Here is a 141,803-nt window from a genome sequence, read left to right on the forward strand (position 1 = left end):
ACTGGGTGTAGTATCACTTGAACACCATGTTGCGGGCGAACTGTCAGAAACTGAATGGGGGAGTGCACGTAACCCGGGGAAAGAGTGAAACTGTAGCGTTGCAGAATCATTGAAAGAGCAATCTTTGCTTCGATGATTGCAAAGTTCATGCCCACACAGGTTCGAGGTCCCATTCCAAAGGGCATGAATGCGACCGCATTGTTGTTAGTAGCTTTAGCAACCCCTTCTGAGAATCTCTCTGGTTTGAAAAGTTGCACGTCTTTTCCCCAATATTTAGGGTCATGGTGAAGTGCCAGATTTGCGACGTGCAATTCAACATTAGCGGGAACAACGATCTGTCCCAGTCTAACTTCCTTTAGAGATTCCCGAGTAAGGGAAACAACAGGAGGATATAACCTTAGAGCCTCATTGATGATCATACCCATCTGCATGCATCAAAACAAAAATGGAGGCTAGATAACACATCCAGAAGCACGCCTTCATTACTTTTACGTGCTTTTTCAAGCAACGCTTACTCAAGCCATTAGGATTGATTTTCTTACCGTTTTTAATTTGTTGAGGCCATCAGTATTTGGATTTTCTTTACCAAACAATTCTAGGACCTCCTTTCTAGCTTCCTCTTGCCAATCTGTATGAAGAGCCAGAAGAAAGACGGTCCAAGCAAGCAAAGAGTTAGTGGTTTCTTGTCCAGCAAAGTAAAACGTCTTGCACTCATCAACTAAATCGTCCACCGAAATCCGCTGCTTCTCATTCGCATCATGATGAGCCTTTAAAAGTATTCCAAGATAATCTCTTCCAAAACCGCCTGCCTCTCCAGTCCTTGCTGTCTTTTCTCTTTTCCTAACAATCTCTGTGATGATGTCGCGAATGCCTTTCTCGAGCTTCTCTGATTTTATCTCATCACTGGTTTTATAAAACATACTGCAAATTTGAATCATGGAATATTAGACATGTGAAGACAATGACACTCCTAATTACGTACATAAGAGTCAATTATAAATGTAAGACGTACAACATGAATGTTACATAATTATTTCTGAGTTTGAAAGTACCTGATGCCAGGAAACCTGAGTTTGAAAGTATTTCTGAATATTAAGGAGGTTAACTCCCTCAACATTTCAAAAATGTTCTTTCCTTCTAAGAAGCTGCTGCCAAATGCTGTCCTAGAAATCACTTCTGAGGTGAAAAACCTAAACTCTTCATTCACCTCAATCTCCTTGCCTTCATAAGTTTTCCATCTTTGTACCATCGTCTCAGAACTCTTTATCATTTCAGGAATCATATTCTACAGTAACACACAATACCAGCATGCAATTAACAAATTTCCGTTAAATATTTCTCATAAACAGTTGAAATCCATTGCAAGAATTATGTATAAGGAATTGCCAGGCGTCAAGTACTTTTAAGTTCTCTCCATGGAAGGCATGGTGCGCCAGCTTTCTTAGTTTCACCCACTTTTCACCTTCTGCCATTGAAATGCTGTCTCCTAATAGCTTCTTGATGTAGCCTTGGGACCTTTGTTTCCGATAGTTTCTATCTTTGTTGTTTAGTACCTCTTTGCACAGCTCAGGTTCCGCAATGATCATCTGTGGTTGAACACCATACCACTGAAGAAAATTCTTCCCTGTTCCAACAGAATGACCAAACTTAATTATATATTTGAACTAAGATACACACACACACACACACATTACATATGCGCATGCATAGTTAATGAAAAGTTTGTCACCAAATATCTTGCTCCATGCGTGAATATGAGGCTGAACTGCAGAAAATATGTCATGGGTTAAACTTCTAGGCCTTCCCATTGTTTCCCTTTTCATGCTCAATATTTCTTTGGTGCTTCCATGGATAAATTTGTATGAAGGGCCATGGACTCCTTGCGCAGCCATCTGATTCTGTATGTGGTTTGGAGTCCACCATAGTTTCTGAAAGTTCTTGATCAGGAGAGCTAAAAGAATCACTAGCAACAGACACAGAAAGCTTGAAGTAGTAAGTACTGGCATTTCGAACAAGAACCAACTCATTTTTCTGGTTCTCTTTTTTCCTTTTGGTATTCAGTTTACCCCTCTCAACCACTCTCTCGAAGAATAGTGAAGAAGTGAAGTAAGGAATGAAGTAAAACTAGGATGCCTTTATATAGGGATGGTACTCACAAGTCACAACAGAACAGTGTTCATAGTATATTTGTTTTCATGCATGTTACGTAGGAAGAAAATCAAACAAGGCTGCTAGATAAATCAAGTATACCAGCCGCTGCCATTTGAACATTATAATTTGAATAGTCCAAGTTGAAATGTCAGGTCTGATTGTATGTATTTGTTTTAGACCGTTACAGTGTTGCGAGTTGTTCTCGTCTAAATTCAAGGTATTTTGAAGTTAGTCCTTTGTATATGTAATCTGTACATATATTGAAAGAGCGAAGTTATGTATACCCAAAACACGAGCTGGTATACCTTGTGTCAATAATATAAGTGGAGAGAAATTGAAAATTTTATTTTCTATCCATTTAGTTTATGATGCGTGGTATACCAATATTTTTTTTATTTAGGAAAACCTCGGTGATTCTAGGTGAATTTTATTGAACAGAAAAAAGAAAGTTACACCTAGTCGTGAGAGACATAAACGTATCCCTCTTAATAGTTAATATAGAGAAGATGAAAAGACAAAGAATATAAGTAAAAGGAGAAACGTAAACTTGATCCCTCTTAAACACAAAATTAAGGAAAGATTACAAGAAAATTAGGGGACAAAGAACCTAACCCCTCTAAAACAAAGCCTACAATACAAAAACCTGCTGAACAAGCTTTGAACCACCAAAACATATAGGGGTGTGATATCCACACACCCCATTTTACTTCTCACACACATTTTTAATTTTCGGCCTTTGGATCAGATGAATTGAATAAGATCAATGGACAGAAATTATCAAGGGGTGTGTGAGAAGTAAAATAGGGTGTGTGGATAGCACACCCCAACATATAATGTTAAAGAAAAAGTAAAATCACACATTATGAATAAATCTCTTCTTCAATCTATTGAAGAACATATTAGAGATCCCGAATACTTTGTTAGCACACAGTTCATGATCAGTTTCATTGTTAAATGAAGCTGCGGGAAAAAATTGTTAAACCCATTCACATTGTTATAATTTCGGACACTACATGATGATTGAACATTTGTCCAGGTTTTTTTTTTTTGGTACTAAAAAAATCTGTTGTTATATATCATGGTTTAAAAAAAAAAAAAATCAAGACTTGACAAAAAAAAATGCATACACAAAACACGACAATGTCAAACACGTTGAATTGTTTTGGAGGAGTTCTATGGAAACGTGCTATATAGTTTGTTTTGAGTTAAAAAGTGTCTTTGGCTTAATCAAATTGTGGCGTAATGTTGCAGCAAAAGAGAAAAAAATGATGAGAGCAGTGGCCGGATGCCTAAGTGTTTTGAAAAATAATCATGTTTAAATGACATATATTACTGAATTTAATATGTCAAGGAAATGTATCGTTAGTGGATGTGATCTATACTGAAAGACAATGCATATACACTGATTTGAAAGTCCAACTTCAATTGAATAAGGAGCAATATGGCTTATTTGCTACCGGAAGTATTGGTAAGAGTTTGCATCCTTTGCGACTTTGCCCCCATATTTAGATATGTTAATTTAATTGGTAGAATCCAAACTCAGATAATTATTTTGCTGATAATTTTATGTTATTACATGTAACAAGTGAGAGGTCTTACGTTTAATTCTCGTAAAATGTGAAGTTGAACTACATTATTATGAAAATCCATTGTAAGGTTTAGTACACTCCCCCACTCTGTAACATCTCATATTGCCCAAGTGAGTAGATCCTCTAAGCCTTATATGTATATTCTCATCTCTACCTAGCACGAGGCCTTTTGGGAGCTCACTGGCTCATCGGAACTCCAAAGTTAAAGCGAGTTCATGCGAAAACAATCTCATGATGGATGACCCACTGGGAAGTTCTCGCGTGAGTTCCCAAAAACAAAACCTTGAGGGCGTGGTTGGGGCCCAAAGCTGACAATATCGTGTTACAGCAAAGTGCCAAGATGTGACAATTAAATTGTAACATCCCACATCGCCCAAGGGAGTGGATCTTCTAAGCCTTATATGTGCGAGAGCATTCCCATGATGAGTGACCTACTGGGAAGTTCTCGTGTGAATTCTCAGAAACAAAACCGTGAGGGCATGGTTGGAGCCCAAAACGGACAATATCGTGTTACGGCGAAGTCGAGCCCGGGATGTGGTGAGGGCCCGGGCTGGGATGTGACACACTCACTTAGTATAAATACCATCGTTTGTTCATAAAAAATAAAAATAAAAAGTCATACCATCTGATATGACATTCTAATTATATATTACTCATATACAAATTGATATATTTATCTCCGATCATATAATTTTCTAATTAAATTCCCTAGAGTTTTGGTACGTATATCTTATTCATGGCGGATTTGAACCTACCAGATTTCTTAGGAACCAAGCACGAGTTAGAGGGGTTTTCCAAAAAAAAGAAAAAAAGAAAAAGAAAAAAAAGAACACGAGTTAGAGGGAGATCATGAAGGCCGAAAAGGGGAAGGGTGGATTAAAGTATCTGGATCCCCATTAAAAGATGTACATTAGAATTTTCAAGAACCGGTGTATAAACAATAATAATGATTCTATACAAGTTGTTTACTTGAATCAGAACGAAAATTAATATAATTACTAAAATGTTCTTGTTCTAATACAACACTTATTATATAGATACATATATATGTATATATAGATATATGCCAGTAACTTGAAATTTTAGAAATATCACCTCTCCAAAGTATCCAATTCCTTCAAAATGAAGAGTCGAATTCTTTATTTTTGTGAGCCCTCTTTTACTTTAATTCCTCCATAATTAGTAAAAAGAAAAATATTCTGTGATTGAAATTCAATTATCTTAATTTCTATCACAGATGCAGAAGTCGAAACTGATGATTGGTCAATTGTGCCAAATCTTTGACCGCCCCTTTTTTTCACTAGTAGCATTAAGAGTCTGGCGTTCTCTGATATTGAGAAAGTCTTCGTAGAGGAGTTTGGCTCTGCTGCCACTAATTAACCATTGACTGTCATATTTAAAACTCAGAAAAGTCGTCAAATAATTCCTCTTTAGCAGTGGCGTCATCTCACTCATCTTTGCTCATCGTAGTCGGCCCGGAATTACCATGATTTGATTTTGTTTAAACTAATGCATGGTCAGTTTCTAAAAAACATAAAATTAAAAAATTAAAAAAAAATAAATAAAAAAAAAAAGCTAATGCATGGTCATTCCTTCCGGCTTGCTTTGTTCACTTTGGTTTGGCTATATATATGCAGAATATCTGTTTCTGTTGGCTTTTTGATGACGAAAGAGTTTATTATTGTTATTAATTTAGAAAAAGCAAAATGGAAAATGATAGTAGACTAGACTTGATAGTATTATGAGGAATTAGAGTCGAAGCTCGTTATATAAACACTTCAAAATGAGTTGTTACCACTAGGAAGAACTCACGTAACAGTAATAATTGAAAGGAAAACAAAAATTGACTTGGCACCATTAGACTACCTGTGGAAAAGAGAGTTGCATATATTTCACATTGGGGTGTGCAGAAAACTGCATTGGCACACCAAAAATTTTAAAAAGATTTCAAAGGGGTTTGAAATGTTGACTTCGTAAGGTGTCTTATGAGTCAATATTATATTATATATTTTACCATCATTTTAGTATTAATTTATTGGTTATTTTGTGTGAACTTTGATACTTTGTTATGTATTTTTAGTGTAGGACATTCGACTTCCTTTGGAGCAAAACGTGATCAAACAGAAAAATTTTGGAGTGATTCAAATTGGAGGACGTTCATGAGTCTTTCAACTTATTTGTAACAAAGTTCCATAATTTTCTACCAAGCGGTTTATTTATGACGATGAAATAAAGAAGCAGTGCACGGTGCTGTCAAAGTGACGTTTTGAGTTTATTTGAGCTTTTTGGCATCTAAGATGATATCTTTTGGGTTCAAGGCCTTCTGCAATTATGTTCGGGACATCTCAAGCTTTAAATCAAGACGTTTTGGGTTTGTTTTGGAGCCTGGAAGTCCAAAAATGTGGCTGATTTGTGGCTGGGCAGATTTTCCAAAGTTAGAATAGGAATGTATTTCCTAGTTATCTTATTCTATTATGTTTTCTAATTTTTAAAAGACATTTTCTAGTAAGGATTTTAGTTATGTAGTAGTATAAATAAGGCTTTTTAGCCATTAGGGTTTTTCAAGACAAAAAGAAAGGAGAAGAACACATAATATTTTGGAGAACTTTGCTAGGCTTTGACAATTTATAGTTTAAGGTGTTTTCTATCCTTATTTTTAATAATATTTTGTTTTATGATTGTTAGTAACTAATTTCCGTTTGCTAGGATGATGCTACGAGCCTTAGCAAGAATATGTAGTTTTTTTTTTCAATTTACTTATGATATTATGCATGCAAGTTTGAATTATTAATCACCGGTTTAAACTATCTAATTGTCTTAATGCTTAGCTACTATTAGACCATCTCCAATGGGGACCTAAAACCTAAAAATATTTAGCCCAGAAACAGTTTTTCTGCTCTAACCTTTTTGGCCTAAAATTTTAGCCCGAGATTATCAAAGAATGGATTAAGGCTATTTTTTTAAATTAAATTTTAAGAAAAAAATTAAGTAGACTATCCTAAATTAATTATATGAATATTTTAACCTAAAAATATTTAAATTCTGATAAATTTTGAAAAATCACTAAATCAATACATGAAAATCATGATAAACCACATAAACTTAATACAAACAATATTTAATAAACCATAAAAACTTAATACAAATGAAAATTAATAAACCACATAAACTTCATAAAAAAATAAATTAATAAAAAAAAGACAATTAATAAACCACATAAACTTAAAACAATCGAAAACTCATAAATTTAATAATGATATCCACCATCTTGACTTGTTGATGGACTTGGGTGATAGTCTTGAGATGAATCGTCATCTTGAAATATACTCCTTATGGCACTCCTTCGTAAAATGTCCTTTTGCTTACCACGTAAGTATTTCTTCCTCTCTGGAGTGTATTTGTCGAGGTCCTCCATCATCAAATTAATTTCAAACCTTTATTGCTCCCTATCCCCTTGTTCTTTCATGGCCAAATGCATTTGGGCTGATTCTTCTTGCCAAGAGATATGGTTTTCATTCATTCTTACCATTTTGCTAGCAAATTGTGCACGTATCGGATCTTGGGACTTCCCTTTTCTCTTTACTTCCTTTTGCTTATCTCTACCCGGGGGGCCTTGCAAAAGAAGTTGGGGTCATTTGTTCAACACCTTCATTGTCGGCAAAATTTACACTTCATTGACATCATCTGGGGGTGGGGCTTCACTATGAAATAATCTTCCCCATTATTGGTCCGCATCAGTTCCCCACCTCGGACAATCCTTGAGGATGTTTCAAGCATGATGCAACTTAAAATCTTGATTTTTTGGTGTAGTTCTTGTCTTGTAAATTGCTATTGCCTTGTCATCCTATGCAACAAATACATAAAAATAATTAGTTACAAAATAATATTATGTACATGACAAATAAAATATCAACAAAGAAACTCACAATTTCTGAGGCGCCCCTTCCACTAGGCATGTCAACCATGGCTCTCTCCAAGCTTCCCTTCTACAAAGTGCACACTTTATTGATAATCTTCCACCGATCATAAACATTACCAACTTCCCTTTGACTGGCGTTGGAGTTTTCATGGAACTTATCAACGATTTTACCCCAGAAAACCTTTCTATTTTGATTTGTGCCGACGGCACCATCTTCGCTAATAGAAATCCATGCCAAACATAAAGCAATATCTTCATCAAGAGTCCAATTACGACCTCTAACATGCTCTTTTGCCATCTTGAAAATTTTGGAAATGAGAAGAAATGGTAGAAAGAAAAATTGGAAGAATTGTAGGAGAAAAGTGAGTTTTGTGTGGATGTTTGAAAAAATACATAGGTATTTATAGAGCTTTTGGTTGAATTTTAAGTTAAATAATTTTTTAAAATTATTGTAGCCGTTGGATTTAAATTTGAACCGTTAGATTTTTTTTTTACCGTTAGATTTGATTATATTTGATCTAAGCCGTTAGATTCAATAAATATATAAATATAAAAAAAAAATTTTGAACGTGGACCGTTGGATTAACCAACGGTCCAATTATACTGGTTGTTGGATGAACAAAAGTAGCCGTTGGGCTACAGTAACGCTGACAGCAGAGGGGACCAACCCATGTGGGTGGGCCTTCGGCTGGAAAAAAAAAAGCGCACGAGGCGTGTTGGGTTTTGGGGTGTGGGCTTCACAGCCCACTTTTCACTCTTACCCGTGAGTCCCATTTTATTTTGTGGGCTAAATTGTGGCTGGTATTTGCCTTCCTTTTAGGTTTTAAGTTTTAGGCTTGGTTTAGATTTTGGGGGGGGGGGGAGGGGGAATTTTAGGTTATAAGCCACCATTGGAGATGGTCTTAGGATCTTTAGAAAAGTAATTTGATGCAATTTTGGTCGGAGACCAGTCCCTAAAATTGACGAAGGCTTCTTGTGGTTAATATGTACAAGTTCACTTAGGATGAATACCACGTCTTCAGGGTTGTATAGTTTTTCAAAAGGTTTCACAAAGCTTAATGAGTAATGCATGTTTAGATTTGATCTGAATACCACAGACGGGTTGCATGTTTGATATACGCTCTATGTTGGGGGTCCAAGTAGGCATACTTTAGGAAAACCTAACCTTCAAAATATGTATGTGTAATTCATAAGTAATTGGAAGAACTACATGAGATTGTTAAGGTGATAGAGGAACCCTAGGGTTTTACATTTTAATTTTCAAAAACTATTTTCTTTTAGTTTATTTTATTTTGTCACTTTATTTAATTATTTTCTATTAAATTCGTTTTTATTATTTGAAATCAAAATTTTACTTTTTTCCAAAACTTTGTTTTAAGTAATTAATTAAGATTTGGTTTGATACAAATTATTCATTCAATGGAAACAACTTTACTAGAATCATCTATACTACAATTACCTTGTACTCTTGCAAATATTTAAAGTATTTGTATCCCTACTTTTGTAGGTGATAAAATCCCTATCAGCATCTGACCACGTTATTTTCGCACACTTTATTTATTCATTTATTTTTATAAAATGATAATAAATATGTTGATTTAATAATATTATATTATTCTTATAAAAATATAAAGCCTCGTTGTATTTTTGTCCCACATGCCCCACACAGTTCGTTTTATGTGAGAACCCAGTCCAACTAATTATCTTCTCTACCGCTTTGGTGCCCTAAAATTGTACTTTCAAAAGGCAGTCCAAGTCACCAATGATTATCCACTGATGTTTTAGATTCTTAGAGCGACTCTATATAGGGAAACTAGAGAGAGGAGGAGATAGAGGAAGATAAAGGAAAAGCGAATTTGATTTTCATTAGGTGAATGTGCCAAATTTTGCAAAGGCATAAAAGTTTGACCAAAATCATTGGTTAAAATATTTGTATGCTATCAAGGCATGAATGGAGCTTTCGTGATAATTCTCGGTGGATACACCACCAGGTGTTTGGGGGGAGGGGGGGCGGGTGAATTCATGAATGGAGATTCTTAGAGCGACTCTATATAGAGAAACTAGAGAGAGGAGGAGATAAAGGAAAAGTGAATTTAATTTTTATTAGGTGAATGTGCCAAATTTTGCAGAGGAATAAAAGTTTGACCAAAATCATTGGTTGAAATATTTGTATGCTATCAGTGCATGAATGGAGCTTTGGTGATGATTCTCGGTGGATACACCATCGGGTGTTTGTTTGGGGGGGGGGGGGCAGGTGAATTCGGAACAACATTCTGCCGAGTAAATTTTTATTCGGCGATGGATGTTCATTTTTCCTCAACCATATATTTCTCTTTGTCACTTGGAGGTGCTCAGCGGTCAGGGAACGAGAGTCCTCTGCTTCACCGAGTCACTTCATTTTCGATGGTACTGAGGGTTCTTGGACTGTGCTAATTTCCTTAACCATTCGGCTTACGAGCCGAAGCTCAAGGTAACTGGGGGTAATGTTTGGACCCAAATTTACATCATCGGCCCGTGCAATCAGTGCCGTTGAGTGAGCATAGTTTCACACCGTCAGATGAAAAGTTGAGATAATTCATTTAGTTATTATTAAAGGATAATGTTATGGTGTTTTATCATAATTATCTTTTAATAATAATTTATTATGAAAGATGAGGTATGTATTTCCAACTGGAAACATGGCAGCACAATTCAAGCTGATTTGGATATTTTGGCGTGTGAATGTGTGGGTGGGATCAGTTTGGTTGACTGACAAGTGGTGTGTTGCAAACTAATTATTGTCCATTCAAAGTATGGTGGGGATCAGGATGCATGCATTGGTAAAGATTATGATGGTGAAGATTATGAAAAAGCCTAGATAGGTTTGGTTTTTGATGTGATGTTATAAGCCTAACTTTTATTAGGTTTGAAAAGTCAAGGAACAAATCCCACGGATCAATATGAAGGATATGCCTTAGCTTCTGACACAGATCAAGTTCAATTCCGCAAATTAGAGTTGCAGCTGGACTCTACAAAATTATCTGGCCGTGCCACACAACATTTGCTTCTAAATACAGAGCCACATACAACATTCAAGCTCTCTCCAATTCAACAAACAAACTGTCCTGCGCAAATTCTCGCTCTACGAGAAACTCTCAACAATCTTGAGATTTTTATTTTCTTTTTCCTGCCGACACATCTTCAGTTTAAATAAACATCACTGTGAAGGCAACCGGCAACATCTTCAGTTTGGATAAACAACACTGGAGTCGTAGAATCAGCCGGTCAAGGAGCACTTTCAGTTTGGATAAATAGCATAGCTTCTTGGCCTACTGATTACCTATCTAAGTCTCGGTTAACAAGGATTTTCAAGTCCTTGTAGGTAAAGGTCATCTCATCAGCCTTCTCGGCAAAGTGAAGTGTTACCAGGTTACTACATTCGGCACATTGAAATCTAAATCTGATATTGAACTTTGCAAAACTAGTAGCCTTGTCTTCATGCTCTAGAACCCGAAGGCCGAGACGTGTTCCTTCCTCGGCCGCAGTCGTAAGATCAAGAAGTCAGCAGTGTGCTCAACGCAACATCAACACATTTTACTCCTTGGCCGAGCTCGGCCGACAAGTTGGCACGCCCCGCACACAACCAAATGACGTAGTTAGCTTATTAATTACTAAGCATACGCGCCACGTAGGCTTGCTAGTTTTTAGGGTCAACACAAATATATAAACATATATATATATATATATATATATATATATATATATATATCGTAAGGAAAATATAAATATAGGAGGGTTCATGCATCATGAGGAATGTTTTCATGCTTCAAGGTCGTTTCAAATATCTTACTTTATTTTAAGCGTACTTGATTGGCAGAAAACGACAAAAGCCCTTGAATTTGTAGAAAGATCATTCTCAGAAAGCTGGAATTGCATCTTCAATGTGTTGTATCACGTTCAACACAAAAAAAAAAAAATTAAATCAATAGTATGTAGATTAATTCAATAAAAATAAATAAAACAATCATAAAAAGAATGATTAAAACGTAATACTTCCATGATTGAAGAATAAACTCTCTTTAGCGCAGCGTCAAGAGCTTGCTGATAACGTGTTATAGGAATAATTTACTGAACCATTATGAAAATGAACTTACTCACAGTAATATGAACTGTCATTCATTGGATAGACATTATACCATCTGTATGTGTTTGTTCTGACTCAATGATTTATTCATACAGTAATATGAACTGTCATTCATTGGATAGACAGTATACCATATGCGTGTGTTTGTTCTGACTTAATGATATCTGGTATTTTGTGTGATATCTAATGCACTATCTGCTTCCTCTTTTTGGTATTTTATTTCATTACAGCGTTTAAAATGTACTTATTGCAGGCTGGATCTATACATGGTCAAGCGGTGGAAATGGGACTTCTACTACTTGTTTACTGAATGCCGAGAAGTTCCCTGTCATGGTTCGTAATTCTCTCTTTTCTAGTCAGGTTGGTGCTTTTCTATTTTTGGTATAACCCTTAGAGACGGGCACCTATTATGCTGTAAACCATCAATCATGTAAGGTTGAAATGGCCTAAGTTCATCATACAAGTATCAGCCTGGGAATGGTTTAACATTAAGATAGCGGCTTGATCTATCCAGTTAGACTTTTTTTCTTTCTACGTTATCTTAGATAATTTCGTGTAAACTTGGTAGGTAATTGTAAACAAATCACATGCGCAATGGCTTGCCATCATCACCAAAATTCCCCTGCAAAATTAACGATTTGGATAAGATTCCCCAGATATCAACTGACATAAATCTATTTATTTTCCAGAAATTACAATATAGATATAAAATTCTCTAATTTGTTTGTTAACGTATAATAAATTTTGTTGGTCACTCGAATGGCTGTTATATTTTATTAAACGTGCACCGCATATAGCAAGAAAAGAACTAAAACTAAACGAATTCAAATAAAGTAATTAGGCAAGAAAAAAAACAAAAACAAAAAAAAGAAACCAAAAAAAAAAAGTTAAAAACTAAAGTAGGTGAGGTTCGGTATAGAGAAATTTTTAGTTGTGACGAAAATACAAGTGGTACATCACGTGTTTTAATAAAAGTTGTGAGAAATTTTATTTTTTAAGTTATTAATTTTTTAGCACACATATCTCATCATTAGTATAATGACACGTGATGTACTACCCGTGTACCGGTCACATTGAAAAATCTTTCATCGGTATGAATACTAATCCCCAAATAGATTCCTTGTGAACATGTGATGTAATCATGTAAGTTTTGACGACCGTTTTATCCGGTGGAGTCGGCAACCGTTGTTTTGTGTTATTTATTTATTTATTTTCTTTTTTTTAAGAGAAATGTAAAACGTAAAGCAATTAAACAAAACCATGAACAAGCCAAATGTCTAAATTCATAAACCAAAACTATGAAGCAAGCCAGGTAAATGTATCAAATAGTGAAATCCTACAACCCAATAAAACAAAAAATTGCGGGAAAATGAAGAAATTAACTCTAGGTTTCCAATTTACAAACATGATATTTCTTTTTTAAAGGGGATTAGCTGGTTGTTTTGTCGTGACAATTCACTCATAGTGTGATTCACACGTCAGAAATCGAACTCAAAACGTGCTATGTGAAAAACAAAGTCACTTAAGGTCACAGAAAGGAGCTTCGTTGTCTACTAGCACTTCTATCCGGTGAGTCGGCCCCCGTTGTTTTATAATTTTTCTTTAGTTGCAATTGACAGTATATCCGGTGAGTGAGTTGCTCTTCCCCTGTTGGGTTTTTTTTCATGTCATATTTGGGCATATCTTGGTTGTAGTCCGTGACCTCGACGATTACTATTCCTTCGTATTTTGGTCTTACAATGCATATTTGACAAAGTAAACGTCATGAACTATCATGTTCTTAACAATATATTATGAGTAATGCTAGGTAGTTCAATTTTTTAAACTAAATTTACAAATTAAATGATATGGTTATAGATTATTAGATTATTAATTAAGTGTCGATTAACGTACTTGTTTCTTATTTATAACACATCATTTGGTTTGCATTTTAGTTTAAAAATTTTGGTTTCTCTAACGTTAACTCTTATATTATAAGCTCACATTGGACACTGGGGCAGCGGGGCTCCAACTTCAGAAATCGCAAAACCTATTTTTCTTGAACTGATGTATAATCTGATCCGCAAACTATTTATACCAATGCGAACTTTCGTCACACAAAACAAAGTGGTAAGTGTTCTCCATGACATCCAAAACGTTTTAATATGTACTCTTGGTAACCATGGACTACCATACAGCAAGTGCAATATTAAGGGCAAGCGATTTTAATCTTTGCGGTTAAGTCGGTGCAGAATTACTTTAACTCCATGTTGTGGCCTAACTGTAAGAAAATGAAAGGGCGAGTGGACGTAGGTAGGGGAAAGTGTGATGGAGTAGCGCTGTAGAATCATCGTGAGAGCAATCTTTACCTCAATAGTTGCAAAGTTGAATCCGACACAAGTCCGAGGTCCCATTCCGAAGGGTAAGAATGCGACAATGTTGTCCTTGGTAGCCTTAGCAACCCCTTCTGAGAATCTCTCCGGTTTGAAAAGGTCCACATCTTGTCCCCAATACTGAGCATCATGATGAAACGCTAGATTTGGGATTTGCAGTTCGACATTAGCAGGAACAATGAGCTTTCCCAGTCTAACTTCCCTTTCGGCTCTCCTTTCGAAAGAAAGAACCGGAGGATATAGCCTCAGAGATTCATTGATGATCATACTCATCTGCATGCAACGAATTCAATACTTAAAACGTGTTTGATATCTGTTCACGTCAGTAAAAAGTACTTTGAAAAACATTTCCCTCACTTCGCAACTGTTAATGTCGTGCAATAATAATAAGGTGCGACAACGGTTGGGTCCAAAGATTTTTTTCTTCTTTAAAATTGTGCTTTAAGTGGTTTCTCTGAAAGGAAGTTTTAAAGGGATTATATTCACAGGATTTCAGAATTAAAACAAAGAAATTAATTTATTGACTTTCTTACTGTTTTAAGTTTGGCGATGCCATCGGGATTTGGAGTTTGTTTTCCGAATAATTGCAGGACCTCCTGTCTTGCTTCATCTTGCCAATCTGTATGAAGAGCCAGAAGAAAAACAGTCCAAGCAAGCAAACTATTTGTGGTTTCTTGTCCAGCAAAGTAAAACGTCTTGCACTCGTCGACCAAATCGTCCACTGAAATCCTCTGTTTCTCATTGGTATCATGATGTGCCTTCAAAAGTAGTCCAAGAAAATCACTCCCGAACCCGTCTTCTTCTCCATTCACTGCTTTCTGTTCTCGTTTCTTAATAACTTTCATTATGTTGTCGCGAATTCCTTTCTCGAGCTTTGCTGATTCAACCTCATCTCTTGTTTTAATGAACTTACTGAAGTGTTTAATGAAAGAATAAACATGAGAAGGGACAACAAAAGCGCAACCCTCCAAGAATATTGTGGATAGTTATGATCATCACAAAGTTACCTGATACCAGGAAACCTGGGTTTGAGAGCATTTTTGAATGTTAAAAATGATAACTTCATCAACATCTCGAAAATGTTCTTCCCTTCCAAGTAGCTGCTGCCAAACGCGGTTCTGGAAATCACTTCTGAGGTGAAAAACCGAAATTCGTCATACACTTCAATCTCTTTGCCTTCATGATTTTTCAACCGTTGCATCATCGTCTCACCGCTTGCTATCATTGCTGGAATCATGCCCTGATCAAACAATACTAATCATACAACTGAAAGATTTTACTTTTACTGCTTGGAAGAAATTATCAAAAAATAGTAGGAACTAGTACTTACTTTTAAGCTCTCTCCATGGAAGGCATGGTTGGCCAGCTTTCGCAATTTTGCCCATTTTTCACCAGAGGATCTCGTGAGCCCGTTTCCTAAAAGCCTTTTAACATAACCTCGAGTCTCCGTTTTTTGAAAAGCTCCGTCTTTGTTAGTCAGTATCTCTTTGCACAACTCAGCTTCTGTAATAACCAACTGCGCTTTTGAACCATGCCATTGAAGATAATTCTTACCTGTTTCCATATGTTACCAAAATTTATTCTCCAACTTAAAAACCATATATAATGAAGAAGAGTTTCGTAAATACCATATATCTTTGTCCACGATTGAATATGGGGTTGAACATGAGAAAATATATCATGTGACAAACTCTTCGGCCTGCTCATAGCTTCCATTTTCATTTCGGAGATTTGTTTCGTGTTTCCGTGGACAAGTCTGTAGGACGGGCCTTTGATCCCCTGCGTAGCCATCGACTTCTGTATGCGTGTCGGCGTCCACCATAGTTTGTGGAAAACTTTGATCACAGCTAGGAAAGCGAACAAAATCAGCTGCAGACACAGATATCTTGGTAAAGCGATTACCGAGTCTCCGAACCAACTCGTCATTTTTTTCGTGCTGTTCTTGATCTCTCTCTCCTTGGCTCTAGCTCTTACCCGACTCTATGTTTCCAAGTTTTCTGCTCGTTGATGTTGATAAATACGAATTTGGATACACGTTGCCACCGATGACTTTAAACTTCTCTTTGCTTCTAGTTGTTCACGTACAATGTTCCTGCTACAATGAAAGGGGACTATTATATATATAACCTATATATTTCTGCATCTGCCGTCACCGCCCACGGTGAATTTATTAAAAACTTAAGCAGGCATTGTCTGCTTATAACTAATAAAGGCCTAATCGGGTAAATGGTCCACGTGGTCATATGGTATTCGGAAGATAGCCCATGTAGTAAAAAAATTCGGATTTAAACCCCTATGATCTAAGTCTGTTAGGATTTATGCTCCAAATTATAATTTCTGTTATTCCTCCGTTAGTTTAGGTGTTTTGGTTAAGGAGAACATTTGACTTTGGTCACATTTATTCCTCCCCTTCTTCTGGGTTTGCAGCTTCTCTGCTTCGCTCTGGAGGTGACACCTTCTTCCCACTTTTCTACTTTTTACCTTTTACAGTGTTGTTTCACTTGTTCTTCTGGTAATCTTTCATGGGTTTTCTTCATTCGGTTCCATGGTTTTTATGTTCTAACCACATGTGCAAGTAATTTTCTGTATGTGATTTGGGGTGTGTGTATACGCGTGTGTGTCTCTCTCTCTCGCTCTGGAATTTTTGAATGATGGTGGAGCCATCATACAGCCAAAGATGCATGGAGTTTTTAATTTTCGTGATTTAATACGACGAATAATACTCCTCACAGAGAAGAGTTAGCAGGCGACCCAGGCGAGGAACGGGGAAGCGGCGGTGGAGCTGGGGAATGGGGAGGAATAAATGCGACCAAAGTCAAATGTTCTTCTTAACCAAAACACCTAAACTAACGGAGGAATAACAGAAATTATAATTTGGGGCATAAATCCTAGCAGACTTAGACCACAGGGGTTTAAATCCGAATTTTTTTACCACAGGACTATCTTCCGAATATCATATAACCACGGGACCATTTATTCGATTAGGCCACTAATAAACTATAAACTAATAAAACCCAGAAAAGACCTATAAACCAATAAAAATCCCAGAAAAGAGAAAATCCTGAAGTACCTATAAACTAATAAAAATTTTGAACAAAAAGTCATAGGGAACTGAGAAGATGACAGTCTTCGTGTACCCGTCACGTCACATAGAAAAATATCTCCAGTATCAGAAAATTTTCAGATTGATTTTTTTCTCTGTGTGACGGTCCCTTTTCAGTTATCGAGGCCCATTGTTTCGAAGTCACAGAGTTTTTTAATAAAAAATGAAGCAGACCACATCTCAGTCTATTATTAGCTCGGTATTCCAGTTCAGCTTGGGTACCCGGTCTTTGTCTTGTGTATGTAATGTATTCACAAAAAGTATAGCTGATCATAAAGTTTGGGACGGGAGGGCGGCCGTGACAGCTAAGTTGTGTGTTGGCTAGGTTAATTAAATAAAGAATAATCCCCTTTTTCTTTATGATTCACGCGTTTTTATCATACGAATATTATAATTGAAATTATTTATTTTATTTAACGAACTTTAATGAAAAATTCTCGGTACTGTTTACTTTAACGAAAAATCACATTTTTACATTAAAAAATCAATCATTGTACTATTCAGTTTACGCTTTATTTTGTCCTTATCGTTAAAACTTAAAGTTTTCAAATCATTTTCATTAGTTTTCCTTTTTATTTATCATTAATTTAAGATTATATTTGCATAAAAGATGATAATAGGGAGACTAAAGTTTGAAATCAAATTTGCAAGCAAATGATATATCACTAACAGAAAATAAGCACATTAATTAACACTTAAGTAATAATTCAATCATCAACATCCACATCATTTTGTTTACAAAATTTAGTCTCCCTAGCATAACCATGCAGAAAATCATTCGCTTTGGAAATCGTTTAGTCATTCATGCGTGTCAAATCAAACAATGATTTTGATAACAAGTAAAATCATCATGATGAACTGTCCATTTGTTTGATGCATATGAATAGCTAAACGATCTCTAAATTAAATTATTTTTTGCACATATATAATCTTTAAATATTGATAAAGAAAATGAATAGTTTCAATTATAATGTTCACATTGTAAAGATATGTTAATTATAAGATGAGAAACAAATAGGTTTCCTCATATAAGGACCACAAAATTATTTTAGGTAAACTTTCCTTTAATTATTGCATATTTTAGGTAACCCAGTGACCACAGAATTAATGGAAGTCAATTTTAATTTAAATGTACACATGCTACACATGCTAAGTCTCTATCATATCAATAATATTCGTTGAGATTGACAAAAGCTTTTCCTAAACAATATGCAATTTTCTGTTTTCGGGAGATTTACCTTTTCTTTTACAAATGTATTACCGGAATTGGATTTGCTCCAGACCTTAGTGTCTAGAGCCTAGAGATCAAATCATATGGGTCACTGATTGATGTGTAAAAGAAATCAAAGTCGTTGGTTTTGTGTGATGAGCTAGGAAAATGACTTAATGGGAACCGTTGGATTGAATTTGTGCAGTCCAGATGAATTGATTCCTTGGCTCCAAAACACTAAAGTCCGGAACGGATCCAATTCCTGTATTACCCACCATTCTGTATATTTTTTATCTATGATTTGACCGTCAATTTATGCGCACTTGATAAGATATGTTGTATTTAAAGAAATTTATTTAAGGTCCAGCAAAGTAAAACGTCTTGCACTCGTCGACAAAATCGTCCACGAAATCCTCTGTTTCTCATTGTTATCATGACATGCCTTTAAAAGTGGAATAAGGATCGTTTCGGATCTTCTTTATAAAAATTTCGGAGGCCAAGAATTTTTTAATTGTATCTATTTATCGTATATTGTACGGTCAGTTTTCATCAAGTACTGTTTATATTCAATTGTAAATAAAAAAAATTAAAATTATTTATGATCACATGATGTAAGATGAACGGACACGATTAAAGAATCTCTAGGATCCTTATAAAGAGGATCCGGAGAGGATCCTATTGGTCAAAAGTGGTCCAAGAAAATCACTCTCGAACTCGTCTTCTTCTCCATTCACTGCTTTCTGTTATGTTTCTTAATAACTTTCATTATGTAAGAACCTGCAACATAAGCTACAAAATAAAAATAAAAATCCAAAAGGAATAGGTAAAAAAAAAATCACACATCAAGAAGGGGTAATAAACATGTAGGTCGCCTTTCTCAAGAAATCTAAATACAGAAAAGGAATAATCTTTCTAGGAGGAACAACATGCCAAATTGTTAACTACATTGCGAAAGATGAAAGATTGATACATTCTATAGAAGAAGAAGATGATAGAGAGAGAAACAAGAGAGATTGTACAGGAAAATGAAAGCTCTTGAATTGATTAACTTTCCGATACAATAGTTATAGCTATATATACGCACACTTAACAACCTAGCAAACCTTTAACAAAGCTAACAACTCAATACATCAAATGATCTCATATGTCCATTGCATCCAACATATCAGATCAGACAAATGTCACTTAATATAAATAAGTGAAGACGAGAGAAGCCCTAAATTCGCTAATTTGACAATAATTGCATTCCCTTTTCGAAATGTATTGGAGCAACGGAAAACCAAGAGCTGCAACCAGGAAATATAGTTTTTCCAACGAATCTGGAGTGACCAAGTAGGAGAAAAAGAACCAGAAACAAAATAAGATATCATACTAGAAGTGTCACTTTCAAGCCATAAATTTTGTCAACTCAGCCAACTCGACAGTAAAGATGATTGTTCTTAAACTTTCTCTTTGCTTCTAATTGTTCACGTACAATGTGTCTGCTACAATGAAAGGGACTATTATATTATAATCTATATAATTATGCATATGCCGTCACAAGAGAGGATCCTCGCTGAATCCTCTTTGTTAGGATCCCAAGAATCCTCCAATTATATCCGTTTATTGTACATTGTGCGGCCAATTTTTGTCAGGTACTGTTTATATTCAATTTTAAATAAAAAAAAATTTACAATGATTTCTAACTGCACGATGTACAATGAACGAATGTGATTTGAGAATCTCCAAGATCCTCACTCTGCCGTCACTGCCTATGAGGACTTACTAAAACCTTTTGTCTGCTTATAACAGTATGCCGTTTATATACCCATATCTATATGTATAGATATAAGGATGTGCTATCCACACACCAATTTTTACTTCTCACACACACCTTGTTAATTTATGTCCGTTGATCTTCTTCAATTCATCCGATCCGACGGTCGAAAACTAAAAAGGTGTGAGAGAAGTAAAAATGAGTGTGTGGATATCACATCCCTATATATATATGTACGTACATATCCATAGACCCGGCAGTTTCTGACACAACACGAAAATAAAGAGTTTCGGGTCAACACAATAACTTATCGGGTCATTATCGGGTGACCCGTTAATAACGGGTTCTTAACGGGTATACACGCGAGCAACACGTGAATAACCCGTTTCGACCCGTTAAGGAAAAATTTATTTTGATAATTTTAAAGTTTAATTACTAAAAGATTTATTATAAAATACAATATCCATAGTAATATATACAATATATTCTATATTAAATATATAGTTTTGTATTATTATTTTATATAAGTTTTAAAAAAAAGTTTTAGTCATTATTTATTTTTATTATGAGAGTTCCTTATTATCATTACTAGGATAAATTTTACTTAACATATTGTTGTCCAAAATTAAATTTAACTAATATAGTATTTGTATAGGCAAGAACTAAGAAGACATACATACAAGTATGAAAAATGTGAAAGAATATATAAACACTCGTGATTCATCATTATTCCTCCACGAGTAGATAATGGTTACATTTACATTATCGTTTAGATTTTTAAAATCCTCCAAACATTCATGAATAATGTTTTTTTATTTGAGGGAAAAATTAATAATAATTATTGTAGAAGTGTAAAAAATGTAAAAAAAAATATACAATCACTCATAGTGACAAACTTTACAACTTTCATGAAGGGGTCAGCTTCGAAATCCAACACTATAATTCATAAACCTTAAATTTGTATTTAACCGTAGATTGTTATTTACGCTTTATTCTTCTTACTGAATTTCATTTTTAAAATTTTATTTTTTGAAAACATGATCATCTAGCGGATGTAAGAAGATAAACGGTTCAAATCTTTGATATCACATTTCAATAGTTACGGTTAACCGAAATATAAGTCGATGTCATATAGTTTGTAGAAACTTTATAAACATCAAACAATATTTTCACTAATCGTAAAACTCTGAATATAATATCAACGATCCAAATCGTTCATCTTCTTGCATCCTCTAATAGATCAAGTTTTCAAAAAAGAAAATCTGAAGAAAAAAAAAACAAAATTTAATGAGAACAATGAAGCGTAAATGTAAACAACAATCAACGGTTAAATTTTGATCTATGATTTATATGATTATAGTGGCGAATTTCGAAGCTAAGCTCTTCATGAAAGTTGTAAAGCTTGTCATTACAAGCGTTTATATATTTTTTCTATATTTTTTTTACACTTCTACATCAATTAAAAAACTATTAAAGACTTTAGGTAAGTGAAAATATACTTAAAAGAAAATTGCATTTTTATGTTTTGGATGTGACAATATGGTATGTATATACTTATTTAGTATTATGTTTTTCATTTGATTATTTATTGGTTTAAAATATATTTTCCTTAACGGGTAACAGGTAGGGTCATATTACCTATTAATATTATTGGGTCGATTTGGGGTTTGGTCATTTTACCCGTTCATTTTAACAGGTGTTACACGACACGACCCGTTAAGATATCGAGTATGACACGAAAACGACACAAACACGGAAAACACGACATGAATGCCAGATCTAATATCCATTGGTAAAGGGGTTCAATTCCAATTTATAACTAAACCGAATCATAAAGTTTGGGACGAGACGGCGGCCCTGAAAAGAGAAACAAGAAGCATATATGCACCACTAAATAGAACCGAATCATAAGGAGAATGAATGAATCTAATTATAATGTTGGTATGATGAAGACATATTTATCATAAGTGAAGAAATATTTTAGGTAGACTTTCATTTAATTATTCCATAGTTTATAATAGATAACCAAGTGACTACACAAAACAAGAAATGGAAGATGTATGATTGAGAGCAACAATCAATAAAGTCAATTTTAATTTCAATGTATTCAATGTATACATGCTAAGTCTCTATCATATCAGTAGTGTTCGTTGAGATTGACAGATACATTTCTTCAAACATGTGCATCCTTTTTTTTTTTTTTTTTTGGGATTGACTTTTTCTAATACAAATTTTATTACCTACCATTCTCTTACATTTTTATCCACGATTTGACGGCCAAAGATTTATGTGCGCCCGTTTACCAAAAACAAAAAGAATTATGTGCGCCCTCAATAAGATATGCCACATTTGAAGAAATTTATTTCTGGGGAAATCTTTTCTGCGCACCAAGTGCGAACATTGTCGATAATCCTGGTGTTTACAGTTCACAATGAGTGAAGAATTACTTGAACTCCGTGTTGTGGTCGAACTGTAATATACTGCACGGGTGAGTGGACATAACCCGGGGAAAGGGTGAAGGAGTAGCGCTGTAGAATCATCGACAAAGCAATCTTTGCTTCCGTGGTTGCATAGTCCATTCCCACACAATTTCGCGGTCCCAATCCGAAGGGTAAGAATGCAGCTATGTTGTTCTCAGTGGCTTTGGCAATCCCTTCAGAGAACCGCTCCGGTTTGAAAAGGTGCGCGTCTTGTCCCCAGAGTTGAGGCTCATGGTGAATTGCGAGACTTGGGATGAACAGTTAAACATTGGCCGGAACAATGAGATTTCCGAGTCTAACTTCCCTTCCAACTTTCCTTGCAATCGAAACAAGAGGAGGATATAACCTTAGAGACTCATTGATGATCATACTCATCTGCATGCATCAAAATGAAAACGAAAGTTAGTCAACAAATTAAATCAGGACTCCAAGCTGAAGAAAGTTGAAATTTCACCATAAAACCAATTGGTAATATGAAAAGTAGTCTAATTACATTCTCACTCTCAACACGCATTCTCACGTGTGACGAATTTTTAAACCTAACATAGGCAATACAAATCGGATGACGTGGAACATGTGTGGCTGCTGGGCTTTACACATGGGACAACTTGCTCTGGTACTATGAATAAAGTTGAGGTTTCACCATAAAACCAATTGGCATTATGAGGAGTAGCTTAATTACTTATAAATGCATGAAAAGTCACTTTTTTCTCGATGTAAGATTCTGTTTGGACCTGATTTTATACCATCGGCCCAAGTAATCGAGGTCGTTGGGTACGCATGGTTCTAGATCGTCGAATGGAATAGTAAAGATAATTTTAAAGGATAATATTATGATTTTTACCGTAAAAATTATCTTTTGTGAGTTATCTTGACATATTCTTGAATGTGATAAGATAAGATGCAAATTATACCTCCAAGCAAGCGGAACAGTCCGGATTAATTTGGAGTTGTTAGCAGTGCAGCGGATTAGAACGGCTTGAGTGTATCTTCAGAAGATTGACATCACATTCGTTGCATGCACCTAGTCTAAAAGTACGGGGGAATGCCAAGATAAAAGTTTGGATAATGGTGACATTTAAGAAGCCTAGGGTGGCTAGGTCTTTTTAGGGTGATGATGATGTTGTCAGACATTATCAAATCAAAGACTAATTGCTCAGAAGAGATTGCACGCAAGAGATAGAATTGAAAAGCAATCCGTGGGATATTAAAAATAATATTCTGAGGAATATTATTTTAGCCTGGATGTCGCAGCAGATATACAGTTATTATAAATACAAGAGGTCGTGCACCATTCAAAATGACCTCCAATTCAACACACAACTGCCATGCGCAAACTCTCTCAACAACTTTGAGATTTTTTATTTTCTCTTTTCGCTGACACATCTTCCGTTGGCATCAACAGCACTGTGAAAGCAACCGATGATATCTTCAGTCGGCATAGATAGCTATGTCGTCGTAGAATCAACCGATCTCGTAGCATCTTTCGTTGGCATCAACAGCACTGCGGCAATGACGGTTGGTTATCTATCCAAGTCTCGGTCGAGAAAGATTTTTGAATCCTTATTGGTCGGGGTCATCTCATTAGCCTTCTCGGCGAAGTGAGGTGGTACAAGTTATTACATTCGGCACATTGAAAGCCGAATTTGATATTGAACTTCACAGAACTAGCAGCCTTGTCTTCAGGCTCTAGAACCCGAAGGCCGAGAGTGTTCCTTCCTCGACCGCAATCCCGAGATTCAGAAGTCAGCAGCGCACCCAACGTAACATCAACAAATTTTACTCCTCGGCCGAGCTTGGCCGACGAGTTGGCACGCCCCGCATTCACCGAATGATGTAGTTAGCTCGTAGATTACTCGGCCTGCACGCCACGTAGGCTTGGTAGTTTTTAGGGTCAACATTTTGGCATGCCCAGTGGGATACAGTGCTAAAACTACGAAGTTCACATGATCTATCTCGGCCAGGCTTCATGGGATGAGTGTCATCGCCTATTAAAGAAGCAAAAACAACTTCTCGAGAGATTGAGAAGAATTTCTAAAAGGCAAGAGACCGGGGGGGGGAAATTTCCACTCCGGTCACAACCAATATTCGGCCTAAGAAAATTGTTAATTTGGCCGAAGAACAAAGGCCACCTATTTTTTCAGTCGAGACTGAAAGTGTGGTAGGCCTAGAAGCAAAAGTTCAAGTTTCTGAGCCACAAATCGACTTAGAAAATGATTCCTCAGAGGAGTGCTCCAATGACGAACAAGGCCGAGACATAGGCCTAGCCGGAAAAACCACGCCAATTGATATGATTATTGGCGATAAAGCCGATATGGATAAATCTCATTCGGTTAAATTGTTTGAGTTAAAAGCTGAAATTGGTGAAATTATTATGCCCAGGGGGCGTAGTAATTGTTCAATACATTCGGCAGCCGATGATAAAAAATATTTCGCCAAGTCAAAAGTATTTGGAGGTGATTCTTTATTCGGCCTAGAGCAAAATCAATTTCAAAATTTTGTTATTACAAGATCTTGGTTTGGAATAAAGCATCGTTGGCCTCCTCCTGACTATGGTTCGGCTACTTTTATTTCCATTTAGAAAAAAAAGTAAAAAAAAAGAATAAATTATTTTGTTAATCATCTGGCTAATTAAGCCGATGCATAAGAAAATAAGGGGGCAACAACACTGCGGCGGCCTAAGAAAATTGTTAATTTGGCCGAAGAACAAAGACCACCTATTTTTTCGGTCGAGACTGAAAGTGTGGTAGGCCTAGAAGCAAAAGTTCAAGTTTCTGAGCCACAAATCGACTTAGAAAATGATTCGTTAAAGGAGTGCTCCAATGACGAACAAGGCCGAGACATAGGCCTAGCTGGAAAAACCACGCCAATTGATATGATTATTGGTTATAAAGCCGATATGGAGAAATCTCATTCGGTTAAATTGTTTAAGTTAAAAGCTGAAATTGGTGAAATTATTATGCCCAGGGGGCGTAGTAATTGTTCAATACATTCGGCAGCCGATGATTAAAAATATTTCGCCAAGTCAAAAGTATTTGGAGGTGATTCTTTATTCGGCCTAGAGCAAAATCAATTTCAAAATTTTGTTATTACAAGATCTCGGTTTGGAATAAAGCATCGTTGGCCTCCTCTTGACTATGGTTCGGCTACTTTTATTTCCATTTAGAAAAAAAAATTAAAATAAATAAAATAAATTATTTTCTTAATCATCTGGCTAATTAAGCCGATGCATAAGAAAATAAGGGGGCAACAACATTGCGGCAATCCAAATATATATATATATATATATATATATATATATATATTAGTTGGCCGAGGAAGTAATACAAATTTGCTAAGAAGATGTGATATTGCAACATGTATTTCATTGTGTGTTTTCTGTCGAGAGTAAAAAAAAAAAAAATTTATTTTCTTCACCATTCGGCTATTCAGCCGATGCTTAAGAAGATGGTATAATTGGCATTGCTGACTTTGATTGGTCGAGCTACCAGTTTTCTCAATAGGCCGAGGTGTCACGAATAAGAATTTATTTTCTCAACCACTCGGCTTAAAAAGAAAAACAGTCATGGGGGCCGAGACAAAACATTTTGGCCGAAGTCTAGGTTAGGCCAAAGTCAAGAAAAGTAGGAAAGAATTCGGCCGTAATTGCGGTTGAGATTATGTGCATTGCTGACATGGGATTAATATATATACATCGGCATCACATCGAGCAGTCAGGCTACATGCTATCAGGTTTAATATGCATATATATATATATATATATATATATATATATATATATATATATGGCTTAAAATAAGGTGGCAACTTGAAACAATATATTAAGTCGAGGTCGCTGAGGTTGAGAAAAGTAAAAGGTCGCTGAAGTCGAGTAAATAATATAAAAAAAAAAGATTGGCCGAATAGAACTTATTTTACACCTCGCCCTTGGTGTTTCTCGGCCTGCATTTGTTGATGTTCAAGACAAGCCCTTCTTGAGAAGGTTCAGTCACTTTTATTAGTTATTAGTATATAACACACATGCCGAGCTCGGTGAGGCATTATTGCCGAGTGCTAGTGCTATCGTCCATGGGGTCATTCGGCTTGCCATGCATATATATTTGAGCAGGGCTTCAAGACTTCGACCCCGTTTTGGTTTTTCTCGGCCAGCTCGTCGAGGTTTCTTTCTAGACGTGTTAAGCTATGGAGTGGATTCCTCAACCATATATTTCTTCGACTGCGCTAATTTCCTTAACCATTCGGCTTTTGGGCCGAAGCTCAAGGAAACTAGGGGGCAATGTTTGGACCCGATTTTACACCATCGGCCCAAGTAATCGAGGCCGTTGGGTAAGCATGGTTCTAGATCGTCGAATGGAATAGTAAAGATAATTTTAAAAGATAATATTATGATTTTTACCGTAAAAATTATCTTTTGTGAGTTATCTTGACATATTCTTGAATGTGATAAGATAAGATGCAAATTATACCTCCAAGCAAGCGGAACAGTCCGGATTAATTTGGTGTTGTTAGCAGTGCAGCGGATTAGAACGGCTTGGGTGTATCTTCAGAAGATTGACATCACATTCGTTGCATGCACCTAGTCTAAAAGTATGGGGGAATGCCAAGATAAAAGTATTGGATAATGGTGACATTTAAGAAGCCTAGGGTGGCTAGGTCTTTTTAGGGTGATGATGATGTTGTCAGACATTATCAAATCAAAGACTAATTGCTCAAAAGAGATTGCATGCAAGAGATAGAATTGAAAAGCAATCCGTGGGATATTAAAGATAATATTCTGAGGAATATTATTTTAGCCTGGATGTCGCAGCAGATATACAGCTACTATAAATACAAGAGGTCGTGAACCATTCAAAAGAACCTCCAATTCAACACACAACTGTCCTACACAAACTCTCTCAACAACTTTGAGATTTTTTATTTTCTCTTTTCGCTGACACATCTTCCGTTGGCATCAACAGTACTGTGAAAGCAACCGGTGATATCTTCAGTCAGCATAGATAGCTCTGTCGCTGTAGAATCATCCAATCTCGTAGCATCTTCCGTTGGCATCAACAGCACTGCGGCAAGGACGGTTGGTTATCTATCCAAGTCTCGGCGAAGTGAGGTGTTACAAGTTATTACATTCGGCACATTGAAAGCCGAATTTGATATTGAACTTCGCAGAACTAGCAGCTTTGTCTTCAGGCTCTAGAACCTGAAGGCCGAAAGTGTTCCTTCCTCGGCCGCAGTCGCAAGATTCAAAAGTCAGCAGCGCACCCAACGTAACATCAACAAATTTTACTCATCGGCCGACGAGTTGGCACGCCCCACATTCATAGAAGGACGTAGTTAGCTCGTAAATTACTCGGCCTGTGCGCCACGTAGGCTTGGTAGTTTTTAGGGTCAACAGATTCATACTCCCAAAACAAACAACTGAACATTTTTGTCACTTAGACAAGCAATAAAATTGTGTGACTTCTTACTGTTTTCAGTTTGGCAAGTCCATCGGCATTTGGAGTTTGTTTGCCAAATAATTGCAGAACCTCCTTTTGTGTGCTTCAAAGTTCAAACTGCCAATCCGTATGGAAAGCCAGAAGAAAGACAGTCCAAGCCAGCAAAGTATTAGTGGTTTCTTGTCCAGCAAAATAAAATGTCTTGCATTCATCAACCAAATAGTCAACCGAAATCCTTTGCTTGTCATTGGCATCATGGCGAGCCTTTACAAGTAATCCAAGAAAATCACTCCCAAAGCCGTCTTCTCCTCCACTCGTTGCCTTCTCTTCTCTTTTCTTAACAATTTCTAATATGCTATCTCGTATTCCTTTCTCGATCTTCTTTGATTCGACCTCATTGCTGGTTTTAAAAAACTTGCTGCAATATAAAATGAAACATTAAACTCGAGAAGGATACATAATCTTCCTAAATGCTGAATTTAGTTAGAAGGAAAATACCTGATGCCAGGAAACCTGAGTTTGAAATTATTTAAATATAAAGAAAAATAACTTCATCAACATCTCGAAAACATTCTTCCCTTCTAAGTAGCTGCTACCAAATGCTGTCCTCGAAACGACTTCTGAAGTCAACAACCTAAATTCCTCAAACACTTTGATTTCTTTTCCTTCATGATCTTTCCACCTTTATAGCATTGTAGTTGTCATCGTCGGAATCATACTCTAGTAAAAACAACACCATATTGCAAAATTATATAATTCGCTTTGAATTTATGCTTTTTCTTAGTACTGTTTGCAAGAATTACCAATAACTGTAAGTCTGCATAACTTACTCTTAAGATATCTCCATGGAAGGCATGGTTGGCGAGCTTTCGCAGTTTCCCCCATTTTTCACCTTCAGTTGATGCAAGGCCATCTCCCAATAGTTTCTTTACATAAGGTGGAGGCTCCCTTTTCGGATAAGCTCGCTCTTTGTTATTTAGTATCTCTTTCCACAACTCAGGTCCCCCAATAACTAGTTGAGCTTGGGTACCATACCACTGCAGAAAGCTCCTCCCTGTCGTAGAAAAAAGAAATTGCCAAATTATTTCTTTCAAACTACGGTTAATTATAAACTAAACTAGGCAAGAGTTTATCACCATATATCTTGGTCCAGGAGTGAATATGAGGTTGAACTGTGGACTGTATGTCATGTGATAAATTCAAGGGCCTTCCCATTGCTTCGCTTTTCATGCTCACGATTTCTTTGGTGCTTCCGTGGACAAGCCTGTAAGAAGGACGCCTTTGATTCCCTGCAAAGCGAGCGAATTTGGAATGCGATTTGGAGTCTACCATAGTTTGAAAGATCTTGATGAGAGCTAAGAGAATGAATAAACACAGAAAGCTCAAAAGAGTGATCACCGGATCTCCAAACCAAATCATTTCGTTACTGTTTTTCTCTTTTGCTATGCCTCTGAACCTACTGATCATTCCCTCCCCAAGTGAAATTTCCCTGCTCCTTATTTATAATTTGATTCATTGGATACTTTTGGTAAATGATTGTGACACATTCAAGATGCCACTTTTGTTTCTAGCTATCTTCTGACCCTAAAAATTATTATTTGGTGGGGAACAAAGGAGATCGGCTAATTTGTTAAATATAATTACTCCATGATTGTTCACGTCTGCAATTTTGGTTGGTCAGAAGAATAAAATTGATACCAGACAAAAGGCAAATGATAGTGTACAAACAAGGCGCCAAAGTAACAGGCAATCAAGATCAGAGAGAGCTTCACCAAGCCAGCATGGCTACCAAAACAAATGCCTTATCATTTATGTGCTCATTTGAAAAGTGCTTTTAAAATGACTAATTCGTCCATCCACTAGGTTGAGAGAGGCGTTAATGTCGAAGACATGATATGGTCTCTTTGGTCTTTTCAGCAATTGAATATACATGAAAGTCCCCAATGAAAGTTCCAGTTCACCAACAAACACAATAAGAGTTCCAAGAAAACAGAACACACAACATCATCCTTGTATTCTCAAGAAATCAAGAAAAACAATCAAAATTCAATCCCAGTAACATTATTCTTACAATCTCAAGGTCCCTAGTTGGAACTTCTCTTTATATCTATTTCACTCAAGACGAATGGAAAAAGGCATTTAACACTCAACCAATCTACATGTCACTTTCTCATATCAAATTTCTGTATAGTCAGGAATTTAACAAGAGATTCTCTCCTGCAACCAAGACATAGAATTAGTGACATCACTCGTCCAATAAATGCTTGTCATATAGTGTCTTTTGTTACACAAGAGTTTTTCTCCAACTTACACAACTCTTTGGAGGTTCAATATGACAAAATATTATGATGCTAATATACAAACCAACCCCAACACTCACTCATATTCTTGATTCTTTACTATCAACTTGACCTATAATTTCTCTATATACTTAGAGAGTAGTATTATCTTGGTCCAGACAGCTCCATTGCTTGTGCAAGCAATGAAGAGTCATCGGTAAGATCAGAGTACCGTTCCGAGGAGGAAAACTCATTGGCTCTGCACCTATTAGATTCAGCTCTCTGAGAAGCCTCCCATTTCTCCGCAAGTCCATCTCCTTCAAGCATTCGAACCACTTCAGACATCTTTGGTCTCTGGCTAGGAAGATTTTGAGTGCACAAGAGAGCTACTTGAATCATTTCTTCGACCTCTATTGGATCATAGTCATTTTTCAGTTCCTTGCCAACCAGCACATCAAACTTCTTTTCCTGTTGGATTTTCTTCACCTGGAGGAAAAATTTTGAGATAGGTAACATATGGAATCATTTATTTTGGTGAAAAAATGCAGGGAAAACATCTTTGCTTGGCTCACCCAGTCAAGTATTGCCCCTTTCTGGTTTGCTGCTTTCCCAAACTCAAGAGCTCTTTGTCCAGATATTAGTTCGAGTATGAGGATACCAAACCCGAAAACATCAGTCTTCTCAGAGGACTGGCCTGTTGAGAGGTACTCCGGGGCAATGTGCCCCACGGTGCCCCTAACAGCGGTTGTAATGTGTGAATCATGGTGATCCAACAGCTTTGCCAACCCAAAATCTCCAACAACAGCCTCGCAGTAATCATCTAGCAGAATATTCGCAGCCTTCACATCACGGTGAATGATCTTGGGGTCACACTGCTCATGCAAGTACAATAGTCCCCTTCCAGCTCCCAATGCAATCCTTTTCCTTGTACTCCAATCCAGGGGTGGCTTGGCTGTGATATTGGAAGTAAATTATGAATGTTAATCTTAATTTAAACTCAATCAGGTATGACAGCGTAATAATTTCAGAATGGAGGAAAGGTTTGTTACCTTTGAGACGTGAAGCAACACTTCCGTTAGACATGTAAGGATAAACCAAAAGCCTCTCTTTGGCTGTCATGCAAAAACCATAAAGCCGGAGGAGGTTCCTGTGCACAGCGAGGCTGATCATCTCAAGTTCGGTCTGAAATTGGATTTCCCCACCTATGGCATTCGTGTCCTTGAGCCTTTTGACTGCTATTACTGTACCATCTCGGAGATATCCTTTGTAGACATTCCCGAAACCACCCTTACCAACCAAGTTTTTGCTGCTGAAGTTGTGTGTTGCTGCTTGAAGTTCTCTGAAGTGAAACGACCTCAGGTTTCCAAGGCAAACTTCTTCGTGGTGTTGTTCTGAAATTTATAATTCGTGTCAGTAAAGACAGCTTGTTTCACTTTATCTGATTAAATCAGTTGCCTTTATATACTAACCGGTAACATCTAAGAATATTTGCTTGTTGTGTTTCTGCCTCCACCAAAGAAGGAAACCAAAACCAAGAATTAGAAGGCAGATGCAGCCAAGGCTCGAGGCAAACGCTAAGGCGATTTTGTGGCTCCTAGGTCTCTCGGCGGCTTGAGAATCTAGACACGTTAAGAAAAACAAATTATGGTTTCTACAGAAAGCTTTTGAATCACGAAGATAAGAGAACAACATGAAAAAAGTAGATTTTGAAATTCAAAAATTTTATTTTATTTGGTCAAAAAAGTCATTTGCACGAAGTTGTTGAATCATGAAGATAATAATTTGCAGGAGAACAACATGAACAAAGCAGATTTTGAAATTCAAAAACATTAATTTTGGCACCTCACAAATTGTTGAATGCACCCCATATAAAAAATTAGGATTAAATAACAGCTAAGAACTTCTGAGGAAATGTTCATGATAAACCATTTCACATCCAAAAACTAAAACGCCAATTAACGGAAGCCTAGAAGTACCCTAAACTGACAGAAACAAGCAGTAAGTATATATGATTACTTGTTGAATTATTCGAGGGCAAAGATAGCGGCGGTCGTGTCGTGCCGGAGCAGTCTTGCTCCTTTCCGGTGGCACATATCAGAGGGTTTCCCACAACGCTGTCAATCCAGAAACTAATTACATGAGTTTTAGCTTTATATCTTCTGTTTTCAACTTTTCAAAAACCAAAAACTTGGAAGGAGGAAAAAAAAGCAACATTGAAATAACTCACTTGAATGTTTTAGCAGGAAACCTTGGGACCGGACCACTCAAATTATTATAAGACATGTCCCTAAACGATTACAGAAAATCCAAAGAAACCTTATTCAGATCATATTTCAACAGGATTAGTAGAAAATATCAAAAGTATAAACTTGGGAGAGAATTACAGAAATGCCAGCTGGGTCATATTAGCAAATGATGAAGGAATTGCCCCAGAGAGAGTGTTATTGTTTAGCCGCCTGCTTGCAACACAAATTCCAAACTATGTGACTCATGTTTCGTTTTTGAGACACGTTTGATAACCATTTCGTGACAATAATTTGAATTTTGGAAAAATAATCAATTCTGAGGTCAACTCACAGGTATTGTAGGCTTTTCAGGTGTGATAGAGTGCTGGGAATTTCTCCATTGAACAAGTTGCTGGAGAGATCAAGTGTTTGAAGCTTTTGGAGCCTCCCGAGCTCGGCGGGGATCGATCCTGTTATATGATTATCCTGAAATGTACTGCAAAACACCTCATTTAATTAGTAAAACATGATTAACATTTTGTATTACTTCAATAATTATTGGTCACTTAATACTCACACAAGCTGGAGATTTGTCAAGTTTCCAATGCTTGGTGACAAAGTGCCTGATAAATTCTGGCTTGGAGTTCCCCTGCACAAAAAACAATTTCTACAGCTTAAATTTTTATTCTTTTTTTATTAAAAAAATATTGCATGGTGCATTTTTCAAATTTCCCTATTCACTTAGTATTTTTGGTGCTTTTTGAGCAATACTACTTACAGGCCAATGACTAAGCCATCAAGAGAACAAGTAACCATGTTCCAGATGCAGGGATCAACAGAAGTTCCATCCCAATTTCGAAGAACGCCGCGAGGATCCTTGAGAGCTTCTCTAATGCTCACCAATGCTTGCACTGCAAAAAATTGTTTGAAAATAATAAGAGACTACTCTGTGTCATGGTTTCTCAATATGGCTAAGCAAACATAATTAAGACTACGACCCCGTAGACTAAAGTAGTTTAAAATATCGTTATGTCTTTGGTTACCTTCATAGTTAACACCCTTTGGAGAAAGCAAACCAGTTGCAGAAGTCCAAAAGCAGAAAAATGCCACAAAGCACAAAGCTTTACCTTCCGTCCTAATTTCCATTGATTTGAATCTCCAAAAACAACCAAAACCCAATAGGAAGAAGCAAAAATGGAGCTGGAAAAAGCAGTGTGAAAACTTGCACAAAACCAAAATCTCGAAGTTGGGTTTTTAGCTTTCTATCCAAAAAACTTGAAAGTTTCAAGCTTTTGTTTTGTTTGCAAGGTGTATGATGATTTTGTCTCAGAGGAAAAACCAGAGAATTGCACTCACTCACTTACTCAGAGCCTACTGACAGGCCCAAGAGCCAAGAAAGAAGCAGGGTTTTGTTTGGCTTGAAAAAGCACTTAAAGGAGAAGAAGCATGCCTGGCCTGCTGCCACTGGCTCAGTAAAGAAAAAAAGTAAAGGGGAGAGAGAGAGGAGTGAGAGAAGGAGTATATAAAATGTAAAAGCAACTCGCTCACTAGATAATTGCAAAAGATGATTGCAAAAGAAAATTCCTTCAACCATGTATTGGGTTAAAGAAAAGCTACATGCATTTTTATATATTTATTAGATATTTATATATTTATTAGATATTCCTTGATTATAATATGTAAAGCAAGTGAATTATTACCTGTTAAGCACTGTAAAAGTTATAGTTAAGACACCTTAATCAAAAAATAACACTCACTATGGTCAGCTTTGAGAGAGAGAGAGGGAGAGAGAGCGAGAGAGAGGGAAAATCTGTATAGCACTTGGCTCTGATGATCTGCTGAGCTTCCAAAGTGGCTTCCTGGGAATCAAACATTCCATTAAGTTGGCCATTTATTGATTCTCAAATTCGATCTCATATTTTTCCAATGAATTATACTAGAAGAAATTCGAGCGTACAGTGAAGAAATTCCAAACTTCTAAATTTAGTGGATATCATTCTTCAACTGATTATTTTTAGTTTTTAAGTTTTCAATTCTATCAAAATGAAACCAAATTGTTTATTGTGAAAAAGACTAACATCAAATCAAATGTTGGCTTTTTAGTTTTTATCAATAAACGATCAAATTTGTAAGTTATATGTGACAATACTTGAATCCAAACCAATAAAAATTCAATAAAAACATATTTAATAGATTTTTATGATGCCAAACTTCATCATGAAAATGTGAATCCGTTAATCAAACAGTTACCAAATTATTCACAATATTAAAACCGGTTGCTCACACATGTCGACTGATATTAACGGATGCATATAAAACTTCCGTCAATAAATTAGAAATGTGAAATTCTTCTAACAAGAAAATCTCACTCCTCACAAAGTTTGATTGTGCAAAGATCATATAGATGAGATCGGTTGATACTTACCATGCTGGTTTCTGTCTCCTCATTCAACAGACATCCCTCCAGATAAACAATCAAAAGCACCAACTTTTAAAAGCAAAAGCTGCTTTTTCTTTTTCTATATTTATGGGTCCGCATATCTGCTGAGATAATGCCAGCTGATGAAGAATCAACGGTCCTGGTCGGGTTACCAAACACTGGTTTACCTGTGCCTGCACTGCACCAGAATGGCCACTGCTACAGCATATTTTACACGACGTTCATGGCTGCACGTGTAATGTGGACCCCCGGATTGCACGTTGACTTGATGTTCAAATGTTTCTTTGGACTAAATGCCTGTTGCTTTCATGATTATCAATCTTGAGATTCTCTAAGGCTGATCCAACGGTTATCATTTGCGTTCAAACATAAAAGATTATTAAGAATGGAGTAGCACCTAATAAAGGTGTTTACAACTTGACAAAGCAATTAACTAAACATCAAGAGATTTCTTTTTTAATGTGCTGAGAACACGGTCTAATATATCAGGTATTATAATATAAGTGGTTGAAAAAAATTTTTAAGTATCTAACCACTTGTATTATAACACTTTGATAGATAGACTAAAAAATTTATCCTCAACATTGTTAGACTAGTACATTAATCTCTTCGAGTTATAGGTTATTTTTTCATAATAGTATGTTACAAAAGAAAGCTTAACTATGGTACATTATCACTTCAAGCATAGCACTACGGTACTACCATTGTTTACATTTTATCCCTATGAGTACTCTAAGGCACTGATGAATTCTCAGTTTTTACTTAAATCATATCTTAATAATAATTAAGATAGTAAGCATTACGATCACTTAATAATGGTGAGCAAAAATACATTATATTTATAGCTAATAAAGAAGTAGATCTCAAACAATTATAACTCTGCAGTCGAAGTTTTGTGCTTGAATTCATCGTTCTAACCGTTAATATGCAATGCATGGCTCTTGAATTTCTCTAATGAAAAAATAAAGGAAATATATTGCATGGCAATGATGAAAGATAAATGGAAGTGTTTCTATCAAGTAGGGATCCTAATACGACCTGTCGTCCGTGGCCCCTTCATGTCCACTGACAGGCGCGCACTTATCTCCCTCGTGATTGAAACATGCAGACCAGTACGCTACAATAAGCTTCACTGATGAATTAAGATCACACAACTACTTGCTTGCACCTAAGACACAGAGGTATGGTATCTATGTTCCATATAGTTAGGTCATCTCCTATATTATATATCTTTCTTTGGCTCCATACCCAGTTCATGTTTGTCGTTGATCTGAAATTGTCGAACTCACTTTTATCAATGGACAATTATACATGGACGTAGGATTGTAAACTTAATACAATTTGAACTTTTAATCACTTCGTTTCTACTATTTTTCACCTACAATCCAGTCATTTTCATCAATGGTTGACAAACACACATAAACGACTATCCCTAACACAACTATAAGTTTTTAATCACCTCTCTCCAAACCCTTTCCCACCATTTACTCCACCTTCCCTGATTAGCAGAATCATGTCGAATTAACAAATGAAGGAGAGCTTCCCATCAACGTCATGGTCCTCTTTGGAGCCAAAAAGGGAGTCAAACAAATGAGTTGCTTTCCAAAAAAAAAAAAAAAAAACAAATGAGTTTAAAAAGATCGTTGACCACAAACCCTAATCAAGACATGCAGCACTAGTAAAAAAGCTCTCTCCCCCCAAATCAGTAAGAAATTATTGTTCTTTTTTACCACTTGACTAAGTTGGCTTGGTTTGTTCAAGTGCATGGCCACTGTTTTTTGAACAATTTATACCAAAAGCCACATGCATTTGATTATGTTCTCGGTTCTATATCTCAAAAAAAGGACAATTATGAACTGGTAGAGAAGACTCCGTAACCCTACATTGTGTCATCTACCCCACTCCCTCTCTTCCATCTCTTTATAAAACACTAGTTTAAGAAAAGAGCACTTGCCTGTTTCTGAATGTATTCCCCACCCACTAGGGTACTGTACCTAATTTAAAGAAATCTGTATATGATATTACTGTCCATCTTGTTCCACCACCATGTATATGATTCTCTCACGAGGGGCCAATCTTCCTTTTCATCTATGGAGGTACCTTCATCTATTATCTAAAAGTCATTTCTGGGGAAGATTCGAATTCGGTACAAGAAAAAAGCACACTATCTTAGCTAACTGGTTTAATTAACCAATCTGCAATGTAAAATAAGTTTTACCTGAACTGATTAATAGTATTTACCTTTATACTTGATGTATTGTGTTCGAATCTTCTTCTTAATATTGCTTGTATAAGGAAAAAAAAGAATGAAAATTATAATTTTGTGGATTTTAAGCGCTTCAAAATGGATGCCACTGATTGATTGTCAATTTCAATCTTTTGTTGAATCCCACTTTTTTTTTGGGAAACTGGAATAACACTTCTAGGGCAAAGATGCCACAACAGTAAAGGAAGCCTACACCAAGCCAAGCAATAGCAGACCAACAAAAAAATCAAGCAGCAAAGGGAGTTAAAGAGTGAAGATGCTAGAACCGAGTTTGAGCATCACCCCCTCCCCTGCCATAAAAGATTAAGGGGTACAAGGCAATCCATCCTTATTTAAAACAAAAATCAACGAAGATGGAGGTCGATTGACCCAAGTGACATTACACATCTCCGTAGTACTACACGATACTAACCTGTCCGCCGCCAAATTGGTTGATCTTGGGACCCAAGACCAGCAATAGCCCTGGAAAGAGTTCCCTAGCCTCAAAACTTTTGCCAAGGTAGGAATGCTTCCCATTGGTGATGGCAAACATGGAATAAGTTCCTTAATTAACAAATGGTGCCATCTAAAGCTTAGGATACCCCATACACGCCATAAACCATCTCTTCTTTCCTTTAGTAGTACAGAGAAGATCAAATAAATCTCTCTACATTCTTTATACCACCCAAAAAAAGGGGTGGGAAAAATTGAAAGTATCTTTGTATATTTTTTAAGGAATATGGTACTGCTATTTATATAGTCCACTTTTTTATTTCTTTTTAATTAATTTCACACATAGTTTGTTCGAACTAATTAATTAGACTTCGACCCACATATTTTTTAGACAATCGCTACTGGCATATGGGCTACTGTCGCTAACAAAACCTAACACCTTACTTAACGTAGTCCAAACAATTAACAATACTAGGGAAAATTAGTATCCAGTCCCTAATTCTTACTGTTCATTGACTAAGACCTTATTAGTTCTCAAATTTTGATTCAAGTTCATATCATTAATGTGATAATGAATTTACATGTTTATTATATAATTTTTAATATAAAAATTAGTAATTAATTTAGGGTTTAATACTCACACCTCTATTAAACTTCTAATTAATTTTCAATTCAAACATTTCTAAAATAATAAAAAAGTTAAATTAAAAAAAGTTTGTACCTATTAGTTTTTTATATATATATAAAAAGATTCTCAATTTTTTAATCTTAAATGTACCCATTCATATAATTTTTCAATTTTTTAAATCTTAAATGTACCCATTCTCAAATATATCAATTTGTTATATGTAAAATGTACCCTTTTTTTAATATAAAATCCATTCAAATTTTTTAATCCATGTTTAAAATTATATGGGTACATTCTTTTTCGTTGATTTGAGAATGTATCCATGTTTTGGTACAATACCTTTTTTTGTTAATTTTGGTTAATGTACCCATACATATATGCACACACACACAATATAATAGAGAGTATAATTTATATTTTATTATTTTTAATCCCATAAATTATGGGTTTTATTTAAAATCTCATTAATATAAACAATTACAAATTTCAATTTTTAATTTTTAATTTAAAAATATAGTAACTTACATTATTATATTAATGTCAGGGACCTCAATCAAAAACTAAAAACTAACAAGGTTTCAATCAAAGAATATTGATAGCTAGGGACCGCATCCAAAATGTCCCAAGATATTACTATTTGATTCAATCAGTGACTAGCTGAAGAAACTAACGCAGTATGTGATTTGCACAAGTAGATCGAATCTTGGCCTCTCAAAATAAGATGACAAAGTAGAGGCTCCCTCTTTGCTAGCCATCCAATCTGTCTGGTTCACAAAGTCGGGGATCTCAAAATAAAGATAATGCTATGCGTATGATCCACTTATTCTCAATAATTTGGTTTTGATGTAACAAGTTTTAGGACTAATTAAATTAAAATAAAAAATTAGACAATACTGTAGCTACTAAAAACAAACCCAACAAAGATTTACCCTTAAGAAAACGTTAAAATTAACTAAAAAGTTAAATCACTTTTTTTGCAAAGGGATAAAATGCATCAACCTTGCTTAGCTGGCCTCCATAACTCACAAACAAGCCAAAAGCCAACAATATATCTATATATTTGACAAAAACAAACAATTATCCATTTATGCAAAAACAAAACAACGTCGTCGTCTTTGGATGTGTTGTTTGGGAAATGGCTGACTACCACTACATAATAACCAATCAGATATATATAGTAGAGTAGGAGAGATCTTTCAGTTTGTCTGGTGCACGGTAAGTTATGTGTAATAATACAATTGATAGAAAACGTAAAAAGAAAAATTATAACTAATTGTATTAGAACAGTTAGTGTGTTCGACGGTGTTCCTGACATACTAAAAAATTTCTCGCAAAGTAGGAGTATATATGGTATTAATACTACCAGTAGCAGCTTTGATTTGTAAAATTGGGTTGGAAGCAACCCAAATTATGTTGTCTCTAAGAATAGCTGCGACCGAGGAAGTGAGTTCATTGTCACAAGGGATTTTTCAATGTGACCGTCACACGAGATGGTACATCACATGTTCCTATATAAATGGTGGGATATGTATGTTAAAATGTTAATAACTTAAAAATTAAAAGTTTCCACCACTTACAAAAAAACACGTGGTGTACCATCTGTATTCCTGTCACAACTAAAAATTTATCCATTGTCACACACATCAGTCCCACGAACATTTACATCTCTCAAAACTAAAAATAGTATGTAAATGCGATTTTTTGTAAATTAAAAAAATAATATAAAGATTGGGATTTATTCCAGACTAGCTAGTTGGTTCTAGAATTAGTCATTAAACAGGTTCCCAACTAGGTTCTACAACAGCTAAACAAACTTTAGATTGAGAAAGTTCTTTAGTGTGACAGTCACACAATTAAGTGATGTTATTAATTTATATGTTATAATATTAGTGGATAACAAAGTTAACATACCATGAATATAAAGTATAGTATTAGTATAAATAAATTCAAATATTACAATATAAAATAATTGTCACATCTCGGCCCGGGCCACCACCACATCACGAGCTTGACTCCGCCGTAACACGATATTGTCTGCTTTGGGCCCCGAGCACGCCTTCACGGTTTTGTTTCTGAGAACTCACACGAAAACTTCTCAGCGGGTCACCTATCATGGGATTGCTCTCACGCGAACTCGCTTAACTTCGAAGTTCCGATGGAACCCGAAGCTAGTGAGCACCCAAAAGGCTTCATGCTAGGTAAAGATGAGAATATACATATAAGGTTTAGAGGATCCACTCCCTTGGGCGATGTGGGATCTTACAATCTACCCCCTTTAGGGGCCCAACGTCCTAGTCAACATACTTCCGCCCAAAGATTGGCTCTGATACCAAATTGTCACATCCTGGCCTGGGCCCCAACCACATCCCTGGCTCGACTCCGTCAAAGCATGATATTGTCAGCTTTGGGCCCCAACAATGCCCTCACGGTTTTGTTTTTGAAAACTCACACGAGAACTTTCCAGTGAGTCACCCATCATGGGATTGCCCTCTCACGAACTCGCTTAACTTCGGAGTTCCGACGGAACCCGAATTCAATGAGCTCCCAAAAGACCTCGTGCTAGGTAAAGATGAGAATATATATATATATATATATATATATATGGCTTACAGGATCCACTCCCATAGGCGATGAATTATCACATCCCCGCCCAGGCCCTCACCATATCCCGGGCTCGACTCTGTCGTAGCACGATATTGTCCGCTTTGGGCCCTGACCATGCTCTCATGGTTTTGTTTCGGGGAACTCACATGAGAACTTCCCAACAGGTGACCCATCATGGGATTGCTCTCGCGTAAACTCACTTAACTTCGAAGTTCCAATGAAACCTGAGCTCCCAAAAGGCATTGTGCTAGGTAGAGATGAGAATATACATAAAATGCTTAGAGGATCCACTCCCTTGGGCTATGTAAGATCTTACAATCTACCCTCTTAGGGGCCCGACGTCCTCGTCGGCATACTTCCGACTAGGGATTGCCTCTGATACCAAATTATCACATCCCGCCCTGAGCCCCCACCATATCCCGGGCTCGACTCCGCTGTAACACGTTATTGTCTGCTTTGGGCCCCGACCACGCCCTCACAGTTTTGTTTCTGAGAACTCACACGAGAACTTCTCAGTGGGTCACCCATTATGGAATTGCTCTTATGCAAACTCGCTTAACTTCGAAGTTCCAATGGAACCCGAAGCCAGTGAGCTCCCAAAAAGCCTCGTGCTAAGTAGACATGAAAATATACATATAAGGCTTAAATGATCTACTCCCCTGGACGATGTGGGATCTTACAATAATTGATCAAACTATGTGGCGGTGTGGTGTAATAGTAACTAAAAAAAACCTTCGCCCTTAAGAGCAACTCCACTCCTAAAAAATGAGTTGGCCTAAAGTCCATTGAATCCACTCAAATGACTAGTAATTGGCTAAATACATCTTCACCCCTAAAACTAAATAGTCTAGTCTATTTTATTAAAATATTATTATTTATTATTATAAAGGGTAAAAGACTGTTTACTACCCTCATGTTTCGTGATTTTCAACATTTAGTACATCAAGTTTTTTTCGTCCCAGAGTCATACCTAAAGTGTAAATTTTGGGACAGTCTCATACATCTGTTAGTCAAACTGTTAAATCTACCGTTAATTGTGACGTGGCACCCATGTGGACAATGACTGGGCGCCATGTGTCATCCATGTTTTGTTTTTTTGTTTTTTTTCCTTTCATCTTCTTCCTCCTTCTTCTTTTTCTTCTGGGGTTTGGTTTTTTTTTTTTTCTTCTTCTTCTTCTTCTTTTGGGTTGCAGGGGGAAAAGGGGGACGAATTGGGTTCCTTTTTTTTTTTCTTCTTCTTCTTCTTCCTCCGAATCTGGGTTGCAGATTCGGTTTTTTTTTTTTTTTCTTCCTCCTTCTTCCTTCTCCTTCCTCATTCTTCCTTTTTTTTTTCTTCTTCTGGGTTGCAGATTCGGTTTTTTTTTTCCTTCTTCCTCCTTCTTCTTCTTCTTCCTCCTTCCTTCCCCTTCTTCTCCTTCTTCTTCTTCCTCTGAATCTGGGTTGCAGATTCGGTTTTTTTTCTTTTCTTCTTCTTCTTCTTCTTCTTCTTCTTCTTCTTCTTCTTCTTCTTCTTCTTCTTCTTCTTCTTCTTCTTCTTCTTCTTCTTTCGAATATGGGTTGCAGATTCGGTTTTTTTTTCTTTCTTTTTCTTCCTTCCCCTTATTCTCCTTCTTCTTCTTCTTCTCCTTCTTCCTTCCCCTTCTTCTCCTTCTTCCTTATTCTTCCTTCCTCTGAATCTGGGGAAGATGAAGGTTTTTTTTTTCTTCTTCTTCCGAATATGGGTTGCAGATTCGGTTTTTTTTTCTTTCTTTTTCCTCCTTCCCCTTATTCTCCTTCTTCTTCTTCTTCTTCTCCTTCTTCCTTCCCCTTCTTCTCCTTCTTCCTTCTTCTTCCTTCTCATTTTTCTTCTTCTTCTTCTTCTTCCTCTGAATCTGGGGAAGATGAAGGTTTTTTTTTTAATATATATATAATTTTTTATTTTATTTATTTATTTATTTTATAAATAATTTATTTTTAATTTCCATGTGGGTGACACGTGCGCCCAGTCACTGTCCACATGGACGCCACGTCACAGTTAACGGGAGACTTAACAATTTGACTAACAGATATATGAGACTATCCTAAAATTTACACTTTAAGTATGACTCTGAGACGAAAAAAACTTGATGTACTAAATGTTGAAAACTATGAAACATGAGGATAGTAAACAGTTTTTTACCCTATTATAAAATATAAAAAAATTATTATTTTATTTTTAATTTCTGACATTTTATTTATTTATAAAAAAATCATTAATTTATGACATTTTATCTATTTTTTTTATATTTTTTCGGCCGAAAAATTTGGATCGTTGATATAAAAATCGAACAGTCCAAATTGTGCTCCGTCACTAGCCGTTGGTTTGAATTTCAAATATTTTTTACCGTTGGAAATCCAACGGCCGAAGATGCGTCACGTGGCCATATCCCGCACCCCTTTAGTGCGCCTGCAACGAGAGGCCCACCGTCTGTATCATTGTCCGGAACGTGCGCTTGACACACACAAAAAATTGTGGCCTTTGCTGCCAATAGGCCGATTCCTCCCTCAGTTCATTTACAATGAATGTTGAACGGATGAAATAATTAAGAATAGGTGACTTATGATATTATGTCACATGTCCATGTCTATCAAAAATCTTATTTAGATTTTTGAGTAGATTTTGGTTGCTCTCTTCATGTCAATGGGTAACGGCAACCCAATGCTCACACAAGAAAACTTCTTCGGCGGTCGATCACGCGGTTCCAGCTTTGACTCTACCTTCAACAGGAGATGTCATTTTTTTAAGGGAACTTTAACGAAAAGCACCTGGTACTGTTCACTTTAACGAAAAGCACCTGGTACTGTTCACTTTAACGAAAAACCACATTTTTATACTAAAAAGTCAATCCTGGTACTATTCACTTTACCCTTTATTTTGTCCTTATCATTAAAACTCAAAGTTTTCAAGCCCTTTTCATTAGTTTTCCTTTTTTTTAAAGCACAAACAAAATAGGAATGTAAAAAAGGAAATAAGAATGTAGAAAATGAAAGAATATATAGAGTTTTGGTGTGGGAAAAGGAAGATGAATTAGTATTTATAGAAAAAGTTTACAAACCGTGGAAAATTTCTTTTATTTGATTTTTTTTTTCTTATTTTTCTGATTTTTTTCTTAAATTTTTAGATTTTCAAAAGTTATTGTTACGAAAAATAATAAAAACCATTGGATTAAAGAAGAATCGAAAATTGATGTATGAGGTTTGGCCATCTGCTAAGTAACCGTTGTGGCGGGCCCCAAGCAACATAATTGATCACGCCACTCTTTTAGTTGGTCGTGTGGAGAGCATGCGCCTGACGCAAAAAATAATTAAAAAGACTTGCTGATGCCAGTCTAATGTCAGTGCCAAGGATTTGGGTTTTGGTCTCAAAATCGGCATGGCACTAGCTATAGCTAATGAGTAGACCTAGCATTTTGGACCCGACCCATTAAAACCTTAACAACAAAAAATAAACTCTTAGCTGTCGGTTGCACCATGGTCACCAAACCTGCTGAGCAAACACCTCTATCTGCATTATACTGTGTTCATTTGGCTAAGTTGGTAAGCTAAGTCATTCTTTGCATGCGTTTGTTCGTGTTTATTGCCAATGTGGCTCGCCATTGTTGACTCTCTCATGTAAATTGTTATGAAGATTGGTGTTCCTGACGCAGTGTTCAATGTCATAATCCGATTTTGGGAAGACTGCTGGTGCTGCCATCAGCCATCATATGGACATTGACAAAGTAAATTCTCTTTCTTTCGTTCAAATTTGAATCCTTTATGTGAAAAATTGTTACGAAATTCAATGACAATACTTGAACGCCATGTGATTTGTAATGTTGACGCTTGTTCTTGAAATAATGCAGGCTACAACAAAGAGCAATTTGAAACAAGTTTCACTTGAACTAGGAGGCAAATCACCCCTGGTGATTTTTGATGATGCTGATATAAATATGGCTGCTGATCTTGCTCTCTTGGGAATCCTTTTCAACCAGGTGAAGTTCATAATTTCCGCAGTTAATATGTATAAGTGTATTGGAATGCCAAAAAAAAAAAAATAATAATAATAATTGTTAACGGATGAAACAGGTGACCTATTAGATTAACGGGACCCGTTAGCTTAACGGATCGGATTGAACCCGACCCGTTTACAGGTCTAATAAGCCTTGGCGACCCAAAATGAAAGAAGGTGTGTTTTTGGTTGAATTTGAGATCTAATCATGTCAATTTTTAACATGGATAGAACTCATAGACGTGCTCTTAAAGATCCTTAATAGATCCAATGGGAAGCTTTCACAGAAATCTTGGAATGGTTCAAATGTCCCTTTGGGTCTAGTGCTTCCGGTCTTCTATTCACAAAATTAAAAAAATAAAGTCAGGCATTCAATAGGGCAACTAGAACCCTAAACCATTGGTTGAGTGTGGAGTCTACTAAACCTTAAAACCCTAAGCTCTAAATTATGATTAATTACAAGCTACGGCTATCCCCATACAGCTCATACTAACTGAACTAATAAAACCGGAAAAGACTTACATACGCCCCATGAAGGATGCTAGAAACATTCTTTAGCGATGCGACCTTAACCTCTAGTTATGATTTTTTTGTGTGTGATAGTAAAATATCTTCTACAATTTCATTGCATTTTTTTCTTCTCAGATTTCATGAAGTCAATTTGAAGGCATTTTTTCATAATGATCACTTATTGCTATATGTATTATTTGAAAATTTCAACTGATCAATAGAAGGAGCATGAATAATATGGCAAATATGTTCTTGGGCCCTTCGGTAAGCATCGTGATTTTTACTTTGCACAAAACTTAAGTACTAATTTGGTACTGGGGTACTTTTATAAAAAGTACGTATAAAAAAAAGCTGAACTTAAAAAGATGTTTGGCAAATACTTAAAAACAACTTATTTTCACAGTTTTGGGTAAAATAAAAAGTTGAAAACATGAGGCAGCCAAAATAAGCTTATTCTCACACCACAACATAAGCAATTTTTTTTCAAGGCACAGCAATACCAAACGTGGAGGCAGCTACTCTCGGTGAGCCTTAGCTAAATCAGTCCTTGTAAGGGATTCTACGGTAACATCCCGGACCAATTATACAAACTCTGGAAAACTGCCAAAACCCTAGACTCCAACATTCATGCAGGCTTCAATGTTGAGGAAGATATCAAAAAACTAACGTCTGTAAATAAATTGTAATAAACATCAGGTCTGATCCACAGAATCAATCTAAGAATGCAAAGACAACAACAAATTAAGCATCCTGAATAAAATAGCTATAGCGAACCTAGGCTTTTGTGTGCTGCATCACGAGAAACGACACTCGAACATGAATGGAAACACTAATCGAAGACAAATTTCAGACATTCTACGGTTACCATTATCAGGCCGTTGCTGACAGGTAATTTATTCATAAATCAGAAAAATGACGACCGTCATAAGCTTCACGATTGCATTCAATAATCTTCTTCCTCTTCTTCCTCTCTCCAGCAGCCCTTGAGAGTTGATCGAGGAGAACTGCAGCGCTCGGTCTTCAGGAACCTCTGGTAGACAATGGCTCCACCCAGTCCAAGCTCTTCGTGGCTGCTCTCTTCGCGACAGTATCCCTTCAAATCCACGGAACAATGCTGCTGGTGTGACTTGCTAGCAACATTGGAGTGCACAGCTATGGAGAACTCTTTCGGTTGGAAACAAACCAATACCCTCTCAACCAACTGGTTCAGGTTCACATCTTTCAGATCATATCCAGCGGTTTCAAAACTTGCATAACTGAAGCCATCTTCTGGTGTGACGTGAATGGTCGAAATTGCAGCTCCTTCGATGGAGTTCATGGAATAACCACAGGGGTCAAACTCGAAATCGCAAATGTCGGAATCGGGAAGGATCTGTCGAATACCAGATTCGGTTGTCATCGCTGTGGCTGAGCTCGATTGGGTTTTGTAGAATACAGAAGCCTTTCCCCTGTCCAAACCAGTCATGCACATTTCGAGTGTGTACACAGGTTCGATCAAGCTTGCTGATTCGGCAGTCGCAGAATACACATGCCATTTCTGAGGTCCGTCTGACCTGCCCATTACGTACGCCCTGCTTCCTGACCCAAGCTTCCCGAAGTAGCTGTCAAGGACCGAAACTTCTTCTGAGAAGCTACGATGAGGGTATGTCTGTGCTCCTGGAAAAATGAAACTCCCACGAGTGTACTTCACAGATCTCACAGCAAGGGAAATGGTTTCAGCCAACTGAAGGACAGTCGGGATCACACGGAGCAACTTGGTTGTGCCACAAGTTTTGATGATCATCTTGTATGGATGAATAAAGAGGCTTGACTCAGAAAGAACATACGAGTCAACATCGTCATTCGACAATGACGAGACGATAGTGCACTCAGCTTGGTCAAGAAATTCATCGATCTGAGCTTTGGACAGAGACCGAAGACCCCTTCCTTCAGGGTCGAGAAAGATACTCGGCTCGAAAAATGTTATTTCTAGCCTCTTTTCATAACCTTCAAATCCAATAGCAGATCCCTCCATGGCCATACTGACTAACACAAGCGCTTACAGTTGCAAGAAGATCACAGAATCCAAAGCAGATTGCAGTTGCAAAGAGATGACAGTCGCAAAAGAGAGAAGAGAGGAAGATGTCGATTGAAGAAAACGGAAATAAACACCTAGGAAAGCAATAAGACTGATGAACCACGCCTCGTGGTTAAAAATCCAATTTAGGAATATCAGGATGGTTTGCGAGCGCACTGCACAAACATATAAGCAGAAAGTTAGCATTTTTCATGTACAATTTGACCAGCTAGAAGGAATTCATACCCCAACTCTACAGCACAATAGCATACATAACAATACTAGTGAACCAACACTTACGTTGGAGTAAGCAGCCGATCTGAACTTCTTGATTCCACCGTTGGGTCGGATGTCTTCGATGCTGTAGCCGAGAGGTGCTTCGTAGAATAAGGATGATTTACTAATACTACTACTACTAGACTTTTTACCACCTTTGGACTCCATTAAATCATTCAGTTCTTCCTGTTCATATCAAACCAATAAAGATATCAATAACCAGATACAAAAGCACAGAAATTTCTTAACATCAAAGCACGTAGAGCCTGAAATCTATATCTTAAAGCTCAGAATCGAAATTATTCTTGCAATAAACATACCACATTTGCCAAAAAGTACATAATTTATACTTTTAGCAATTAGAAACTATAAATTAGACAAAAAAAAAATGGCAAAATCTGGTAAAACTACTGTTTTCTTTACAAAATCATCATCATCATGAACAAATTTAACCCTACAATTACAGGCTTAATTCCACATATAATTATATACATATACAGATTATCAAAGCTTCGTCATTTTCCATTCAAACATCGTATTCTAATCATCAAAACATAATTTAATGTAAAAAGCAACAAATTCAGAGAAAAAACAATGATTTCACTTACAAATATGCGAAATTGTTAGGCACTCTTCAGAGGACCGGACGATGGCTATCGACCTTCACGGAAACCCTAAGATTCGGGAATCGACACCGAAATTGAACGAGCCGGCGGACGGCGAGGTAATTGAGATCTCAAATCGATTTGGTACTGGATTGGAACGAAAACCCTAGGGATTTTGATTGCTGCTTTGCTTAATTGGCCGTTATGTTTTTCTGAAAACTGGATCGGTGCGGGGCTTATTTATAGGTGACGTGAGAGGCCTTCGACGATATGCCCACTGCGTGATAGTCGAAAGACGATATTAGCCCTACCCTGTATAGGCTGCTAGGATAGGCTGGCGAGGAGGTTTCGTGGAAACCGCTGGGCCTTTGAATGAGAAAAACCGATTCACGGTCGTGCGTGTTATACACTCTTATTTATGGCATTTTAGTTTTTAAAACGTCATGAAAGTTCTCACTTTATTACTTTTAAGTTTCGTCAAAATTGTAATTTGATTTTTATTTGTCATTTTGATATCTTCGTTAGTTTAATCGTTAATTATTTTGTTAACGTGCAAGGATCTTTGCTCACTAATTCTCACTTCACTATCTCTCAAGCATGAAATTCGCACTATGATTTTTTTAATTTTTTCGTCTCATTTTTGCACCTAAAGTTATATTTTACTCTAAAATTCATACTTCCGTTAACTTATACATCATAGGCTCTATTAAAAATTAACATGACACTTAGCTAAACAATGACTGTACAAAAACGTGACACTGTAAGAATAGAAAAGTGGTTTGCAAAATTAATTTCTCTTACAAAATTATAACATTGTAAGTTATATCTAGGGAAGGCTTGTGCAAAGAGTCCAATACAAAAAAATTATAGTAAAATTACTTTTCGGTGGCTCAAATCTGTCGTTATGTTGTTGTTTTTTTTAAGGTTGTATTAATTGTTAAATTCATCGAGGTGCATAGAATTCTACATCAAATTTGACCGTCAATACTTTTTAGTCTTTTATTATCTTGAACCGGTTTTGACCCAAAAATAATAATTATCTTTGAACCGGCAAAAATTGGGGATTTGGGGATTCGAGTTTGAATAGACAAAAAAGGACAAAAGACAGAGAGAATCAGATTCGCGTGGGAAGGCTCAACGGCCAGTAGCCAGATTTAGATTTGTAGGGGTACTTTTGTCACGACTGGATTTGTCTGTAGTGTGGACTGATTTGAACGGAGCCTCAAACCTTCTGACACGTGTTCGATTTCTGTGGCCTGTATCTTTTGCTCTTTTTTCCTTTTTTTTTATATTTATTTTCCTTTTCTTCCGATAGCTACTTTCATTTCTGTCCACTAGTATTTGTCGTTCATGCCAACTTGTCTATTATTTGTAATATTTTTTATGCTTATTTTTCTCCAATAATTACTATTTCTTTCAAAAAAATAATCACTATTTCTTTAATCTCTACTAATTAATAAAACACTCATTGTCAACCAAAATTTTATGAAATGATCAGTTTAACATTCTAATTAAAACATAATATGAATAAGAAATATGGGGCAGACATGTAATTTCACACAACCAAATTTTACTTTTTTTTTAAACCTCACATACATGTAATCCTAACATATATTTAATTAAAAAATATATATATCCCACTCTCATAATCTCTCGCTCTTTTCCTCTCTCTTTCTATTTCAAAAACAAAAATAAAAAAATTTCTTACATACTTTGTGTGTACCCATATACTAGTAACTTTTTGAAATAATAGCCACCATATAGAGGGGGTTTTTTCGCTGCGATTTCAACAACTTTCCGAAACTATTTTTTGACAAAATTAAGATGTTGTCACACCAAAAGTTCCTTATTAATACTTTTATAAGTGGTAAGTAGTGAATTGTCCTATAAAATATGACGTTATTTTCAACTCGTTACTGTGTGGAAGTAAACTTTTCTCTTTATTTGTAAAAATTAATGAGGGAGAAAATAACAAGAAAGTAAGATCGAATCGTTGAGGAATTCCTGCACGTGCTTAAACAAATTTGTGTGAGATGTGGATTTGTTTATTGCATCCGACATAGAGTGAGCTCATGTGTTTTGTCTGCATATATATATAGATCACGCAAATTAGTGACACTAATTGATTTCTCCATTATATTTTAATCTAATTAGGTGTTGTTATGCATGCTTCATCCAAATCATGAAAAATGATGTCCTTGTTTTTAGGACTCCGGCAGCTCTAGGCTAATCAGTTAATTATATATAATTAGTTTGAATTATTAGGCTTAATTAAAGTTAGGAGAGGTTTGAAGCATTGAAAAAATCGCCATAACTTATTGTCTTGGTTTTAGCATGCACGACATGCGCCGGCAATAAACACGATTCAGTACATCAAGTATTAAAATACAAGTAGTTAGACAATAAAATATTAAGTATCTAAGATATTTATTATACATAAATATATTTCTGTCATACTGAAAAATTTCTCACACGACACTGCTAGGAACGCATGATTTGAAGGCATATAAGATGGGGCCATGGAGGAATGCGTTATTTTGATGGTTGGTTGTGGGCCTTGGCCTCTTAGTGTTCTTGCATTTGGGCCTTTCTGTTTCTGCATCTTCTTTTAGCAGTGATGCTCAAGTCTGTTGGTTCATTGGGCATTGAGCTTGAAACCTAAAGTTTGAAGTTGGACCAGTGCATTCTAATCGAGTTTAAATATCTCTCACTCAAAGCTTTCGGCGATCTCTATATGCGTTATTTACTTAAATGACACATGTTCTCTTGACGTAATTTATCTATAGTTTTATAATTTTTATTGAGGAGATACGTTGAAGAGTTAGCATTGTTAAGTGAGATTTAAATAAATGATCAGATGTCAACAAATGAAATAAGTCACAGAGAATTTTAAGAGTAAAAAATTTGAACTCATTTTAATCTGTTAAATAACTAAAAGAGAATCATATTCTATAACTTTCTATGCAAGTGGAGGAGAAAATTCCCAGCAAAAGTGCACAGCATACTTCGCACGCACTTCACATACTTTTTTCCATCTTCCTAGTTGCCATGCCGTGTTGAAGAAAAAAATTGTTTACTTTGTAGTGCATACATGATACGGGTTCATTGCTTTACTACACATTTTATTGGTAAATGAATAAAGTTAAATTTCGTAACGTGTGCTATAAGAACAAACGAAATTACACCAGCCTCGGTTTTTCTCACAACTTGTAAGATTATCTGCCAATGACATAGCGAGATGGAGACTTGAGTCATTTAATTAGAATTGCGAGATGTAGAAGTGAATAACAAGTTTCAAAATAAAGTAGGTTAACCAAATGGGCCCAAAAGGAGGGGCAACGTACGTAAGAAGGTTCGGATCTTGGGGAATATGTTGACGTACTCCTATCATCAACAAAAAGTTATTTGTCGGGTTTTAATTTTGTAGATGACGAATTTAATGTCAATTTATTTTTACTTTTTAATGTGAATATATTGTTATATATAAAAATAGTGTGTATTTGATCATTGACCACATAAAAAACATCCTCATTTTTTCTTTGGTTTTCTCTCTTCAATGGCTTAAAAGGAAAGGGATCATCTTCGCATCATTTCCTCCTAATCCACCAAATCAGGTAATCTGTGTCATTTAAAAGTTATAATAACTTCAGCCGTTTGATCAAATTTCAATAGCATGGATTACCTGATTTGGTGAATTAGGAGGAAGGGATCCTCCAGCTTAAAACGCAATACTCACGAGTCAAAGTGCACAAGAATAAGGGAGAAGCGTACCACTCTATTCCAAATGTATACGTTAATGATAAAATGAACTCATGAACTAGGTGTGGTACGCAATTTTTTTTATGGAAAACTAATAAAAAAGGTTTGGAAAATTTGAGTTTTAACGATAATGACAAAATAAAGGGTAAAGTGAATAATATCAGTATTGACTTTTTAGTGTAAAAATATGATTTTTCGTTAAAATGAATAGTACTGGAAGTTTTTCGTTAAAATTCTATTTTTTTAATAGTGCATTGGAGTACTAAATTATCCAATTTTTGTTCAAAAGTATAAAAATCAAGATTTAACAAATAAAATGTTTCAAGGTGTTATATATTTTGAAACATCATAGAATTTTTAAAAACGGTTTTACATGTGATGTTAGTGATGTGATATCTTAATTTGGATTACAAAAGAGATTCGTCAGTGTGTCGAAAACATGATCTATTACATCAAATATCATAACACAAGTTGTTGTAGACTTGAAAAACAAAAAATTCAATTATTTATGCCGACACTTAGGATACGAAACATATTTCTCGTATGCTGAAAAATCTATCCCATTGCGGAGAGCTTTTTTAAAGTGATTTTTGAGCTATGAGAATCTTGACTAGAACCCCACGTGTTAGGTTCCCACGTCTCCCAAAAGTATTGAAGAAATAAACGGGGCAAGGAGAAACAACTCATCACTGAACCGACACCACCACGCCTCCACGCTCAGACCACGGTTGGCGTTGGAGCCACTCGATCACTGCCGACGATCACAGATTCGCACCGCCTTATGATCCGTCCAATAAAAATTTGATTAAAAAAAGTCACTTTCCGCAGAAAAAAAAAAATTATCTGCTTTTACTCTTTTTCTCTTTTGTTTTCGGCCAGCCGCTCATTTGCTGAAGAACCCCCTTTCTCTGTTGAACCAACGATCTCAAGTCTCAAACAGGTAGACATATTTTTTTTAAATTTAAATTTAGATTTTGTTTGTTCTTCTCGCGTTTCTCTGATCTGCTTCATCTGTCTGATTTGCAATTTATTTTGTGAATTTAGATCCATGCATTATATATATCTACCATCCCATCCTCCCATTTTTTTGGGTACTTAATTTTATTCACAAAGTTTAGAGCTTTGAATGTTTTCTTTCTGTTTTGGAGAAAATATCTACTGGGTTGTATTGTTTCATTGTTTCTGCATTCTCGGCATAACCTAGATGAGATGATTAATGTGTTGAATCACGAAAGTTTGAACTTGGATTTTCGTGTTGATCCAATTATCTTGGGGGCCAAGTTTACAAGCATGTATGATTGTATTCAGTGGTGGGTTTGTTCAGATGCGTGCATTGAGTTATTTCAGTTCGTTTTGGTAGCAGGTTGGTTGTACTGAGGCTTATTTGGATCTTGTTTCGAAGCGAAAAATCGAAGCTTTATTTGGAAGAGATGGGGTATATTGGGGCACATGGTGTGGCTGCTTTGCATAAATACAAGTACAGTGGCGTGGATCACTCTTACACTGCCAAATATGTCTTGCAACCCTTTTGGAGTAGCTTCGTTAAAATCTTTCCCCTTTGGATGCCGTAAGTTTCTTAATCTTCTTCTCTGATTTTATTGATTACTGAGTGTTATGATTGACTGAAGTTAAGTTTATATACTCTTCTCTTTGGCTTTAATTGGTGGGTAAAGTCATGAGTTTTCTGGTGTTATAAGCGCTCATGTTTTTTTCTCGAATTTAGGTGCATAAGTTTTCTGTTTTAGTAGTTTCTGCTGGGTTTATCTTGGATTTATGTTATTCACTAGTCTACGTTTGATACATTTATTTTAAGAAAACTTCCAAATAGACAAGTAAACATTTGTAGTATGCATGTCGAGTTCGAGATCTTTAGCTGACTTACTTCATGTAAATTTACAAACCCAGCAATATGCAGCTATGATTTTCTTAGAGGTCGCACTTGGTGCGATGGCAAGTGCCTTCGCCCATGAGCGGTAGGTCTCGGGTTCGAGACTTGGGAGCAGCCTCTCCATAAATGGGGGTAAGGCTAGCCGACATTCACCTCTCCCAGACCCTGCGTAAAGCGGGAGCCTTGTGCACTGGGTACGACCTTTATGGAATACTTCTTTTAGTTGATATTGCGGACTTACAAGAATGAAAATTCATAGCATTTTTTTTCTGAGACTAAATGATCTCTCCTTAACTGATTATGATTTTTAACATCACCTGTTTGTGATTTTTGCTGATGTTTGCTAACGTTTTCCTTTTTTCCTTGGTTCTTCCCACGCTTCCGTTTCTGACTTTTTCTTCAGGCCCAACATGGTAGAGTGACCTTTACTCCCAACCATGCTTAATCATTTTTTGAAACTGTTGCCTTTTCATTGATGATTATGCTTTATTTTTTGTCAGATAACTCTAATAGGATTCATGTTCTTGCTCACATCCGCTCTGCTTGGCTATGTGAGTGGTTTTTTCTTATCATCTTTTAATTTTCTGCTGTTAGGTTTTCCTGTTTATAATGCTAATCTTTTAACTCAAGCTTCACATTTAGTTTTAAAAATGTTCACATTTATCTTTTACTCTGGTTATGGTGTGCATGATGTTTAAAATGGGAATGTTATTACTTAGTAAGCTTCCCATGAATTTGTGTTATGTGTTTTTCCCAGATATATTCACCACGACTGGATTCAGCTCCTCCTAGATGGGTTAATTTTGCTCATGGATTGCTACTTTTCTTATACCAGGTTTGCTTAAATACATCCAAGCAGAGTTGCCTTTGATTTTTCTGCGGTGTCCTCTTTATTGTTACACATTGCTATTTTATTTCTATCTTCATTGTCTCATTTTCTATCACTTTCCTGTTTGACCTTTTTCACAAAAATCTTAGACCTTTGATGCCGTTGATGGGAAACAAGCAAGACGGACAAATTCCTCAAGTCCACTGGGGGAACTTTTTGACCATGGTAATGCACTGCTATCATGTTTTTTTTTTCTTCTATTGCCTTTGTACATTCACAATTGAATATTGATGATTTATATTCTGGCGGATCTCAATGAATTGCAGGTTGTGATGCCCTTGCCTGTGCGGTATGTGTCTTCATCTTTTCTGGTCATTTGGTACCCTGGAATTCAAGTTTCTTTTTCATGTATTATATGTGTTTGTTTAGTTCGAAGCATTGGCCTTTGGAAGTACTGCGATGTGTGGAAGATCTACTTTCTGGTTCTGGGTGATTTCAGCTGTTCCATTTTACTTTGCTACTTGGGAGTCGTAAGTTGTCCAACTGAGTTTGATTTTGTTATTAGTCATTCGGGAATGTACCACCTTCTTTTTTTTTTTCTCTTGGGGAAAGGAGTGGGGGAGTGGGTTGATTCGATATGCTAGCATATAAGTTTGTTCACTCCATGACCCAGCATAGAATATTTCATATGCAAAAATAGTATGTTCTGATTTATGACTTTGTTGATCCAGTTACTTTACCAATACCCTAATCCTTCCTGCTGTTAATGGGCCCACGGAGGGTCTAATGCTGATATATTTGGCCCATTTTTTCACAGCTATCGTTGGTAAACTCCTAATTTGATTCTGCTACTCTACTTGTATGTACAGCTTGAAGTTAACTTCTAAACCAATATTTTAAAAACTCTTCTTTTCTCCATGTACATTTTTTTCTTTACATTTTCAGGTTCTGAGTGGTGGGCTCTACAACTTGGAAAGTCTTTGCCTTTTCTGAGTTGGGTTCCCGTTCTTAGTGGTAAGGCTGAGCCTAATTTCGTTGATACCATACAAGTGATATTTGGCATCAAACACTACATTTTGCGAGACTTGACCGCATGCTATATTTCCGTATTTAATTTGCAGTACCTATCTATATAGAGCTCAATGTCTCTTTGACATGTATGCGGTTTGATTTCCTTTTTTATATTTGTTGTGGATGACTATTTCTTTGGCTGCTTCACAACATATACTATTTCCATTGCAGTTGGTCTGAAATTTACTTCTCTTTTTTTTCTTTTTTTCTTTTTACTTCAGAAATCCCAACAAACAAAGCTGTGCTGTACCTAATGGTAGCTTTTGCTGTCATCCCAACGCTCACATTCAAGTACGTAATTTTCTGTTCCCTAATTTTTTGAAATTTGATTCTAACTTTCTCACGTATAATAATTCTTTCTGTTTTTTCTATTATAACTTATTCCTGAGCTCTTAATACATGTATCATGACTTTTTCAACTCAATTGTTCTATATGGAATTCTAGGATTCATATAGCCGACCCCACTTAGTGGGAAAAAGGCTTTGTTGTTGTTGTTGTTGTTATATATGGAACCTGTAAATTGTTAGCCAGACTACTCTTGGCATATCTGTGAAGACTCAAGCTACGGAAGCAGGGTTGCATTGCTAACCACACATTGTGGGCATGAACTCAGAACTATTATGTTGCTATCTTCATGATCTTACTAACCTAGAATTCCTTGGGGTATGGGATTGAATTAATATTACTATTTTCTATAGATATAACAGCAATCTGGTGTTAACATTCACACGATATATTTTTTATTTTTTATTTTTTTTGTGAGTGCCTTGGTATAGTTTACCACTTCCCCAAACTATTCATGTGTCAGAGGCTCAGAGCTCGTGTATAAACTTAAGAATAGTCCTTTGAAGGCCATTAGACAGTTGGACCTTATGTTGGATTATGCTTGTGTGCAGTGTGTCCAATGTTCATAAGGTTGTTCAAGCAAGGAAAGCAAGTATGCTATTGGCACTGGCAATGGTATTGCTTTTATCTTTCGGATTTTATGCTAGTTCTAGACACTTGATTGGCCTAATGGGTGTTTCATGTTGTTTCTTCTCAGATTTACCCTTTCGTAGTCCTTTTGGTAGGAGTTTTGGCATGGTATGTCTTTATACTTAGCGTCCACCCCTGTTTTTTTTTCCTTAAAATTATTGCTATTTTTTATTTCTTTTAAAAAATGGTTTCAAAGTAGTAATAATTTATTTGCAGGGGTTACTTGTCACCAGCTGACATTATGGGGAACTATCCACATTTAGTCGTTCTGGGAAGTGGGCTTGCTTTTGGGTACCTTGTGGTAAGATATCCGTGTTTCTTTATAACCATATCTTTTGAAAGTGTGGTTTGTCCATCTCGAATGTAATTGCTTACTATCGATGCTGTGAGTGTGCTAGATTTCCAATGTCGTTCTAAGGGGTCTTGTAGACAACCAAATTGTTTATTCTACCATTGTTGCTGAAAGGAAAGCTCTGTTTTGGCAGGGAAGATTGATTCTTGCGCACTTATGTGATGAGCCAAAGGGTTTGAAAACTGGAATGTGCATGGTATGTAACAATCCCAAAACTGCTGGAAATTTACAGTCTGTTGAGTGTGTATTTCTGGAAACGCTGTAATAGCAGCATCATATTTCTCAGAATTGGTTAATATCAACAACTTCTGCATGGTTTTTTTATAATTCAAGACCAGATTATATTACTAACTTCAATATTTATTATTCTGTGCAGTCATTGTTGTATCTCCCATTTGCCATTGCAAATGCACTCACAGCTAAACTGAACGATGGGTATGTTGTATTTGATATCATGTCGTGAGCTCTCTAATTAAAAACGTGATTCTTCTGTTCTTGATAGTCTAGATGTTTCTGATTTCTTGAACTTCCTGTGTACCTTTTTGCTGCAGAGTTCCTTTGGTTGATGAGAGCTTGGTTCTTCTTGGTTACTGTGCATTTACAGGTATGGTAATTTGTTATGAAGGTCCGCGTATTGGAAATACATGACACACTACCATTTTTATGGATGTAGTATGTACTTACGAATTTCATTACACAGTACCATACCTTGTGGCTGAATTTCACTTTTTTTCTGAATGCAGCGACACTCTATCTTCACTTTGCAACGTCAGTCATTCACGAGATCACAACAGCCTTGGGAATCTATTGCTTTAGGTGAGAATGTGTGTTACATTCAAAATCGAAGCATATTACTCACCAAGTCCAAATAGTTTTTAGACTCATACAGCCTGAAATTTGATTGAGCACAGAATCAGTGTTCTGTGCTCATTCTTTCACCTAGACGACAGTTTGCTTCCGTTCACCAAATTTTGTTCCTTTTCTTTGGAGTGCCATTTGATACCGTACTTTTGATCCTAACTTGCGGTTTCTTGTTGAATCACAGGATAACTAGGAAGGAAGCTTGAGTGATGCTGGTGTCAACTTTAGGGTACCTTTTATTCTCAATCCATGTATTGTTAGGATAAATAGAACATTAGAAATATTTGACATCGCATCCATTTTCTCCTCTCTCGACATCTTTTTCAATTTTTGTTTCAGCCCCTGCGGGCTCAGTCGAGAATGATGCAGCTCGAGCGAGGTTTCTCGTCAGTATAATTTTGTATAAGATGAGGGAAGAGGGTGATTAAAATCTATTTCAATTCGTTCTTGCTGTTGTATAAGATTATGTCTTGTTTCTTTCCGAATAGAGTTACCGATTTAGGCATATTTTCTCGTCGCTTTGATGCATCATTTGAAATTTATGTAAGTACCAAGTTTGAGCAACCGATGGTGAACACACCTCCATCTATTCGACGATATCAAGGGGAAAAAAAGTAGCAAAATGTGAGCCGTGGATATCGACATTTGCCTGTTTTCGATCCAAAATGTAGTTTTATGTATACATGACAGGAATGTAATCAAACAATGACGACAAATGTGACGATACATAACGTATGGGAAGTCAAATTATATAGCCTTCTCCAGCCATCTTGGCAATCGTAATGATGCTTTCATCCCGAGCCTCGTAAGGAACACCGAATACAATAGGTGGAGCAAGAACATGAAGGATCCGCTATTAATCAATACCTGTTACAAATATAAAGCCTTAATACTTCAGTATCTTAAGAGAGTGCGTGTGTGAGAGGCAGAGCGAGAGAGAGATACCAGAGTGCCAAACAAGGCATAAATCGCTTCCATTGACGGGACTGAATAGATGCCCGATGCAGTAAATATGAATGTTAGAGAAGCATGAATGTTTATAGTGATCTGCAAGCAAACCAAATCACAAACAAAAAACATATCAAATCTCGGTACTACATAAAACGAATTTCAAACAAAGGATAGTTAATTACCAAAGCAAGTATGTTTTCACTTATCAAGAATGACGATATCAAGACATACCCTACAGCACCCAGTGATCGAACCTGCACATATAATAAAACTGTTACCATCAACTAAAGCGTTTTAACTGGTTAAGAGACAACCACTGCTTCGAACAGATTCAATGAACTTTGGGGGATAAGGGAGAAAACATTACAATTGTGCACAAGAAAATTGAAAGACTCCAGTTTGCTCCTGACCTGAGAAGTTGAAACATAACAGTTAAAACTGAAGTGGACTCACCATAAAACTGTGATGTCAAAAAAGTAATCCGTAGCCACTGCGTAAATTAATTTGAATCACTTCATACCTCCATAAACTTCCCATTGTAAAACCAACTAAACCGTGCTTAAGCTGCACAAGATAATTAATCAGCATGTTAAGTGCAAATCATACGGTTCTTACCAAAATTTTTAAGAAAAAAAGTTCAAAGTAAAAAAGCGACAGTGGCTGGAACAACAATGAACTAGCCAGTCCATCTTGGTCAATTGGTATGGATCACTAGTCTGGAAAGGTTCGAGAACTATGAAATTATCTCAGCTATTCTATGAGAGGAGAGATTCCCAAGTATTAAGAAGCAACTTTTTGAACACGAAGAATCAGAAAATTGTTATGCATACTAATTCACAATAATGAGAACAACAACAGGACAGATAACCCGCTCACCAAATAGGTTAAGGCTTTCACCGGACCAGACAAGACTAGCAATAGCATAGTTGTTGCAACCTAGCAAGGTCAGAAAACAATTGCAATTACGTAATGCAAACGCCACATCAATCTCTTAAGTTCAAACATGGCGGGTCATGGATGGTCACAAACCATAGTTTTTCTTCCAGTAGCGATGCCCCACCTCATTGAGGTGATCACTACCGGCAGCGAGAAGAAGCAGCCAAAGTAATCCTGCACGAAAACCAAACCTTTTTAAGATAACCTATACTAGAATGCATAACCTCTCGTTACCCCTATGCCTCTTAGGCTCTTATCATTACGTCTTCCACCACTAGAAGGCGTTTTCCGAAAACATCACAGATAATCACAGCGAAGTTCTTGCATAACCCGACACGAGTACACTAGTTATACACATCAAATTCATACCAAAAACAAAAGATATTGAAAAATTAACTTATGAGGATTTAGACGTTAGAACCAAATAGCTATCATACTGTTCAAAACTTGATTTTGTATATCTCTGCAACCAATCAAAGATTGAAACAATGTAGCCTAATACCAACTGAAGAACTACAAATACGAAAAGGCTGCTACTTTATAACGCAAGAACAGTAACAAAAACACCATCGATTACAAAATCGACAAAATTAAAACTGTTAATTTGGGGTTTTCTCTAAATTATCAGAAACCCAAATTTCAATCCAACCCAACGAACCTCAATTGCGAGAGAATTGCTGAGGAAGTACACCAGGCCAGTGAGAGCAGCAAACATGGAGCACTCCACCAACGCTAACGTCTTCTTATAAACAACGCCGTCCGGCGACAAGTCTTCGAGCTCGGTCGAAATTTCAGTGCTTTCTTCCTCATTTCTACAAAGAGACGACGTTTGGATTCCTGCTGCCCTGAGAAATTTGCAGGGGGGGTTGGACAGCAAAATTGGGGAAGACGAAAAGGGGTTCGGCTTGGGGGAAAATTTGACAGTTTGAGAGGTGGGAGAGAGAGAGTGGAGAGGGGTAGTTTGGGAAATGAGGAAAGGTGGGGGGAGGTGGTGGACTTGCAGAGGAATCATGGAGATGGAGGTCACAGAGTGAGGGAAATTTGAGAGCGGGAGAGAAGCTTTAGATTGGGCTTAATGGGCCTTCAAAAGTTTGGGCTGGTTTAGTCCTGTTTGGTTGTGAATTGTTATATTTATTTTAAGGGTCCTATGTGCGTGGTGCACCCCATAATTTGATCAATGCACTCATTACCTTATTGCACTGACTTAATAATTTAGAAAATCTTGTATCTAAAAAATAATTTAAAGAAATCAAACAGATTAAATAATAGAAGGAGCAATATAATTTTTTGGACATTATATCTCAATCATGGATTCTTGATGAATTAGATAGTGTAGTTTTACACTAACACTTCTATTCACACTAGATGAAAATTGTTTTCAAACAAAACATTAAAAACAAAAATTGTTCAAATTGAATGTTAAAAAATTATTAAATCTTTGCTTTGTTGGATGTTGGGGGTCACAGGAAAGGATATAATTAATAACGAGGATTTTCGAGGTAAGTTGGAGCGGTTGTGAATGAAGATAAAATGAGAGAGAATTGGTTAAGGTATTTGGATATGTGAACTGAAGACCTACAAATGAACCGATTAGAAGATACGACTATGAAACGAAGCTTATGGACAGAAAAGGTAAACGAAGATATAGGAAGACTTGAAAATAGACTTTAAGAAAAGGTAGGAGTACTTGGAACTAACGGAAGATTTGACGTAAAATTGAGCGTAGTGACCTTCTAGAATTTATACAACCGACACCAATTATTAAGATAAGACTTGATTATTGTTGTTATTGTAAACTCTTTTTCCTTTTGAAAAATGAAAAATTTACAAAAAGAAAATTCGGGTACAACGTTCAAGCTAAGCATTGAATGATTAGGAAAAGCTTAGGCAAAAGCACATGGGAAAGAAAGTGCATGTCAGACAAGAAGCATGTTTATATAAAATCTGCAGGTAAAATTTGTACCTAATCATAGGCGTATTCAAAACAAAAGCAATCTTATGATCCCAAAACATTTAAAAACATCATTAATTTGCAGCACAACAAAATAATTATTCGAGGCAGCAGAGCAATGGAAAACATCATGATTACCACAATTCCAACATTCTCTTGTTTTTTGTTAAATTAAATTAAACAAAACATTCTTTTGGTATATAATTGTTTGTGTCCCAATCCTTACAAGGGGATCTGCATGCCTTGGGCGTGCGACCTTTGCTATTATTTCCACCTCCAATTTTCTTTCTGCTATTGGAGGAGAAATAACATTGGAACGGAACGTGACAGTATTTTAAATCACTTATGTGATATATATGGTTGAAATTTATTATGTGTCGTCATATGTTTTATTTTACTAATATAACATCGTGTGATTGTTTTAAAATATCGCTCATTTCTTGTAACAGAAAGTTTAGGTGGAGGAGAGGCTACCCCATCCCGAGGCTGGGACATAACACAAGCCTTTTTTGGGACTTAGATAGGGAGTCTCAGCCCTTTTTTTTGTTTTTACAGATCGCCATCTAAAAGAGATTGTCAATAAAGAGATTCGAACCTAGACTTTGGTCTACCGAAGAGAATGATTCTTACTAACTCAATCATCCTTCGTTTGTTAACATTGCTCTATTTTTTAATATTCTAGTTGCATGTAAAATTTTCTCCGACTCAAGTGTAGGATTAAGTTCAACAAAAGTAAGACACGCAATTTGACTTAATGAAGTTGTTTGCTCCGTCTTCCATTTGTTGTTTTCCTTCTGTTTTCTTGTGTGCTTCAAATTTAGGTAGGACTAAAAGGGATTTGTACCTAACTCATATTCCAATTCCATGTCAAATCATTTTCTAACAGTTAATCAGATGGAGATTGAAGCTTAACCAACTTTATTGGACTTCTCCATAATTAGATTCAAATTCCAGGTTTGAAATGCAACATAAATTACAAAAAATTTCGTGCTTGTGATAATACGTCATGCAAGAGGCACTAATTAAGTGAAAATAAGCTCCTCTATTTATGTTTTTTTTAAGAAACTTAAGCGTCGCTAGACTAAATTATCATAATTATTATTTGTAAGATAAAATTTTGAGTAAAGTTCTAGGCCATGTTATCCGTAGATCAAATCTTACAAAAGTATAATACTTATATTTACTAGGTTTAGAGCTTATACTAAAAGTTTATCACCACATAAACACAAACAGACGATGAAGATTGATCCAAGGAGGAACACGACAAATTGTGATCACATACGTTGATGCCACATGTAAAAGGTTGTGATGATGAAATAGTATGAATGTGAGTTTACACACAAAAAAGGGTCCCGCGATTATGTTTATGAGTTGTGAAGAGACGTGAATGTGAATCTCAACTACTCTAACCCTCCACGGCACGTCAAACCCCATTTAATTTGCTTTTGTTTTTCATTGTTTGTTTGATGCATACCCAAACCGGAATCACGAAAAACAACTTGTATAAAAACAAATTTACTGTCGTATAATATTTCGGTTTAGTAAACAAGATGTCAAAATGACGATAAATTGGTTTCACAGAGTTCATCTTATAACACTCGGGTGCGAATCCATCTTGAGGTAAAGTTGGTCAGCTGACCCACACAAGCTGAAAAATCTTACATGAAAAGGTGGGTGTTGCCCTTTGAACCTTGAAAGTTATCTTCCAACTGCTTTACGAATTGCCTCTATGAGCTTGGAGAGAGCATTGCTAGTCTCATTCTTTTGTGTGTGTTGCTATGTGCATTTGTCGATATACTCACTCGGCATATATTGATATTTGTTGGCTTGTTTGCTTAAAAACTATTGACATTAATCGACGTACCCATTCTAAAGCTGTTGGCATCTATCGACAAGCGTGCAATATAACTTGACAAATAACTTCAGCTTTTCAAAGCTCGATGAAAAATTTGGTGCCACTTTCTTACTAACGCCCAATAATATTTCCTGATTCCGCCGCCCATTACACTCAAACGTGACAGATGCAACCATTGTAGTCGGCATTCAACGTATAGCTTTGCGACTTTGAAGCCTAACCAGGTTTTAGAGCGTAGCATGCTTCGCATCAGCATGGATGCTAATGCAGCCTAACGTATCATTGTTGTTTATTTTTGTAGTAAAGGGTGTCAACGACGTAGGTAGAGTTGTCGGTGGTACACGTGGGCAACATCCACAAGAAAAAGACATGGGAGGAGATTGTGTCTCGATGAATGATTGTAGAATGTCAAAAGCATGCGGACAAATGAGTATGCGTGCTTCACTCATGTTCCACTCTCACTTCTCTTATGGCATTACCATCAATTTAATTAGTATGGTACTATGATTTATAAAATTGAGTAATATTACGACCGGTCGTTAATTAGTGTTATGTCAACATTCAACAGATAAGATTGATTCACTCGCAAGAATATTATTTTAATATAATTTATAATAGAGTTTCTAGTTGCACTCGCATATGAATAATTTTTTACTGTTGAATGCATGTGAAATCCACAATACATCAAACACAAATAAACGACCTAAACGTGAGGTAGGTACGTGACACAATCCTCTAGTATAATTTACCAGTTAGTTGAAAAACAAGTAAATCTTGCACCAATAAAGGAGAGGGGGGTATGAAAACCTTGAGGTAAAAAAAGAAGTTGACGAAACAGATTGAAAGCTTGATGGATCTATAGACCTTATGATCTATAGACTTTACTTGCAATAAGAAGCATGGCTATATATCTATAATTCTATATCTATATGTCGAGTGGGGAACTGTGGCTTTGGTGGGTCTGGTAAAGCACTGAACTGATGGTATAAACAGAATTGAGATCCTTTTCGGATTTTGCACTCTGGAACTCACGAATCGAATAATTCAGATCTTTCAATTCAAATCTTGTGCTTCCTCTTATAGCCGGTTCCATTGGCTCATGATCTCTCTCTCCAATGCTCAAATATTTCTCTTTTGAACAGTTTGTATTGCTCAAATCGTAAGTCTATAGAGGGTGAGATCCGGAGAGAATCTTATTCCGTATTGGCAAATGCACGCAGTAACAGTAGAAATTTATGAAAAAGTAACTTCACTGATTTTACTCGAGTTTGCTGTAACATTCACTTCCCTACACAATAATGCCTGCAGGGGGGCTTTAGTGCTTTTCTTGCATCACTCCTTTTTCTTCCCTCCCACTGTTTTTCTGGAAAGCAAAACGTAAAGTTGACGCCTCCTACTCCCTCCCATCTATCAATTCAATCCAATTCAATTTCCCATTCAATCACTCCAAAAATCTCACAGCCATTCTTGGTTTACTTGAATTTCCCAAAAAACCCTCCTCACCATTCTTTCAAATTCAAGTCCCGCATAACTTTTTGGAGCTGGCATTCGATCTTTCTTCAAAATCCCATCAAAATTTTATATTTTTCTCACATACCCTTTTTCTTTTGAAGCTTTATCTTCTCAGAGATCGAAGCTTTATTATTGTTCTTTGAAGTGGTGGAGAAGCCATGAAAGAGAGAGGCAAAGCTGTGGAAACAGCTCACGACAATATCGACATGGAGTACTACTCTTCGTCCGAAATGCCGTGTCGAAGACACCCAAATTCGTCTTCCGTCGGGATATGCGCATTCTGTCTAAAAGATCGTCTACTCCAGCTGGTCTGCTCCGACTGCGGCGAGCAGCGCCTCTCTTCCTGCTCCTGCTCCGCCGTCTCGTCAAACCGCAACTCCACCGTGGAGGTCGGCAGCGTCGGCAGAGTCTCGTTTCTGATCGAGAACGAAAAGCACGAGTCTTTACAAAAACCCAACAAAACCCAAGAGAAAGAAGACGTCGTGGTGCTCCGGAGAAGCAGCAGCAGCTGCGTAGAGATCAAGAAAAGTAATTTTTGGAGATTTGGGAGGTTTTTTCGGAAGAAGAGATCGGAAAAAGATGGTGGGAATACGAGTGTTGGTGGGTTTGATGAGAAAAGTGAGATGTGGCTGGTGGATCATATGGGGGTGTCGAGATCAAGGTCTCTCTGCAGTTTCAGAGGTGGGGCACTCTTAGGATCGGAGGACGGCGGAGAACATTTGATGGTTTCCGCCGCCAGGAGCTCCATTTCTGCTGCCAGAAGCTCCAGCGTTACTACTGCCGGAATGGTTCTGGATTCTGGAAGAAAGAGTGGATTTAGTGAGGGGAGAAAGAGTGGATTCAGTGAGGGGAGAAAGAGTGGATTCAGTGAGGGAAGAAAGAGTGGATTCAGTGAAGGGAGAAGGAGCGGATTTAGTGAAGCGGAGCCGAGAAAAAGCGGTTTCGATGGTGAAAAGAAAGATGAAGTTGTAGGGTTTACCGGGGCAACGAAACGCGTTTTTTCGCTGAAGGAGAGTGATTTCGGCATGGATGAATCGGGGTTTATCGATTTGAAGCTCGATTACGCGGCGGATTCGAAGCCAGAGTTTTCTGGCATGAGGATGAGGAGCATTGCAGATGGAGAGACTGTTTTTGGGAGCATGAGAAGGAGTGAGTTTGTGGGAGGTGAATGTGATGTGGGATCATTTGGTATTTTCAGACATGGTGGTTCTTGTAGATTGACAGTGGATGAGAGGGGGATAAAGAGGGGGAGGAAAAGTTTGAAGGGATGGAGGTGGATTTTCAGGCATCATCCAAGCTGGGGAAGTAGTAGGAAGAAAGATGAAGATTTAATGTTCAAAACTTAACCGTGTTTTTTCTGTGCTTTACAAAAATAATGTTTGTTATTTTGTTTTTCTTGAAGCCCTCCATTTGTAGTTAGTCACTAGTTACACATTTACTGCCAAGATTTTCCTCTTTGTATTTATGTTGATGTTGGTGAATGTTAAAACTTAAAAGGATGTAGCTCATACTAAATGAGACATTGCAGAAGCTGGTTAGGTCAGTCGTCAAGACAGGTAGTCCGTCTCATTCTCATTCGGTGCATACCGTCTTGTCAAAAGATAAACTAGGTTTGTAGAACATAAAAACGAAGGAAGAAAGCAATGGTCTTGTAAATTATCAGCATACATTGCTGCTTTACTGATTAAATGGTATTAATTACATCGGATCAGAGTGTTTTGAAATATTTATGTGTAGACCAAGTAGGTTTCAGAAATGCATATATTTGCCCGGATCTTATAAAGTTATAACCTTTGGAATTTCAGGGACACCAAAAAGAGCATGTCCCCTTTTCTTTTTCTCCATTTATCAATAAAGGATGGTTGGCCCAAGATAAAATGTATAGCCAGAGAAAGAAGAGACTGTCTTTTTTTCAACTTTTTGTTGGAAGCAGCCAGGACTTGCCATAATCAGAGAGGGACTAGTCACTAGTCCTCATACCAAGTTGAATGTTGGGTCACACTAGCATAAGATCCATTGTTTTGCTTTGAGCAACAACGGAGTCTTGTAGTTGAAGAATTTGGGTTGGGCTGTTTGACCACCTAGCTAGTCGACACTCTTACAAAACAATGGCTCTCAAGGGTTTTAGCACTTAAGCGTCTAGAAAAAGCGTAGGCGGGCTTAGATTTTTTTAATTATTAAATTTTTTATATAACATATAAATAAATATCTACTCATGTTTAAAAAAAAAAAATACATAATCATATTAGGATACATAAATTGCAAAATATAATACAAAATAAAAGTCATAAATTTTTTATCTAAGTGAGAGTTGTGAGTTAGGCGGAAGCCTAGGTAGGTCTATGCGTTATTTTTTAGTTTTCAAATGCTTAGGAATCAATTGGGGCCGTGGTGAGCCGCCTAGCGCCTAAGGCCTAGGTAGGAATTTTTAGACATTCATGCAATTTTTAATGAATACAGATTAGCTGGATGGTCGAATTGCCTATTGAGAACTAGTCCAACACACCCCACAAAAGAATGACCTTAGGATGCGTTTGTTTGGCTTCATTAGCCTTCATTGGACTACTCATTAGTGCAGTCTTGTGTTTGTTATATAGTGGGACTATTTAATGGGATTAAAGGGGACTTGCGTTCACTAACTCTCTCACTAAAGGGTCTTAGCGAGACCCCCCAAATACCATGGGACTGCTAAGACCCTCGCTGTGTTCTTCTTCTTTGCGTCGCGTCCTTCTCTGCTTTCTTCTTCGTGTCGCGTCCTACACTCACCAAACTATGGCAAGATCACACCGCAGGTCCAAACCACCACCAATCCCTATCTCTCTCTCTCTCCTCACCCTAAGCCCAGAATCACGAATGAAACCTTAGATTCGACCTTTAATCAGAGAACCCACGAGCTCCATTTCCAATTCGAGAGAACTCCATCGATTTAAGGTTTTCAGATCAAATTTATGGTCCTGCATATACAAGCCAGCTTGAATGATTTAATTTTGATGGGATTTAGTTTTCCTTACGAAGGATTATAACTATGGAGGGTTTGCAGAAGATGATTGGGTTATGGGTTCGGTGCTTTGCGTTCTTCCTCTCTCTTTTTTTTTTTTTACTTTATTTGTTCTGTTCTTTAAAGTTTCGGAACATTTGATGGATTTTGTGAATTCGTTGCTTTTGGTTTGTGAAGGGAGGCTGGATTTGTGAGTTTTTTTGGATACCATTCGTTGTGATCAAATTGAACGATTTCTGGATTCTACGAATGGACTGGTTAATCAAAATTTGAATGATTTTAGTTAGTTCTGATTTTTATAGGATACCAAATTGAACAATTTCTGATTTATCTCGAATTTGGGTTAAGCATTTGTTATTGGAAGTTTTGCAATTTCCAAGGTGCAGAGGAGCACCAACAATTTGCGAAGAAGATGCCATTTTTTACATATTGATATTTTTAATAGAAAAGAAATTAAAATATAATAAGAATAATTTATTGTTAATTCAACTTCTTTGTCTAGTCTAAGTCAGTCCAACTTAGTCCCTAAAGCTAGTCTAGTTCAAGATTGTCCGGTGCAACAAATGCACCACTGTATTAGGGTACTGTTCAACCCTATGCAAATACAGTTTTTAATGCACACGAATCAACTGGATGATCCAATTATCCTACTAAAGAATTTATCGTCCTGTAAACGTTGAACTTTTATTGTTTAATCTCTTCTAAGAAAATTCTTGAGTCCAACTTCCGGACCACATAACTCGTCGAATACTCGACCTCACACGCCTACTACCATATGAGGGATGCCGCAAGCAAAAAGCCTTCCTCACAAAAGAACATGCTCAATTTCCTCACCGGATCATTTTTCTAGGATTTAATGATCGTGATTGTGATCGTCCATCGTACATCATGTGGTCAATTTTCGTTATGTACTATTTATATTTCATTTTAAAATTTAAATTTTAAAATAATTTCTAATCACACGATATACAATGAACGATTATGATCACATGATCTCTATGATCCTTAGAAAAAAATCAGATAAGGATCATTTTCCCCCAATTCCAACCCACAACAACACCCTTGGCTGCAAGCGTTACACGCCTCATCTTATCAAGAAGGGAGATTTTCTCACCCAATAATAATAATAATTGACAACATTCAACGGATATATAAAATATTCAAATAATAATCAAACAAACAATTGACCAAGTCCAATTCTAGAAGTCGTTTACCCTCAAGAAAGCACAAGAAACCATTTCCCTTTTTTCTCAAAAACAAAGAGAAAAATCAGAGTGAAAAAATTTCTGGAAAATGTATGTGACAAGGCGTCTATCGATGTACAAAAGGTCTCCTGATGATCTCTCACTGCCTCCGCCGGAGGGTCCAAACTCCGGCATTCTTGTCATCAAAGACGAAGAAACGACATGCTGTTTCGGGTTGTCGAATATCGATATGATTAAAGAGCTGCCTCTCCCCCAGAACAAGAGCCTTGAGCTTTACTATGCCGTTGGGTTTTATCCCAACAGAGAGCTTCAGTTCCACAGTGTTTTCTTCATCCCAGTTCTTGGTCAGCCCCTGTCTTCCAACCGCTACTATGCAGTATATCCATTTGGGAAGGATAGAGGGTAAGTTTTTTTTATTCGAGCGATATTCTAATTAATGTAATTTAAATTAAAATTACTGTAAGATGAATTCGAACACGAGTGTAGAAGGATAGTAGAGGATATATCATAACATTTCGTTTTTAAAACGACACATTCTACGTCGCATTTGGTCGACACACTGCCTTTGCTAATTGACTTAATGAGGGAGAGTGATAACTTGTAGCATGATTTTGTTTTGTAGGGAAGGGTACACAAGCGCAAACGAGTATTCCATGGACATGGAAACATGCTGCTTCGACAGCTGCACCAAGGACGTACTACCGCAACGTTTTGATCCCAATAACATGTATCAGCAATACAAGATTAATCTTCACAAAAAAATTATCAATATTTCAGGTGGTTTTGTGGCCAGATCAATGGCTAAAGATGGGTTCCCTCCACAGGCATTGTGGAGGAGAGGGTGGAAACTCAGAAGCTCAACATCGCCCGGATTTGAACTAGGTGATGCACCGGGCCTAGACACCGCCCTACGTGCCCGTCTCCCGGATTTTAATTTCCCACTAAAGAATGTGGTTGTAGGGAAATGGTACTGTCCATTCATGTTTGTTAACGAAGGGACACCGAAAACGTTGATAGACATAAGGAACAGATCAATGTACTATGAGATGACACTTGAGCAGAGGTGGGAAGAAGTATTTGTGAAGGATCATAGTTTTCAATGCGGTGAAGGCAATGCTGCGCGTGTGGATTTTGTTGTGCAAAGTGAAGTGGTTATGGTTGGAGGGATGGAAGGCAGGTGTGATGGGAAAAAGGTGGGGGATGATGATGGGTTGGTGTTGTATAGGAGTTCGAACAATGTTGGGCAAGAGACAAGGGTGGGAGTGAGTGTAGCAATTTTTGAGAGGATGAAGTGGGAGCAAGGGAGGGTTGGGTGGGTGGGGGGAGAAGAAGGGACAGTGAGAGTTGAGAGGGTAGAGGACTACGGAGGGGTGGGTGAGTGGAAGAAATTAGGATTTTTTGTATTGGTTGAGAGGTTTGCTTTGAAGAGAATGAATGGGGACTTGGTTTTTAGTCATGATTTTAGGCACGCTCATCAGATTAGGACTAAATGGGAATGAAAATTTGTCTTTTTTATTTGTGTGTTCTACATATGCTATTTATGTATAAAATTTCAGATTTTGCATCCCAAATAAATCTTCAGATGGGGTATTTGAAAGTTGTTCTAGCTTATGGATTTAGTAGGCCTTATGAGTTTTGAAGCACTTTTTTGATTTATGAAAGTGTAAATTTACTTGTCGATTACAAACCCAATTCATCTAAGAAATGCATTTGAGGAATGTTCACATAATTCTGATCAATGTTGTTTACAATGTCTCATGTTCACACAAAGCATACATTTACTTATGATCTAATATACGAAAGTAGATAAAAAAAGTAGGCGACAATTGAATCAAGTAGACTATACAAGTCTAAGGCCATAATACTGGAGTTTGTACCTACATGGAGTGAAGTGATACTTAAATATAGAGGATTTCACTTTATAAGTAGATTAGACAGTTCACTTGATTTGATTATCGAAAACAAAAATTTCTCCTAAAAATGAGCCTGATTCTTAGTTCGAAGCCAGATTTGTTACATCATCATATAGTTCAAAATCAAGAATTCATATGGAAATTTCTTATTGACTAAGAATTGTAAGAAAATTCTTGAATTCCTTGCAGTCGTATACGGCGGTGCAAGTGTTACACCTACACGCCTCAGCTTTACCATGACTACCACATATTGTCAAATCTTATCAAGAATGGCGGTTGTCTCACCTAATAATTGACAACATCAACACAAATAAAATATTCAAATAGTAGTCAACATAAGCAACAAACAATTGACCAAGTCAAATTCTACAAGTCAGTTTACCCTCAAAGACAAACTTACAAGAAACCATATCCTTTTTTATTTCTCAAGAACAGAGAGAAAAATCCGAGTGAAATTTTTTCTCATTGCCACCGCCGGAGGGTGCAAATTCCGGCATCATCCCAGATGGAGTGCTAAAACAATAATTTGTTAGTGTAAAGAACTATAATTGAGAACAATGTTTGGCTATTCAAAAATGAGCATGAACTCCTACTCAAAATTCTTTGTGTTTGAATTACAAAGTTTTGTACCTATGATTAGAACTGTTCATTTTATAAATCACTTTGAAAATACCATCTCTGGAAAAAAAAAAAAAGAGTTAAAACTAAAGTCGTTTAGTCAATCTATTGTAGAAAATACATAGACGATTATAATACTTTTACTAGTTTTGTTTATCTATTTTTAAATAATTCAATGACTAAACGACCTTAGTTTAAATTCATTTTTTACATAGGCAATTATAGTGTGATTTATAATATGTAGATCATATACATAAAGTTTTATAAATAAAAAACAAACAATTTTAAATAGAAACTTCAAAAAAAAAAAAAAGAGTAGAAACTCCTACTTATCTTTTGAGTAGACAAATATCGTTGCTTAAAGCTTAGGGTCATTAAAACTCAAAGTTTTCAAGTCATTTTCATTAGTTTTTCTTTTAAATTCATTTTTTGCATAGACAATTATAGTATGATTTATAATATGTATATCATATACATAAAGTTTTATAAATAAAAAACAAACAACTTTGAATAGAAATTAAAAAAAAAAAAAAAAAAAGAGTAGAAACTCCTCCTACTTATCTTTTGAGTGGACAAATATCGTTGCTTAAAGGTTCAATGCATCCTTCCAAGAAGGTGCTACAAACGATAGAAGACCCACACACATTGTCCCGAAAGACTTTTTCCAGCTTAGGGTGATTGAGAAGTGTACGAACCTTCCTGGCATTTTACTGCAAATTGTCAATTTCGGACTCTCTGCTTGGATCCATACACTACCAAATCAAAGATAAGATTAAACTATAGTTATCATCGGACCAAAAAAATAAACTATAGTTATCAGAAAAATGATTATAATAATCACTTGCAACTATACAAGAAAGGACTTCCGTTACCGTGACACATGCCAACAATACAAAGGTGTGTGTAACTTTGTGTCGATAAAGTTCTATTATTGACATAGAATGTCACAATAATACTATATACTTATCATATACGTTGTTTTATGTATAACACTAATTTCTCAAATGTTCTCAGCAGTAAACAGTTTTCTGAATTACAATCCTTTATTTTTTATTTTTTTTGGAAAACCTTGGCGGTACGAGGTAAATTTATTGATATGAAAAAAGAAGTTACACCTAATCAGGAGGGAACATAAATCTGACCTCTCATAAAACAAGAAAAACAAAATACAAAGAGGAGGAAGACATATACCTTACCCTTTTGAAAAAGAGGGGGAGGGGGGGATATAGACCATACCTCTTGAATTACAATCAGCTAAACCATAACTAGGAGCTTACGTGTCTAGGACTCTATAAGTTCTCAGAAGTTTTTGACTTCGTGAATTATATAAATTAAAGGTCTGTAATCATGTAATTTCATCAAAGCAATTTGAAAGTGAGCCAGTCTTTCTTTTCTTAAACAGTTGTCTTCTTTAATTTGGTCACAAAAATGTATGTGACAAGGCCTCTGTCTGTGTGTAGAAGATCTCCTCCATCACTGTCTCTACCGCCACCGGAGGGGCCAAATTCTGGTTATCTTGTGCTCCATGATGACGATTCAGTTGAGATAAACTGTTGCGGATGCGAAGATGACAGCGTCAACGGCCTGCCTTTCCCTCAGAACAAGGATCTAAGAGTTCGATATGGCTCAGATGGCGATGATGTTGCATTCATTCCCGTGCTTAATCAGCCCTTGTCTTCCAATCGATACCATGTCATACCTCGAACAGGGCGCCATAAGGGGTATGCATATAAATTAGATTTTGATCAGTCCTTCATGTAATTAATTTTCACATAACGGTGTTACTGTCGCGTACGAAGTTGTACATTAAACATTGATACTGAGAATTTAATTTGCAGGGAAGCATGCACAAACACGAGGGAAGAGGACACGTATATTGGCTGTTGCGGATGTAAAAATATTCCAGATGCTAAACCAAAGCCGTTGGATCCGTCAGACATATATCAACAAATTGAGATAGTTCAAAGGGGGAGCGACCGCAGTCAGTTTTTTGCCAAGTCTGTTGATCCAGATGGTTTTCCTCCTTACTTCTTGAGAAGGAAAGGGTGGCGCGTGACAATGAGCAAGCCGCGTCGTTACCGATTAGGTGAAGCCTCGGGACTCAACTCCTCGCTACGAGCAAGCCTTCCCGGGTTTGAGTTTCCATTATCACATGATTGCTCTGAAGTAGTGTGTGTTGGCAAGTGGTATTGTCCTTTCATGCTTGTCAAGGAAGGAGGGGTGAAGTTGAAGGACCAAATGAAATATTCTATGTACTACGAAATTAAACTTGAGCAAAGATGGGAAAAGATTTTCGACACGGTTAATGAGAACGCTGAAAGCAAAAAAAATCCTGCTGTGTTTGTGGATGCTTTTGTTCAAAGGGAGATGGTCTTTGTGGGTGGAAATGAGGCTGTTTGGGACGAAAGAAATGAGGATCCGGGTGCGGGTGATATGTTCATGTGGTTTAAAAGTTTTGATGGCGCGGGACGAGAAACAAGTGTGGCATTGAGCATGAAAGTCGTAGAGAGAGTGAAATGGGAGCAAGAAAGAGTTGGATGGGTTGGCGGGGATGAAAGGAAAGTGAGGGTGGAGAGAGTGGAAGAGTTTGGGGGGACGGCTGGTGGCGGGTGGAAGAGATTTAGTTGTTATGTGTTGGTAGAGAGGTTTGTACTGAAGAGAATGTCTACGACTGGAAGCGCAGCGGTACTACTCGCATATGATTTCAAGCACACTCACCAGATTAGGAGCAAATGGGAATGACAAAAATTTGTTTGCTCCATGACCGGAAAGAACAACGGGAAGTTTGCTACATATACTGTTCATTATATTTGGTATCGAAAAATCCACTTTGTCCTCTTTTATAATGTTTCTGGACAAAACATGAGCAGTGTGTAAATAAGGAGTGTTCCCATTACAATGTCTTCAATCTCATGTCTTGCGCAAAAGTCAGACTTAATTAGTTCAAGAACAATTAATGGAATTTTATTTGATTTATTCAGCCAAATGACATCTCAAATTCTTTAAGCCAGACAATATTGCTCAAGGACAAATCACTAACTAGATTATACTCATCTGCATGCATGAAAAATGAAAACTATATTGTGTGATAAATAAAAAGAAATTAAAATTTTGTCACATTAATTAGTTCTCAATTTCTTACTGTTTTTAGTTTCGAAATGCCATCAGCTTTCGGAGTTTGACTTCTTGCTTCCTCTTGCCAATCTGCATGGATGGCCAGAAGCAAGACAGTCCAAGCAAGCAAAACATTAGTGGTTTCTTGTCCAGCAAAGTACAACGCATTGCAGTCGTCGATTAAATCTTCCACCGAATTCCTCTGCTTGTCATCGGCAGCATGATGAGCCTTCAAAAGTGGTCCAACATAATCACTCCCGAACCTGTCTTCTTCACTCGTTAATGCCTTCTTTGCTGCATGACCGGAAAGAATGGACGGGAAGTTTGCTACATGCACTGATCATCACATTTGGTATCGAAAAATCCACTTTGTCCTGTTTTCGTGTACAGACCATCATCGTTTTAGGTACGTTAGTCTCCACTGGTGAATGGAGACTTGCGTATAGTTTTAATTCATGGATTGCAGTACTCTTCTTTTATAATTTTTCTTGACAAAATCATGAGCAGTGTATAAATAAGGAGTGTTCCCATTATAATGTCTTCAATCTCTGGTCTTGCATACGAAGGAATACATACAATGTATAGATGTACAATGTCTCTTCGTATGGATAGAGACTCATTGAAAACTACAAGGGAATACATACAATAGCTACAACGGCTAGAAAAGGAATACATACAATGGCTCGGTTGAATGGCTAGAATATGAACAATAAATATTATTTAACACAGGGAAAGAACACAACACCTTTGCAGATCAATCTATGGCCTAATCAAGTTGGGCTCGAGCAGTGTGCTCCCCAATCTATACCAAGTTCAAATTTCTCTCTATAGTTTAACTTAGATTATAATATTGCTCAAATCAAAAGAACATGACGACTCATGTGTATATAACAATGTGTTGTTTTTTTTTTTTTTTTTTTTTTTTTTTTGGAGAACTATAACAATGTGTTGTTTAGCATATCTCCGAGTACTAATATGCAATGTATAAGTACTTCTCTGAAGGCGTTTTTAGCCACTGGGTCTTAATTAGTAACTGTTGTGTTTTAGAACTTTTCATAAAGCAAAATTTCTGTGCATCAGCCATATAGATTTTTATGAAGTTCAAGAATTCTATTACACTTTTTGTGTTTTTAGCTAGCTGATGATCTGATGATCACAAACAGTGCTCAGAAAATTTTTGATACGCAGCACGCATGTACACTTTGATGATCAGCCTTTCAACCATTAATCAGTACACTTTGGACTAGTACTGCAGTGATAATTTTGTTTGTGTTTTAATTTAAAACCTAACAATGGGTGTATCGATTGAACTGTTTATAAGCTAGTACATAATCAAAGGCATCAATGTCTGGGTGCTTAAGATACCCCAAATACAAGAATCATGGTAAACTCTGGTCTTCGCCATTCAAAGCGAGTAAAATCACCTGAACTCCATGATGTGGACGAACGGTAATATAATGCAAGGGCAAGTGGACGTAACCGGGGGAAAGGGTGAAGGAGTAGCGTTGTAGAATCATGGACAGAGCAATCTTCGCTTCAGTTGTCGCAAAATTCAAGCCCACACAAGTTCGAGGTCCCAGTCCAAACGGTATGAATGCGCCCAGTTCTTGTTAGTTGCTTTCAAAACCCCTTCTGAGAATCTGTCTTGTTTGAAAAGGTGGACATCTTGCCCCCATATTTTTGGATCTTGGTGAGGTGCAGTGGTCGAGACAACCAATTCGAGATTAGCAGGAATGATGAGCTTTCCCAGTTTAACTTCCCTTTCAGCTTTCCTTGTAAGAGAAACCGAAGGGGTATATAACCTCAGAGACTCATTGATGATCATGGTCATCTGCATGGAAATGAAAAATAGATAACATAATCAAATTTTCAAACATGTTGTAACAGAAAAAAATACAATACGTGTTCTTGATATTCTTACGGTTCTCATTTTGGAAATGCCATCGTGATTTGGAGTTTGTTTGCCAAATAATTATGACCTCCTTCCTTGCTTCCTCTTGCCAATCCGTATGGAGTGCCAGAAGTAATACAGTCCAAGCAAGCGAAGTATTAGTGGTTTCTTGTCCAGCAAAGTAAAACGTCTTGCACTCATCAACTAACTCATCCACCGAAATCCTATGGTTGTCATTGGCATTGTGACGAGCCTTCAAAAGTAATCCAAGAAAATCACTTCCGAAACTGTCTTTTTCTTCAGGCCTTGCCTTCTTTTCTCTTTTCTTGACTGATTCGATCTCAAGTTTGTCTGATTCGATCTCATCACTGGTTTTGAAGAACTTACTGCATTAAATGAAAAGACTAACCGTGACAAGCGAAGTAATCGTTAACGGATCTTGTGGTGAATATTGAGTAGATCACCGTTGCACAGAAGATGGGCAAACGAAAAAGAATAATAGGGATTACCTGATGCCAGGAACCCTGACCTTGAGAGAATTTTTGAATATTAGGGAGCCTACCTTGATCAACATATCAAAAATGTTCTTTCCTTCAATATAGCTGCTGCCAAATGCTGTTCTAGAAATCACTTCCGAAGTGAACAATCTAAACTCTTCATACACCTCAATCTCTTGTCCTTCAAAATCTTTCCACCTTTCTAGCATTGTCTCGGCACTAGCTATCATTTTTCGGAATCATACTCTGGTAAAACAATACGATCATGCTATTAGTACATTCATCTTCAGTTTATTACACTTTGCAAGAAAGTACAAGTAACCTTGAAGACTTACTTTTAGAGTCTCTCCATGGAAGGCATGGGTGGCTAGTTTCCGCAGTTTCCCCCATTTTCAGCTTCGGTTGTTGCCACAAGGCCATCTCCCAGTAGCTTATTCACAAAGTTTGCGATCTCTCGTTTCGGATAAGCTCTATCTTTGTTATTCGGTATCTCTTTGCACAAGTCGGGTTCCGTAATGACCAACTGAGCCTGAGAACCATGCCATTGAAGATAATTCTTCCCTGTAATTAGTACGGTCATCAAAATTTATCACGGAATTAAGATTAAAAAACAATAGTAGTCAACTAAAATCACGACCGTTTGCTTGTTACCATATATCTTGATCCACGCGTGCATGTGAGGCTGAACTACAGAAAATGTGTCGTGTGATAAAATATGTGACCTGCCCATGACTTCCTTTCTCATGTCAAAGATTTCTTTGGTGGTTCCATGGATAAGTCGGTAAGGAGGGTCTCGGATCCCCTGCAAAGCCATCATCTTCCGAATGCGAGTCGATTAGATCTGAGACAAGAAATAGACAAAGAAAGCTTTCAAAAATGATTGCTAAGCCTCCGAAAGAACCCATTTTTCGTGTTTCTTTTCGAGCTGGGGTCCGTCGTTCTGAAGTTTTACTGCTCCTTAATTATATTGTAAACACAAATTAACAAGATGCCAGTGATGGTTTTTAGCTAGTGATTGTCACTTACTTATCTTGCTAGTTACTACAATCCAAAGGGAAAATATCATCATCAGTACATTGTCACTGAAAACTTAAGCTGCCATTTGTCGACTTCCGATGGTCGATACGTCACATTGGAATTATCTCCTGGATTTGTCACCAAATACATTACCGTATTATTAATTTTTTTTCCCTCTCTTTCACCAAGTTTTCCATCGTTTTCTATGTTGTCAATCGTTTTATATGATTAGCAGTTTTGGATGAATAAGGTTGTGACAATAAATTGGCTTTTCTTGAATTTGTAAGACATGAAAAACGACTTCGCTGTGAAACTTCTATACCAACGGGACAAACATAGATCGTAAAACATCATATTGAGAGTGTGTATCACAAGTTGAAAATTAAGGGACCTTACACATGCTTAGAAATGGGCATAAAAATCGCCAAACCGGAAAACCGAATCGAACCTTGATAAATTTATTATTAAAACAGTATAGTTTGATTCATGACAATTCCAATTCGATTTTCATGCCGGTTACGGTTCTAACCAAAATTATATATATATATATGTATATATTCGAAATTTCTACTTCAACTACCAAACACATATTTCAACTACAAAATCAAGCAAATTTGAGTTCTTACCACTAGATCTACAAGATTTGTGATCGGAAGATAAAAAATGTACATATAATTATAAATTAGAAAATAGAAAGCCTCAAATCAAAACCAAAGTGTACATCTTAAACTAAAACAAAAATGTACATAATATAAAATATACTGGAAAAGAATGAAGAAAAATAAAGTAGGGAGAGATGAGTGATAAAACAACAAGGAGGGGGAGAGAACTGAAGAAAAATATTGGGCTTAATTATGCACATGACATTCTTAGAAAAATGTCTTATTTATATAAAAATAATAATAAAACAATAATTTATATTAAAAATGGCTTGGTCCGGTTCGTAAAATTTTCAAACCGGAATCTATTTGAGACGGCTCGATTTTTGTTCCGATTTTGACTTTTTTGGTCAACTCAGTTTTGTTTGTTAGTTCTCATGCTAGTTTAGACCTAGGATGCCGTTTGTTGGAATTTTGGTTGTTAGTTGTGATAACCTTTCTAGGTTTATTACGATCCACCACCAACATTACCGATATTATTTCTAACTTAACCACCTATCACTTGGTGTGAAGTTTTATCATAAATGTCTCAGTGATAATATGGGTGAAATACCTCATATATAACAGTTGTATTGTATTTTATCATATGCTCAAGGTGAGACTCTATTCTCTAACAAGTTGTCATGCCACTGCATATTGGTCTTATTTCAATGATTTAATGAGGTATCCATATAAATATAATTATTAATTTTTCAAGGAGGTAATTTTAGCACACTATTTTTCACTTCTTCCACACTCCTCATTTACGTTTTGCATTTGAATTGAATGAATTGAAGGAGAATTGAAGGGCAAAAGTAAACATAGATGTGCATAAAAAGAAAAACACATCAAAAGAATTCACAAGAGAAAAACAGATATTATCTACCAAATGAATGGTCAGTATAAGAAAGAAATGCAGACAAAATTTCTGAAAAAATAAAAATGAATGGTCTTCCTTCCTTCCTTGAATAGAAATGCAGACAAAATGAATGGTCTTCCTTGCTTCCTCCTCCTGAGAACTGGGTCCTCCAAGTTCAGTCTTGTCAAGTTTTGTGGTTTCTTCGGAGCTGTTTATCAGATTTGGGCTTGTATGGACTTACACTTGTGTACTTGTTAAAAAAAATGGTTATGAAGAAATAATTGCCTGTTCAATAAAGAGTTGTCGGCGCAACTAAATTTTAAATTATTTACGATACTACCTCGTGCTTAAAGTTTAATTTATTTACAATATTCTCACTGCTTCTTTCTTTCTTTCTATCCGTATTATTTATAAAAGTTTATCAAGTGCTTTTCATTAAGAATTTGTTGTGTGTAGTCATTTTTAAAAGAACTTTTTTTTTTTTACTAGTGATATTTAGGATGGAGGAATCGAACTCGGACGCATAAGTAGTTGAGTAACAAATCTCATTTCTCATTAAAACACTCAACTAACTGAATCACAAATCTCTTTCCGCAGTTTCTTATGTTAGGTAAAATGTGCAGGCGGAGCAACTGTGGTTGCGGCGGAGGAGCCAAAGCAGCGGGAGGGACGAGGGCTTCTATGAAAGCGCCCGGAAGAGATTATACAATCTCTAGAGACAGCTTGCGCAGATAAAAATCTACTAATTCTCACTAATGGCTGAGACATTAGAACTTATAGATGATGAACAGAGAGCAGTATGGCCTTTGACACGGGTGACTGCAGATTTTATTACCCAATTCTTGTCTTTCTTTGTATTGCGCAGCGATTAGTCTAAACACATACCAAAGAGTTCGATAGCTAGAAAAAGTTGAAATGATAATTGACAGATACAATTTCATTAGTTGCACTGTGTAGCTAATCCAAGGGCATCAATTCCCCGGCAATGCCGGCCTTCACGGTTCAAAGTGAGTGTAGCATTACCTGAATTCCATGTTGTGGCCGCATTGTCAAATAATGAACAGGCAAGTGGATGTAACCTGGGGAAAGAGTGAAGGAGTAGCGTTGTAGAATCATTGACAGAGCAATCTTTGCTTCAATGGTTGCGAAGTTCAACCCAACACAGCTTCGAGGTCCCACTCCAAAGGGTATGAAAGCGCTTATGGTATTGTTAGTGGCTTTAGCAATCCCTTCTGCGAATCTCTCTGGTTTGAAAAGTTGCGAGTCTTCTCCCCAGATTCGAGGATCATGCTGAAATGCTAGATTTGAGAGAATCAATTCAACGTTAGGTGGGACAATGACATTCCCCAGTCTAACTTCCCTATCAACTTTCCTTACTAAAGAATCAAGAGGGGGATATAACCTTTGAGACTCGTAGAAAATCATACTCATCTGCATGAATAAAAAAGAAAAACAGATTTCCAAATTAGGATCTCTAATGTCAATTGAAAACATGTTTTCGCCACTTCGACAAATAATTTATTGCGTTTTTTTATTTTCTTACTGTTTTCAGTTTGGAAAAATCATCAGGATTTGGAGTTTGTTTGCCGAATACGTCCATCACCTCCTTTCTTGCTTCCTCTTGCCAATCCGTATGGAGTGCTAGAAGAAACACAGTCCAGGCAAGCAAAGTATTAGTGGTTTCTTGTCCTGCAAAGTAAAACGTCTTGCACTCATCAACCAACTCATCCACCGAAACCCTCTGGTTCTCATTTGCATCGTGATGAGCCTTCAAAAGTAATCCGAGAAAATCACTCCCGAAACTCTCCTTTTGTCCTGTCATCGCCTTCTTTTCTCGTTTCTTGACTATCTCTGTTATGGAGCCATGTACTTCTTTCTCAAGTTTGTCTGATTCGACCTCATCGTTGGTTTTGAAAAGTTTACTGATGCCAGGAACCCTGACTGTTAGAGAATTTTTAAACACTAGGAAGGCCAACTTGATCAACATCTCAAAGATGTTCTTGCCTTCTATGTAACTGCTGCCAAAAGCTGTTCTAGAAATCACTTCTGAAGTGAACAACCTAAACTCTTCAAACACCTCAATCTCTTTCCCTACATAATCTTCCCACCTTCCGAGCATTGTCTCAGCACTTGCTACCATTTCCGGAATCATACTCTACATAAACAATACCATGATGTTACTATTGCTAAACCACTCATTGCAAAAACAAGGTACCAATAACTGTACAAAACTTACTTTTAAGTTTTCTCCATGGAAGGCATGGGTAGCCAGCTTCCGCAATTTTGCCCATTTTTCAGCTTCGGTTGTTGTGACAAGACCATCTCCTAATAGCTTCTTCAAAAATTTCGGGGTCTCTCTTTTCCCATAAGCCCTCTCTTTGTTATTAAGTATCTCTTTGCATAACTCAGGTTCTGTAATAACCAGCTGAGCTCTAGAACCATGCCATTGAAGATAATTCTTACCTATAAATGCATGCAAAAACAACCAAAAGTTATCTTGAAACTTAAAGCTAGAAAGTAAAAACAAATTGATATCAAACGGGTTCTAAGATGTACAAACCACATTTAACATGAGATTCCGGGTTACCGTATATCTGAGTCCAAGAGTGAATGTGTGGTTGAACTCGAGAAAATATGTCGTGCGATAAATTTTTGGGTCTGTTCATAACTTCCTTCATCATGTGAGAGACTTGTTTGGTGTTTCCGTGGATAAGTCTGTAAGGAGGGCCTCTGATGCCCTGCAGAGCCATCTGCTTCTGTATGCGAGTCGGAGTCCACCAAAGTCTTCGAAGGATCTTGATGAGAAGGAAGACGAGGAGCACACACAAAAAGCTTGAAAGAATGACTGCTAGGCCTCCCGAAGAAGGCATTTTCGCACTGCTTTTAACTTTGCCCATCTCCCTGAACCTACTGAGAGTTTTTTCAACAGTGCACAGTTGTAAAAGCTTTACTAGTTTACTTACTTTTCTTTACTGTTCACACAGCTAACAGTTACGCAAGGCATGCAGGTTTCTCACTTGCGCTTGCTTTTACATGTGAATCTATGCTGCTCGGCGCTGAGGTTGGCTGACGCGTGGGCTTGTGGTAGCGCCCTTACTGCCCGACTCGTGTTAATATCAAGAAAATTTAAAAGAATACTATTTGAACCTGTTTGCTCCCTAAATCCGTCATGGGTCTCGCGGGCAAGCCGGGGATTTACTTCACATACGAGATTGGTAGGGTGCGGGCGTGCCACTACTAGATGTTGCTAGTAAACGGGATTTGAATGATTGAGGTTGCGCCTTTTGACTTCAAATCAAGAGATTGTGTCATTTGAGTGGGAGTTGCTCAAATCAAGGTTCTTTCTTTGCCTTAAAAATAAGGACTTTACTTATATGGAGAGATAGAACAATATGTAAATGACAAGGTTGCTCGGAAATGTAAATGACAGAGGAAAGTGACTTAATATTGCAGATTGCTTGTAATTTAAATGACTGAAAATGAGTTGTACATGAAAACTATAAAAGAGATCGATACTACAAGTGAGCAGCAGAGCTAATAAACTAGACAAAAGATGACTTTTGTGAGGGCTGATCCTGAAAAGGATGAAGGCTTAGGGGCTGACTACAGCTTCGTGAAGGCAAATCTGGTTTGAGCAGAGTTTGTGCTTGTATTTGTTTGTTTGATTGAGTGTCCATAGTCCTTGTGTTTGGGCTCCTTTAAATAGAGATCTGGAGGAAACCCCCTGCTGAAGACACTGCATCTGCCCGAAAGAAACTAGGGCACTTTGTATTTCACTTGCCAACTTGCATGGAGAAATAATATTAAAGGGGGAACTTGCATTTCCACCACACGCTTTCATCACATGTCTTCCCACTTGTAATAAACTAACATTTAAAAGAAGCAAGTTGGCTTCTTTCACATGTTCTCTGCATCCACATCCGTATGTTGCCTTCCAACCCATTTACAAGCATGCAATTTGTTGATTAAACAAAGGCTTGACAAACCTCCACCACCCAAACAAATGGGAGAAACAATATTATAGTGTCAAACCCCTCCACTTGATAGCTAAATATCTTCAAAGTTAGTCTTCTTGCTCATTAATCCTCCAAATGCCATATTTTACCCAAATTGCCCAAATAAGTAAAAATGGGTATATTTTGAGTGCAAACAGTGCCCCCAAGTTTTACAAATTTGAGCAAAGTTTGTGAAACTTACAACTCCAATAAGCTCCTCCAGAAGATTGATGATATAGCAGGCATAAGAGACATTTGAGCATGAAGAACACTTGATCACAAATGGCAACTTTGTTTGCTATGACTTCCCAAAAGCCTTGGTGGCTATAGTGCTGCTAGAAAGGAAGAGGCACATTTACCTCTTCGGTCCTTCTGTCGTTGATAAACTTGGCAAGATGAGCAAGGCAATTGGTAGTACAACTAGCATTGGAAAGAATGTTGTCTGGCTTGTATTTCTTCTTGTTAATACCAAAAAACATGGGAGCAACCTTACTGGTTACATAGATAATAAACTAGACAAATGCCCGAAGTAGGGCAAACTGGAAAATATAGAAACAGATGGAGAAGAGAGAAACTTGGGCAACTATCCTTTTGATTCTTCTTTTTCTTTTTTGCCTCGTTTCATATATATAATATATATATATATATATATATATATATATAGACCCTTCGGGTAGCTCAAAAGAAAGAAATAATAGCCCACGTCGGGCACACAGAACATATGCCCATTTGGGCAGACCACATAGTATAATATATAATAAAACATATATATATGTGAACTTTTTGGTAGACAAAAACTGAGGGAGAGACAGGAAAACTGAGGGAGAAACATAAAGAAAGAGAAAGAGAAAGAAAAAAGAGAGAAAATAAAAGAAGGAGAGAGAAAGAAATAATAAAAAAGTAAAAAGAAAGAGAGAGAGAAGCACCTTTCGGGCAAAAAAAAAAAAACAAAAGAGAGAGAAAGGTCTTTTTCGGGCAAATTGTGAAAAAGCAACCCTATTTTTTATCTTTTCTTCTTTTATTTACTTACATATTATATAATATAATATACTATATTATAAATATAGAAAAGAGAAAAAGAAAGGAAAAGAAAGGAAAGCTCACTTCGGGCAAAGAGGAACAACAAAAATGAGCCTTATTCGGGCATATTCGGGCATATTGGATGAAACCCCTTCATTGCCCAAATGTTATTTTTCTCTCAACACTCAAATCTTTTCCTCTTTTTAAAATTGAGTGTAGAGAGATCAAATCCATCATTTAAATTGGCCATGCTATGTAGCTTGGGAATCATAGGAGGTGGTCATTCATGTTTGATCCCGAGCTTTGCCCTCCTTGAGATCTCGATATGGATAACATGCTTGTGTTGGCGGGGAGGAGTGTATGAGCTTTTTTCTTCTTCTTCGGGCTCCACATGAGGTGTGGACTCGAGCCCCCCCAAGCGTTGGTGTTTGGCCTACAATGGCTTGATCTTCTACAACCATATCCTTTTTCATGGATTTTTCGTTGGGTGGGGCCATTGTTTGGGCTTCATCAATATGTATGATTTGTTCTTCCTTAGTTGTAGTAGGGTGAGTATGTTTTGTAGAGGGGATTTGACACATTTGATTTATCAACTTTCTCAAAGTTTCTCCAAAAGTTGTATTGCTTTCCTCCACCCTTTTAAAACACCTAGTCACCTATTCACCATACCCGATGCTTGCCACATGGAGTTTGGACACCTTCTCTAATTTGCCCATATCCTTTTTGTAGAGCTCTTCATCCGGATGATCATGAGTTGGCATCTCATATATTGGCTTTATGTACTCATTGGAAGCCTTTTGATACTCAAAGCCATTTGTTGGCCTATCATAGTATTCATGAATGCGATTGTCTTCAAAAGAATAATAATCTTCATCATAACCATAAGTTGGCCAATCTTCAAGATTATTATTTATTTGATGGCCATTAGTTGGCCGACAATCATGTTCCATGGGACTTGAGTACTCTTCAGCCATGTACCCAGCTCATAGGTTGGCTCTATGTGATAGCCATAGCTTGAGCGTTCTTCAACATCGTCATCCTCCTCATACTCCGAAAAAGCATGTTGAGAAAAATCATGAACATAAGGATTGTTCATGATCTAACTCCATATAAGGGTCCCACTAGGCATGCCAAAATATGTTTGCTCCCTAAATCCGCCATGGGCCTCGCAGGCAAGCCAAGGATTTACTTCACATACGAGATTGGTGGGGTGCGGGCGTGCCACTACTAGATGCCGCTAGTAGACGGGATTTGAATGATTGAGGTTGCGCCTTTTGATTTCAAATCAAGAGATTGTGCCATTTGAGTGGGAGTTGCTCAAATCAAGGTTCTTTCCTTGCCTTAAAAATAAGGACTTTACTTATATGGAGAGATAGAACAATATGTAAATGACAGAGGAAAGTGACTTAATATTGCAGATTGCTTGTAATTTAAATGACTGAAAATGAGTTGTACATGAAAACTATAAAGGAGATCGATACTACAAGTGAGCAGCAGAGCTAATAAACTAGACAAAAGATGACTTTTGTGAGGGCTGATCCTGCAAAAGATGAAGGCTTGAGGGCTAACTACAGCTTCATGAAGACAAATCTGGTTTGAGCAAAGTTTGTGCTTGTATTTGTTTGTTTGATTGAGTGTCCATAATCCTTGTGTTTGGGCTCCTTTAAATAGAGATCTGGAGGAAACCCCCTGCTGAAGACACTGCATCTGCCCGAAAGAAACTTGGGCACTTTGTATTTCACTTGCCAACTTGCATGGAGAAATAATATTAAAAGGGAAACTTGCATTTTCACCACATGCTTTCATCACATGTCTTCCCACTTGTAATAAACTAACATTTAAAAGAAGCAAGTTGGCTTCTTTCACATGTTCTCTGCATCCACATCCGTATGTTGCCTTCCAACCCATTTACAAGCATGCAATTTGTTGATTAAACAAAGGCTTGACAAACCTCCACCACCCAAACAAATGGGAGAAACAATATTATAGTGTCAAACCCCTCCACTTGATAGCTAAATATCTTCAAAGTTAGTCTTCTTGCTCATTAATCCTTCAAATACCATATTTTACCCAAATTGCCCAAATAAGTAAAAATGGGTATATTTTGAGTGCAAACAGAACCCCAATTTGAACGTCGGACCTCCATTGCCATCGTCATAGCCGGTGGCGGCTCTCGACACGCCAGAGGCCAGCCTTTCCCCTCTCTCTCTCTCCATTAACTAGTCAACTATCACTAAAATTCCAACTACATATTTTTATTTAGAATTTTTTGATAAAAACCAAGTAAATAATTTTCTTGCACTTGAACTTAATGGAAAAAGAAAAGAAAAAAATGCAGATGGAAATTTCAGAAAAAAAGTGGGTTGGGATTGGATGGTCTTACTTTTACTGTTTTACAGAAAGGAAACATTAACAGAGCTGCTTCATCTTTTGTTTCCAGTTTCCAGGCTCCCAGCTTTGATTTCAGACTTGTAATTTGCAAATCCTCCTGATGAGAAATGGTGTGGTTTCTTTTGAGCTGTTTATCAGATTCGGGCGTTTATGTATTTGCCCTTGGGCTCGTCATCAGTTTGGCTTACTGCTTCCATGGCTCAATTTAATGGCCTTCTTGTTCCGTTGTGCAAACATGATGTGTATTATTGGAGAATTTTCGCTGTGTATAATACTCGTTTCTTACGTTTTCGTTCTTTTATACCATTACAAACGATGATAAGAGAGGGAAATCGAACTCAAGTGCTTTAATAAATGTTCTTAATCACACACGTTTTTCATCCATTTTTAGGCCTTCTTCAACTTACATATATTGCATTTTATTTCATGTGAGATATATTTAACACGTCACCTTGCGTGGGACCACAACATAGTAGGCCACATATGCAACTAATCTCATTTTTAACATTAAGCGCAGAAGCATAGTATTACATTAAACCCGGTAAGTCATGTACGGCATGGACCCACATATTCAAAGAGACGAGACACTGGCCCACTCCTAACCACCTTGATATTTTCCCAATTTAACAATCTATTACTAGATGTTTAGTTTTAACACAAAAGGTCTTTGATGTTATTAGAGGTAGAACCATACACTTATATATTGTATTTTATTTTTTCAATTCCCTTATATGGGACTTATATTCAACATATACTGATAGGATATTTACCACTTGTAAAAGTAGGGATAAAAACACTTAAAAATATTTGCAAGAGAACAAGGCTCAATTGTAGTATAAACGACTTAAGCAAGGTCATTCTCTACAGAGGTTGAATGAATCATTTCTATTTAAACTAATTCTTAATTAACTATTTAAAACAAGGTTTTGAAAAGATTAAAAATTGTGAAAATAAAAGATAAAAAATAGAAAATTAAATAAGTGATATTGGGTTTTTATAAAACTAGGCAACAAAGAAGAAAAATAAACACTTTTGAGATAAATCAATTTAAAAGGCACTAGGGTTTATCCGTCGCCATTAATTAACAATCATATGCAATTCTATTAATTACTTATGAATTTTCACATACATGCTTTATGTTCAAGCAATAACGTATATCTCACATGCAATCCGTTTATGATGTTCAGATCAAATATAAACATGCAAGAGTCATTAAACTTTGTGAAAACCCTTTGAAGAACCATGCAAGAGCATGTTGTTCACCTTAAATGAAATTACACCTATTAATCACAAGAAGTCATCCTCAATTTCAGGGTGATGTGCCAACAGAAATTACATCAAGTTACTTGTCTGATTACTCTAATGGTGATCAAGCATTAAGTAAAATAGATATTTTAAACAAGATGATTAATAATTCAAAGCAAGCATGCATCCATTCATAAGCAAATTAATAAAAATCATATATTCATGCCAAGGGTCGTGGCCTCCCCCTAGCAATAGGAAATTAGTTATGTAAAATCATAATATATATATATATATATATATATATTATTAAGAAGAAAATGATTGCAAACAACTGTAAAATAAAGGTGAATCGTCATAAGCTCTCTAAGCTGAGTTCTCCAAGGTAATGCATGGTGAACTCTAATGGCTAATTAGCTTTATTTATATTACTACTACAAGTAAAATACTTCCTAGAAAAAAAATTCTTGTTTTAAAAACTAGGAAACAAAATAAGTTAAAGTAAACTAGGAAACATAATCTTAATCAATTATGAGAAATCTGTCAATTCACAGATCAGCCAAGTTCAGGGCTTTAGACACCTCCAAAACAGACCTAAGATGACTCTTTTAGAGCTTGAAATGTCTTGTACAAAATGGCCCATCGTCATAAACATCATCTTGGATGCCAAAAAGCCTAAAAAGCACTTTAACAGCTTCGCACTAGGATCCTTTATTTATTCGCTATAAATCAATGGCCCGTCATAAAAATCTGAAACTTGGACATGAACATTTTGAAGGACTCACGAACATCCTCCAATTGGAACCACTTAACACAGATGAACAAGATGCCACTTTTGTCCCAAGCTTCTTCTTACTCGTCTGAATAGTTACTACAATCCAAAGAGAAATCATCACCAATGACATTGCAATACATGGTTGTTTTCAAAGCGTTAAAAGTGGTTTCTGATAACTAAAAGGTCACTTCTAACAATATTTGGCATAAAAACATAAAAGTGATTGTAGAAATAGCTGGATTTTAACAAGAAGTTTAAACTTGTTTGTAAGAAAAGCGCTTCTAGGCTGCTAGCATAAGCGATTATAAATATAAGTGCTTTCTTTTACTAGCATCAAATGCATTCAATATGATTTTGTGCTTAACTATAGTCATATATGACTCCAATTTTTATGATGCATCGGAGAGAAATTGAGTTAAATTTAAATAAAAAGTTACAACGTTTTATGTGCACTAGCATTGGAAGATAGCCTAACATGCATTCAAATTCAAAGTCGAGTTTGAATGAACAAACGAAACAAACGCAAAATGCAATTCAATCAGTATTAATCTGGCAGTTTCCGATGCTTGTATTATATTTTGCTCGACTCTTGAAATTCCTCAGGTCATTAATAAATAAAAAATAATGCACTACATATAAGAATAATAATCTGTATTAATTCTACAAATACAATTACATGCATATATACAAAAATGGGAGCGAAAGAAAGCAGGGAAAGCTCAAGCTCTAGCTCTATGAACGAGAATAAGGAGGGAAATGAGAACAATGTGGCTGGTCTCGCTGAAACAGTCGTAGTTTTGGCTCTCGCTGCGTACGGTGTATCCGATGTTATTTGTTCGTGTTTGAGCCAACGAAGACGATGAACGCTCCGGGGAGGGACTTCCGGTTCTTTTGGGGATGATCTTGAGCGCGACCCTTCTGCTTGTTTTAGGGACCTGCGCAAGTAGCAAGTGGAAATATGAATAAACAGTTGTAGGAATGGTGGAGAGTCCTGGTTATGTTTTGTTGATCCATTGTTATGCTGTATTTTCTGTCTCTAATCTGAATTGAGTGTTAAATCTTGGAGATCGTTGAATCATTCAAACACATCAAATAAATGAAAAGTTCATTATGAATATATTACTTGATATCTACACCGTTTACTGAAACATGGTTATTAATATTATTACAATTCTCGATTTGCTAATCTATTTGTTTACTAACACATGGAATTGAAAAAATTTAGTTTGATATTTACTAACACGCGGATCAGGAATTTTAACCAATTCGAAGGCTCGTTGTTTGAATATTCATTTGTTCTTTTCATTTTCATTCCCAGATTCTAAATTTCTCTTGTTTCAAATAAGTAAACGTTGCAAAATATTATTCTGAAGGGTACGAACGAGATAAACCATCCATAGATGTAGGTTTTAAAGTGTAAATACGGTCTTGAAGGAATATTGAATGAGGTTGCATGAAAGCATGTCGAAAACATTGTATAAAGATACAAAATTCTGGATGAATCTCTAATCATCGAGCTACCCATATGGTTCCAACCAAAATCGGATACAAAATTTTACTATCACCTAAACGTTGCACAAAATTTGCACCATAGAAACTGCCTTCATCTCTGTCTCCTTTGACGCCCGCGATACAAGGCCGCCATACCTGCAATCAGTGAGCGAGCGAGTGAATTCCCGAAGCACCAACATTAGTAATCTATTACCTAAAAAACGTAACGGGAAAAAATATCAGAAATGCTGCTAATGTTGCCAAAATATTACCTTAACCTTGAAGGCAAAAGTCATGAGGAGGTAATACGCAACCAAAACAACCAAACTCATCGCCTTCTCTTCTTGCCTTTGCCTTTGCCTAATTGCCCAGACTTCATAGCGTGTTCTTGTTCTTGTAGGAAAAGTCGAACTTTTCCATATTTCTCAGCCTTTTCTTCTTCCATCAGCGCCTTATCCCTCGCCTTCACCTCATATAGGAAAGAATTATCCTTACGCAGTTCACGAATAGCCCCTTTAGCTTCTTGCTTCAAAAGTTTCTTCATCTTTCTTCTCTCGGCTCGTTCCCTATCTGGATCATAGTCTCTGCCCTTAACAAAGCTGCATATCAAAATATCATTCAGCGGTGACTCCAGCAATACGTTCAAGCACTACCCAACATAATAGCATTAAGACAATTGGGTATGGGAGGTAAAAATAAATTACTTCTCCTCAAATTTCGGATTGAGCATTTTGATAGCCACTGGCTTTTGCTTCCGCATCTGAAGTGGTTGCCGCAGAATGTGATGTTTATCTGCTTTTGTCTTGATCAGTTCAGCAACATCTTTCAATCTGTCTGTTAATACTTGTGGCATATTCTCCTGTTCCGCCACTTCAAGCACCAAGACTGAAATTGGCAAAAATATTTCGGGAAAAGAACTGAATCCTTCATAAATGATGACAAACTCACGTAGAGTTTCAATCACCGTCACCAGCACACTAGCCCTGAAAATTAAAAGTTCAACTTTTAAAGTCGTAAGACCATATGCAAACTTTACAGTATTGTTATTACAAAATTAGAATTACAAAAGCAATAATCTGGTGGTGGCAAACATCAAGTTGGACCAATTTTGAGAATCATTTATAAACAGCAAAACTGAACAGTCTGCATAAACCCTAAACAACATACATCATGTGGGCACTTCCACAATGTATCATTGAGTAGAGTAACAATCTCCTAACCTGAAATTGTCAGAGCTGAAAAAAGAGGAGTCCTCCGGCAGGTCCATTATTGTGAGAAAATTCAGAGGATCGTCTTGACCTACGGATGCATGTATACATAAAAGAGGCCTGATTGCTTTAAATTCCATAAGATGACAAAACTGCAAGAAAACAAAGAGAGGATTGTTACTTCACCATATAACTGTAAACTAATTTCCTTCCAATGACAATAAAAACATAAGGTGCCGCCAAATATAAAAAAATTACGTTACAAGGTACAGTCATACCTGAGAATTTTGACTTGCCACTGGCTTTCTGTCTTTAGCTGCCATCAACAATGTTGTAAGAAACATGACTGCTTCAGGACAGAACTTCCGAGATTGTTTGGTGATCTACATAATACATTAATTAAAAGAAAGAACTGGGAATTGAAACCGTTGGACAGAACAGTAAATCGACCAATTCATATAACTACAAAATACATACACTGAGAAGCATGGAGCACAAGAAAGAACCAACTGCAGTATCACGACCAGACACAATAGGACAACGAGCCAGATATTCACACATCAACAGTGTTGCTGGAGTCATGACCACATGACGAAAATCAGAGCATGGAAATATCAGGGACCAAAGCCTCAGAAGAAAAAAAGTCTTTGAAGAAGGGCAACAACTCTTTTCTGAAAAAATAAAACAATGACAAGAAGTCATCACCTTAGCAAGAGCAAACTTGTAACTATGCTTCCAAATAAACAAAAAGCTATAGATTCCATTTTGGATTACCTGGGTTCTTTACTGTCTCACTAAATTCTGTCCGAGCCCGTAAAATTCTCTCACGAGCACAAATTGCAGCGAAGTATGGAGTCTCCATACTCATCTCAATCAATGGCTTAACCAGAAAATTTAACAACTCCATATTCAACGGCTTTTTATTTGCTAATATGGCAAAATACTGCAGAAGTACACCATAAAATACCTGGAAAATGGTAGAAACACTCATGAGTACCTGGCAAATATAATTAAAACCAAAGATGTATATCTTCACTTGACTTTTTTCTTGGATTAGGTCAGATATTAAATCTGACAGTACAGAATTGTTCCACATTTGACACATAATTTCAAAACTCATTTCCAAACATAGAAACAACAAACAGTTTCATACTTGCATTTTCTTCCGGTTTTCTGCTGCAAGCTTGATTGCATTGCTTTTCCGGATTCGATTGATAATCAAGACAATGTCAGCATTAGAAAGATTATCCACCAATACACCTAATTCTTCGAAGCTTTTTGGAGCTTCAATTAGGTATGGGAGGTCTGATTGAGTAGAAGGTCGTTTACCGTCCTGAGATATTTTCTTGGCAGCTAAAAAATCGCCCTCTTTTTTACTAGCTTCAGAAGCATCAACTTTTTTCATTTTTTTCAGCTTTCTTGTTTCCATCTCTTCTTCATCAGCATCATCATCCTCTTCATGTGCTTCAGACCCATCTTCTTCTTCCTCCTCATCCAAATCCGTTCCAAGATTATCATCATCACTTTGTTCCCAGTCCTTCATAAATAGACTCTTTTCACCTAGATTAATATCTTTATCAGCTCCTTCACTGTCATCCTCAGGACTTTCTGAATCCTCAGAAACGTCGCCTTCTTCACTCTCAGAATCACTAGCATCTTTTCTTTCTAGAATCTCATCAACCCAACCCCTTTTAATCTGTTGCTCTTCATCAAGTGAGAAGGAATCACCAAGATCATCTCCAGATATGGGTCTTGGCTTCTGGTTGGATGGTGTCTCAGCATCTTCATTGTCATCGTCACTATTGACGTCAGTGGCAAGCATCCTCTTCTGTCTCTCTTCCTGAATTGTGACACAAATTCCAATGAGCGTTCAATTTCATGCTAAAAAGGTACAAATGAGATACAACATTCAATTTCTCAGAGTTTTTTGTTCCACTAAATAAAGGGCATGTTTACTTATCACAAATGGACATCCTAGGTATGGGTATTGTTCCCAACATATCTTGTGTTTACTAACACACAACGAGAGAAGAAAAAAAAGAGGGTCCCCATGTCAACCAACCATGTATGGAATCATCAAAGCGGGTTGTTTAGATCATACCTGAACAACCAGGTATCATTCCCATTCACGACTTCTCCCAATTAAACATGCCCAAAAGGAAATGGAAAGCCTAATGGTAAAAAGGTTGAATATAATACATTTTTTTGTTACAGCACTAGAATCAAATTGTACTAGAGATGACACCAGTTACCACATATATATATATAATAAACAAATGAAGGATATATCTTAGTGGCCAAAAGCATATACACTGCACTTGCCAACACTCTACTATTATTTACTAATATGGACTGATAATATTGCAAATAACTTAAAAATTTGCACTATTCCTTGATCATGAGGAAGGAACTACAATAATGTATGTACCAGTGCTTCTAATTAGGACATATATTGATACCAGAACATTGAACTTATTAGCAACAATAAAAATCCGCAACATAAAGCAAAGGCCGGTGCATTGGCACATCAATTAGCATGCACATGACATGCATGAATGCAAAAAAGTTCATAAATTGTAACAAAATAAGATACCTCCAAATGCTCAAGCTGCTCTCTCTCTTCTTGTGCTATCTCTTCAGGTGTCTTTGTCCTGTCCGAGGGTTGAGCACGGCTTACCATGACTAGGTTGCCAAAAGTTTTGAAATAAGAGCGGGATTTTTCCTGACAAATCCAGAAAACTACATTATTTCCCAAGGCTATACTAAGTTAAACATTTAGAACTACAGCTTCACACAATATATATACAGCAAACACACAAAATACAAAGGATTAAATTAAAACTCGAAAATTGGAAGCAATACAAATCAGACATGGGCCCAAGGCACACAAATTGTAAATATCAAGGAATTAAAAAAAAATCTTAAATAAAAGAAAAAAAATTAGGGAAAAAACCCGAACCATAAGTAGTTAGAAACCAATAAAGGACCTTCATGGAAATACCTGTTCAGAAAGCTCATCCTTCTTTGAATGCTCATTTGGAATCTTCATCTCTGGTTCAGCTAAAAGTTTGGAGGGCACTATAGATGTGAAAGATTTGTCCAATTCTTGCCTAAAATCTTCTAGTTCTTCCTTATCCTTTGCTCTTTCGGCCTGGAATGGATCAAAGGAAAAACAAAGGAAATCATGACTAAAAAAAAAGGTTTCGAGAAACGCATGTAACCATTATCATCAAACAAGTTAATGCCATAAAGAATTAGAACCCCACCCTATAATATTTGTCTTTTGCCATAACCTCCTTCATTACTTCCTTCTTGCTTTTAGGTCTCTGCAGTATGAAAACAATGAAACAAATTAGGATCGTTTACAAGGGGAGAGAGAGAGATATATAAAAGAATAGATTATAGTGGGAGAAAGAAACAGAATTACTTTAAAACTACAATGACTTTCTATAATCTAAAGGGAATTAACTCCTATAGTAAGTCTGAACATGGTGAAACATCATACAAAGAGCCAAGTAGCGAAGCAAAAATGCTAATTGAAGCGATCAAGAAATGTAAATTAAAATACTGAAATACAGGTACAATACCTAAACTCTTAACATACAATTTTTTTTTATGAGTCTATCTAAAACGATCTTGAATTAGGATATCACACAGCAAAATTCAGATAGCAGAAAAGGCCTCACATCTTCCTCTCCTTCCATTAGATCACCGTCCATTTGATCTGTCATGGCTAATCTTTCTGCAGAGAACAAGGTAGGCACCATTAGTGCAATTAGCATAATCCTAACAATCAATCACCAAATCATAGGGAGATGCACGTGTTTCCAACAACATAAAATCATTAAAAAAACTTTGGTTAACATCAAAGTCTACTATCATTTTGCGGGTTTTTACTTTCCCTTACTCCATATAAGCAAGGATTCCTTCGGATACTTGTGAGACAACAATAAAGCCTAGTCCAGAAACTAATACTAAGTATAAGCCAAAATTGTCCAACTCAGCCATCAACTGCACGTACATCTATCCAAACATTACAGTGGAAAACCATGGACATGTCAATAGCCAAATATTCATTGCTCACTGAACCCTGACTGATGCATTCTAAATCTAACTTGCACAAATGAAATGAAAACCCTACTGGATAAACAAACAACACAGACAGAAGTATCTCTATCCATACTCTTAGTTTTAGTTGTTTCTGTGCCGTCGTCTTCATCTACAGGCAGCCCATCATCCTCAAAATCATCCCTTTCAGATAATGCACCAAGACTTTGAAATTCAAAGTCGTCTTCTTCTCCATCTGATAAGTTATACTTGCTTTTCTTGTTCGTCTTCAACTATTCACGAAAATGAAGAGAACAACAAAATGAGAAACGAAACACATTAGTAACAAATTACACATGATTCCATGAATTAAACTGAATAAAGTTATGGAATAGAGTTTATAATTGCGTACAAAGCTCGAGAAAAGTAAAGGAAATTTAGATATCATATGTTAGATATGTACATTTTAATGAGGTAAGCTTTGTACAACGAACTACAACTGTTTACTATTTCCCTATATTTCCTGGTAACCAAACAGAAAACAAAGCTGACCCAAAAAATGGCAGGAATTCAGAAAATGAACTTACTTGACGCTCGCGCTGCGCACGCCGAATGGCCTTATCGAACTCGTCCAGCTCGTCATTATGCTCCCCAATTCGCTTATCGACAAAGACCGAAGCTTTATTACTCTGCTCGTACTCCTTCAGCAGCGTATTCTTCCTCTGAGCCACCAAAACATAAATAAATCAATAAAATCACAAAATTTGAATTAAATTCAGCAAGGGAGTGACGCAATTCAGTACCTTTTCAATGGCGAGAGAGCGGGAGAGGCCAACTCGGCGCTCTTCGCCTTTGCGCTTTTTGCCGAGAATGTCGAATTTCCTCCGGGACCAAATGGTTTCGAAGGGGTTAGGTTTTGGAGGGGCCTGGTGCTTCATGGCGACGGCGTTCGGACCCAACTTATTCTTCTTCTTCTTCGCTGCCGCCGCCGTCCCATGGTTGTGATTGGCGTCAGCTCTGCCGGGTTTTGGTGATTTGGCCTCGAAAGGTTTGGGTTTCGAGACGGATTTCTGGTGATGCTTCTCCTTGTGTTTCGCCATTGGGGACTGGTGTGAGCAGAAAGGAGATGGCGGTGGTTTAGGGTTTAAGCATTCGAGGGAGAAGAAGGCGAGGGCTTAGGGTTTTGCGGGAAGTTTTGTTTGTTGGTTGGAATATGGGAATTTGAGATTGACGGGCCGGGTTGGGAACAAATCGAATCTGAGTCGGGTGTGGGTTGATTCGTTTGAGCCCGCCTCCCATGTGTGGATTGTTTGTCAAACATTGCTTTTGATGAATGGTAATTAACATTTATTTTATCCATAAACAATTGTGGTCTAGGAGACTGAACTTAGGTTTCTAATAAAACTACGGGATATAATATGAGTAGACGACAAATTAATATATCATAGACCTATAAAGTATAATATTAATAAATAAATTCACGTGTTATAACATAAATAAGTTGATAATATTAAAATGAGTAGCACCGAAAATACATTGACTAAGTGCACTAGCTTAATATATAAAGAATTTGAATTTTCTCTATATGGTGGTTTCCAATATAAAATAAGCTTGCAAGAGAAGGTATATGAATCAGAAGAGTTATTTCATCTATCCATATTGGAATTGTAGATGGAAGATGGAAAGTATACAGAAATCGTTCCTAAACCCTGACAAAGCTTTGGGAAGGCGCGGCAGATGAAGGGCCCTGTGTCTTAGAACTGACCTGCCGCACATATTTCAGGTCTATATTGTCTGAAATGAGTGGCTTCTCTTCAAAGAAAAGATATAGGGCCTATCAGCTAGCTTCTTTATTTTATATCCTTTTCCATTTTCTAAGCATGGCCACCTGCTCAGGCTTTACCAGAGGGCAACCATTCTTTGTCCTTCCAAGCATATCATCTTTTTCTTTTTCCCCTATATATATATATATATATATATATATACACACGCGAGCGCACGCATATATTATCTGATTATGATCATAGTTTAACTTTCACTCGTATAATTTGAAGATTTGAACGAGGACATCCATTGTAATACTATTGATTATTTCCATCAACTTCATCAATTTTTTTTTATAAATACGAATGTAAAATGAGAAATTTCATCGCCTTCCGGATCCCATGCATTTCACCAACCATGTCCTAACTAAGGGAATCTGTCCCAAAGATGCTTTGGTGTGAGGTTAGCTAGGCCTTTAGGCCCTTTACTTATACTAGAGGTAAGAAACTTAATAAAAGGAGTCAAGGGAATCCATTGTCTCTCCAAAGCAATAATAGACCATTGGCCTGAATAATTGCAGTAACTTTTTTCATTCACAACCACCCTTTTATTTACAAACAGACGCAGAAACAATCATAATTTGCATGCAGTGAGATTAGACTATCATATATATGCTCTTGTCTTAGACTCTTAATTACATAATTAGGCCAATAGCCAGAAATCTTTCTGGCGCTTTGTAGTAATCAAATACCCTCCAACCTTCCTGCTTTTCCTCCTCACAGCAACTGCCATGCAACTGGCATTTTGTATACAGTACTCCACCACACCGCCGCAGCCGCCACCGACCCGGTTGCCGGCCCACATCATCAGCAGACGCCATGTGGTAGACTTCTTTTTCTGCCCCAGAACAAGCAGTCCCACTTCTTGTTTCTTTGCCTCTTCCAGTATTGTTGGACCTTTCTCCTTATTCCCTTCCACCACCACTGCAACCTCAATTTCTACCTCTGGTCTCTTCAACTGACACATGTTCCTCAAAGAATGGACAAGTGAATAAGCCCTTGGAGATGGTGCTATCTCCTTGCTGGCCTCCTCACCTTTAGCTGTAATAAAATAAGTAAGACATTATCATAAATTTTACACAACTTGTGTGTTTCTTACGAAAGTAATCTCAAATCGGATCTTAAGTCATATATACTTTACTCAAAAACTCAAATTAGAGTTATATAAAATAGAATTGTTATTAACATGTCAAAATAGTCATTATGTACCTGTTTGCATTAAAAATGAAAAACAAACGAACAAAAGACGAGTACAAAAATACTATTTTAGAGTACTAATTAATAACAATTCCTTATGAAAACTGACAAATTAATGAAACAAAAATAAAATGTCCAACCTTGTTTTGAGTTTGAAGATTTGGTGACATGAAGCAGCACAATTTTATCCTGGCTTTGCACAGTGTGAGAGAGAGCCCATTGGATGGCTCCTTTGGCTTCAAGGCTGGAATCAACCACAATCATGATTTTCCGAGCTATTACCAACCCAGCTTTTTTAGGGTTCTCATCACCACCACCACCAGCTGCTTTCACTTTCTCTTCTTCTCCAACATTCCCAGAATCCTCAAATTTTCCATCACTACTTTTTTTAGCGACATCTGAAGCATCTGGCTTGGACTGTATCGGTGGTGAACGAACCCTCACGTGTGGCCTAATCCTGTTTAGGCAGAAATTAGGCAATTTTGTGCCTATTTTCCCCATTTTTCCTGAGATGAAACTCAATGGCCTTGAGATGCCTATAATTCTTATATATATAAAGAGGACTGAAGCTGAACAAAGTTCTAGAAGTTGGTCTGGGGGCCATGGTGTTAATTTTATTTCTGCTTTCCGTTTGCTTTATTAATCTTTTTCTTTTTTTTTTTTGCCGTGTAATCATGTTTGTTCTTTGTTTCTTCTTTTTTTTCCCCCTTTGTGGGTGCTATTTCTGAACGTGCTTGTCATGAAGCTGTAGGGCCATGGAAGGCTATGTGGCATGTTAGGGTAATCAATTTATTTTTCAAAGCAAAACAAAAAATACTATTCAAAAATAACAATATATTGCTCACATATCGACAATTTTAGTAACAAATAATATATCATGATGAATATTTATTTCTTTAATTCATATAAATGATTAAACAGCGTCTGATTTGATTTATTTTTTGTAGATGAATAAATATCACTGCAGAATCTTTTTTGTAGATAAATATCAAGGACTCTATTGTGTTAGGTGAGATGTTGTTTATATAATTTTTGTGGGGTTTAATTTTCATTTTTGTATTCCTAGTAGTGCTGGCATCCTCTTAGAGCAATTATTAATGTAAGAGATATCGAAATTCAGATAAGAAAATTATAATTAACTTTGTGCAGAAGGGCTTTTAGTTATGCATTATGTATCTGCATAAACAACTAGCGTGGCTCAAACGCAACCAAAATCATCATTGTGAGAGAAATCAAATTTTACACACAAATCCAATAATTTTTCACGCATTAAAAAAGGTTTATAAATCATTGAGCATGAAAGCTCAACTGTAGTTCATACTTTAGCATAAAAATTTCAGAAATTACAGTGGGATTTCTTGAGGTTGGTCTATATTTGATGCCGACTATAATTACATGCATGTATAGATAGAACTATATGACTCATGAATCATGATGATTAAGATCAGGTTTTACAATTTTCGGCTAACTGTAGAAAAAATTGCACTAGTTAGAAGTTTTGGTTACAGCGAGACCATACTCGATACGTAATGCATATCGAGCTACGACATGATGAAGCAAGTTAATGGTTGTGCTTGGAAACAAATTTTGTTTGTTAAAGTGCTAAATCTTTCATTAATTAGGATGCTAAACCACTTTACAGAAAGAAGGGACGTGCCAACCTCCATTTTGACTTCCAATCTTAAAACAGCCAAACAGTATAGACTTGTGAAAGAAAAAGGGATTTCTGCATGTCTTATCAAAGAAAAGTGGCCAAACATAATGCTGTTTAAGGCAATTAAGCGAGAAATGTTGACTTGTCACTTCATAAATTAATTGATTCAACTTTGAGTAGGTTAAAGCTCCGACTAATTCAAGTTCGTCGACACTTTTCTACGAGGATAACATGTTACGTAGTATTATAAATTTGTAGTCACATAAAAATTTCTCATCATAAAATTTTCAATCATCACATAAAAATGATATTCTATGATCACAGAACTGTTGTAAAATACACGTCTCCTTCCCATTTCTTGACTAATTTTGTGACATTTGTCTTGGCACTTAATCGGAATTAACACTGTTAAGTTCCATTATAACATAACAGAAAAGAAAAATAATAATCTTGTTAGATCCTCTATGCAAATTGACCGCACCAGCGAGAGCTCAAAATTAAAACGACGATTTTGATTCAGATGGTTTGTCCACCGGTTGCGAGCCCACGCCACCAAGACCGCCCACCCTGCTGATCTCTTTCAATCTCAACATGTGGGTTTGCATCACTAGCAACTTTCGTATTATTGTTAATCTCTTTCCTGAAAACTTTGGAAAGATTGGAAAACTTTGGATTTGGATCTGAAGTTGCAATTGCTTAAAATTGTAGAATTTGAGTCTCTAAGACTCTAATGATATCCGTCATTTTTTAAAGGAAACAACAATAGTGAAAATTGGTGATGTACTAGAATCAACCTGGGACCGCAGCAATGAACGGAGGAAGAAGCGTTCGCTGAAATGTATATAGAAGCCGATAGAATGATGGGATTATCATTATTTTTTATTTCAGTTATGTTTTAATGGGCTTAACACTGTTAATTCTCTAGTAAATTTCAAGACAGGTGTCGCAAAGTTAGCAAGGAGACATGCATGGAGAAGACATGTATTTTGGGGGAAAAGGATACGGCCCGGATCATTTTCTCGGGGATCCTAGTGATTCCGTAATCGTGATCGTTCATCGTATATTGTTCGATCAAAAATCATTTCAAATTTTTAAATTTTAAATTAAATATAAATAGTACCTAACGAAAACTAACCGTCCGATGAACGATGAACGATCACGCTCACGAGATCCCCAAAAAAAGAATCCGACGAGAATTCTTTTCCGTATTTTGGGGACATCAAACACACGACATCATCCTCTTGGTAATTCTCCACCGTTCATTACGGTTGAATATTGCGCAGGAGAGAATAGCTCGTTATTCTTATCATGTGCCAATTTGGGCCGCCCTCAGTCGGTTGCGCCCCGTATCGTAACAGGCTTCAAAGTAGGTTGCAAAAGCAGTTGGGCTTCAGCCCGAACCAAAAAAACAAAGAGAGACTTGTATAGGAAGATTCGATGTGCAAAGAAACAAGAAATCTTACCTCTTTTGTTTTCTGAGACCGTGACTTTTTTTTTTCAGGAAAATTAATGATAAAGATTTAAAAACTTTGAGTTTTAATGATAAATACAAAATAAATAGTAGAGTAAATAGTATTGACTTTTTAGTGTAAAAATATGATTTTTCATTAAAATAAACAGTACTGGAAGTTTTTCGTTAAATTTTTTTTTTTTTCTGGTCAAAGTTTTCTTTGACCTTTTAAGTCCTATTTTAAGCACAACTCTTTTTACCGCTTCTTTCATGTTTTTTTTTCTTTTTCTTTTTGAAAGGAACCGCTTCTTTCATGTTTGTTTTTAGAAATAATAGCGTTAGTGGAGGAATTTATCAATAATAGCAAAAGATTCACTCTTAATTTCAAAAATGTCATTTTTTATAAAAACTTTTAATTGTATTCAAAATCTCACTTAAATAGACACAAATACCTTTAATTAAAGTGGATAATGGTCCAGCCAGAACTGCTGCATACAATTTGCTAAAAACAACGGAAGCAATTATGTTCAACTACAAAAGCAATTTGGATAAAAACTACATAAGCAATTATGCTAAAGTTACATTAGGTAATTTACATAATAACTACATTGCATAAACACTTGAGAACAAATAAAAATGTACCCAAATACATACAGACCCATAGCAAAGAACCACAAATCAACGACATTTAAGTCTTATCTATTTCTCTCCCAAAAATCAACGAAACCAAAGAACCAAAAAAAGATACCGACTGAAATATGGAATAAATTAAAAAAATAAAAAGAAAACGTAAATGAGGAAAAATGAAAAAAATTTAACCATCTACACCTACCGTCGTTTAGGGCTACACAAGTCTCCACTAGCAACGATGCCTCCATTATTTCTTAGATTTTGCCGTTAGAAATTCATCTAATAGGTTTTGATTTTTTTTATTTATTGGATTTTAAAGTTTTAGGGTATTTGTGTCTATTTAAGTGAAATTTTAAATATATTTGAAAGTTTTTATAAAAACTGACATTTTTGAAATTAGAGACTAATATTTGGCTATATTTGATACATACTTATATTGTTAAATGTTAAAAGAGGATGTCACATCCCAGCCCGGGATCCCCGGCCCCCACCACATCCCGGGCTCGACTCTGCTGTAGCACGATATTGTCCGCTTTGGGCCCCGACCACGCCCTCACAGTTTTGTTTTTGGGAACTCACGCGAGCAGAACTTCCCAATGGGTCACTTATCCTAGAAATGCTCTGGCCCCTTTCTCACTTAAATTGGGAGTTCCTACGGAACCCGAAGCCAGTGAACTCCCAAAATGCCTCGTGCTAGGTAGAGATGAAAATATACATATAAGGCTTACAAGATCCTCACCCATGGGCGATGTGGGATCTTTCAATCCACCCCCCCTTTAGGGGCCCGACGTTTGCGGCACACTTTCGGCCAAGGATTGTCTCTGATACCAAATTGTCACATCCCAGCCCGGGGATCCGGGCCCCCACCACATCCCGGGCTCGACTCTGCCATAGCAGAATATTGTCCGCTTTGAGCCTCGATCATGCTCTCAAGGTTTTGTTTTTGGGAACTCACGCGAGCAGAACTTCCCAGTGGGTCACCCATCTTGGGAATGCTCTAGCCCCCTTCTCGCTTAACTTCAGAGTTTCTACGAAATCCGAAGCCAGTGAGCTCCCAAAATGCCTCGTGCTAGGTAGAGATGGGAATATACGTATAAGGCTTACATGATCTTCACCCTTGGACGATGTGGGATCTTACAGAGGAACTCTTTAGAGATTGAATCACATCAAAATACATAAACATTATTATTTTCTACCGCAACGCTCTTTTAATGTTGTTTTCTGTTTGGTTATGTGGAATTTTTTTATTGTGGACTGAGAGTGAAGGCTGTCTTATAGTCTTTAAACTCTCACTCATTCAATACTATATTTCTTTTAAATAAATTAGGTGATTTTTTATAGAGCAATTTAATCTTTCAATGGCGTTTCTTTTCTACTTTTACGCCTCTTAAATATTTAATATTTGATTTCCTAAGTTTTGTGACGTTTTCTTTTCTTTACTTTTATTGTTGCAATCATCATCTTGATATGATTTTTTTTCCCTTTTTTGTAATGATCAATGCAGGCTGGGGACTGGTTAAGCTGATTCAAAAACTGAAGGCGTGACATGAGTTCTGATTGTTCTTGCTCCGAATCAAAAGATCCTAAAGAAAAAAACGTTGACAATGCCAATATAGTGATGTGAGCTTCATTCATAACTCGTACAACAAAGTATGTTTTCAGATTTTGAATAGTCCCCCTTTTATTACTTTCCGTAATTTGTTAATTCTATCGGCCTCCTGGCAACTTGCAACTTGTTGGCTTTGTGGTATAATCAAACATTCAAAGGTCAATAGGTCTTAAGTTCAATTGACACCTTAATATTTCTGAGTTTCTCTGCATCTTATGATTTATCTCGGTTGAATCCATTGAATCAAGTAGTGAAATCTGATAATCATCTAATTAATATCTATTTTTAGATTGAGAAATAGAGAGCATCAATCAGCAATTGGAGAAGAGATTATTCAGTCAATTCATCTAATTAGGTTGCAGAAGCATCTTCAATACCCATTGGGGCACCTCAGATTGCACAATCTGGCACCGAGTTGTCCAACCCCCTCCACGCAAGAGGGACTAAATGAAGGGTTAATATTTAATAAATCAAAACCCTAACGAGTCCTTAAAGAAATCATCATCTGGAAAAGAAGCCACAGGACTTACTTATTATATCTATGATTTATTAGAAAGTGAAGACGAATGTCCCACATGCTTGGAAGGTGATAATTAATGCAGTGAAATCTGGTTCCCTGTGGCAGAATATTAGTGAAATATATGTGTTTAGCCTTTTATTATCTGACTTTAGCATATAATTATCTTATGCTGAGGGTTCTTCTATTTTTTGTAACGACTGCAGAATACACAACTGAGAATCTAAAGACAACCATGGAGTGTTCTCACCATTGCATTACCACCTTTCTTGTATTTCTGAATGGATGGAGAGAAGCTCAACCTGCCCAATTTGCACGTTAAGAGTAACCCTAATTCAGAAAGTGCCTAATATAGGGTAGTGGTAGAATCTCTTTGGTCCATAAGTTGCCCAAGTGAAAATTATTGGCCAAACCATACCTGAAATATTTGGATTTTGAAACTTCTTCCAACTAAATTTAATCCAATCGGCAAACTTTGTGTTGCATCAGACCGTCGTTAAATTGATTTTCTAGGTGATGATATTTAGTGAAACGTCTTGAGACTCAACAGAAAAGTAGAGCTTTTTCTGGTCACCCAATCATGTAGATGCATATTGAAAGGCAGGTCACCGTTGTGTGTTAGATTCTTGTACTTATATATGCTCCTTGAACTAATCCCTTGTTCGATTCCTTTTGTGCAATTCTTTCTTCTTGAAAGAGTGAGGCTGTAAGTGTTCTATAAGTTTCCGGCTTAAAGTATTTGTCCAATTGAGCAATGAATTATTACATCAGTTACTGTTTCTCATGAATCTTGTTTTTTTATTTTTCCTTTCATGTGCTTACTTACATTACATGTATCTTAATCAAGCATTAAACTCCAAAATCCTAAACGAAAAAAGAAAAATCCTAAATTCTGCCGAAGTCACCTCAATTATAGATACCAAAATCCTAATTTAATAAATGTTTTTTATCCAAAATAATTCCTCAGATTGGCATATGACATGCCCCGATCCTGATATTCCCCGAACACCAGGATAGGCACGTGTTGGCTGACATCCGAGGGTGACGAAAACCATTTATTGAGTGCAAATGCTGAAAACAAGGGATATATAAGACTTATAAATGGAAAAGAATAAAGAATATGCATTTAAGAAACGTGTTGAGAGCATACAAATAACTAGAATACTAAAATAAATAATATAAAATTGAATGAATAAATAATGGGTCCTACACCGAGAGGACTCGAAGATGCCTATGCGGAAGTGCTTTGACACCAGGATTGTATGTCTTGATTCTAAGTTCTGAAGGGGGCGCAAAACAAACATGAATTGACCAAGTTAATATATATATATATATATATATATATATATATATATATATAATAAAACAATTATCAACATACTAACCCCCAGGCTTTATGAAAACACATATATATCATGATAAACATAAGTTTTCCAAAACCTAGCATGTCGTGCAATGTCTCAAATCATAACTTGTATATATAATAATCACTAGTGAATGTCCAATATCTCTCTAGGCCCCATGCCGGCTCTCCATCTCAAACAGATAGAGAAAAATTACCCCCAGGCCTCATGCTGACTCCCCGTCCCTGTGCTAATAGCCAGAGGGAAAACACTTCAGGCCCTATGCCAACACCATAACCGTCGCCCGGGACGAACCAGAATCTATCCCTCGTCCCGTAGCGGAATATGGACTACTAGGTAAGTACAAAACCATTGAACATACATATTTTGAAAAACAACTTCATAGTATAAAGTCATCCATCATCTATACTATAAAGAGGTGTTCTAAACGTGTTCTAAATATTATATCGTCATCCATCAGATATTCTATAAGAACACGGGTTATAGGAAAAATAGTAATAATTCAAACTAGCCTCAGTAAACTTGTTATCTCAAAGTGTTTCATAGAACATAATCGTTAAATCATGCTTTTCCATGTATGAATTTCTACTATTAAAACATGCATTTGCATCCAATAAATGGCTTTCGTCACATTAGGGTGTCAGCCATCACGTGCCTATCCTGGTAATCAGGGAATATCGGGATCGAGGCGTGTCAGTTTGGTATCAGAGGCACTCTGCTGTGTGGTGCGAGTGTGTCGACGAGAACGTCGGACCCTTAAGAGGGATGGATTGTAACATCCCACATTGACCAACGAAGAGGGGGTGATGTGCCTTATATGTACATGCTCACCTCCATATAGTACAAGGCCTTTTGGGAACTCACTGGCTTCCGGTTCCATTGGAGTTCCGAAGTTAAGCGAGTTTGGGCGAGAGCAATCCTAGGATAGGTGACCCACTGGGAATTTCTCGTGTGAGTTCCCAGAAACAAAACCATGAGGGCGTGGCCAGGGCTCAAAGCTTACAATATCGTACTACGGTGGAGTCAAGACTAGGATGTGGCAGCATAACTCCTCACTTTGGTCACTGAGATTTAAAATCGATAGAATTAGTTCCAGAGATTGTCTACCATCAATCATTTTAGTCATTCGTGACAAATCTCTGTTAAATTGAAAAAATCATCAGTTCAAGAGAAGGGGTTGATTTGAAAAAATATCTTTAATTTAATGGACATTTATCAGAGAAGAGACAAACAGAGTTTAGCTCGCACATAGAGTTTGAAATCGATAGACAGAGAGTTTAGCTCACACATTTACTCAATATTTCTCAGGTTTTTGGCATGAATATAAATAGATTTACAGAACACTTTCAAAGTTCAATTCCTCATATATGGATTGCTACTACGTTCAGGGTTGGTCCAAATTTACCAAGAAACCAGAAATTTAATACAGAAATAGCACACATATGTAGTTTTGTTTTCTTTCCATTTAATTCTTCCACCTTTTTCTAACGATTGATGATCAAGCAGCAAAGCATCCGAGATGGCATTCATATAATGGTTCCAGAGTCAGGTCCAGCTGGTTCCTCCTCACTTGAAGGAATTCATCTTGCTGCGTCCCCCTGCATATCATATCGTATGCATTGCATAAAAACAAGTTAATTAGGGTTGATACCAAGTTAATTAACTTTCTTAACTGATTCATCAATACTGCTTCGTCAAACAGATTTTATATAACAATATTAACATACTAGGAGCATCTCCTTATGTGTAGCACTCATACATCTCTTATTGGCAGAAAGCTCTCCAATAATTTAGAGAGGATTTAATACTCATCTTGACCTGAAGATTTAAATTACATTTTTTTTACAAGATGAAATTTACATCTTCCATTTAGAGCAAAAACCACATTTAGATTTCCCAAAAATGTAAATGGAATGTAAATGTGATTTTTACATCTCAAAATTGCATATTTCCATTGGAATTGCTCTAGTAATAAATAAATGAAAACTTTAAAAAGACAAATTAACAGGCCCCTAGAATTAAGAATTTTATGTGGAAAGAATAATCACCCATTGTTTAGACATGGAAGTGGCTGTGGAAGCAGGTCAAGGCCATGGTTCTGCTGCTCCCAGTTTTGAACCTGGGGCTGAGCTGCAGCCTTCTCCTTCTCCTTTATCTATTTCCACAATTTATATGAATTAAAAACAGAAAAACGAAAAGAAAAATTATCATGTAAAAAACCATCCAAGTTAAAGCCAAATATAAGCCCCAGACCACAACCCTAGCTGACTCAGTGATAAAATAGTATAAGCATATTATTACCTTCTTTGCTAGCAAGTTATTTTCCTCCTGTATCGCCTTTCTCTGTCACAACGCACAAGATCAAAAACATTTGAATGAGCTACCGAACATATATCCTCCACAGTACCCTTTCTCTTTCTCTCGCAGTCTAAACGTATTTACAACAGAAAAAAGAAAAAAATGCTATAGGTGCCCTTACCTTTCTCTGAAGCTCAGAGATGGATTCATTCATGAGTTGGTTCTGAAAGAAATTAAGAGAACACTTTAGTGTCATCAAACTAAAAATTAGTCTAGTGTAAGTACAAATGCACAATTAATAGAGATTGATTCTCATTAGTAAGCATAAATGAGTACGTACTTTTCTTAATCGAATTTGTTTAAGAGCGGTGTCAAGCTGTTGCTCCAAATTTTGGATTTCCTTGAGAGTCAAGGAATCCAGGTCTTCTCCCAAATAGTGCCTATGGTTTCTTTGCAAAACCTCAGCCTTAGCCTTTAGTCTGGAATATTCAAAGGTCCAGTTACCCTGCGCATCATGAAATTGTTCGAGTAATTAGTTATAACACTATCAAAATAAGGCGTAGCAGTTAATTAGTATTCGGAGATTGATGGCATGGCATGGCAAACCTGTGACTCAAAATCTGGTTCGACTAGCTGTCTTTCGGCGTAAGAGTATCTTTCATAGCGTTCGAGGATTTGCTCCATGCTGTACATGCATGATCAGCAATATCAAACATATGAAAAGTAGTAAATAGTATCTAGATAGAAGAATGCAACCTGCTCCTCTATCAAAAAACCCCATCTTAATGAATTGATTGATTAATAATTTGATTGAAGTTATGAAAACACTTTGAATGGAGTATATTCATATGATTAAGAAAATTAATCATGATCATCATCACATGAAATAATGTTGATTAAATTACAATCAATGCCAGGCAGTACAAACCTTGGAGTTGCAATAGTCTTGCACTTTTTATTCTTGTTTTCGGTTTACAGTCGAGCAAGCATCTCGCATGCATGTCATCTCTAACAGGTTCCAATACTACTACAGATGTGAGTGTGTGTGCGTATGTAAATATAATCAACTAGGAGACTGTTAATAACTTAATATATAGCTATATGTATATAATTAGCAAAGATACTGTTATGTATAGGACAAGTTAACCTATTTAATGGTCGCCTAGCTTCAAATAATTTGAGCTTCTGTTGAAGACTGTATTATTTAAATAAATATCTGAGATTTACTACACCAGGCTTCTCGTTTTCTGGGTTTTCCTTTCATTTCACTTCAGATATTCTATAATTAAACCACAATATTCAAACTATATTATGTACTTGGTCCGTGCCATCGCCTTCTCTTTCTCTCAGGGGTATTATATATTATATATGTTAGTGGATATTCTCCTGCTGGGATTCTACTTGCTGCTGCTTCCACTCCTTGTTTGATGTTTTTACTTTTGCTGACAAAAATTTTTCTGCTTACCCATTACCATATATTCCAGAATCCATTAATTTTATTTAATATCACTAACAAAGATCACAATTAGTAATGATATATTATACTGTAGCAAATCGCTCCTTAATCAAGCAGGCAAGTTTAATCTCTTCACATTTGTTAGGTTCAATTTAGTACGAAAAACTATAAAATAAGTACCGATCAACATGTTTCTTTTGTCAGAGGCAACCACTAAATTTTAGACACGCATTAAGTAATTTAGCCAAAAAAAGAAAAGCATAAGAGAAGTACGTCTAGCTATTTTATAATTACAAAATACTTTATATCAAATCAGCACCGCTTTCATCGATCTTCTAATTACCTTGCAGGAACGACATCTCAGTTGACCAGCATTAGATTATGAAAAATTAACAACTCCAGTTACTTCATCTACAATCAACTTATAGTTAACAGAGTTCTACCTTTGGACAACTCAGGGTTAACCATTGACCAAATTATAAGATCACACGTATATAGTACAACCCTAATTACAAATTTGTAGTGAAAGAAAACAAAACAAAAATATGCAAAAACAGAAAACAAAACAGACTAATAAAGCAAGGTGTATGAAAGCTTTTTAGCTAGGTTTAGCTCGATCTCTCAAGCAACGTTTCTAAATCCTTTTACTTTCTTATAGATACAAATTTCTCGCGTACCTTCGAAATTTTCGGAAAATAAAAATTAGGTTTTTTTCTTTGGTGGAAATTTTAGCTAGGTTTTAGTAAATAAAATTCGAGAGGAGGAGATATAATCAATTAATAAAATAGTATACCATGAATCTGTGGCGTACTCAAAGAGCTTGCCCTTGTTGGAGAAGACAATCAAAGCAACCTGAGCATCACACAAGACAGAGATCTCATGAGCCTTCTTCAGCAGCCCAGTTCTTCTTTTGGAAAAAGTCACCTGCCTGTTGATCTTGTTCTCTATGCGCTTAAGCTGAACTCTACCTCTCCCCATGATTAAATACTTATGGACTCTCAGTTGCCACTCAACTCTTTCAACTGCTTGTTCTCTGATTTTCTTTCTCAAAAAACCCAAACAACCAAAAAAGAAAGACAACCCAGAAACTGAAATACTAAGCTGTGCTATTTATATGCAAAAAGAAAGAAATACAGTTATAAATTAATGGATTTCTTCTTCTAACCAAATATCTGAAGGTGTCTGAGAAAGTGTATGTGCTAGTAGCTATCTATACACACATTTGATTTGATGATAGATAAAGCGGTTTTGTGAACACAAGTGGTTTTGGGAAAACCGGTGGGATTTCTAAGAAGTGTTGTCGATTTCTGATTGGTTGAGGTACACCGTGCAGTCGTTTTCTCTCTTTCCAACAGGGCTAGTAATTGGAACCACAATTTTATTTTTCTTTCACACTGGTGTAGATCACTACTTACTGACTTCTATTCGGACACAAAGAGTCTCGGGCATGCATTGTACCGACGGCCTTCAGAGTTACCATTGCCTTATTGCTTGACGCGTAACCAGCGAACGTAAGTACGCACAGTGCCACATTTTATACGGTGAAAATTACTGTGATTTGACCACATTAGTACATGGTAGGTTGAAAAATTGTTTGTTTTTGGCCAGAGGAATTATACTGCTCGTTGGTGTCCCACATTTCAACAATGTGTTCATGATCTTTGTCCCAAAAAAAAAACAATGTGTTCATGATCAGTTTGACACGAAAACAATATTTAGTTGTCAATCTCTGTCTCCTTTACGGTTTATATTATTCAATATATTGAGATACACTGTTAGTCTCTTATGAACTGAAAATGATTAAGCTAACTCATTTTTCCTACATAAAATGAGGAGGGGATCATTTGGTTACCATATTGTTAGTGAAATATATGTATGCATGTCATGTTAACATCGTGTTATATATATATATATATATATATATATATATATGAATAATAAAGAGTTGAAGGAAGTAGAGACTATTTTTGTTAGAAGTGTTTTTATTAAAAACATGTATAATATTAATCCTAGTGCTACAGGGAAGAATGATATGTTTTTTCTAGAAAATGCTTTTATAATCTACAAATATTAACGTTTTCTTTCAAATGTAGTAAAAAAAACGTTTTTTATTGTCAGAAAAGACTTTTAACCATTTCAGAAGCAATAATTTTAGATTCTCAATTAAGTTTTAGTTAATTATTTGCTTAATAATCTCAAACAGATTTTAAGATGTGCTGTCTCTTTCTAACTGATCATCACTTTGCTTTTAACATTTATCTTCTCTTATTTTCTTACGTAGTTCATCTAGCATGACTATGTAGACCCACAAAAAAAAAATCTAGAATAATTATATGGGGTTCAAAATTGTTTCCCTAACCAAAGCATAATTGGGAGGACGCACCAACCAGGCATCCATTAGTAGTAATAGAGTTGTAATTGAATGATTCAATTGGACCCCAACCACCCTACAAATTGAAAAGAGTCCGCCGTTTATGGCCCTGTCACCCACCAATTATAAGTATGGCTTTACATCTTCGCCGTCCTCCACCTCAATTCTGAAACCCACGACGATCTCTCATCAAATTTTAAACATCCTTTTACATCTCCTGGACACCCCAACAGTGAGTTATGCTCTTTCTTTTCATCGTCTTCATCTTTGTCCGCACAGAAGATCATACCAATTTAGATTTTTTTGTTTACTACTTGGAAATAACTTTTTTTTTTTTTAGATTCAGCAATGTATTATGTGCATGATCTCATAGTAGTAGACAAGTTTATATATTTATATTATATAATATATCCCCCAATTTAGTACAATTGAGTAATTTTCACCATCCCCTTCATCCATTGCCCCAAATAGACAAAGACGATTAGATGTCGCCATGCGTTTGCTCATTTGGTAATACAAAGGAAATTTTCAGGACACAACAATCGTGATGAATTGCGGTAAGTGTTCAATTGTGTGATCAGCCTCACAAAAATCACACAAGCATTTCATACCCATTGGTAATAGGTAAAGTGAAAAGGCTAAAAGGACATTTTTAGGGCACGACTTTCCTGATGAACATTAGTAGGGCACAAGTGTTCAATTGTTTGATCTGTCTCACAAACACCACACAAGCGTTTTATACTACTCATTGGTAAAAGGTAAAATCCAAATGAAATTCTTAGGGCAGAACAGTCGTGATCAGTTCTTGTGCATTAGTCTCACGAATGAATGAACCCTTCTATAACATTAAAGATACGAGGCAGCAAATTATTAATAAGTGAAACAACACCACTTTACTCTTTGATTGATGCATGATGCCTATAAATTCAGAGCATCCAACCAGGGATGAATCCCCGACGACTTTGTTCCGATGACGTTGCTACATTCACCTCATCATTTGTTACTGCTGGAGTACTGTAGCTGTAATAGTTAATGAACACTTTAGATGACAGCTAAAAAAATTAAGGTAACCGAATTTTATTAATTAACGTTGCAGAAAAATTCATACGCTTGACAATAATCTCTATAAGATATATGGTTACCCGATCTGCAATGTATTGTTGAATTGCAAATGCTCAGGGAATCCTTCTAATTGAGCAGCCTGGTGATGGCTATTCCATGATCGTTGAAGGTCAGCAGTACTTTCTTCCAACTGCAGAACACGAAAATTTACACCCCAAATTGACCAAATTAGTTATCTGAAAAACTTATTAAATGGAATAATTAACAAGATTCAAGAATCCATATGAAGAAACAGTTAGATGATAACATACAGTTATTAAAAGAAAGGCCTCGATCATTTGCTGTTAGCGATTGGATTGGAATGAATAACTTACTATATTAAAGGCACATTGAAGGAAGGAATGAAGGGTAGTGTCCAACTTGAAGATGGAATATGACTCGTGAAGTAAACTTATATATTTCAATCCCCAAAATGGTAGGATTAGAAAACATATGTCATTCATATCTAATCCCCTTATGACCCCTAATATGAAAAATCGTTCTCCTTTACTTTCAATATCCCTTGAGTTTTATAAGTTAACCAATCCATTTCAACCCTAAGAACCAAACGAGCCCAATAGTGCTTTGCATTACTATAGTTGTACAAGTAAGGATAGGAAATCTATATGATGAGGACTATATTAGATTTTGCCTTGAAATGTTGTAATCATTTAATGAACAGCTAATTAAGAAGTATTATACAGCATGATGAATTTCCATTGCATGAAAAACAAAAATGAGTAATGGTCAAATAGCTGAGAATGCAGCAGTAGTTTGGTATTACGTACCTTCCTTCTCAGTCCAGTGTTTGCTTCCAGCAGCATTTCTTCCTGCACAATTAATTCTTAAAAGATTTGGTAACTTATATACACACATATATTATGTGTATACATATATATATGTTGTTTGCAAAATACTTACTTTCCTCTGAAGCTCAGAAATCTGAACATGCATAAATTGGGTCTGCCAACAAATGAAATGTAAATCGAGATTCTCTGTTAAGATTTCTTTTAACTAACTCGCCATCTTTTTCACGCTTATGGAACAAATTATTAATACCTTCGTGGACCTGATTTTCTTCAATGACATATCGAGTTGATTCTCAAGCTGCTGAAGCTCCGTCATGCCTAAATGAACCAAATCTTCCCCAAGAAAATGTCTAAAAACATGCCAATTAAAAGTTTTCATGAGCAATATATCAATTGTGTCCACTCTTTGCATTTTTCATGCGATCCTCGAACAAACTGTCTAATTTTATTTACAAAAATTCTAGTGCAAATGTATCGCTATATACATATATATGTGTATGTGCAATATATATGATCGATATACGTAATACCTCTGCGTGCGTTGTAGGGCCTCTACTTTCGTTTTTAGCTTCAAGTAGTCTTGGTATCTACTCTGCTTGTGAACATGCATGGCACAAGTTCACCTTATGTCAAAAATCCGTAGGGCAGGATTTTGTGAAAGAAATTCCATTACCAAAAACATAAAACTTAAACCAACCCCAATTTGTCCCTAACAGATTGAGAATAATTGAATAATGGATAATATAGGTTGCTTTACCAAACTTATGTCATTGCAGGTAATAGATGTATCCATCTTAAAGCTAATTACAAATGAGAAACTATCGGCAACCTGTTCGTCCTCAGCAGATTGACTTGCTCCCAGTTCTCCATAAGTGCATCTTTGATACCTCTCAAGCGTCTTCGCCATGCTGAAATGAAAGCAAAGCAACAATTATAGGACAGTGATCAGAATTCAAATTCAAAAGAGAAAAGAGCGCATGCATTTTGCACTGATTCAAGTGCCAGTAAAGAAAAGCCCAAAAGCATGCAACAGAATCTGGGAGCAAGACATTTGAATTAATTTTGTAGTTCCTAGTTTTTTTAATCACAATTGATATTACTACTCTAAACTACATAAATAATAGGGAAACATTTAAGCCAGGGATGCAATGAGTTGAAGAGGAAGACATTTCCACCAATAAACAACCTTGGCAATTTTGTAGTTCCAAACTTAAGAATGAATTAAAGGATCAAACGGCCATATGATTTCAAATTTGAGTGATTTTGTTATAGATGATCTTTAAGGGAAAACCTAAAAGATAAATAGTTAGATTGTAGAAATATATTATGAAGTTGACCCTAAGAAAGTGTGCCAAAAAATGTATGTTCCCCATCCTGACCTATGTATGTGTATGTATGTATGTGTGTGTGTGTGTGTGTATATATTGCAATGCATATAAACGATCTTCAAATGTATACGTTTGGAAGCAGAAATAATTTCTAATTCGAATTATTTTATGTATGGATGAGCTTCAAATGAAGCTTAAGAAACTGAATAGTTTCAATAACTAAGTTTATACAGTGGTGAAGCCCATGTAGGAATGCAAGTATTGGTGCAAGGTGCGACTACACCTATATATTTATTGAGATTGTCATAACTCCTCACTTTAGTCACTGAGATTTAAAATCGATAGAAGTGATTTCTGAGATTATCAATGTCAATCATTTTGGTCCTTATGTGAAAAATATCTGTTAAACTGAAGAAACCACCAGTTCAATAAGAATGGTTGATTTGACAAAAATACCCCCAATTTAATGGAGATTTCTCATAAAATGACCAAAATGATTGACAGTTTGATTTTAAATTTGAAGGATCAAAATGAAGAGTTAAGCCAATCTTAAGGACCATTTTGGATAAATAACCTTATTCATTTGAGTTATGTTTTAGGGAAAGATTTGTAAGTACCAAGGGAATGTGGATTGCAAAGTATTTAATGAAGGTATTCAAAATATATTACAGGATCACTACAAAGACATAAACAATAGATTTGCAAGACAGAGATTCTCGGCCTCCCCTTCAATAGAATCAGATAAGCTTTCCCTTCAACCAGAAACCCTAACTTTGCAAACTTCAGTCGTCGGTCCCTTGCTGAGGCTTGGACCAGCAGCAGCCCCTCCCACCTCCTTCTAGCATCCCATCCTCCTAGTCTATCCACCCCTTGCTTCCTACCCCCAGTCCTCTTGCTGCGACCCACACATTTTTTTTCCTTTCTTTCTGTGCCCCCGACCCCTTCCATTCGCTGCTTTCTTTTTTTTTTTTCTCTATTCCTTGGTCTGCCTAGCACCTTCTTCCCTCACTCTTCTGTGCGCAACATGTTTTCATGGCTTTGTTGCGAGCCTCTGACCCACCTCCCTAATTTTATTGCCATACAGGGCTCCTCCCTTGTTTAGGGCTTAGATATGCGGTTTTAGGTTGGTCTTTGGGTTGTTTTTGTGGGTATTTGACTTGCTTTTTTTGGTTTTTTGCTCTTCTTGCCTGGTTAATGGTGGTCATGCCTATCGGAGGTTTCATTTATTCGGATTCGTGTAGCTTCTATTTCCTAGGTGGGGTTGCACACGGAGCATTCCCAGCGGCGGCTTCCTGGGCACCCGCAGTTATAGTGTGCATATTTGCTAGCAAAATTTTCTCTTGGTTGTTTAGACTTTCCAAGGGCTCTGCCCTTGGAACTATCGTTTTGTCCTTTTCGGGTTCGTGGTGGTTATGGTGAGGATGGCGGTGCAGTGATATGGGTGGTCTTGGCTTGGCAACCCCTTTACCATTCATGTCATTGCCACTATTTCTTGCCATAACTGCGACCAACACCAGTTGAAGGAATTTCTGGTGGCTCTTGGTGCTATCATGTTTTATGCAGGTTTTTGGATTGTGGTGGCATTCCGACAACTTTGGTGGCTCTGGCTAGATCCCCATCCACCCCACCCTTTTGAGTTTGTCCCAGCTACAGCTAGCCTCGCACACCTTCTTACATTTCTGCACGTGCCTCTGCCTCTGCTACCCATGCCTACTGCTAAATTCCAGTTGCATCTCCATTGTGGACACGTCACCTTGTTTTTTTGGTTTTTGTAGTTTAGTTTTTATGACTGGTTTGTGTTGCTTCGGTAAGTGGTTTGTGTCACTTCTATAATTTTGTAGTCTCGCTGTCTCGTGATGGTTTTGGTGCTTGGTATGTCACGTCTTGTCTATGGGACATATCAATCTTGGGATTCCTCGTTCTAGTGGTATGATTTGTGTGATGGCCATATAGGGGTTTTAAATTATGTGTAATTTGTGCTTATTACCTCCAGATCAAGAAATTGATCACTGGAGCATATGTACCCATATGGCATCCTTGTAAGTGGATGGTTATGGTAATGAAATTCTATCGTTTATGTCCCCCCCCCCAAAAAAAAAAAAATTTAGATTTGCAAATGACCGCAAGTGGCCCTCTACCACAGTGGTGGAGATGAGTGTTGCCCTTGCATTAGGGCGTGGGTTCAAACCCATCAAACCCCATTGGCTCTCTAATCTAACATCTAATCTAATAAATCTATTGTTTGACAGAAAAAAAAAGGATTTGCAAATGACCCCTTCTAATCATTGTATCCACTAATTTAAGGTCCCTCCATTTAGTTTTTTATAGTGCATTTCTAGCTATATGTAGCCTAACTTCCTACTCCTCGTCCGAACATAACCTTGAAGTCTTATAATTATTGCCAATTATAGTTAAGACATACATTCAAATATGATTCTACACAACCAGTAGCTCTGATTATGATTTATATGTCTGAGTATTTGGCAAGAAATGAATTCCCTTAATAAGTTGAAGAGTACTTAAAGAATTTATAACCTAGATTACTATATATTGAGGTGAACAATTTTGAAGGATTATATTTAGCAATGGACTTGCACCAGTTAAAATTTTTTTACAAAAAATAAAATTGATCATATCAATCCTATCATATTTTTAGTTATTTAATTACGACCTTCTAAATTAAGTACTGATTTAAAGATATGATAATACATCTAACGAATTTATAGTGTAAATTTACAAGCCTTCCCCTATGATTGTATGAGTGAAGGTTAAATCCCATGAAAAATGAAGAACTCATCTCAAATTCGACAATGAAAAAGAGCATAAGCAAACAATTCCTCTATTAATTCACCCTTTCCCTCCCCAAATATTCATCCAAATCCAATAAAATTTAATTTCCAAGCAAATTTTTTTTCCGATATATTTCCCACACATATATTATTAATATATTGTATATATTCAGAAAATAGAGATATATACCTAGGGCCGCTGGAGAACTCAGAGAGCTTTCCACGGGTGGAGAAGACGATGAGAGCAACCTCAGCATCACAGAGAACTGAGAGCTCGTACGCCTTCTTTAGCAGCCCTTTCCTTCTTTTTGCAAATGTTACCTGTCGATTTATCTTATTCTCGATCCTCTTCAGCTCCACCTTCCCTCTTCCCATTCTTCTTTCAACTGGTAATAATATTTAAAATATAGTTCAGTAATATTTTATATTTTGTGTGTACATAAAATTATAGCTAGTTTGGTACTAGGTTTTCCTTTTTAATATTCGAGTTCTCTAGGGTAAGCTAAGTTAGGCTTTTGAGAGAGAGAGAGAGAGAACTTTTTGAGGAACTACCTTGTTGGGTGTTCCCTTAGCTGAACAGAGGAAAGAATCAAAGAATAAGCAGGAGTGTACTATGTCCTGTTGGATGTTATTTTCCCTTCTCAGTCACGACCGATGGAGTGTTGCTTTCTTTCTTTTGGAAGATGAAGTACTAAGGTCATTCATAATTTAAATGTTTATTACATAAAAATGTGACAGCAATGTCTAGCTCCATCTTAGACATTACCAACTTTAGGAGTTTTACGTGTCAGTGAGGAGAAATTCTGGAGTCTGGCATCGAGATCATGTGTTTGTGCGACCCCAGACACAATAAAGTCAACATACCCCACGCCTTGACAGTGAGGCTCACCACTACACCATGTAATGATCTCACTCCCCTCTCACACCACCCTACCTCCAAGTCCCGGACGGAATAATTTCTCATGGATGAGAGGATGGCATGGGACCCAGTCAAACCAAAGCTAACTCAAACTTCACCAAAAAACTTATCTACGTAACCATCTCTTAAAATTCAACTCGAGTCACTTAGATTAGTTTTTTGGTGAAGTTTGAGTTAGCTTTGGTTTGATTGGGTCCCAAGCCATTCTCTCATCCATGATAAATTATTCCGTCCGGGACTCGGAGGTAGGGTGGTGTGAGAGGGGAGTGAGATCATTACATGGTGTAGTAGTCCAACTAAAACTCATCGGTGATATTGGTGGTGGACCTTTATGAAGCCTTAAAAGTTTATCATGGTATTATAGCAGACTATTCTTTCAACACGTCCTTGCCCCTGATTTATTGAGCTCTAATTTTCCCTCCTTAAGTTGGGCTTTTGAAAAATTGCACTAGCTCTAGCTTAAAGATATTGAATGACTAGACATTGAAAAGTTACGTCGGCTCTAGTCCCTAAATGATGATTGGTTTCTCGAAAAGCTTTGTTAGCTCCAGCATAATGACTTGACCATTTCTTGATGGGGGAATTGGTTTCTCTTGTGATCCCATGTGGGGCCACTCGTGAAGGGTGTATTGAAGAATAAGATTTCAGATCGTTCATATGACAAAATATATACAATTAATATATGAGAATTTCCACCTCTAATATCACCGAGACATTTTGTGATATAACCCAACACCTAGTAATAAATGATTAAGTTGAAACAATATCGGTGATATTGGTGATGGAACTACATGGGTCTATAAAGTTTATCAGGTGTTCCATTTGTAAGGATGCTAAAACAATAATGGTACATATATATACACACAAAATACTGGTACCTCAAAGAGTTTTTGTCACCGTTAACAAAACTAACGCCTCTTTATTCAATAACAAAAATGAATAGTAAAGTGAGATACAACTCATGAGTACAGGGGTGTGCCATCCACACATTCTTTTTTACTTCTCATACACCTCTTTTTACTCATCACATACCCCATGATAATTTCTGTCATTTGATCTTTTTCAATTCATCTAATTCGACGGTCGAAAATTAGATGAGTGTGTGAAAAGTAAAAATTAGTGTATAAATATCACATCCCAATAGAATAAAGTGAAATTTCATATATTGTACTGCGCATAGCAAAAAATAATCCTAATTAACTTGTCGATGTTTCCCTGTACTTCTAGAAGACTCAAAACTCCACTAAAGCACTTGTTCTCCATGATGTGAAATTAATCCAATGTAAGTTGGGATATTTTCTTGTCAATTGAGGTGTATATGGACCATGGTGGATTCTAAAATGCTGTTGAATTAATGGTAGTGATCTATCAACGGTTAACTTGCAGGTCAATAGAAAACCCATTATGTTGTTTACAGATTTGCTTCAGCTTATAAAGTCCATGGAAATGGAAAACGTGCTTTTTGGGATGTCAATGGTGACGGCCAAATTTAAACTTGGATAGTGCTATCCACGCACCTTTCGTTTGAGGATTCTTTCTTTCATTTTTTATTTCAGTGTCTTAGGGCAATCTGTGATAAGGATAGTTTGGTTCCTTCTGCATTACACACACACACACACACACACACGTGTGGTCTAATCTAGGATTAAGATCTACCATCTCGGTCTGATTTTTTTGGCTTGGTATTGTTACCAGAACATATGAGGTGCAAAACGGAGCGCAGTAACGTTTTATGATTAATACAACTGATCTCACTTAGTTGGATAATGCTTTGTTGTTGTTTTTTAAGAAAAGTGATATTCACATACCTATTTTTACCTTACCGCACATCCTTATTAATTTTTTGTCATTAATCTTTTTAGTTCATTCGATCTAATAGCCGGAAATTGAAAAAAAAAATGTAAGAAGTAAAAATATATATGTGAATAATACTACCCTTTAAACTTAAGCCGGAAATTGAAAAAAAAGAATGTAAGAAGTAAAAATATATATGTGAATAATACTACCCTTTAAACTTAGGAAATTGTTATTGACACTCCAAATTTCTCATTCTACACTCCAAACTTTCTATATTTAAAAAGAAAAATACACTTGTGAGGAGTGTAGAATGAGATTTTTAGAGTGCCAATAACACTTCCCTAAACTTATTGACCATAAACCCCTGAAAATATATATATATGATCTCGAATTTGTAATTTGGTTGAAATGTCACTTTAATCCAAAAGGCGTTGGTTTTTTATTTTCTTAGAGGGACCAACACTATTCAGATATGATCAAAATACACAATTTTGAGTAGTCGCAAAACTAACGGTGAGATCTTAAAAACAAGGATCTAATAGATATTTAAAATTTTGTATAAAACTCGTATCATTATAGTATATACTATTGTAGTCAAACTCCAAAATATAAGAATACTAATTTATAAAAAAAAAACTATATATGACGCGGTTGGACATCGTAAACATGTTGTCATTATAAACAAGGATGGTGCTATAACACACTCATTTTTTCTCTCACATACCCTTTTTTATTTTTTTTCTTGATTTTTAGAAGTATATGAGAGATAAAAGGGAACGTGTAGATAACACAACCCTAAACTAAATACATGAGGACCACTTTTTTTTTTTGAACAAATGATATTATCCAACTAAGGGGAGGAAGATAGGTTTAGCCTTACAATTAGCTAGTAATAATGTGGTTCAAATTCACTTTTAGTGCACTTAAAAGCACCCATAATATGCAAATGGGATCAAGGATAGTCATGTAAGGTCATCTTCAATCGACTCGACCAAAAGGCCATATGGCTAAAAATAGCTCTGAATGACACGAAAACCGTCTCCAACCGAAGACTAGGCCAAAGGGCTTGTGGGCCCCATCAGGCCCAAACCCCAAATTAGGCCAGCGGGTTGGGCATTTCCAGCCAGTCAGCCATCTAGCGCCAAAATGTCAAGCTTGACATTTTGCCAGCCCTCCAACTCAACCTATTTGAATGCCAACGGCTATCTGGCATCAACATGACGCCAACTAGCAATGGCTAGCTAACGTCATGCTGCCATCAAGTTCCCGTTGGAATTTGATTTTTTTTTTTTTGGATGAATTTAAAAAAAAAATTCTAATTTTTTTTCCTATAAATACCTACACCATTCCTACAACATTGAAAGCTGAAAATAAGAAGTGCCACATAAATAAGAATCTTATCTAAAATTTGCACAACCAATTACATCTCGACACGTGACACTCGAAAGCTTATCCGAAAAATTATTAAGATTACATAAATATAAGAAATCTAGAGGGATACTCACTTTAGCGACACGTGTCATTGGAAATTATGTCCGAAAAATTATTGAGATTACATAAAGATAAGAAATTTAGAGAGTTACTCACGTTAACGACACGTGTTACTCGAAATCTTATCTAAAAAATTATTAAGATTATATAAAGATAAGAAATACAGAAGCTATTCATTTGGCGACAAGTGGCACTCAAAATATGTTTGAAAAACTTATTTTAATATGATAATTTAATTTATTTAACTATATTAATTTAATTAAAATAATAAATTATATTTGACCTATGGTCCTTTAACCCTCTTATTTAGAGATAATATAAAATATAATATAACATTATTTATTAAAATATAATTTCTTGCATGACTACTCTTTTGATCTCTCTTTGGTTGGAAATAACCTAAACGATGTACATCAGACGGAGTCATGGACTGGCCTTATCCACCCAGAGGACCCAGACCCAACAACGACAGAATGACTGATGGTAGCAGGAGTAATTAGACCACTTTAACACGTGTCAGACGCTGAATCACCAATGGTACCCAATTTTGAACAATTTGTACCACAATTATTGAAATTTGAACTGAATTGGGCCGTATAAACGTCCACAATTTTAAAGTGTTTTAAGCTTGTTTGAGCCGAACGGAAACCCAATGTCTTTAGTTCATAAAAAGATGGCCCAATATCTCTAGTAGAAAAAAATAAATATGGGCGCAAGATGACTACTTTATATTCCTATTAACATTTTTTTTAACCATCTTTAATCAACATTTGTTTCATGATTTCGAAAGAGGGAGAAATCGAACTTAGAACGTTAGGTGAAGAGGCAAATATTCTTAGCCATTTAAACTATATGTCCTGAGTTTTTTATCATCAAGACTTAATATTAACTTGTGCATATATACAAGATTAAAAAAGAAAAGGAACCAAAACGGAAAGAAAAAAAAAAGAACTTCGAGTTTATCTACAATGCCTATATGGCCGACATCATTTTGAATTTGTGTGTGATTTGGAATGGTACATAACACAAGAGGACACCAAGTGCTTCTGTAAGTCTTGTTGCCCAAAACAAGCTAGGAGACACGAATGACGTCTTTGTTGGGAATGGTACAATTTTGTTATCAAAGTTACATATCAGAGCAATGCCTTTCCAAGCGACAAGAGGGTTGGAATTTTGATAATATAATGCACGTACTTTTTAGGTGGTTAAGCACTATGTGTGTAGTTACTATGACCACGTATTTGAGGGATCTCTTAAATAAGTTATTGGACAGATTTTTTTGTGAGATTCATTCCACATTGTATTTCAACGATTTAATTATTAATTTTTTAGGTCTTCCTTCAAATGTTATTTTTACCAAAAATAAATCCCAAATCCGATACAATTTGACCGTTGGATTAAATAGTGGGTCATATTGGTGTTTATTTGAATAACGGAATTCATCTATTTTCTTCACTGCAATTGGATATCTTAATAATTTTGGATTTCTTTGAACTTTTGTAAGGAAGATCTATAAATGATGTACTAAAATATTGACGATTTGAATCGTTGAAAAACGTTACGAAATAAGCTACACAAAGTGTCTCTTAAATAAAATTATTTGAGGAATCTCGCAATGGAATGAGACTATATGTATCATTCTGTGAGATATCTTGAATAATTTTGTTTGAACAATATTTTCTAGTGTATATGATGCGGGAGGAAGACTTGGAGAAAACAATTTGAAACCATTAATATGCTTTGGAATAACAAATGTTTTGTATTTTAATACTTAGGAATTTGTTAAGTTATTTTGGGAGTTGTAAGGGTGTCATGGAAACTTAAAGTCTATTCATTTTTAAACGTTTATAAATATTGTACTTGAAAGCCTTGAATGGGAGACTGGAATGAATTGAAATATTATTTGCTTTGTGCAATTGAAGTGATCAGTTGTTTCTCCTTCTAAAATCAAGCGCTTGGCTTGGTCGTGTGAGCAAATCCACGATTAGCGACGTGAGCGAGCTCCGTTGCCCCTGGTTGAGCGAATCTCAAGTTATCATCCCCCATTTCCTTGAGAACCTTTGGCTTGTCCTGCATCAAGTGGCATCAGAGTAGCTTATCCGTTGCGATTGAAGACCATGGCTGTGATTTACAATCTGTTTGAAAAGCACACTGTCGAAGAAACTAGTTTCGTCGATTGAAATTTACCACCAATTTATGATGAGTATGTTGATGATGATGATGACCTCAAAGAGAACTTTTTCGATGGGTGTTCTCTACTAATTTATGGCGAGTAAGATGAAGATTACAAGGCTATGCTTACGGTGGTTAATCACCAGTGTTGCTTGAAACCTGGAGTTAATGTGAATCCTGCTCCAATTTTGTATGAATACTACTACAATGACAAAGGAATGAGTTCATTTGTGAAAGAACGGTGCATGCATCATCATAAAGAGGTAATATTTGACCTTGATACCCATTATATATGTGACTACATTTGGGAATCCTTTATTGCTTTCCACAGTAGGAAAATATACATGGACCAAAGCATTTTTCCAAGTCATCAATATCAAAAGGAAATCTGGAAGATTGACGAGCATTTTTCAAAAGAAATTGTTGCTATCATGAAACGGTTAAGCGGTGCACAGAACTTGAGAAAGTTTTGGAAAGCAAAATACTTTGAATATTCTACTATTTGGATTTGCTCAAGGAATTGGAAAATTTTGGTGCTAAATTGGGAATTGCGGAACATCTTGGTTGGACATCCAAAAGATCGAGGAAAAAAAAGGAAAAAAAAAAGGTCAATTGAAACTCGAGAACGAGTTTTTTTTCGAGAAGAGGAGAATGATGCGAGAGGAAGACTTGGAGAAAACAATTTGAAACCATTAATATGGTTTGGAATAACAAATGTTTTGTATTTAATTACTTAGGAATTTGTTAAGTTATTTTGGGAGTTGTAAAGGTATCATGGAAACTTAAAGTCTATTCATTTGTAAACGCTTACAAATATTGTACTAGAAAGCCTTGAATGGGAGACTGGAATGAATTAAAATATTATTTGCTTTGTGCAATTGAAATGAGTTGTTTCTCCTTTTAAAATCAAGTTTTTTGCTTGGTTGTGTGAGTGAATCCACGATTAGCGACGTGAGCGAGCTCCATTACCCTTGGTTGAGCGAATCCCAGGTTATCATCCCCCATCTCCTTGAGAACCTTCGGCTTATCCTGCATCAGTATATTTCGTAATTTTTTCAATGATTCGAACAATTTATATTTTAGTTTATCATTCATAAATCCGTCTTGTAAAAAATTAAATATATTCAAACCCATTATGACATTCAAATAAATGAATACGGTTTTCAAAGAAACACTAAAATGTCTATCATTAAATCTAATAGTCATATGATTTTAGATTTAGTTGACTTTTGGTATAGATGATCTTTAAAAGCAAACATAAACAATAAACGCTAGATCATTGGGGTAAATTTTAGAGTAGGCCTTATAAGAACCCTCAGCTGAAGTTCTATATGTGTGTTGAGTTCTTCTTGCCATATGACTGTTAGATTAAATGATAGACAATTAGTAGAAATGATCACTTTTTGACATTTATTTGCAGAAATAATTATACGTTGTTATGTCATTATGTCATTGTGTCGTCGTTGTATGATCAATATGTTGTTGTTATTAAAAATAATCATTTATACATCTAAACGTCAAAAATGATCATTCCTCCTAACTGTCCTAAAGTCGTTCATCTACAGTATTTTAAAGATTCAAGTTGTTGGGTTCCATGCACTTCCCACAACTCTTATCTTATCTTAATATCTCTTTATCTTCTCCAACAAAACTTGTAATTGGGTAAAGCCCAGATTGATTGAGATTTTGAGAGGAGAATATTGCTTGCCAGCAATGAGACTTGTGGACACTATGGCCTATGGGGTGAGAATGGGGGACATTTTAGGGTTCTGCCCCATGCTGTCTTAGCAACTCAACACAAGGTTTTGTTTAGTGGGGACATCAATTGGGCCTTTGTTCCCCTATAATCTCAAAACTCTAAGCCTTGTTAATAAGTATTTTAATTAATGTGTTGGGGTGGATCATCTTAAGAAAGCCTTAATATTAATTTGCACTAGCTTTGAACTTTGAGGTTTTTCCACCATATATTGGTGTATGGGATATGATCCGGTGTTTGAATTTTGAGATTCTTCTACTGTAGATTGTCAAAATTTTACCATGCAAATCTAACCATCCAATGCAATGGATGGTAAATTTTTTTTTACTTGGACTGCAAGTCACACAACATATGCAAGTATACTGAAAAATAATTTATCCTCATCATCTTTGTGTAGTTATATTGTAAATCAAACATTGATAGCGTCGATTCTTGTCTAAATGTTTGCCTTGATTCACAGTAGCATGGCAAGAAGTAAGCAAACTTGATATTCTACTAGTACCTGATATAGGTGATTCAAACTTTCAAAGTCTTTAGTGAAAGGGGCAGAAGAGAGCTGAAACATAGGGCAAGAGATAGAGATGGGACTGATGGGAAACGATGACCATGATAGGTAACTTTTAGAATGCATGGTGCACAATAAAAGAAAGCTACAAAACATGTTGAGGATGAATCAATCAGAGATTATGCAGGATTGGCTAAGAGGGAATGCAGAAGCAGCTATTGTACGAGTCACGACAAGCATATTGTCTGCTACTCTATGACCCATTTGGCAGTACAGCATGCATTCTGATCCTAACAGTCGGCCTAACACATGCCATACTTGAGTTGGCTAGACCAATCAAATTTGAGTTTCTCTTGATGTAGGACAACGGACCTCAGATACGAGGCAAATAGAAGTTACAACTTACAAGTCCTCCTGGAAAATGCAGAAAATTAACTTATCTAGTAGTGGAAAATGACTTTAGATTTATCATGCATGATGCAACCACGTACCATGGCGAGATAAGTGAATCCATTGATTTTGTGCATATTATTTTGAAAAATGATATCCGCGCTTCTGTTTTTTTCCTTACGTACATTTTTATGTTTAAATAAACCCGTGTGAAAAAGAATTTGGGTGTGTTTAAATCATTTCTTTTATTTTTTTCAAGTAACTGGATGAGGTTTAGTTACTTTCAATATGGGATTTACGAGTTCGACTATGGTGCACACGGATGGAGGCAGCTAAGGCCTACTGGAGACTGCTGCCCTCACTGAAGTTTTGTGTAGATAAAAAGAATCACGATGCTTACCGAACTTAAATTTATTATATTTAAGTACTTTAATTGATTAGTTGGAATTTTCAAAGAATATGAATAATAAGCTATTATTGTGAAAATATGTCCACAAGTTGATTTAATGAAATTTAAAAAGAAAAAGAAAAGCAATCAAATTATTGAAGAAATTTTACTATCATAATTTTTTTTTCTCAAATGTAACTGGAAGTTAAGATTGCCCCTACTAAATAACGTTTTCTAGCTCCGCCCCTGATTTGGCATCAGAAATAATGACATAGTGGCCATTCATAGCAGAAATTTTTTATTGTGACCGGAACACGAGTGGTACACCACGTGTTTTTGTATAAGTGGTAAGAAATTTTATTTTTTAAGTTATTAATTTTTTAACACACATATCCTACACGTAGTGTACCACCCCTTGTACCGATCTGAAAAATCTCTCCATCCATAGAACTAAACTTTTTATTCGCTGCCAAAGATGTTTATAGCGGGACCAGATAAGAGAGAAACAATCATAAAAATAAAGAGGAGTTTGTGATCCTCAATTTTCATGATTACCCTACCGATCCTTTTGCCACCGTTAATTTTACACTTAATTTGGGCTTTTTTTTTCATGCAACCTACCTTTTTATTTTATTTTAAAAATAAGAATCTATACACTGAAATAGTTGGAAAATAAATTGGTATCGAACTCGTTATTCACAAATATTCAAATTTAAGACATCACATTTATAAATGAAGAGAAATATCTATAAACCGTACTACTCAATGATATTGGTGACATACTAGTCAAATTTAAGACATCACAATTAAGTAAGTTGCTTGAGTAAGCTTGTCCGTCAATTTTCATATTTTTTCGGATCCCTAAAGGCTAAAACACTATTAGTGACATACTAGTCAACAACAACAATAACAAAGTTTTATCGCACTAAGTGAGGTCGGTTGTATGAATCACAGAATGCCAACGTGTTCGGTTTTGTGCCAAATTTTCCGTTAGCTCCAAGTATTTCATGTTTTTCTTAAAATATTTTTCCAACTCTTCCTAGGTCTTCTTCTACCCCTTTTGCCCTAAGCTTCGAGTAATGATATTCATACCATACTTTTATACCATATTAGGTGACATTTGATGTGGACAGCCGCATCATTTGAAAAATTTGCAAAACCCAAGGAAATAAAGGAGAAAGACTCCTCGTATACCACAATCATCATTTAATTAACTAGTTTTTCTTAATTATTAGTTTATTAACTAATGAACTAAATTTAAAATTTTGATTAATTCAAATGATGTGGCTGTTTACATCAAATGTCACCTAAGGTGGTATGAAAATGTGATACAAAAATATAGTATGAATAACATTACTCCTGAGCTTCTGTCTTCTATTTGCATATTTTAATTAAACGATATTAGGAATCTCTCATATTTCTTATCAACATCCTATAATTTGGGTTGATTAATTAAACCCTAAATTGATCTTACTTAATAAATGGAACCATGAAGATCATAATTGGAACTTGGAAGCATGACAGCTTGAAAATCTTCTAGGTAATTGATACGTCAAAGTTGGCGTTAATCGTTCGATATTGACATCATGCAGAATGCAAACCAAGGTACGTAGTGTGTGTATTAGAGCATCTCCAAAGGAGATGTTAAAATCCTAGGTGGAATGTCATTTTGCATATTTGACATCAAAAATCTCTCTAACCGAAATGTTATTTGCTGACTAGATTTGAAGACTTAGTGATTCGATGTCAAATTTATTTTTAATTCATTTTAATAGTGGGTCCCTTATTCTACTAACATTTCAACCAATAAAAATTTTATTTCAACATTTTTTAATATCATTTAAAGCTCTATTTAAATAATAAAATAACATTTGACAATTCTGTTGGAGAATTACAAAATTTGAAATAAGGCTTCAGATTGCCACATCAGCCATCAATTGTAATTTGACTCTTATAATTTGACATTTTATTTGGAGATGGTCTTAGGTCCTCTCATATTTCTTATCAACATCCTATAATTTGGGTTGATTAATTAAACCCAATGGATTTACTTAATAAATGGAACCATGAAGATCATCCTTGGAATTTGGAAGCGTGAGAGCTTGAAAATCCTCTAGGTAATTGATACGCCAAAGTTGGTGTTAATCGTTAGATATTGATGTCATGCAGAATGCAAACCAAGGTACGTACGTGTGTGTATTAGGTCCGTAAACATGCACGCGTGCTCGCACCCACACGCACACTGCCGGGATGCCCCAAACACCAAGGAATGGGAGATTGTGTGCGTTTTTCTGTTTTAATGGGCGGGCCAAATCAACTGACTAAACCGAGGAGCTCCAAAAGAGAAAAGTAAAAGATGAAAGTTGTGCTGAGTGTCTACTTCTTTAGGCATTAAAATTTAAAAGACCTCTCCCTCAATTCTTCTTTTCTCCCTGGTGGGACTTGGACAATAGATTTTTCTGAGATAGACATAAACAACTTCTTTGGATACTTCCCTTCGTTTTCCATAGAAATCCAAAGAAAAGTTTGTCTAGTCATTTTAAGTTACAAGTTGATCCACTGAGATGATATATATCTGCCACAATTTAGACAAAGATCACATCATCCTAGTGCATTGGATTGTCATTGTGCATGCTTTCTAAGAAGAGTAGTGAGTAGTGGTAGCGATTATTCACGCACATGTGATCTATAAGCAAAGTATTGTAAGAATTATTCGTGCACTGACGCATGTGCGCATGCGTAATAACCGTACATATATAATATTCTTCTTATAGTGGCAAAGTTGAGACTGATCAACCAACTAATCTTTAGTTGATTATACTGACACTGTTTCGTATAGTTTCTAAACCAACTTCCATTAGGAGGCATTAGGGTTCAAATTCCAATCCTTGTAACTATTTTCTCTGAAAGTAAAACCAAGACTCCTCTAAAGAGGAGGAGGCAGACAGATATTAGAAGGCCATATAAATGAGAGGAGGCAGCAAAATATTACTGGGCCATAGAAAAATCTAAGTGCGTCAAAAATTACTTGGCCAACAATAAACTTTCGTTTTATTTTATTAAAGAGTGACTTCCAAGCTCACAAAAGTTTGGTGGCATCTACCAAATTCTCCAAACCTATGATGATATGCACAAAAAAGTCAGCAAACACTACATGCCTATAGTCGCCATAGACCATGGCCAACACCCCACTTGAGAGCCAATTCCCCATCTCCTCATCCTAAAGATTAGAAGCCCTAGAATCCAAGGAAACACAGGTCTTTGCCCTTCCCCACCATCCCTAGCGCAAACTCCTCTGGTTTTAATTAACTCACCAAAGACTGATCATAAGGATGAATTTTAACGAAAATGTTACTCTTATTACATATTTATATCATTATTTGTACTATTTTTTTAATAAGGATAAGATCCACATATATTAGTAGGCCCTACTTTTATTATTACAGAGATTATACAAATGACGGTAATATGTGATAAATTTAGCGCTGAAAACACTCAATAAAAATGACTTGTCTATACCATTAAAAAAACACCTGATATTTCATACTAGTAAATTAGTAATACGATGTCATGAGTTTTAAATTTCTCACATAACATTATATTATTAATTTGAAAAAACGTTTCCAAAACCTCCAAATAGAGAGTTGAAATGCATATTTATATAGACTAAAAAGCATATGAATTGTTGATTATTTTAAAGCCAGCTTCCCCACTACTATCAATCATTTCAAACCCATCAATCTGTCCACAATCTCACAAAACCCTCCTTTTATGCTAACATCTCACAACTACTCTTCCCTCCCCCATAAATACCTTCAACACCAGTCACAAATTCAAACAAGCATTACCTGCAAATCAAAAAAACCCCATATTTTCAAATTTTCATAATACAATAAACTCAATTTCAAAATTTCACAGTCTCAAACATGTCTATTATTAGTACAGGGGTGCTCTCGGCAGACCCTGGAGCTGATAAGATACACAAGAAATCGTTCCACCACAGGAACGACTCCGGGGAGCTCGATGTTTTCGAAGCTGCAAGGTACTTCTCAGGATACATTGAAGCTCCCAGCAGCCATAACAACAACAGCAGCAGCAACACTTCGGCATTTTCGCAGAGGATGATGAAAGAAGACAGATCTTCATGGAGAGGAGGCAGAATCAGCCTTGATATGCCTATAAGACACATGCTCCATCATCCTCAGCAAAACCCTAATCACCATAACCACGTGGCGGTGGAAAAGCAAAACAACATCAAAGACAAGAAATACAAGCAGCCGAGCTCTCCAGGCGGGAGACTAGCCAGCTTCTTGAATTCTCTATTCAACCAATCAGCATCCAAGAAGAAGAAGTCAAAATCCAGCGCCACGCAGTCCATGAAAGACGAGGAAGAGAGCCCAGGTGGGAGGCGGAGGAGGAGGAGCAGCATTAGTCATTTTCGAAGCTCGAGCACCACGGATGCCAAGTCCGTGTATTCCTCATCGAGTTCAGGGTTTCGAACACCTCCTCCTTATAGCCATGCACAAACGGCAGCCTCCAAGAGCTACAAAGATTTGAGAAGCTATTCGGATAATCACAAGCAGCAATATCAACAGCAGCAGCAAGCGGTTTCTTTATCGAAGTACAATACGAACTTCGATGACAAAAGATCATCAAACAAAGAACTGACTTGGTTGGATCATGAGAAGTTCAAATTATCGGAGAAGTATAAGATTAGTTCCGAGCTAGATCACAAGGGTTTGCTCAAAAGGCTAAGTGAGGTTGTTGACGACGAGGAGGAAGATGAAGGTGCAGAGAGTGATTCGAGCTCTGATCTTTTCGAGCTGCAGAATTATGACCTGGGTTTTTACTCGAGCGGCTTGCCTGTGTACGAAACTACAAATGTGGACAACATCAAGATCAGATCAGGAACACCAATTTCCAATGCTTCGTCCTAAACCCTAAATTTGCGTTAGATATTATTGGATTATGCATATGTGGTTGAGAAAGGAAATTTTAATTAAATTTCAATTAAATTTCCTACATTTTTCTTTTTAATTACTCTCATCTTAAACTTCCATTGGCCTTTTTTCTATGTATGTACAGTTGAGAATGTTTCTGCTTTTACTTTACTTTTGGCGATATATATTAAGATTTTTAGTATGCTTCGACAGATCTTAGTTTTTGCTACTTTTTTACAGTTAGATTCTTGTATTTCATGACTAATATCTAAGGGCTAGAAATCTATAAGATCCACTAGAATATATTTAAAAAATTTGGCATATATCAGCATTGGTCATATATGTTTATGTGGAGTGCCGGAAAATCAGAAGCCTCAGAAGTGCAGCAGTTTGGTGGGGCTTGACTAGATTAGATTGTGCCATGCCGATTTCGATGATCAGAATTTTATATGAGATGTTCCACTACTAGATTCATGGAGAAACAACGCATCATAACTCACACCATGTGAAGTTCATTCCTATTACTTTTCATGATCACTTTGTACAACAAGCGCAATCATGTTTATATGTTAATTATTTTCGTGTGGTGGGTTCTCAGCTCTGCATGTTTGATATGTGCATGTAAATATTTTAGTTTTGATTTTAAAAATTTGTAAATATAGTCGCTCAAGCAGTTTCTCAATGCTTGAATCTTCTTCAAGTGGTCACAATTGACTAGCCTCTTCGAGCAAAGCTCGAACCACCCTCAACCCCCCTCGGGTTGTTGAAATTCTAAAACTCTGTAAAAGTTCCACATGTCCAGAGTTTGGCTGTTTCTAAAATTCTCCATAAATATACAAAGTATATATTGTCAAGATTTGTACAAGCTGTGTATAACATTTTCTGGAATATGAGATCTAAACTTTGGATTCAATGGGAGCAAGAAAGAAGAAAGAGAGAGTGCTGCAAAATGGGCTCAATACTGCAACATTCTAACCGCTGCAGCTGACTGCTCAGATTTCGTCCCATCAGCATGTTTTACATCAATCTTCATGACCATTCAAGTCATAAGCCATGACACATGGAAATTACAAGGCATATAAGCTCTGCAACATGAAAACTGATATAAGCCTTACACTTGGCATATGAGAACAAGTGACTACAATCAAAATATGTTACACAAGAAGACAAATACCAATTAAGTAGCTAAATCACTTATTTACAATAAATTAGTAAAACAATTTAACTCTTAACATATATTTTGTTTAGTGTAAGTGTACGTTCACTATATATGTTTAAAACTATCAACTTGACATAAAAATTTATTTAAACCATGAATTATCAACACTAAAGAATAAGAAAAAGACTGAACTTATATACACAGGAAATTAAACATGAACACTCTCATGTCACATATTTCACTTTAACATACATGCGGGACATAGAATGGATAGTAAATACATTTTGATTTCATGGAGGTATGGGAAAAAGCATTAAAGTTTAATAAGATCCTTACTGCGGGAACATTTTCTTCTATCTTTTGTCAGACTCACGCTCGAATAATTAAGATAAGATGTTGATATACATAATCAAATTCACTTCTGTCTAATCAAATAATCAACAGTAAAAGGAAATTAATTAAGCCTCACACTATTTTCTCAGCATAACGACATCTAGATTCTAGAAAAAGCCAAATTAACGCCCTTTTAAGATCAGTTGAGGACAATTATTCAACACTAATACAGCCAAAAGTACTTTCCCATATTTTTCCTTTATATTTTATTATTTTCTTGGTGCTGAGGCAACACGCAGATTTTATGATCCAAATGGTTAATTTGCAATTGAGATTTAAGAGCAGCCCTAACAGGTTAAATTAAGGGTGTTGTTATACTTCTCTCAATTTTCAATCGTCAGATCGAATAAATTGAAGATGATTAATAGAAAAAAATTAATACAAGTGTAGAGAATGTAAAAATGATTATGTGAACCATAATATTCTAATTTAAACCACTGAGGGCAAGTCAACTGTGACTAGTTGGGGGCAAGGTAATGTCAATTTGGAGAAGGATAAGTCTCCATCTACCCACCGAAGCAGGTGAACCGGTGTATTGGCCTTTCACTGGCTCATCTCTTGATGCGTCTAGCTAACTTAAAAGACAATTAATCAAGCCATGATTTGCCAAATTCGAAGGCTGCATCACATACTCGTAGGAGAGAAACTCTGGGACAACTCTAACATGGGATGGTATTAAGTAAAGAAAAAAATACAAAGAGTTTTATATATTTGTGAGAAGTGTCCTACACATGGCGCGGTTTGGCATCCTTACTCATGTTTTAAAAAGTATGCTCGTATCAACAATGTAATTTTTTATTGTAGAGTCTGGTTGACCCATGTTATGATTACAATATACACAAAAAGATATATCCTTAATTGTAATGCAGTTTCTGTTATACTTGTATATGTATAAATGTGTGAACACAACGCATGTTGAAGAAAGTATTAAAATTGGAGCTTGGGATTGATCATGAATCATGGCCCTTTTGGATATAGCCTTTAAGAAAGAATGAGGACTGAAAAATGATTCATAGGCAACGAAAATGCTTATTAAAGGGCAAATGATGTATGGGGCACCAAAAGGTCCCAACCAAAGCATGTAACTGTAACTACCAGAGTGAGTGGAAGGAGGGCCCATACTTATTACTCAAATATCAAATGTTACACTAATGATAAACATCTTGCTTTCCCTTGTACCCAATCAATTCTCCTTTCTTTTGTAAAAGGCATATGCAAAGTAAGAACCCAAGCTCCCCATAACCACTTCACAATAATGGCATTATCCCAGTATCAAATCCATGCTGGCTCCACTTTTTGAACCTTCCCATACGCAATTAAATGCGAGAGAAACTTACGCATAACGTGTTATTTACATATTTTTCTCTCTCGATCTCTCTCATCACGAACGGTTAGCAGATAAGATGTTACCCAAAAGGACAGGAAGAAAGAATGTAGAGGCATGAACAGAAGACCAAGCACATGAGCCTCCAGCAAACTTAACCTAGCTAGCTAGCTACATATTTCATATATATAAAGTTTCAAGATGCATTTGAATCTTTTGATCTTTGTGTGTTTTTCCAACCACTTCTGGTAAACTAAAGCAAAGACAGACAACATTGTTAATTTATTTCCACATGTGGGAGGTTCCTCAAGGCTCCAGCCAGCTAAAAATGTTTTGATATCCATAGCCAGTTACAAGCACACATGCAATATCTTGAGTGCTCAAAAGACATGACATCTTTTGGAACTATATATAGGTCAGAAGAATTGAAAGAGTTTGATAGTTTGTCTAGCTATCTTATGACTGAGACATTGCATCTGCAAACATAATATCAGGTGAGAACTTAAATATGAAGACCCACTGTAATTGATTTTTGGCCTCAAACTCAAATTATGTACAACAATTTGTATTAATCGTAGCAAACAAGATAGAATGATCATTCAAAATTTGACATCACGTAATGAGCGAGACACTCATGTCATATCACATCACCGGATAAATTATTGTTGAGAAATATGAATGCACTAACATTTATTGTATTTAGATAGTATCCAATTCTTCTAATAAAAAAAACTGATCGTTATCTAACCTAATAGCCCAAAAAAATTCAAAAATCAAAGAAAATAATACAACCACAACCCATTATCTGAAACTAAAGAGAAAAACTAATTAAAAAGCCTTCACTGACTAGGTCCTGGCCATCACAGCCTTGGTGCATTCCAGATAGCATCAACTTCTCTCCTCTCCTGATCTTCCTCATAGCCCAAATTGCCCCACAGTATACGGTCACTCCCTTCTGTTCCAACACATCATACTTATTCATGAAGGTAGGGCACGGTCACCCATTAGTTCAAATGTTCAGTGACAAAATTAGGATTTTACCAAAATTAGGGTTTGATAAAAAAGAAAGGTTCGATTTTGTTTTTATCTTTTTCACAGGGGACTTATCACGGACGCCGAAGAGAGATGAATAACTGTCCCGACCTACTGTACCATATCGGAAAAAATAGGCTATGTTACATGAGCTTTTGGGCACGCGCAAATTCTACCCACAAATTTGTGTTAATATTTCGTGGCAAGTATGCTAAAACAGAGCCGGTAACCTTAACAACTACATCCATGAAGCTCGCATTCGTATAAGGAGTTTCAAACTTTTTAGCGTTCCACTACATTAATTCCTTGGGGATAACACATTCTTTTTTTAATGTGAAAGTCTGTGTGTGTGTTGGGTAAGAAGGCACATTGGATGAAAGCCTGTAAATATGCAATGGAGTTATCACTTTTTCATGCAGGCCGGATGGTTTTCTTTATGTACTGGGTTTTTAGTGAAGTCCAAGTGTGAGTGGATGTAAGTTTTTTAGTCACAGAAGTTGGACTGAGTAATCCTCTCTAGCCTTGGCCCGTGCGACTACGCACTCTCCCAAAACCACATGAAAATTTGCCAATTAGGGCTTTGTGACACATGTTTGAGTCTTTGACATAATGCCTTCACAATGTTCACCAATACCTCTTTCTCCCCACAGAATCAAACGGGCCTCTCTTCATATAAGAAACATCATCTTTTTGCCACAAACAAATTAGGATTCATTTAACAGTACTTTTAAAATGAATAAAAACGTTTTTAATGAAAATAATTTTAGAACCAATTCTTAATAAAATGATAAGTGAATTCTAAAGAAATATTTTATTACCTCATGCAAAAAACACATAATTGGTGCTTTTTACATAAAGCATTTTTGAGTGATTTTAGAACTCAAAACATTTTCTCTAAAAGCATTTTCAGCCATTTCAAAGCAGTTCCAAACAAACCCTTACACAGTACAAACATGTTCAAGTCAAATGTTCCAAATGAAAATTAAGAGGGGTGTATAAAAAGTAAAAATGAGCGTTTGAATAGCACTACCATATGAGTTGCTCTAACTATTTTTGTTGTTTGATTTTATTTTGTATGTATGTGAATAGCACCACCGTACGAGTTACTCTTTCTATTTTTGTTGTTAAATTTTTATTTAAATGCACAAAATAAAATTTAACAATTAAAAAACTTGAGGCAATTCTGATTGGTCAATAAAAATATATTTCAATGTGATTTCTTTTTTATTTTTCCTTTGTTTAGTCAATTTATCATGATAAGTGAAGAGGGATAAAGTCACCTTGTGTTGATTATTTTGTAAATGTAAATTTTATAATTCTACATGTAAAAAAGGAATAAATTAATTAATCAAATGTCGGAAAGCTTCATGAAGTGCTTTATACACTCTATGGTCCAATGCGGAAGAGGATCCTTTTCGGATCTATTTTGTGGGATCCTAAGGATCCCTGCATTATATCCCTTCATCGTACATAGTGCGGCTAGTTTCTGTCAAATACTATATGTGCTTAATTTTAAATAAAAAAATCAAATGATTTTTAATTATATAATACACGATGAATGATTAAAATGTAAAAATCTTTAAGATCTCTATAAAATAGATCCGGATGGAATCCAATTCCACCTGATGCATCGAAACGTTTGTAAAAATATCAGCGTACACACGTAAGAGTGTATTTTTGCTCACCATCCAATTTATCATCATTATATGAGTTTGAATTTTGAGATTTGTTTTTATTCATTACACGAATCTCGAAATTTAAACTCATATAATGATGATAAATTAGATGATGAGCATACACCACATTAAATGATAGTGAGTAAAAATACTTCTCACACATAATACATGAAAACAAAATACTTGTGCTTTGGTCATTTTCAAAGTTTAGTTCACATTCGTTTTGAGTCCCATGTTCCAGCTTTTCCAGACTGAAAGGGACACGCGTTACATATCCACAGCATACGAATGACACGATGGTTTTCTGTCTTATCTTTTGATTCTTATCCCGTCACCGTCTGTCAACCTCACAGTAAAAGCCAGTAATAGTAAGCCACACAGTAAAAATGATAGAAGAAACTACTTTTTGTAAACAGTAAAATCTTGAAATAAGCAATCATTGATTGCCTCGTATAATTTAGAAGATTAAGAGGCATTCGTTTCGTGGTGAGAAATGTTAAAAGGGGTTTTCTCAAATTGAGGCATTTTACAAATTTTTTGTCATGTAATATTTTAACGTTAATATTATAAAATACTATGTTAAAAACATAATATGAGAGAGAATTCATAAAGTATCTCACTTTAACAAAGTCTTTTTAGCATTTCTTTTCGTCAATTTATTTCCAAACTTGTAGAGTATTGCCAACTTTCCTTTTAAATTTTAATTTTAACAATTTACCTCCTAAACTATTATAATTAAGTCAATTCCCCCTTAAGTTTATATTTTCTAATTTGTCTTCCGATATTCAATCCATCTTTGTCACGGGATGTCCTTCCGACATTCCTCACGTGACAATGACGGTGTCAGAAGAAAAAAAATAGAAAATATAATGTTAAGGGAGAATTTGGCTAATTAAAAGAGTTTAGGAGAGTAATTAACTAAAATTAAAGTTTAAGAGATAAATTAATAGCAACTTAAAGGGTGGTCCCCCTTTCTCACGTAAAAGCAATCAGAATTCAAATATGTCGCATTTTACTAGAAAGGATCAAACTCAAGATATAAATTGATGAATACCTCCAAGATTAATTACAACCTTCAGTGAGTCATGTTAGTGACGACTAATCAACCTTCAAAAATAGTTGATATTTTGATTATTTGACAAATGATTAAGTGTCACACACCGCCTTTTATTAATGACCCTTTCATTAAACTACATCTACTTATGCTACTACATTAATTATCATAATCAAATATAAGTGACCGAGCATTCTTTGATTATTAAGGATCACAAAAATTAGAAGAAAAAAAAATTCAAGTGATAAGGATAATATTTTTGGATTAGTTAATTTATAATGCATATATAATCTTCGATTTCCTTAATGTAATTAAAAAATCTAATTAGAAAATATTGATTTCATGATTGGACGTGTCAATAAATAATTAAAAAAAAAGACATGTCCAATAATGCTATAATATATTGTTTGTCGGTGCAAAAATACATTATGTGTCAGGACTTGGATTGTCTGCCCTCTAATTGTGGTGCCCTCCCCGTGCCCTCCTGTTTTTGTGGTCACGGTTAAACCACGTCAACATTTTATATTACTATTTATTTTTGTTTTATTATTTTTATAAAAAAATAATATAAAATATTAACGTGGCTTAACCGTGACCACACAAAACAGGAGGACACGGAAAGGGCACCGAAATGGGAGGGCAGACAATCCAAGTCCTATGTGTCACACCTTAAGATGTCGCATGTGAATGTGGACAAAAAGGCACCAATTGCATAGAGATAGAGAGGCATGCTTGGCAACATCAGAAAGTCCCCCATCAAATGGTTCACCAATTCATAGATGAAACGGGTCACATCCCCACACGCCAACAAATATGTTATGTGTCTAAAATTATAATTCAATATCAATAGAGCCACATCTCTTAGCATTTACCAACACTGTATAGTTTTGTAAATGAGGATCCTCTTTGAATTCTTTTTGTGGGGATCCTAAGGATCTTCATATCTTAATCGTTCATCATATATCGTGTGGTCAACTTTAATTAAGTACGATGTGAGGATTCCTATGATCCCCACAATTTGGATCCGGATGGGATCCAAATCCAGGCAAACTAGCTATTCAATTTATATAGATACAAAGCCGATATACCTTTATTTTGACACCAAAAACCTAATTATGTTGTTGCTCACCTCTCACATGTCTCGCTCCCATCAATCAAATATGTACTAGTCGAAGAAATGGAAATTCTACCATTTGGTTGATGATAAATGTGAAATGAAAAAATAAAGAAAAAAGAAGAGGGATTGTTGTTAGGAATGAAATTCAGTTATTTAGACTTATTTTCACAAGAAAAAATAGACAGATGAATTGCTGTAAATAACCAATTCCATAATGAAGTTATTGACAATGAGATCAAATCTATGGAACTTACTACAATACGTACATATTCAATACAATTATCATTTGACAGTCATATATAATTCATGCGAAAATATATGCATATATATATTTGATACAATCACTATCTAACTGTTGAGATGATGATTATATTAAATATATGTAAATTGTAGACTAACACATGACGTTCAGGCACTAAAATGTAACAATTGAAAGTAAAATCCTTTTTTTATATATAAACTATTAACAATTTGGACCATTGATTAATTGATTGGATACAAATTTCACAACGTAATAACATACAAAGTACAACTTGATGAAAACACAAGTCAAATTCAAACCCAAAGATTGTAGGGGACACATAATTAAATGACTTGATTACCTTAATTAACTTTAACCCCAATTGTTTGGAGGGAAAAGGAACAAAGGGGAAAGCAAATCCTCCACTTTATCCCTGTAATAACTAGGAAAAGAGATGGACAAAAATGGAATTTTACATCAATTTAATTTTCAATTCTCAAAAACTACAAAAGACCTCGAGGCATGCTTTTGGTCAGTCGTTGATAAATCTGTTGACTCACAGTCACAGTGTATCTGCTTCGACCTCACCAAAAACCTGGAAATTGTTCTCTCTCTCTCTCTCTCTCTCTCTCTCTCTCTCACCACTCGCTCGCTTCGTGCCTTGATTCTTGTTGGTTTCAGTTGGTATGCAAAATCCATCTTTTTCAGATGTCTTTTTTTCATTTTATATA

General features: G+C 36.3%; 15 protein-coding genes, 2 long non-coding RNA genes and 3 pseudogenes across 24 annotated transcripts in view; 8 read left to right on the forward strand and 12 right to left on the reverse strand.

Moving 5' to 3' along the window:
- LOC126606409 (cytochrome P450 CYP749A22-like) overlaps positions 1-2,104 on the reverse strand; it is a 2,286-nt gene extending 182 nt beyond the window's left edge. The window contains exons 1-5 of the mRNA XM_050273795.1: positions 1,730-2,104; positions 1,401-1,624; positions 1,053-1,285; positions 543-921; positions 1-425 (exon numbers count right to left, since the gene is read on the reverse strand). The exon at positions 1-425 is cut by the window's left edge and continues 182 nt beyond it. Of these exons, the coding sequence (XP_050129752.1) occupies positions 1-425; positions 543-921; positions 1,053-1,285; positions 1,401-1,624; positions 1,730-2,027 (1,559 nt within the window). The 5' untranslated portion in view covers positions 2,028-2,104. The remainder of the gene's footprint in view (positions 426-542; positions 922-1,052; positions 1,286-1,400; positions 1,625-1,729) is intronic.
- Positions 2,105-13,794: 11,690 nt separating this feature from the next.
- On the reverse strand, positions 13,795-16,344 carry LOC126608984 (cytochrome P450 CYP749A22-like; annotated as a pseudogene).
- Positions 16,345-22,469: 6,125 nt separating this feature from the next.
- Positions 22,470-29,982, reverse strand: LOC126608758 (cytochrome P450 CYP749A22-like; annotated as a pseudogene).
- LOC126608759 (uncharacterized) lies at positions 23,925-28,164 on the forward strand. The gene is made up of 2 exons (XR_007617953.1): positions 23,925-23,986; positions 27,540-28,164. It is a non-coding gene; the product is annotated as an uncharacterized LOC126608759 (long non-coding RNA).
- A 389-nt stretch (positions 29,983-30,371) lies between the features above and the next one.
- Positions 30,372-38,010, reverse strand: LOC126608751 (protein NSP-INTERACTING KINASE 2-like). Of its 2 annotated transcripts, XM_050276755.1 has the most exons (13): positions 37,758-38,010; positions 35,065-35,416; positions 34,397-34,498; positions 33,418-33,550; positions 33,217-33,288; positions 32,992-33,135; positions 32,799-32,870; positions 32,642-32,701; positions 32,431-32,528; positions 31,884-32,033; positions 31,464-31,805; positions 30,987-31,366; positions 30,372-30,900 (listed from the first exon to the last, which is right to left on the reverse strand). In XM_050276755.1, coding segments are annotated over exons 3-13 (1,773 nt in total). In that variant the 5' UTR covers positions 34,398-34,498; positions 35,065-35,416; positions 37,758-38,010; the 3' UTR covers positions 30,372-30,579. The 2 variants fall into 2 exon arrangements, with proteins under 2 accessions (XP_050132712.1, XP_050132711.1); XM_050276754.1 differs by lacking the exons at positions 34,397-34,498; positions 35,065-35,416; positions 37,758-38,010 and adding an exon at positions 33,683-34,102.
- An 8,169-nt stretch (positions 38,011-46,179) lies between these two features.
- LOC126608755 (S-adenosylmethionine decarboxylase proenzyme-like) lies at positions 46,180-47,757 on the reverse strand. The gene has a single exon (XM_050276760.1). It carries the CDS (start codon positions 47,543-47,545, stop codon positions 46,469-46,471), a length of 1,077 nt encoding a protein of 358 aa, XP_050132717.1. The 5' UTR covers positions 47,546-47,757; the 3' UTR covers positions 46,180-46,468.
- Positions 47,758-52,782: 5,025 nt separating this feature from the next.
- On the forward strand, positions 52,783-58,703 carry LOC126608756 (choline/ethanolaminephosphotransferase 1). 2 transcript variants are annotated; one of them, XM_050276762.1, is made up of 19 exons: positions 52,783-53,161; positions 53,585-53,788; positions 54,513-54,522; positions 54,610-54,660; positions 54,867-54,944; positions 55,088-55,163; positions 55,265-55,287; positions 55,368-55,468; positions 55,670-55,764; positions 55,884-55,952; positions 56,231-56,300; positions 56,907-56,970; positions 57,053-57,093; positions 57,202-57,286; positions 57,471-57,533; positions 57,714-57,772; positions 57,889-57,941; positions 58,081-58,153; positions 58,383-58,703. In XM_050276762.1, exons 2-19 carry the CDS (start codon positions 53,652-53,654, stop codon positions 58,402-58,404), a joined length of 1,170 nt encoding a protein of 389 aa, XP_050132719.1. In that variant the 5' UTR covers positions 52,783-53,161; positions 53,585-53,651; the 3' UTR covers positions 58,405-58,703. The 2 variants fall into 2 exon arrangements, with proteins under 2 accessions (XP_050132719.1, XP_050132718.1); XM_050276761.1 differs by lacking the exons at positions 52,783-53,161; positions 53,585-53,788 and having other exon boundaries at positions 54,430-54,522; positions 58,383-58,427; positions 58,538-58,703.
- Positions 58,704-58,813: 110 nt separating this feature from the next.
- Positions 58,814-61,171, reverse strand: LOC126608757 (uncharacterized). Its single transcript, XM_050276763.1, has 8 exons — positions 60,744-61,171; positions 60,179-60,259; positions 60,026-60,085; positions 59,670-59,713; positions 59,517-59,559; positions 59,332-59,403; positions 59,144-59,245; positions 58,814-59,065 (listed from the first exon to the last, which is right to left on the reverse strand). Exons 1-8 carry the CDS (start codon positions 61,095-61,097, stop codon positions 58,946-58,948), a joined length of 876 nt encoding a protein of 291 aa, XP_050132720.1. The 5' UTR covers positions 61,098-61,171; the 3' UTR covers positions 58,814-58,945.
- A 3,658-nt stretch (positions 61,172-64,829) lies between these two features.
- Positions 64,830-66,918, forward strand: LOC126608754 (uncharacterized). Its single transcript, XM_050276759.1, has one exon. It carries the CDS (start codon positions 65,562-65,564, stop codon positions 66,747-66,749), a length of 1,188 nt encoding a protein of 395 aa, XP_050132716.1. The 5' UTR covers positions 64,830-65,561; the 3' UTR covers positions 66,750-66,918.
- A 2,650-nt stretch (positions 66,919-69,568) lies between these two features.
- Positions 69,569-71,335, forward strand: LOC126608753 (uncharacterized). Its single transcript, XM_050276757.1, has 2 exons — positions 69,569-70,008; positions 70,229-71,335. Exons 1-2 carry the CDS (start codon positions 69,695-69,697, stop codon positions 71,103-71,105), a joined length of 1,191 nt encoding a protein of 396 aa, XP_050132714.1. The 5' UTR covers positions 69,569-69,694; the 3' UTR covers positions 71,106-71,335.
- Positions 71,336-73,428: 2,093 nt separating this feature from the next.
- On the forward strand, positions 73,429-75,123 carry LOC126608752 (uncharacterized). Its single transcript, XM_050276756.1, has 2 exons — positions 73,429-73,858; positions 73,976-75,123. The coding sequence occupies exons 1-2, from the start codon at positions 73,566-73,568 to the stop codon at positions 74,877-74,879; spliced, it is 1,197 nt and encodes a 398-aa protein (XP_050132713.1). The 5' UTR covers positions 73,429-73,565; the 3' UTR covers positions 74,880-75,123.
- Positions 75,124-76,501: 1,378 nt separating this feature from the next.
- LOC126606639 (cytochrome P450 CYP749A22-like) lies at positions 76,502-78,544 on the reverse strand (annotated as a pseudogene).
- Positions 78,545-80,316: 1,772 nt separating this feature from the next.
- Positions 80,317-81,096, forward strand: LOC126606804 (uncharacterized). Its single transcript, XR_007617379.1, has 2 exons — positions 80,317-80,683; positions 80,777-81,096. It is a non-coding gene; the product is annotated as an uncharacterized LOC126606804 (long non-coding RNA).
- LOC126606803 (cytochrome P450 CYP749A22-like) lies at positions 80,928-83,067 on the reverse strand. 3 transcript variants are annotated; one of them, XM_050274191.1, is made up of 5 exons: positions 82,714-83,067; positions 82,390-82,616; positions 81,697-82,308; positions 81,556-81,584; positions 81,293-81,451 (listed from the first exon to the last, which is right to left on the reverse strand). In XM_050274191.1, the coding sequence occupies exons 1-5, from the start codon at positions 83,048-83,050 to the stop codon at positions 81,439-81,441; spliced, it is 1,218 nt and encodes a 405-aa protein (XP_050130148.1). In that variant the 5' UTR covers positions 83,051-83,067; the 3' UTR covers positions 81,293-81,438. The 3 variants fall into 3 exon arrangements, with proteins under 3 accessions (XP_050130147.1, XP_050130146.1, XP_050130148.1); XM_050274190.1 differs by having other exon boundaries at positions 80,928-81,584; positions 82,741-83,067; XM_050274189.1 differs by having other exon boundaries at positions 80,928-81,584.
- A 7,916-nt stretch (positions 83,068-90,983) lies between these two features.
- LOC126608450 (uncharacterized) lies at positions 90,984-97,541 on the reverse strand. The gene is made up of 15 exons (XM_050276326.1): positions 97,126-97,541; positions 96,910-97,044; positions 96,459-96,615; positions 95,962-96,017; positions 95,542-95,601; positions 95,277-95,426; positions 94,869-94,997; positions 93,429-94,115; positions 93,050-93,242; positions 92,753-92,946; positions 92,554-92,658; positions 92,288-92,427; positions 91,772-92,050; positions 91,340-91,666; positions 90,984-91,223 (listed from the first exon to the last, which is right to left on the reverse strand). Exons 1-14 carry the CDS (start codon positions 97,420-97,422, stop codon positions 91,396-91,398), a joined length of 2,853 nt encoding a protein of 950 aa, XP_050132283.1. The 5' UTR covers positions 97,423-97,541; the 3' UTR covers positions 90,984-91,223; positions 91,340-91,395.
- Positions 97,542-98,620: 1,079 nt separating this feature from the next.
- Positions 98,621-99,892, reverse strand: LOC126606393 (universal stress protein PHOS32-like). Its single transcript, XM_050273772.1, has 2 exons — positions 99,483-99,892; positions 98,621-99,186 (listed from the first exon to the last, which is right to left on the reverse strand). Exons 1-2 carry the CDS (start codon positions 99,841-99,843, stop codon positions 98,789-98,791), a joined length of 759 nt encoding a protein of 252 aa, XP_050129729.1. The 5' UTR covers positions 99,844-99,892; the 3' UTR covers positions 98,621-98,788.
- A 7,950-nt stretch (positions 99,893-107,842) lies between these two features.
- LOC126608251 (agamous-like MADS-box protein AP1) lies at positions 107,843-111,511 on the reverse strand. The gene is made up of 7 exons (XM_050276108.1): positions 111,114-111,511; positions 109,471-109,549; positions 109,205-109,369; positions 109,046-109,087; positions 108,868-108,909; positions 108,615-108,721; positions 107,843-108,164 (listed from the first exon to the last, which is right to left on the reverse strand). Exons 1-7 carry the CDS (start codon positions 111,296-111,298, stop codon positions 108,065-108,067), a joined length of 720 nt encoding a protein of 239 aa, XP_050132065.1. The 5' UTR covers positions 111,299-111,511; the 3' UTR covers positions 107,843-108,064.
- Positions 111,512-113,236: 1,725 nt separating this feature from the next.
- LOC126608250 (agamous-like MADS-box protein MADS2) lies at positions 113,237-119,392 on the reverse strand. 4 transcript variants are annotated; one of them, XM_050276105.1, is made up of 9 exons: positions 119,271-119,392; positions 118,909-119,104; positions 115,359-115,509; positions 115,132-115,193; positions 114,852-114,951; positions 114,714-114,755; positions 114,581-114,622; positions 113,834-113,943; positions 113,237-113,711 (listed from the first exon to the last, which is right to left on the reverse strand). In XM_050276105.1, the coding sequence occupies exons 2-9, from the start codon at positions 119,091-119,093 to the stop codon at positions 113,618-113,620; spliced, it is 786 nt and encodes a 261-aa protein (XP_050132062.1). In that variant the 5' UTR covers positions 119,094-119,104; positions 119,271-119,392; the 3' UTR covers positions 113,237-113,617. The 4 variants fall into 4 exon arrangements, with proteins under 4 accessions (XP_050132062.1, XP_050132064.1, XP_050132061.1 ...); XM_050276107.1 differs by lacking the exon at positions 119,271-119,392 and having other exon boundaries at positions 115,431-115,509; positions 118,909-119,264; XM_050276104.1 differs by lacking the exon at positions 119,271-119,392 and having other exon boundaries at positions 118,909-119,264.
- A 12,465-nt stretch (positions 119,393-131,857) lies between these two features.
- LOC126608942 (protein BIG GRAIN 1-like E) lies at positions 131,858-133,288 on the forward strand. Its single transcript, XM_050276957.1, has one exon. It carries the CDS (start codon positions 132,063-132,065, stop codon positions 133,071-133,073), a length of 1,011 nt encoding a protein of 336 aa, XP_050132914.1. The 5' UTR covers positions 131,858-132,062; the 3' UTR covers positions 133,074-133,288.
- Positions 133,289-141,594: 8,306 nt separating this feature from the next.
- The window catches only part of LOC126608620 (squamosa promoter-binding-like protein 6), a 4,571-nt gene continuing 4,362 nt past the window's right edge, over positions 141,595-141,803 (forward strand). The window contains exon 1 of the mRNA XM_050276577.1: positions 141,595-141,756. The gene's annotated coding sequence lies outside the window, so the exon portion shown is untranslated. The remainder of the gene's footprint in view (positions 141,757-141,803) is intronic.

This window comes from Malus sylvestris, chromosome 16 (genome assembly GCF_916048215.2).
Source record: "Malus sylvestris chromosome 16, drMalSylv7.2, whole genome shotgun sequence".
NCBI classification, from domain to species: Eukaryota; Viridiplantae; Streptophyta; class Magnoliopsida; order Rosales; family Rosaceae; genus Malus; species Malus sylvestris.

Coding starts and splice junctions, on each gene's coding strand:
- LOC126608753 (XM_050276757.1), top strand. CDS start 69,695: ATGTATGTGACAAGGCGTCTATCGATGTACAAAAGGTCTCCTGATGAT. Junction 70,009..70,228: donor CCATTTGGGAAGGATAGAGG/GTAAGTTTTTTT, acceptor TTTGTTTTGTAG/GGAAGGGTACACAAGCGCAA.
- LOC126608250 (XM_050276105.1), bottom strand. CDS start 119,093: ATGGGAAGAGGGAAGGTGGAGCTGAAGAGGATCGAGAATAAGATAAAT. Junction 115,510..118,908: donor GAGTTCTCCAGCGGCCCTAG/GTATATATCTCT, acceptor CTTTCATTTCAG/CATGGCGAAGACGCTTGAGA. Junction 114,952..115,131: donor GCCCTACAACGCACGCAGAG/GTATTACGTATA, acceptor GCATGTTTTTAG/ACATTTTCTTGGGGAAGATT.
- LOC126608754 (XM_050276759.1), top strand. CDS start 65,562: ATGAAAGAGAGAGGCAAAGCTGTGGAAACAGCTCACGACAATATCGAC.
- LOC126608756 (XM_050276762.1), top strand. CDS start 53,652: ATGGGGTATATTGGGGCACATGGTGTGGCTGCTTTGCATAAATACAAG. Junction 57,287..57,470: donor TTGCTTTTGGGTACCTTGTG/GTAAGATATCCG, acceptor CTGTTTTGGCAG/GGAAGATTGATTCTTGCGCA. Junction 57,534..57,713: donor TGAAAACTGGAATGTGCATG/GTATGTAACAAT, acceptor TATTCTGTGCAG/TCATTGTTGTATCTCCCATT.
- LOC126608450 (XM_050276326.1), bottom strand. CDS start 97,422: ATGGCGAAACACAAGGAGAAGCATCACCAGAAATCCGTCTCGAAACCC. Junction 95,602..95,961: donor TAATGGAAGGAGAGGAAGAT/GTGAGGCCTTTT, acceptor TTCATACTGCAG/AGACCTAAAAGCAAGAAGGA. Junction 94,998..95,276: donor AGGATGAGCTTTCTGAACAG/GTATTTCCATGA, acceptor TGGATTTGTCAG/GAAAAATCCCGCTCTTATTT.
- LOC126606393 (XM_050273772.1), bottom strand. CDS start 99,843: ATGGGGAAAATAGGCACAAAATTGCCTAATTTCTGCCTAAACAGGATT. Junction 99,187..99,482: donor ATCTTCAAACTCAAAACAAG/GTTGGACATTTT, acceptor ATTTTATTACAG/CTAAAGGTGAGGAGGCCAGC.
- LOC126608942 (XM_050276957.1), top strand. CDS start 132,063: ATGTCTATTATTAGTACAGGGGTGCTCTCGGCAGACCCTGGAGCTGAT.
- LOC126608752 (XM_050276756.1), top strand. CDS start 73,566: ATGTATGTGACAAGGCCTCTGTCTGTGTGTAGAAGATCTCCTCCATCA. Junction 73,859..73,975: donor CGAACAGGGCGCCATAAGGG/GTATGCATATAA, acceptor TTTAATTTGCAG/GGAAGCATGCACAAACACGA.
- LOC126608251 (XM_050276108.1), bottom strand. CDS start 111,298: ATGGGGAGAGGTAGAGTTCAGCTTAAGCGCATAGAGAACAAGATCAAC. Junction 109,550..111,113: donor GAGTACGCCACAGATTCATG/GTATACTATTTT, acceptor ATGCATGTACAG/CATGGAGCAAATCCTCGAAC. Junction 109,370..109,470: donor AACCAGATTTTGAGTCACAG/GTTTGCCATGCC, acceptor CATGATGCGCAG/GGTAACTGGACCTTTGAATA.
- LOC126608755 (XM_050276760.1), bottom strand. CDS start 47,545: ATGGCCATGGAGGGATCTGCTATTGGATTTGAAGGTTATGAAAAGAGG.
- LOC126606803 (XM_050274189.1), bottom strand. CDS start 83,050: ATGGGCAAAGTTAAAAGCAGTGCGAAAATGCCTTCTTCGGGAGGCCTA. Junction 82,617..82,713: donor GGAATCTCATGTTAAATGTG/GTTTGTACATCT, acceptor ATGCATTTATAG/GTAAGAATTATCTTCAATGG. Junction 81,585..81,696: donor ATTTTTCCAAACTGAAAACA/GTAAGAAAATAA, acceptor TTATTCATGCAG/ATGAGTATGATTTTCTACGA.
- LOC126608751 (XM_050276754.1), bottom strand. CDS start 33,785: ATGGAAATTAGGACGGAAGGTAAAGCTTTGTGCTTTGTGGCATTTTTC. Junction 32,871..32,991: donor CTGAAAAGCCTACAATACCT/GTGAGTTGACCT, acceptor TGTTGCAAGCAG/GCGGCTAAACAATAACACTC. Junction 30,901..30,986: donor AAGGGGCAATACTTGACTGG/GTGAGCCAAGCA, acceptor TTTTTCCTCCAG/GTGAAGAAAATCCAACAGGA.
- LOC126608757 (XM_050276763.1), bottom strand. CDS start 61,097: ATGATTCCTCTGCAAGTCCACCACCTCCCCCCACCTTTCCTCATTTCC. Junction 59,714..60,025: donor TGAAAGCCTTAACCTATTTG/GTGAGCGGGTTA, acceptor TATCTTGTGCAG/CTTAAGCACGGTTTAGTTGG. Junction 59,560..59,669: donor ACAATGGGAAGTTTATGGAG/GTATGAAGTGAT, acceptor TCAACTTCTCAG/GTCAGGAGCAAACTGGAGTC.